Source organism: Melopsittacus undulatus, chromosome 2, assembly GCF_012275295.1.
Source record: "Melopsittacus undulatus isolate bMelUnd1 chromosome 2, bMelUnd1.mat.Z, whole genome shotgun sequence".
Lineage (NCBI taxonomy): Eukaryota > Metazoa > Chordata > Aves > Psittaciformes > Psittaculidae > Melopsittacus > Melopsittacus undulatus.
In genome coordinates, this window is record NC_047528.1 from 17,624,669 (window position 1) to 17,725,663 (window position 100,995).

Here is a 100,995-nt window from a genome sequence, read left to right on the forward strand (position 1 = left end):
GCATCACTTAGTTCAAATGAAATGTGGATGTTTTTTGAACATCAGAGCCAAATAGTTCCAAAATTTTAGGGAAAGTTTTTGGGCATCCATAGGCAGGGAAGTTCTGCTCCTGGAGAAAATGGGAAGTGGGTAATGCAGGACACAGGAAGCCCTGGCATCTGGTGAGGGCATCCAGGAACCATCAGTCTGGCCTGTAATTATCTTTTCATCAAAGGCCTGTCACAGTAGCTCTTAGCATCTTCCAGCATAACAATACCCCCACCACAGCTCTACCCATCCTGCTGCAGACAATGATTCACACTCCAGACAGAAAGAAAAGGTGTGGGAGGAACAGCAGCACACTCAGCCCTTGGCTTGGTGCAGAAAATGAGAGACTCTGGAAGTGGTGAAGACAAGGATACTTTCCTATCTTCCCAAAATGCCTGTGTGGAAAAAACGGAAGGAGCTGTGAGGAACCAATGAGGCACTTATCCAGTACTCTGGAGAGGAAAATACAAATGAAACCCAGATCCCCAGTATGGAGGTGAGGGTTTGGGACTAGGAAACTCCCAGAGTGGAAAATTTCCTGAGTGGAAAAGCAGCACCAGAGCACACAGGGAGGAATCTGCCATGTGTGTGCACTACCAACTGTCCCTGCCCTGTGCAGACACATACGCACACCAGTGCAAGGGCATTTGCAACCATTAGAGACCATGCAATAAGAGTGATGACACTTCACTAAACTATCTCATGTTGATTTCTGGGAGGGGGTGGTAGCCAGGTCTGCTGAGCCAAAGACAGCATAGTTCAGCTCTGCTCCATTCCCTATCCCACTTTGGGACTGACAGCAAACTACTTCACTGCTCCACGAGAGCTTCCCTGTCTGTAAGGAAAGAGGAGTAATACCCACATTTTAGAAAGACTAGGAAATGTCTAGATGAATAGCTCCTTCTGTGAGCTATCATTATTTTAAATTGATGCCTCAAAGCCCAGCATCATAATTTAGCATTAATTTAATAGAAAGCTGTGCTTATTTCTCTGATAATTTAATGCACCTCTTCAGAAGGCCTGATATTAAAGGCCTGTGTAGCTCTTCCCATCAGAAAATTTTACATATAAATATATTTAAGTATCTATAAAATTTACATTTTTCATTAGACTGATTATCAATTTAAGACTGTTGGTTGCTAAGAAATTCATATTGTCACCTCTACAATAAATCACATATATTTTGAAGTGAATTTACCAAGGAAAGGCTGTCTTTAATCAACTGTTAACCCGAATCCAGTTGTTTTCTGTTACCAACTGGGAGAGCAGGAGAAGAAATCTACAATTTCCTGTGAAATATTTGGTTTATGGAAAACCAGAAGTTTGGAAAGCAGAAGAAATGTTGTCTCATTTCACTGGTAATATAGAAATAAGTTATTATGTCAGTATAAAATAATACATGCTTTGTCTATTGAGTAACTCATACATAAAGCAAATCTGAGATTCTTTTAGATAAGATCCTGGAAGAAGAGACAAAAAATTACTCACGTGAGAGACCAAAATCTACTCAAACAAAACCAAAATAGCAGCAAACAAAACTTTCTTGAAAATGGGTACTTTCACTTAGTTACCTTCTTGCAATTAATGCCTGGTCACTAAACCTAAATGTCACATTTCCCAAAAGCAGTACTAGAAATGTACCCACTATACACCTCACCAGAGAAATCTGATAATCTCTCTAGTAGGGAGATAAAACAGATGCAGCAGCCACAGCAGGGGGTATTACACACAACTTACATTGTTGGGGTTAATTAGGAACCCGCATCCATTTGGTGGCAAACCAGACTGAGTCACAGGCATTTTAACACAGTTACTCCTAACCCTTCTCAGAGTAAAAAACAAGACCAGTTCAGAAAGCATCAAGGTGTCTTTATGTTAGAAAGTCATCAAAGTCCTTGTTGTCCTAAGAGTGAACAAGGTCAGCTGGAGAAAATAAATGTACAAAGAATTTCAACAGCAAGGGCTGTCAGTCCAGTATCCTTGGAAAATAAAATTACCTTACAAACATACAAATTGTTCTCTTCCAGCTAAAGGGTAGAATTGACTCAGAAGTGAGCCCTGCTAATAGGCTGCTTTATCAAAACTGATAAAAGGAAAACTATTATTCAGAAAAGGACAAGAAAGTGTCAGATTAGATATCATTTGAACACATTTCAGGTTCCCAACATGATGTGTGCTTTGGGCTAGCTGTGGGACTCAGAGGAAACCATTCCTCTTCTGAGATGTTGTTGGATCTGCCAGAGTCTGGAAATGTGAGGAAGTATAGTTGGAAGCTTATCAAAAAAATAGTAACTATGGTAATGAGCTTTGGATCAGATCTTTCAACAAGAGTTGGATTTTTCCCTGTAAGCCTGGTTATTATGACTGAATCAGCTCAAAAAGAGGGAAAATAAAAAAAGAAATAAAAGCAACAAATTCCAACTGGTTAAATTCTGAGAGAAGACTGGTCGCAGAACAGGATAAAGAAAAGGATGGCATAGAAACATGGGCACTGGCATGTGTTCAGAAGTACTGTTAATGTGTATTCAAAGACAACTGAAATAGTAGCACAGATGGGCAAAGAAGGACAACCATGAGTGAGAAGAAGACACAGTGCAGATGAAAAGAACTAGAAAGATTGTAGACTGACACCAGTAATGCACAAGGGAAAAAGGGCAAGGCAATATAAAACATGGAAATCAAGCTATAGGAAATTGAATCAGGTGCATTCCTATATTCTAGATAGACTGAACAAGTGAAAACAGGGATAGATGTCAGCTATAGGTAGAAGTGGTGATCTTTAAAATATATTTATTTATACCTCTGTTTTTAAAAAGTCTGCTTTTGCATGAGAGAGTATGGGACAAACGTGAAAGCAGTGATCAGAAATTAAGAAACAGATGTAAAACCATGCTGACAAAGCAACTGCATATGTGGAAGAGCTACTAAATGACAACATGCCAGAGAAGCACAGGACAAGTACCGCTTAATCTTGATATATGTGATGGCACACTGTAAGACTGCAACTACTCTCCAAAAACTACATAATAAGGGACCACCTCTTCAGAGCAGGGATTACATCTGTACAGGTAAGATGGACAGAGAAGCTGAACAGAGAAACACAGCTAGGCTGTGTGAATGTTCACAAGGAACACAAGGAATTCAGTGGCAAAGCCAGGACCAGAATCTTCATCTCCCGAATCATGATCAGCAACTAGATCATATTTTCAGTAAAAAAAAAAAAATTAAAAGGATGCAAAACATGAAGAGTCAGAGGGAATGTTAAATTTCTCAGTTCCAGGCTATTGCCTGGACACAGAGCTCATGGGTAGATCTGTAAAGCTTAGGTCTTGCCCTAGACAGTCTGCAGAAATTCAGATCCTTGCTGCTTATCCTTCTCTTTGACATGCAGTAGTTTTCCAGGGGTGCTGTAAGCCTATTGCAGCATTTCATTTTCCTAAGTAAACTGGCTTTTCATGGTGACTGTGCCAGTTGAGGTGGCCTTATGTTGGCATACCTGCCACATCTGCAAGATAGTGCTGGGAAGGTCTATAGCACCATAGGGTGAGGTGGCAGCCGTTGGCTCACAGCACCTCAGAGCCCAGCACAGCTGCAGCACTCTCGTGTGTGAGGTCTGCCCACAGAAGTGGAACATTCTCAGAGCTCCTGCAGAGCCCAGCACTCAGCCACCACACTTCTGGCTGCAAGAGAGGGCCTGAGAACTGAGCAGTTGCAGTGGTGCAGTTGTGAGGGGCAGGGCTCCAGGGGAAGCCTCCACTGTTTGGATTGCCTGCAGGAAGGAAGCGGGATAACATACAACTTGGCAAGGCATCTCAAAGCAGCATAAGAAGCTCCAGTCAACAAACCTCACATATTTTCTAGGGGGAGAGAGAAAGATACTGAGTAGAGAAAAAACTACAGTCACAGCTCTGTGTACTCTGGGACCAGAGATCATGTCATGCTTTGTGCTTGTTTACATGCCTTTATCAGCAAAGAAGGACACTAGGAAACTGAGAGAAGCTATTTACTATTGTCATGAGTGATTTGCACAAATGAAATTATTTAGCTTGAACCCTGTAGATCAGTTGATATAATCACAAGCAAGATGGAAGGATGAGGGTAACTATTGCCTGGCTTTTGCAACAGAAGCAGAAAATTGCCTGTTGCAACTTGTCCTCCATATCTGCCACATGTCCATTTTAAAGATTAAGTTCAAATCTGGTTCAGGATTACAGATCCTAAAAACGTGTTGGGGAAAATTCCCATTCTCCATTCCGCTGTGCCACTAGAGGGGAGGAGATAGAGAAAATCAGGAGTGAAGTTAAGCCAGGAAGAAGGAAGGGCTGGGGAAAAGGTGTTTTAAGATAGGGGTTATTTCTCACTATCCTACTCTGATTTAATTGGTGATAAATTAAACTAATTTTTCCAAATTGAGTCTGTTTTGCCTGTGATGGTAGCTGCTGAGTGATCTCCCCCTGTCCTTATCTCAACCTAAGAGCCTTTGGTTATATTTTCTCTCCCCTGTCCAGCTGAAGAGGGCAGTGAAAGTGCTCAACCAGGATCAACCCACCACAGTAAGGGACTGTGAAATATCCCCAATTATCCATAATGGTCTACTAGAGCATCATCACAGAACAAACTAACATGAATCCAGCATCCAAACTGGAAGACTTTCAGCTCTAAAAATGCTTCACCATCACATGTTCCTGTTGATGACTATCATTACCACTGCGTGTCTCCTGGTTTTCCACACAGTGTTTCAACCTACACCTATTTTGAACTTTCTTCCCACAACAGCCACTGCTTTTAGCTCACTTTGGGAATGCACACTTGCTTGTCTAAAAATTTCCACATCAGTCCTAAATATACTGTCAATTTTTAGCTATTTTCTTTCAGTCTCTGATGCATGTTACCTTTGTGTACTGTGGTACAGCTCATAAAATCTCAGCTCCATGATTAAAGAAAAAAGTCTCTGAATGTCAGGAGTAGCTTTTATTCATCACCAGCCACTAAAACTGCAGGTGGCATAGTATATGATTTGCAAATGATCAGAATACAGAATTTGGTTATACTGAGAATCACCATTCTGACTCTGTAACATAAATGAGTAAAGTCTTCTGTAAGTCTTGTAATGTGAAAAATACATGAATACTTATGATACTGTAAATCAAAGTGAATAGAGACACAGAAGTTGCAACAAGTTGTTTTAAAGCAGCATCTCATGAGAGCGTGCAGAACACCTCAATTAGCCATTGCTTTTCTATCACCATGACTACAAATCTTCTCTGTGTTCTGGCTACTTCTTGCTTCAGGTACTGTAATTTATTTACAGTTACTCTCCACACTCCTTTATACCCCCTTTAGCTTAACAAAATCAGTCTAATTGCTCTTCCATCTCTTCTCCACTTGTCACATAATTGCATATAATAACTCCAGATGCTCTAGTGCTCTGCACAACACCACCCCCTTGGTGTTGATTGTAGCAAGGGGGCAGACTGGGGCTATGTCATGGATTTCCATGCACAGCAGATTGGCTTAGCCATCCCTGCATGTATGACAACATGAGTGTGCAAATTTAGAGTTACTTTTTGAGAAGCCTTGTGCAGTGTTGTCAAGTGAAAGCAAAGACTGTGCTTGCGCAACAAGTGTTTTCTTGGCCACTTGAAACTTCAGTTATTGCTGTTCTTTTGTGTCCATTTGAAACATCAAGGTAGATCCTCATCTCAGCAAATGAGATGTGTGTGTGCACAGAGGGTGACACCAAATGTTGGTGCTGATGTAGCTGGAGTTGTTTACCTGGTGCCCCCAAAACATGGCACTGATGGTCATTCCACCCTCCTCCTCCTAATTGAAGCTTTTAGTTTCTGTCTCAGTATCTTCTTCTTGAAGTGGTCTTTGTTTTTCTATCACCATGGCTACAATTATTCTCTATGCTCTGGCCACTGCCTGCTTCAGCTACTACAGTTCACTGACAGCTGCTCTTTAGGCTCTTCTGCACTCCCTTTAGCCTGACCAAAGTGTTTTTAATCCACACTCTCCTCTGTCATGCTTGAGGGGACCATCTTGTTTCTTATTCTTGTCATGTTTCATTGCCTCCTCACTCTTCAGAGGTTTTATCTCCTTTTTCCCTGTTCCCTCTCCTGTTTCCTCGTGTTCCTCCCGATGCTCTTCTGCCACAATAGCTCTCATCTTTCCCAGCCTCTGTTCTACAGCCTGCCTTTATTTTGGTACCTGCATGAGTTGAAGTAATACCAGTTTTACAGGGAGGAGAATAGTGCACAGATTGCTTGATTCCTGAAGGTCATTTGTGAGGTCCATGGCAGACTGGGAAAGAAATTCCAATGTTTCCAGAGTTTTTGCAGTCATTCAGCCCAGAAGTCCTCTCTCCATATCTGTCCTTCAAACATCCTGGACCAGTGATCCTTGCTCTCTGCAGGATCCATTTTTTCCCTCAAGCCAATTGTCTCCTGTTTTTTCTTGACCATGTCTAACTCTGGATTCTTTGGGAATGAGACCAGTGGTTTTGTATTTGGAAAGCACCCAGTTCACCCGTTCACCTTTATAGAGCCATATAAATGTTTACTCCATTATAATTATAGCAGCCAGCGGCTTAGACTTGCTGTACTGTACTCGGGGAGGAAGCAAACAGATTTCTGTGCATCACACAGAAGAAAGTGACAGACTGTGTTTGCTCACTATTTAAAACTTCTCAGTGACTCCGGTTTGAGCAAGATAAAACTGCCTTGGATAGCCTAAATGTGGCTCAATTAAGCTTTCAGATAGGATCTCCTGCCAGAACTGAGACAATGCCCTGGTAACAGTGATGGACAAGGCAAAGTGCTGGCTGGGAAGCACAGTAACAGAAAGCATGGCCCTGCCTGTTACCTCACCTTCTGGAGCTTAAGGGATAAATATTCTCAGAAAACTCTTTGTGTGTGTGTCTTAAAGCATGAAAAGTCTCCATCATTTTTCTGGATTTTACTGTTGTAACAGGTCCAGAGGCCCTTGGCCTTTCTTCCACTAAACAAGTACAGCATTAGCTGGGGTAATGGTTGCTTCTCTCCTGAACCAGGAGAATTCCCACAGAGCCACAGGGTATTAATCCCACATAGCACCCAACTGAATCTTTAACTTTGTCTAGTCTTTCTTTCGTAATTGTGAAACTGGGTAAAATATGGATCAGCCTTGGTCCACATCATAGCATCATAGAATAGTTAGGGTTGGAAAGGACCTTAAGATCATCTAGTTCCAACCCTCCTGCCATGGGCAGGAACACCTCCCACTAAACCATGTCACCCAACACTCTGTCCAACCTGGCCTTGAACACGACCAGGGATGGAGCATTCACAACTTCCCTGGGAAACCCATTCAATGCCTCACCACCCTTACAGTAAAGAACTTCTTCCCTATATCCAATCTAAACTTCCCCTGTTCAAGTTTTAACCTGTTACCCCTTGCCTTATCACTACAGTCCCTAATGAATAGTCCCTCACCAGCATCCCTATAGCCTCTCTTCAGATACTGGAAGGCTTCTATGAAGTGTCCACACAGTGTTCTCTTCTCCGGGCTGAACAGCCCCAACTTTCTCAGCCTGTCTTCATACAGGAAGTGCTCCAGTCCCCTGATCATCCTTGTGGCCCTGGACTTGTTCCAACAGTTCCATATCCTTTTTATGTTGAGGACACCAGAACTGCACACAATACTCCAAGTGAGGTCTCACGAGAGCAGAGTAGAGGGGTACAATCACCTCCTTCAGCCTGCTGGTCACGTTCCTTTAGATGCAGCCCAGGATACGGTTGGCTCTCTGGGCTGCAAGTGCACATTGCTGGCTCATGTTCATTTTCTCACTGATAAACACCCCCAAGTCCTTCTCCACATCATCATGCCCAGCCCACCAGAACCAGAGTCACTGAGTGAATATCAAGGACATTCATTCATAGAATCATGGACTCATAGATTGATTGGGTTGCAAGGGACCATAAAGTCCGTCTAGTTCCGACCCTCCTGCCATGGGCAGGGACATCTTCCACTAGAGCGGGTTGCTCAAAGCCCTGTCCAACCTGGCCTTGAACATTTCCAGGGATGAGGCACCCACAGCTTCTCTGGGCAACTTGTTCCAGTGTCTCACCAGCCTCATAGTGAAGAAATTCTTCCTAATGTCAAATCTAAATCTACCCTCTTTCAGTTTAAAGCCATCCTCCCTTGCCCTGTCACTACATGCCCTTGTTAGAAGTCCCTCTCCAGATTTCTTGTAGGTTGCCTTTAGGTACTGGAAGCTGCTCTAATGTCTCCCCGGAGCCTTCTCTTCTCCAAGCTGAATAAGCCCAACTCTCTCAGCCTGTCTTCCCAGGAGAGGTGCTCCAGCCTTCTGATAATTTTTATAGCCCTTTTCTGGACTCACATGAGCAGGTCAACGTCCCTCTTGTGTTGGGGGCCCAAAGCTGGATGCTATACTACAGGTGCAAAAAAGAGTATTAAATAAATAAAATAATAATAGTAAATAATAATAATTTAATAAAAATAAAAACAGCAATCATAAATAATAATAAATTAAATAGTAAGTAAAAATAAAAGCATTTAATAATTTACCATGAAGGTTAAAAGTGCCAGAACATTCTGGTCTGGTGTTTATTTGAAGGTTGCCCAGAGAAGCTGTGGAGTCTCCATCTCTGGAAACCTGCAAAATCTGACTGGACGTGGTCCTGGGCAACCTGCTCTGGCTGCCCCTGCTCAAGCAGGGGTTTGCACCAGATCATCATGAGGTCCCTTCCAACCTCGGGTTGTCCGTGATTCTGTGAGCTGGGCCCTACCGGGTCTGTATCACCTGGTACAGACATATGCATCCATATGTTCCTCCTAGGCAGTAAAGAGAACTACTACATAGGATGCAAAGCCCTTTGTCTCAAATCAGAGCAGGGTGGGGGAGGAGAACCCCTATTCATCCTGTAATGAAAGTTCAGCTGGAGAATTGTTATTTTCCTAACCTTATTCTATTAATGTTTTTTATGACTAACACTTAGGAACCCAGAGTACAACAGGTTGAATTTATTCATAGTTGCAGCATTATGAAAGCACTTTCTGAGGCAGTTTCCTCTCACACTGCCACACCATTGAAGGCAGCACTGACTTTCGGGGACCACCCTCTTCAGGAATGGAGGGTTATTCAGCCTGCATCCTGTTTGAGAACCACACACCCCTCCTGAACCACCGGCTCACTGCTGGAGCCAGGGCCTGATCATTTGTTTCAGAATGTTCCCAATGTGGAGCTGTGCTCCTAAAGAGACCAGTTGTGAGAGTATGACCTGTTCTTCCTGGCATTGGGTCAGAACTGAGCTCCCTCTGGGTGTATGCAGATAAAGCAAGAGCAGTCCCACAAACCTGCAGGCAGAGGTGTCAGCAACTTGGCTGGCATTAGAAGGAAAACACATCCTTGGGGTATAGCTGTGCATATCATTCAATCTCATGAATACATGCAGGAAGCAGTGATCTGGCTCCTAATCCTTATTTAAGATAAACCCTTTTAAGTCCATGTATGCTTCAGGCAGGGCCAGCTTGGCATTTTTGCCAAGTTGGTGAAACATTTTGACAGCAACTGTTTTCCTTTTCCCCAAAACGACTGGCTCTTGTTCTGTTTAATCCTGAAAAAACCCCTTCCTCACATTTCAGTCTTGCTCTGCATTACTATGAGAGACCACCACAGCCATCACAATTTCTCTCATGCATGAATACACAAACTCATTGCACACATCTCCCTTTTCTCAGTGCTCTGCCCTGTCAGGTTGGGAGGAGTGTCCATCCTGTGTTAGTGCTGGTCCCAACAAGAGGTTGGATAAAGAGAGAGCAGGTTGCAGGGCAGAGAACAGACTGCATTTGCCATTCTTCATGCTGGAGAGTCAAACCAGTCCTTCCTTACAGGGAATCACAGGAATGTAAGGCTGGGAAGAACTAGTTTAGGCTGTCTCACTATTACATTCTTGTCTAGTCTTGAAAACCTTAGTGCAAAGATTCCATATATTTCCCCTTGGAAACTTGGTCCAATGTCTCGTGTCATGTTGGAGGCTCTGACCGGAGCCTACCCTGTGTCCAGATTTTCTAGATGTTTTCTTTTTCTGCCCAAAAAATGCCTGTACAGATTTTTGAGGATTGTCTGTACCAGAGCTTGATTAGGAAGGCTATAAATGTGGGGAACCTGGACATATCCCTATGACCTTTGCTGAGCTATTGTACAACCTGGGTGCAGGAAACCAGACAAAGCATTGATCTTACTCTATGGATGGTTTGTGGTTGCTTGGTGAATACAAAGTAAATTCAGAGTGTCCCAGAAGTGTGGGATTTGCTACTTACAAGGAACTTACTGCATGGACACTGCAGAGCATGGCAGAAGCAGGCAATAAGCTGAAACTATGATCCTGAAGACATGCAATAACAGTTGTGTGATGCCTGGGGTTTTAGACACTAACACTGCTGCAGCATCTTGGGTCCTGCTTTGAGTTGCACTAATACTTTGTGGCCTGGCCCAGCCCTCCTAGGCCTCTCCTTCTCATTCCTCCCTAGTTATTTTTATCCCCCCATATCAGGCTCACTAAATGAGCATATATTCTGGGGGACACCCTGGGCAGAAGCACAGAAGTGCTGGCTGCAGGGTGTGACACACTCACACTCATCTTAAGCACCCACCACACAAGTGTGGGGGGAAAACAAAATGTACCACATGAGATACAGAGAAGAAACTCATAATTGTGGGGCACAGTGCTTCCCCTGCTCCTCACAGTCAGGCTTTCCTACAGAAGCACAGCTGTTTTCATGACCACAGGGTGACACAGAACCTGGCCCAGGAGAAGGGGAATTCCACATTAAATAATGCTTCAGGTTTTGCTTGGGCTGTTTTTGCTTCAGCCATTTTTGCTTCAGCCAACAAGCAGTTGTGCTGGTCTTACTGAAGCTGCCATTTGCTTGTCTCTGAGCAGAAGTGAGCAGCAGTGCCAAAGGTGCCTTAGCCTGGTGCTGTGCTGAAGACCACAGCTGAGATGGCACAACAGCAGCAGTGACGCTTGTCCAGCTTTCATTTTTTCTCCCCATGCCATGCTCCCTTCTCTTTTTCTTCCTCTCCTCTGCTGCTTAAGTGTGTTGCACAGTGCCATGGGTGAACCAGCCCAGGGAACCAATCCAGCTGAAAAATAATCCATTCGAATAAAACCAAAAAGGATGATTTTCAGTCCATCCCCTCCTCAGCAGAGTCCACTGCACAGCTGGAGAGCAGCAACTGGGGTATGTCTTGGTTCACCCTGAGCTGCTGCCCCATGACCCTCAGCCTTTGTCACATGAAACCACAGCATGAACGTGGGCAGGGTCCTCATGCCTACGTTAACTGTATTCTCCTATTTTGTTTCTCAGCACTATCTTCCATTCTGAAGGGTTGGGTGGTAATTTTTCTTGAAAATTCACATTGTTTGGTTAGCAAATAAACTCATGTTTGACACAACATCTGCCATGGCTGCCAGATCAGCAGTGATGTCTTTCTTTCTTCTGGCTCTTTTCCTCCTTGGGTGTTTTTTTTTTCTTCCCTTACAGTACTCTTAATTTAGACTGGACCCTCCTGTAACAGCAAGTCCATGTCTTGCTTTGGGCAAAATAATTTGTACACTAGATTTACTGTCTTCCTGCTTCAATGTCCATCTTGTAATGCCTTCTGCATCCAAGTTTCTTTCTCTCTTTTTTCCTCTGTACTCTGAGCTTAGTGTTTTGAAGGAAGTTGATCAAACTGAGCATTCTTGTGAATTTGAGCTTGGTTGCCAGGAATGTAAGTGATTCATCTCCCTGTAAGGAAAAGTGCTGGCAATAACACATTCCCCATTCCCTCTTTTTTACATGCAAAATACTGTTACTGCTCAAAACAAGCAAATTGGTTTACTCTGAACAAAGTGTTAAGCTATTAACTGCACAACAACCAGAATTCTTAAAATATCTTTAAGCTCTATTCTTAGAAGGAGGAAATATTACCAGCAGAGGCCTTGAAAATGATGAGATGTAAATTACAAGCACTAGTACAGCACAATGAAATGTTACCTTGCCTCATATCCTTTGTATTGTTACCCTACCCTCAGCATGACCAAATTCCAGCAGTTTTTCCTTTGCACTTTGTGTCACAGATATTTTAAGAACCCTTCAGGGTAATGCAAAATAATTTCAGGGGAGAAACATGCTATTTACATGAATGAGGACAGCACAAGAGCTGAACCATCTATTCAGTGTGGGAAGTTTAACATCTCAGCCTGTCCTCTGTGGCAACGCTGTTGTGGCAGGACAGGAACATGCCTCAGTGTCACTTAGCAAACTCCCCGGGGACCTACCATGGCCATGATTCCTGCTCATGGACACCCAGCCTGCACCCTACTTTTCTCACCCCTTATCTGCTACAGCACTCCAGAGAGCCAAGGTTTTTGCATGTCTATGAAGCAGAGAGCCTGGCATTCTGCACACTCCTCCCCCAGAAGTCAGAGGGCTTGTTTATAAAGGTAGTTTGGGATTAAATATACATTGTTATGGCCAGGAAAGCAGGATTCATCTTTTCTGGAAGTCTCTTTTTTTAAGCAATGATATGAGTAAAAGACTGCATTGCTGTTTGTCATAGCTTTGCTTTGCTCCTGGCTGGACCAGGAGATAGTGTGCACAGAGTGCTATTTCGACATGTCAGCAGTGTCCCTGCAGCCTTGCTCATGCTCATTTTTCAAACCTATCAAGGAGTGGCTGCTTTCAGATACCTCTTACCATCTATATCTCTGCCAGCTAGTCTCTGACCAAGACACACATACCCTGATCCTGATGGCTGGGATCATGCGATTGCTGTCTCAGCAAGAAGCCAGGACTCATTCAAGAAGCCTGAAGAAATCATGAAATGTCCTTCAGTTCAGCTGTCAGCATCCAGTATGTACAGAGCTAAAGGTGCTGTACAATTCACACTCCAGAGAGCAGGAGAAGATAAACTTCAGAGCCTCCAGAAGCAGGTGCAGAGCCCATTCTTTGTGGTCTTTCACCACTGACACCACGAGAAATTACCAACTGAAGAAAACATGTTCAAAGGATGTGGGATAAAAAAGTGTTCATCCAAATCCAGGCATCACTGAGTGGAAATGGAGCAAGAACTTCTCCATGATAGAGCAAAAATGTTATTTGCCATCTAAACATAAAATAATGAAAAAAGCATAATCCCTTCATACACCAAAGCATTTGCATCCACTGGCCATAGTTCAAAGAAGAACCACAAGCTATGTTAATACAAATACACATTTGTATTAATTTAATTTTGCGGCCCAAGATGGATGAACACTCATGAATCATGGACTCATAGAATGGTTTGGGACAGAAGGGACCTTAAAGACCATCTAATTCCAAACCCCTGCCATGGTCAGGGACACCTTCCATTAGACCAGGTTGCTCAAAGCCCTGTCCAGCCTGGCCTTGAACACTGTCAGGGATGGGGTGCACAACTTCCCTGGGCAACCTGCTCCAGTGTCTCACATTCTGACTAGTCTCTATTGTTTCTAATCAGAAATCAATTAATAACTTGAAGGTGTAATTTCATCTTTGGTTTTGGCTAAAATCCTTTCTGAATCTCATTACACTACTGGTTGAAACATGTTTGAGCAGTAACTCCATATTGTTCTGGGTGAAGACCTAGGCCTAGAACATGTGATTGGCAGCCAGACTGCTGTACTTTAATGACACTTTAAGATCTAGCCCATACATTAAAATTTGTACATAAGAATTTGGCAGTAACAGTGTGCATTGTGTTCTTAGTATTCTCAAACCTTCATGCTTAGCTAATCATTTATCTCAAACAGGCAGGGAATCTACCTGCTCCTCTAGTAAGAGATTTTTTGCAATTCTTGTATTTGAGAGTTTCACCTCCTTTCATATAATGGTGTCTCTTTTCCTAGTAGCTGTTTCATTGAAAATTCTGAGATCTCCTTTTGTAAGGTAACATAAAATGATAATGTTTTAAAATTTATAAATATGAACACCTGCATAAATTGATGTATCAGCTGGTAGTTATTATGCCTTTGCATTCCTCAAGTCCAAATAAAACTGTAAAGCATATTTTATCTTGCTTCATATTGAACAAATCTATTCTGAGAGGTGCAGAAGAGCCATTTCTCCTGCTCTTCTATGCCCTGAAGTTTTACAGAAATTAATCTAGATTACTCTTAGCTTTGTAACAGGTAAAAAAATCATAAAGCTGACTGCAAAGTAGTGTCAGCCTAAGGTCTTTCTCCCCTTCCCCCCCCCCCCCCCAGTCCACTTCTTTTTAAATAGTTCCTTTCTTCCCTTCCTCTTTCTTCACTTGCAAGAATTTTCCCCCCAGCAATTCTGTGAGACACTTATTTATCTTCTGGAGTGCTACAATTTCTTACATCTCTAGTGAACATAAAGGGCACTGCTCACAGCAATCTAAAATGCAACAGTGTCATGCTGACACATAAAATGTCACCTTGCACAGCTTGTCATTTAAATGCACCGCGTTTTGGACAGATACCATCTTGTGGCTCCAGCTGAAGCATTGCATGAGGATGCCCTTTATCTCCACTCCCTCTGGCCCACTCTTGTGCCAGCATGGCTATGTGGGTGAGCCCCTCCTCACTCACTCCAGGCAAGAGCAACGAGGTTATTGTCAACAATCAACAATCTAAGCATGAAGTTATGTTTCGTTACAATAAGTCTGTGGAGAGCTCCTCATGACCAGCTCAGCGAAGAGAACTGATGGGGAAGGAACAGCAAGTGAAAACAGCCTGTCTGCAGCATACACATCTGCCTGTGCCCTCATAACTGCTCAGCTACAACCCCAGTGTGCCTCCATTACTCTGCAGCAAGAAGTTATGGGTTTGCTGCGAAATGTTCTTTAAATTTCCCCAGCACCTTTTGCCAGGTAGCTAATAACAAGAGTCATCAGCATATACAGAAGTTGTTCTTTCTTGGTCAAAGAAATAAGCGTGCACAAATTTTCTATCAGCTTTTCTGTCAAAGCTATTGTAACCTGGGGAGCTGAAGTGATTCTGCCTTACATTATGCTTACAGCACATTCTGGTTTACTGGCACTATTCCCACCACTATCATCAAGATTATGTCAGTGTTTCCACTAAGCACTGTGTCTCTGAGGAGCTTATGGGAACCAAGCTGTCAGAATTAATTCTGAACTCAAACTTCACATACTGTAATTCCCAATGATGTACACTTAATTTCTTTAAAAAACATGGAGTTAATTGATATTGCAATACATACACATTAGGATTCAGAAAAGAATTTGGATTTATACTGCACTATTCAAAATGTTACAGGTAATTTATAGCAGCCAGAATAGTTGGTCATACGTTGCCACTCAGAAAACAAACAAACCAACCCACCAAAGAACAAAAAAGTTATGGAATTGTGTTTTCTGACCTGCACCTTATGCTACAAAAGATATTTCAGTGACGTAGCTGAGCTGCCTCAGACTGCTGAAGCTTGGCTTTGTGCTTGACAAGGCTCACCACCTGGAACTACTTATTTTGGTGAAAAGTTTTACTCAGTTCTTTATGATGATGCTTCTGGAGGCAGGACATGTGGCTTACACAACATCAACCTTTGTTATGAAGGATATGCACTGCTCTCCTAAACCTTCTTTGGGGCTTTATGATCCCCAGAACAATGCCAAACAAAACATGCCTCTTACTGTGGCTAACCAGAGAGGATTTATTTATCAACAGCTCTGTTACCATTAAGAAATCAGTATGAAATGCCGCAGACATGAGGAGATTCTTTGTGTTAAGATCCATCACTCTGGGGCAGAAAACAGAGAAGGAAATATCTGCTCTGGGTGTGCAGACTGCATCTTTATCTATCCATTGTTTTCAATAGGAACTGCATATGCCACAGACTGGAAACTTTTAGAGGTGTATGGCAAGCTGCAGGGAAACATAGCCAGGGAGCTGCATATAAAGTACCTGCAGTTTGGTATACTCAGTCAGATCTCTTGGAATTTTTTACTTTAGGAGAAAGACCTTGAGTCTTACAATATCATTCTTCCATGGGAAGGGAAAAGAACTGATATTTGGGGGAAGATAGTGGAATAACCATCAACCTAATCTGTTAACACTTACTTATGGAAATGTTCCCACTAAAGCATGAGCAGGACTGTGTCTTTCCAACAGAGACACTCCTTTCACAGAGTTTTGTGTTGTGTTCAAGTATGGGATCACATTAATCCAGGAAGCAGCCTGGGAAGGTATTTGTCTGCACAGGAAACATGGAAGACAATACTAAGGACATCTCTGCCAGACAATGATGTTGCGAGGGGACATGCTGGCTTTGCCATGCAGGGTGTTTGGAGAACAGTGCTGTTGCCCTCAGGGACTGGAAGTCAGGCAGCCTCCCTGTTACCAGGGCACACCACTTACCTCAATGGGTGCCAGCAACACCTGCAACTGGGGAAAGCACCAGTGACAAAAGTAACCTTCATACTGGGTTTCCCACTGCTGCTTCCAGTAGTGAGCTGCCCCAGTGAAGGAAAACCAGAAACATAGCTACAAGGACACAAAGACAGGGGCCCATGCTGCTGACATAACTGCAGTGAAATCACAGGCTGACCAACTTCTGATATTGGTTGTCCTCTCTATAAAATACATCTCATACACAATTTTTAAGATTCCCACTTATTGCAATGATAACCCATTTATTCCTCCCCTACAACATCTCTGTACTGAGGTAATTTCATACAAACAGTAGGGGGGAAATCAAGAATCTATGGTAGAGTATTACCCAAGTTATAAAAGTAGTTTATTACTCTATTGTGTGTCTAAAATTTCTGGAATATTGTAGCAGATGTATTTTACAGAGAAATGACCACACGTTTTAATGAAATCCAGGTTCAGATTCTGGCAACATTTCTTCCTTAATTTTATCTTTTGTAACTGAGTCTACTACTCCACCAGGAGAAATCAATGGAATATTTAGTACATCTCACCATCACGCCTTCATGTGTATTTGCATAGAGAAGAAAATAACTCCACAAGACAGACCGGGACTTACTTTTCCTTTACTTGAAACCGAATTCTGTTGTCTGCTGACTATTACATGTTCCAGTTTGTTCTTGTTTCTTTCATGTGAAATTCAAGCAGTCGTTACAATTTCTGCTGGATCTCTCTTGTGTAACCCATACTCCCTTGTTGATTTAGATTGCAAGCAGTGCCACACTGGATTCCTCTCTCCAGCTGCCTCCTTACACTGCTTGGAGTCACATCCTGCATCCCTCACTGGTGCACACTACAAGGAACAGCACCCTAAGGAAAAAAAAAAAAGAGCCCAGTTCCTGTTCTGAGGCCTGTTGCAGAGTACAGGCACACTGCGGACATGATTCTGAATCCCTTGCACACCCAGCTGCATCAGGTACAATTCAGCTGACTAGTATTAGTTTGCCTATGCCAGCTATGGATAAATCACAGGTCTTTAAAAAGATTTTAGTTCAGTCAAATCTGTTTGCTTTCTGAGACCATTCTGACACAAAAGTAAGTATGTGGCTCCTGATGGTTTTCATACAAACCACTTTAGGTATTTAAAAGAAACAAAAAATAACAGACATCTGTGTGATTATGCTCATCTGCCTAATATATTACTCCTGGAAACATTTTTTTTCTGAAACTGAAAAAAAGCATCCTGAGGATGCTCTTTCAGGAAACACCTGATGTGGAATAGTTCCATCTCAATGCACAATTATAACACTTGGCAACATCACGAACATTTTTAAACAAGGTCATACACTGGCAAGTATGAGGCAGCCTGTTTACAAGGCACACCAGTGGCTCTGCCTTGCACACGCTGCCTCTGTCCCTGAAACATGCCCAATGCTTTGCAGACTGACTGCTGCTCCTGTCACATTATCAGTTAAATAACTTTGCAGTACTGTGTAACACTAAAACATATCCAACGTGTTTTTATTAACTTGTGGTCCTTCTGGTGACTTTAAGAGAAGAAAGAATAAAACATAGAAGCAACCTATACACAAGTGTACATTACCTCCAGGCATCTAAGTCTTGGTGCTCCTGAATTAGGGTGCTGCTGTGGGGTCCCCACATGCTCTACACATACAGCAACAGAGTGCTTCTGTACATCATAGATGAAGAGCCCTGCTAGTCTTTACCACACTGACTCATTTGACTACTGGTTCATGCAAGTTGAATAGGACCACAGAAGGCCAACAGTTACAATGCATTTTATGAGCCCAAATCATCTCAATTCAAAACAGGACAGTAAACAAGAACTTCAGCTTCGATGAAAACAGTGTGAGTTTCTGGCAGCACTAAAGGCCTCTTGAAATCCACAGTAACACTGGTGTGAAACACAGGAAATTAGAACACTGTCGTGAAATCTACTGCACAGAGCAACCAGAACATAAAACATATCTGTGATGTCACATGACGCAAAGTGTAGAAAATATCAGCAATTTTATTTGTAAAGAAAATACAACAGTGCTCTCCCACCACCAGTTAAAGCCAGTTTAGAGTAGAAGCTCCATCGAATTTGAGACTTTGCTTACTCAGCTGATTGTAAAGATATGTATGAAAGATGATTGTGCTATTGCCAACACTGGGTAGTTTAATCTTCCACAATCAAGACAAAGACCAAGTCCTCTATCAAACAAGCTTTAGGGGATACACACAGGAATGAAGAATTAAGGATCAATATACAGCCCTGGTTAGGAAGAACTCACAAATGCACCTGATAAGCCAGAAGCTTTATGGGCTGCGACTGCACACTGCTGGCTCATGTTAAGTTTCTTATTGACCAACATCCCCAAGTCCTTCTCCAAAGAGCTGCTCTGAATTTCTTCTCTGTCAGACCTGTAGCTGTGCCTTGGATTGTTCCGACCCAGGTGTAGGACCTTGCGCTTGTCTTAGTTAAACTTCATGAGGTTGGCATTGGCCACCTCCCAAATGTGTCAAGGTCCTTCTGGATGGTATCCCTTCCCTCCAGCTTATCAACCGAACCACACAACTTAGTGTCATTGGCAAACTTGCTGAGGGCTCACTTAATCCCACATTCCACGTTGCTGACAAAGATGTTGAACAGGATCACTCCCAAACAGTGATCCCTGAGGGACACCACTCATTACTGGTCTCCAATTGGACATTGAGCCATTGACCACAGTTCTTTGCATGTAGTCATCCAGCCAGTTTTTTATCCATTGAGTGGTCCATCCATCAAATTTATGTCTCTCCAGTTTAGAGACAAGGATGTCATGTGGGACAGTGCTGAATGCCATACACAAGTCCAGGCAGATGACGTTGACCAGGAGAACAAGGTGGTTGGTGACAGCCAGCATGGCTTCATTAAGGAGAAATCCTGCTTGACCAATTTGGTGGCCCCCTATGATGGGGCTACGGAACTGGTGGACAGGGGTGGAGCAGCTGACATCATCTACCCGGACTTGTGCAAAGCGTTCGACACTGTCCCACATGACATCCTTGTCTCTAAATTGGAGAGACATCAATTTGATAGCTGGACCACTGAGTGGATAAAGAACTGGCTGGCTGGCTGCATGCAAAGAGATGTAGTCAATGGCTCAATATCCGGCTGGAGACCAGTAACGAGTGGTGTCCCTCAGGGATCGGTGTTGGGACTGGTCTTGTTCAACATCTTTGTCAGTGACATGGACAGTGCGATTGAGTGCGCCCTCAGCAACTTTGCCAATGACACCAAGCTGTGTGGTTTGGCTGATACGCTGGAGGGAAGGAATGCCATCCAGAGGGACCCTGACATGCTTGTGAGGTGGGCTGATGCCAACCTCATGAAGTTTAACCATGCCAAGTGCAAGGTCCTACACCTGAGTCGGAGCAATCCCAGGCACAGCTACAGGTTGGGCAGAGAAGAGATTCAGAGCAGCCCTGAAGAGAAGGACTTGGGGGTGTTGGTTGATGAGAAAATGAACATGAACTGGCAGTGTGCACTTGCAGCCCAGAGAGCCAACCATATCCTGGGCTGCATCAAAAGAAGCGTGACCAGCAGGTCAAAGGAGGTGATCCTGCCCCTCTACTCTGCTCTTGTGATACCTCACTTGGAGTATTGTGTGCAGTTCTGGTGTCCTCAGCGTAAGAAGCACATGGAAGTGTTGGAACAAGTCCAGAGGAGGGCCATGATGATGATCAGGGAACTGGAGCACCTCCCATATGAAGACAGGCTGAGAAAGTTGGGGCTGTTCAGCCTGGAGAAGAGAAGGCTTGCGTGGACACCTCATAGAAGCCTTCCAGTATCTGAAGCAGGGGCTATAATGATGCTGGGGAAGGACTCTTCTTTAGGAACTGTAATGACAGGACAAGGGGTAATGGTTTCAAGCTTTAAGAGGGGAAGTTTAGATTGGATATAAGGAAAAAGTTCTTTACTGTAATGGTGGTGAGACACTGGAATGGGTTTCCCAGAGAAGCTGTGAACGCTCCATCCCTGGCGGCATTCAAGGCCAGGTTGGACAGAGTGTTGGGGGACATGGTTTAGTGTGAGGTGTCCCTGCCCATGGCAGGAGAGTTAGAACTAGATGATTTTAAGGTCTTTTCCAACCCTAACTATTCTATGATGCTATTACTTGAGCAGCATGGTCAGAGCATTTGCCAGTGAAGGCCAAGGCAAAGAAGTCATTCAGAACCTCAGCCTTCTCCAAATCCAGGTTAGCCAGTTCTCCCAATAGCTTTCAGAGAGGGCCCACATTATCCCTGGTCTGTCTTTTGCTAGTAACGTAACTATAGAAGCTCTTCCTGTTATCTTTCACATCCCTTGCCAGATTTAATTCTAAGTGGGCCTTAGCTTTCCTGACCTGATCCACGGTTTCCCAGACAATGTCCCTGTATTCTTCCCAGGCTGTCTGTCCTTGTTTCCACTTTTTATAAGCTTCTTTTTCCCTCTATGTTTTCTCAGTAGCTCCTTATCCATCCATCAAGGCTTCCTGGCATTCCTGCTACATTTCCTTCTAGTCAGGATGCAACCCTCCTGAGCCTGGAGCAGGTGATCCTTGAATATCAGCCAGCAGTCTTGGGCCCCCTGCCCTCTAGGGCTTTATCCCATGGAACCTTACTAAGCAGGTTCCTGAAGAGGCCAAAGTCTGCTCTCTTGAAGTCCAGGGCAGTGAGCTTACTGCATGTTCTTCTCACTGTCTTGAGGATTTCAAACATCTCATGACTGCTACAGCCAAGGCTGCCCTGGAGCATCACATTTCCAACCAGCCTTTCCCTGTTGGTGAGCATGAGGTCAAGCATGGCACCATTCCTTGTCAGCTCCCCTATTACTTGCAAGAGGAAGTTGTTTTTCACACAATCGAGGAATCTCCTGGATCTCCTTGTGCCAGGCCTACCATCCCTCCAACAAATCTCAGGATGGTTGAAGTCCCCCATGAGGACAAGGGCCTGCAAGCATAAGGGTGCTCCTGTCCATAGAGCACTTCATCCAGAGTCCTGATCGAGTGGCTTGTAACAGATCCCCACAGTAATATCCCCCATCACTGTTCTCCCTTTGACTCTGACCCACAAATTCTGTTGACTCATCACCTGTTCCCAGAGTTCCATGCTCTCCAGCCTATCACTGACACAAATAGCTACTCTCCCTTCCTGTCTGCCTGGCCTGTCTTTTCTAAAGAGCCTGTAACCTTTCATTCCAACACTCCAGTCACAGGAGCCATCCCACCATGTTTCTATGATACCTATTATATCCCCATAGGCTTGCACACATCTCTAATTCTTCTTGTTTATTCCCCATACTATGGGCATTTGTATAAAGGCATCTAAGCAGCACTCCAAATGAAGCTGACTCATTGGCTGGAGCAGATGAAAGAGCTCTGCATCACTCCAAGAATTTATTAGAGGTGCTGGCAACTGACTGGGAGTGTTGGGATGGATTGATGCCCCCTCCCCATAACACATCTGTTTTAAAGCTGCCTTGACCAGCCTGGCAAGCCTTCTACCAAAACAGCTCTTCTTGTCAGATCAGCTTCACCAGCCTCCAGTAAACCTGGCCTCTCAAATTCTGTCCCATGTTGTAAATAACCAAACCTGACTATGACACTATGGTTCTAATAATTTATTAACCTGCCAAATCCACCTGGTCTTTTCAAGGTCTTCCCCTTTGTCCTGGAGGATCAATTTTAAAACTATCTGAGCCCCAGAGCCCTTAAACACTTTTCCCAGGGCTCTGTAGTTCTCCTTAACAATTCCCAAGCTACTGCTATCTGTACCACTAGCACCCACATGGACCACAAAAAGCAGGTAACAGTGGGCCTTATTAGGCCAGACATCCTCTCAGCAACATTCCTGATCTGAGCCACTGATAGTCAAGTCCCTCAAGACTGGGTCAGGCTGACAGATGGGTGCCTCAGTGGCTTTCAAAGTAGAGCCACCTACTACTATGACCTGCTGCTTTTTCCTGGAGGCACCAGTAGTGATCCTCTTTACTGGTGCATCAGCAGGATGTTTATTCGGTGCAGCGTGCATCCTCGCTAGCCCCCTGCAGAACTCCGAAGCGGTTCTGAGTGGGGACATCAGATTTTGGAGGAAAACCCTTGCTTGTAATTATCCTCTTCCTCCTTTTTTTTTGCTGTGCTTTTGTAACTAGCTCCCAGCTTCCTGGGTTAATGTCCTCCTTTTCAGTACATGTTGTGGTGGCCACTTGTGGCCCCTGCACTGTTTGGGCCTGCAGGAAGCAGGCCCGCTTCCTCTCAGCTTCCTGTCAGCTTCCCTGACATCTTCCAGCCTACTGAGTCTCCGGCAGCTCAGCCCCAGCTGCAGGAGGGCCTCCACCAGGGAGCACCGAGTGCAGCCCTGCCCACTGTGCACCCTCCCCTCACCAGACCAGTGCAGGCACTCTCTGCACTCCGAGCTCTGCGCTGCCCCCTCCCCTCTCATCGGCTCTGTCTGGTGCCGACGCTGCCACCGCCGGGGCAGCCAGAGCAGAGCTCGCAGACCTGGCCCGGGTCGTGAGGCGAGCGCTCACCTCCCCGCTCGCGCTGCCGGCGCCAACTGCCCCGCTACGCCCTGCCCGTCGTGACACGCCCTGTTTGCCCGCCCTGTTCCCCACGATCCTGGTCCTTTGCGCTCCCTGGGGCGGATTTTTAACCCGTCAGGGCGGGGCCGTCCCTCCTGGCACAGCCCCCTGCGAGTCCCTGCTCGCCTCAGCGGAGCTGCCGGCCTCTGGGCAAGGCCTGGTGAGGGCTTGAGGCTCCCTCGGTGGCTCTCGGCGCTCTGAATTGAGGCTCCTGGACGCCGTGCTTCCCTCCGCTCCGGGGTTGAAGGCGTCCTGAGCTGTAAGGTGGAGACAGACTAGCAGAGCCGAACCCGTTCAGCGCTGACAGACGGCTCAGGGGATTCTGTCACAGTGTATCAACACGTGATGGGGGGGCGAGGGGGTGGGGAGAGGTGTCTAAAAGGAAGATTCTAACCACAATGGTGATCAGTGACAGAATCAGAGGCTGAAGGGGGCTTGGAACAACCTGGTGTAGTGGAAGGTGTCCCTGCCTGTCGCAGGGGGTTGGAACTGGTTGAGCTTTAAGGTCTCTTTCAACCCAAACCATTCAAAGTCTGTGATCCGGTGAATGGGCACATACTGAGGTATGAGAAATTTAAAATATAATCAAAACAAACAATTTTTTTCCCCTGTGGTGGTGCCTCAGCACTAGAGCAGGCGCTGCCTGGAGGTCTCAATCTTTGCACGTACTCACAACCCACCTAGACTTGCCCCTGAGCAACAGGCCCTTGCTGATCCTGCCATTAACAGGGGTTTGGCCTGGGCAGTTCTCTCCAGAGCTCCCTTTGCAATTCTGTGAGTCTCTGATATCTGGCTATTTTGCACCTGCAAACACATACATTTGTATATTGTTTTACAGAAAAAAATATTATTGAGAAATAAATTTACAGCATTTGAGGAAATAACAATGCAAGTGTAAATTCTATGAAAACAAATTAACAACTCTCCTCCCCCTTCTGCATGACAGACAACTCTCAACATTTAAAAGAAGTTGAAACACACATCCCCTTCCTACTTTTTTTTTACAACACAACTACAGACTTGGATTTAACCTAATACAAAATTCTATTATTGGGAAAACAAGACTGTAAGTGGAAAGTATATGAATTTGATCTTTCCTCAATGTAATATTAAAGGAAGATAAATTCTAAATATGATATACCCATTTCTAATTTATTTTATTCTATTGCTAGTTACAGTGGTTGATTGCATTTACCTACATTAGACATCTGTTTAATCTGCCTCCATACAGAAAGTGTTTTTTTTTTTTCCAAGAGGCGCCAATCAGTGGCTTAATAAATGCTTTTCTAAGTATTATAAAACACAGGCAATGATCCACGGTGTAACACTGATTAGAGCGAGGAGAGAAGGCTCAGGCAGTACATTCTCACCCCTGCCAACTGCAGATGGATAATGCAAACCCCGCTCAGATCAGCGACTCAATCCCAGGTGTTCACAGGCTTCAGCAGCAGCACACGAAACTGTGCCAGGCACCTGCTCCCCACTGCGCCGCGGCAGCTGCAGAGCCACCACTGGGTTCCCGAGCCCGCCTGGGGCAGTCCGTCCCACACAGCACGGGCAGATCCGCCGTCTCATAGGTTGTGCGATGCGCTGCCGGCTGTGGGGCCGAGCGCCAGGACCTTGAGAGCCACAAGGAACGCAAGGGACACTCCGGGAAGCTCCGAGCACCCTTTCCCTTAGGCTCCGGGCAAGCCCACACAGCTACAACACACAACGGTGGCTCAAGCCCACGACCACACCTCCTCTCCAGCCAACCCCTCCGAGCCCCGCCCGCAGCGGCCCTCTCTGTCTTCCCTCTCGCGAGAGCTGAGGCGCGTAGCGGGATATCCGGGATCTTTCAGTGGGTGCTTGAGCGGTAGAGCAAGATGGCGGTAGAGTCGCGCGTCACGCAGGAGGAGATCAAGAAGGAGCCGGAGAAGCCGATCGACCGGGAGAAGGTTCGGGTGACGGGTGCTGGGCGGCTTTGGGTGCGGGGCGGGGGTGGGAGAAGGGAAAGGTGAAGGTGAAGGTGTGGGTGTGCGTGTGCGGCGGCTGCGCTGTGAGGCCCCGTGCGGGGAGAGGGGTTTGGTGCTGGCGAGCCGCTGTTCACCCCCGTCTCGCCCCGCAGACGTGCCCGCTGCTCCTTCGCGTCTTTACCACCAACAACGGGCGGCACCACCGCATGGACGAGTTCTCCCGCGGCAACGTGCCCTCCAGCGAGCTCCAGATCTACACCTGGTGAGTGCACGGTGGGGCCTGGGCCCGGCATGGGAGGAGCGGAGCCCTGCTTGGGGGCACATTCCGGAGAGCTCCCAGGAGTGGGTCAGCACCTGGTCCAGCGCTCCGCTGCCGGGTGATATGGGCGTTGTTTGAAGCGGGAGCTGTAGCGGGGGCCGTTGTGCGAGGTGCTGGTTGCCCACACCGAAACTCGGTGTGGTAGGATTGCCGGTTATCGAGTCATGCATGTAACCAGAGGCTGATGCATGGCGTATCCTCTGTTATCACAACGAATCTGTTCAATACAGGAGTTCTCCTTTAGCTAATACTGAAATTTTATTGTAATAATTCTATTTTTCTTTCAGCAGAAGTAGCTGTCCCAGAATGCTTGGCCTGTTGTGTGAATGGTGTGTAGGTTTAAGGCAGAGCTTCTTGAGAGTGGAAGAGTGTTTCTTTTTGTGTGGTCAGATAGCAGTGCTTTAACTGCTACCTGCTATGAGAGCTGCTTTTTCTTATTTTCAGATTCAGTTTGGAGAGCTATTTTAGTCTGTGTTGCAAACACATAAGTTTTTGTTTGTAGTAATATAAAAAAAAAGCTTTTGAAAATGAATTATGCTACTTCCTCTTTCCCTTCATGCTGTGTGCTAAAGTTATAGCTGTATCTCTTATGGTTGAACAAATCCATTTTTGGGGCTGAGAGAGCATGCAGTTCTAGTTTCTTCATGGCATTTATGGACTCAGTTCAGGCTATTGATGGCATCTGAGCTGTTCACAGAAGTCAGAATGGGCATTGTCTGTCAACACACTGTTCCTTGGTCACTTGAAGCTTGGAGTCAATGTACAGTTTGTATAATAAGTTGCAATGATTGAGCCCTATTGTTCCTGGAAGTCTAGAAATGAGCTTCAGTCCTGCTCTGGTTGAAGGCTGGGGAAAGGAAGAGTGCTGCCGCTTGGAGCAGAAATGGAAATCTTGATGAAATGGAAAACTTTTTTACTTCTTTTCTTACATGCCCATTAATATTAAAGAAAATATTTTAACATAGATGTCAGTTTAAGTGAGGAAACTGTTGAACTCTTCATTGTATAAATGAATTAAAAAGGTTATAGGCTTTCACTGTTTGAATGGCAGCCCTTCTGAAAGACTTGGAAAAGCAGATGTTGAAATGTATATGGAGATTAAGAGATTTGTCTTGATCTTGTACTGAATTGGAAGCTAATGAGAAGCTACATTTGCAGTGGACTTTGTTTCCAGTGCCCAGTAAGTGGTGAATTCTCACAGGGATTATAATCAATATCTAGAGCAGCTTCTTGGTACTTGTTGGTTAGATCACGAATGTGCTGTGGAGCTGTGAAATCAACACCCCCCCCCCCCCCCCCGGCAGCCAGAATGTAAGATCTTGCTCACCTTTATGTACCAACAGAAAGTATGCAAAGGCAAGGAGATGTGTGGTTAAGTCATAGCCATATATTGATTCCATCCTGAATGGGTTTTGGGAAATTTTTTATTGCTCTTGCTTTTGAGAACATGAACGTCTTTGGCTTGTTTAATGTAGGATGGACGCAACCCTGAAAGAGCTGACCAGCTTAGTGAAAGAAGTGTACCCAGAAGCACGGAAGAAGGGCACTCACTTCAACTTTGCAATTGTTTTTACAGATCTCAAGAGGCCTGGGTATAGGTAAATGGCATTTTTTCTTGGGGTTAATAGGAGACTTCAGGCACCAGAGCAGTATATTGTTTTTCATTAACACAGATTTGAAAGTTCAGGGCCCATATATCAGATTTCTGAAGTTCTTGACAACAAACTGTGTGATGACTGCTGCTAACTCTGCGTTTTAATCGGTGAGCATTGTTGTTAATGTGCTCTCAAAGCAGTGTGTCCTTGAGGCTTTGTTCACTGTTGGCAACCACCAGAACACTGACCACCAGCTGGAGATAAAGCTGTTGCTGTTAATAGGAGACCTGGTGGCATCTGAGAATGCATTTCAGTTTCAGCAGTGATCTTGTTGCAGATACTGATCTTCCAAGATGGTATGAGCTAACCTTTGTCAGCTACCACTGGATATATCCTGTTCTGTAATCTGTGGGGTTCTCTCTAGTATTTAAGTTGGTAACAGTACAAGGTACCCTCGCCCCTCTGCTCCATCAAAAAGAGGGCTTGGTGTAGCTCTTCCTGATCATCTGGTACTGGAGAGAAAAGCCACAGCATCAAGTGTCACTAAGTACAGCACAGAGAATGGCTTGGGAAGGTGGTTGTGAGCTGATACAGTTCCTGCTCTGCATATCTGGAGAGATTTGCTTCTGCTCACTAACTTGCCTTTCCTCTCCTGCATGCAGGGTGAAGGAGATTGGCAGCACAATGTCGGGCAGGAAAGGCACAGATGATTCCATGACATTGCAGTCTCAGAAATTCCAGATAGGAGACTACCTGGATATAGCAATTACTCCTCCAAATCGTGCACCACCCCCATCAAGCCGCATGAGACCGTATTAAGCCACTGTTTCTCTGTATGGCCACATATTCTGTCTATTCCTACTTGCTGTTCTAAAGCAGGCTTTTTTTTTTTTCCTGTTGCTAAGCAAGAACACCTGAAGACAAAGCAAAGCATTAGAAATGAAAGTTAACTTTTAAACCTTAGCTTTTAGTTTGTTTAGAAGAAACACACTTCTCTTTAGCAGTGCCATCATCCTATCCCCAAGTGTTATAGTTTGAACATGAAGTTAGTGTGTCCTATGTTTCAAGATTTCCGTAAAATACAACCAGAAGGATTACAGGTGTTCTGTAGTTCTGTCTTGTTTGGAATAAAGATGGATGCTGTTGATCTTTTGATGGTGTGGTGGTGTTTGGTTTTGGTTTTGTTAAAGTGCAAATCAGCTTTTAAGCAGAAGTTGACAGGTGGGTAGAGCCTTTATCTGATAACTCCTGGGATCAAGGAATGGAGGGAGGTGGACTAATGGGGATTCTGTGTAGAATATTTTTTAAACTACTGCTAGCTGGAGTTTGGAGGATGAGCATTTGAGCAGTGTGGTTAAAGGCAGTGCTGCTCTCCTTGCTGATATAGGTATGTTGACAGAGGAAAGTCAGGGATTAGCTGTGTACAACTTCCTGTCCTGCAGGGGTTGCTCCAGCTTGTGCTGAGATGATAACAGTCCACAGATCAGGGGTGATCTGGGTGATACCAGTATATCCCAGGATGCTGAGGAGCTGGTGGCCTTAGCAGAGGAAGATGTGGTTCAGCACACTTGCTCATCAGCCTTACTTGAGTACTGGAGAACTAGTGGTACCTTTAGAACTGGAAAGTATAAAGGTGTCTTTGAAGGTCTTGTTTTTCTTAGAACAGTGATCTCCAAATACTGTCTTTTTTATAAAAGTCACATCCCTATTGGTATAAAATTTCTGAGTGTGCACCCCCAGACATCTATAAATTAATACTGTACTAATATGTACATTCAAAACTACACCAAAATAGGTGTAAAAAGAAGGGTGAAATACTGCTTTTGTGTACCGCTTTGTCTTGTCTTGTGCACCCAACTTGGAGACATCTGTCTCAGAGAATGGGAATAGCTGCAGAGGCCTGGGCAGAAGATATCTGGTGTTCTCAGGTTGAGGACTAAGGAGCAGACAACTATTTCTTATTGAAGACACCGTGGCAGGTACTCTGCCCAGAGGTGCTCTTGCCTGCAATTCAGATGAGCCATGAGGAGGTGAGGCAGGTCTGTGCTCTGGCAGTGCATGTGAGAGTCCTGACTTTGACCACCAGGTTCTTTGCCAAGCAAACCCTTAAGGTGCAGGCAGCTGCTTGCATATCTATCTCCTGGACTGTTGACTACAAGCAATATATTGTCAGCATACACCAATCAAGAAAACAACACCCAGTTTTGATGTCCAGAACTCTAGGTAAAGCAAGTACTGTAGTCTCTTCCCTTGGTTATCTTCTATGTATTTAATGAACATACAGGATTTTTAACCGTACACTGGCCAGTCTGAGCTGGGTACATCTTGCTGCTTAGCCCTCAATGAAGTGGCTTTTTACAAACACTTTAAGCTTGTATTGAGCACCAATTGCTCGATTTACTTCAACCACTGAGTGTAGGGACAAAGCCAAGGAGCTGTGAGATGTCAAGACTGTTCTGTGATAAAAGGTACTGATGAAGCTGGATGGTGTTGGGAGTGTTCAGCAGCTTCTGGAATCTCAGACTGGACAGAGAGGTGGCCAAGGTGTCTTGTCAATCGGGAATCTGGAATGCCTGGTGTCTTATTGAGGAGCAGGAGACAGAAGGGATAACCCATCTCCCAGTAAATCAGTGCAACATGGGAAGTAGCGCTGTGGCTTCACATAGTTCAGTGCTTGTCAGTTTCTGCTGCTGCAGGGGAGCATCTTGGAGAGGTGCAGGTGCCCCATGGTACACAGCAGGCTCCAGCTGTACCTGGGTTGTGAGCCCAGTTGACCAATGGCATCTGGCCAGTCCAGAGAGAGCCAGGCACTTGTTTTCTGCAAGTTCTGCCCCTGTGTGCTCAGGGAAAGGTGAGATCAGGAGTAGAAGCCATAGCTGCTCCTTAGAGCTTTCCTGTTCTTCACCTAAGGCCTTAGCAGAGCAGGCTGATTGAGGTAAGTGTTCCTGTTTGCTGAGGACAAGGCATCTGTGCAGAGTAGCCCGAGGGATTTTAGGTTCAGTTCTGCCCGGTTCACCATCTTCTGTCCACCTTCTCTGGCTTCTCAGTTAATGAGATTTCAGCCTTCATGAATGACCCTCATTTGCAGAATTGTCTGCATCTGAGACACTTTCTCCCAGGATGGAAGAGCTTAAAAAATGCTCCTGACCCTTTCTGAAAGAGAGCTGAAGAAAAGACAATATAAATGCAGCTTTATAAAGGACTGAGCAGCGGTGGAACTAGTCTAGTGTGGCCAGAGGTGGGATGGGTGGGATGTTTTGCCAGGGTTCAGGCAAGCACCTCTTGTGTGAGGGGGGACTGTCCACAACGCTGCTGTGAGGAGCCTGCATGTTGTATCAGCTCAGTGACTCCTCTGTCACCAGGAGCAGGTTTGGTCAAGCTTGGGCCTCCTGCCACCTGCTGCATCATGACAGTCGGCTTCTGGCACCTTACAGACCTGGGCAGACACAATGAAGACCACTGCTGTGTGGCTTGCTCACCACAGGGCATCCCAGGGCTGCAAAATGAGGTGAGCAACCAGCACGTGATTACAGAACTGCACAGCCAAAGGCAAGGAGGTACACAGGACTATGGGCATTTCCTCATTTTTTGGTCCTGCTTTTTGCTTTAATTAAGGATAATTCTCAAAAATAAATGTAGTCAATACATAAAGCAACAGCAGCAAGTAAGCCTGTGTCTATGACTCAGCTGCTCTGAGGGGTGGCTGGGCTTTATTTGCTGCTGGATTGGGAGACATGGCCCAGTGAAGGCTTGTTCCTGCTCCAACTGGGCATGTCTTTACACACTTTAGAGGAAAAGAGGAACAGCTCCTGGCTTTGTATTCAGTAGCCCACGAAGCAAAATCACCAGGAAATGAACATGCAGAACTGCTTTCAGTAGCAAATACTGGAGCCTGACTTCTTATGTTTGGAATTCATGCTATGGAACCTCAGCTGAGCTCTTCTGCAGCTGCTTTGGGATAAACATCTCTCAAGAGATTTGCCCTCAACCACATTTGTTAAATTTTCAATTTAATAAATTGAAAAAAGGTTATAAAAAATGCCATTTGTTTTTTTCCTTTTCTTTTTCTTCACATCAAGAACACCTCCTAACCATTACCTTGTTACACCTTACAGAAATATTGCTGCTGCTCTTAATTATTATCCAGGCTTTCATTTAACAGGGGGAGGGGGTGAAGATTCCCCTTTGACATGCTCAGGCCTTAAACAAAAGACTGTTTTCACAGTCCTTACAGGAGCAGAGCAGCCTTTCCAGTGGCAGCAGGACCCTTTATCAGTTCTTCTGCAGTGCTTTTCGGAAGGGCTGCCTGTGTCTCTGCTGAAGCAGCTGATAGCCAGCTTAATTCCCTCCCTAGTTCAGCACTGAGGACAACTGGCACATGGATGTTGCAACACAGGTCACTGACATCATACATCCTTGCACAGACACTGTGTTCACTGTCTGACTGGAGCAGTTGCAGAGGCTTAAATTTTGCTTTACAGCTCTGGTCAAAAGCAGAAATGGGCATGATGCAAGATGCAGCAGGAAAGCATTAGGTATTATCAGCAAGGTCTCATTCTTGCAGTGGAAAGTATGGAAAAATCAGAAGGTCTCTGGAACCCAGAGCAAACATGACAACAGCTATGTCCGTGGTCAGAGAACAGTGCTGTAAGTAATGCAACAGCTAAGATAGGACATGCTGAAACCAAAGCAATTACCTGCTGCTGCAGTCTCAGCCCTTGGGTCTAGACATTGCACATCAGCTGGGTTAAAAAAATAAAGAAAAAAAGGCAGCATCAGTTCCTCCAACACGACAGGAGCCTGAGGAATGTGGAAGTGCTCAGGGAGCAGCAGTGTCAGGAAACCACACCAAAGCAGCCCAACAGACAGGATACCATTCCCTGAGCAACTTAAACTGCCAGTGAGAGATGTCCTAGCTCCTGCTGTCCCCAAGCCTTTCCCTTCTCTTGCCTCAACACCTACCCCTGCCTTTGCAAGCAAGCAGTGATTTGGGTAAGTACAGAGTCCATGAACAATTTAACCATGGAAGCCAGCCATTAGTTCCTGGTGTCTGAGCAACAGGAATGGCTTCTCCTGCAGCCACAATTCTGTGATGAAACAGAGGGCAAGGCCCGGTAGCTGGGAAAGAGGAAAGGTGGGACTGTGCAGCAGGGCCTTAAACTGGTTCACAGCAATTGCATAAGCAAGCATTGGGCAGTGTAACCACAGAGCCTTAATTGCAGGGCTGTAAGCCAGGAATACATTGTGTCAAAGATTAGGAAAGCTTTTGAAAACCTTACTGCTGGCTATTCTGTAAACCGCCTTCACATGGTCTTTCCTCAGAAGTGCCTGGGTAGCACAGCCTCTCCTTCCATGGACTTACATGTGCACATTTAGGCTTTTTTAAAACTCTTCAACTTAAATTAGACAAATTCAAAGAAATTTGTGGACCTGGTCAGCTCCCTACCATGACGCCAGCTACTTTGCAGGTATTACTGTAAGGACAGCCCAGGAATCGTGTTTAAGTTGATAGATAACATAGCCAGCATTTACTGATATTTTCCTGGTAAGAAGTTGCATCCTGTGGACTAACCTAACACACATGTGATTTCATAGTGTGGCCACCAGCTGTTGTCATTACGCCTTATAAATGTCACAAACTCTTTTATTGTCCCATAGGAAAAAAAGGGACTTCCAAAATACAAGGCAGCTTCAACATCAGCTACAGCTGTTGATGGAACACATGCAACCACCATGAGTACTGGATCATCTGATTAATGACAACAGGGAGCAAAGCAAATATCACATCATACAGAAGATTTAAAGCATGCACTGAAATGGGTTGCCCAGGGGGATTGTGAATGCTCCATCCCTGGCAGTGTTCAAGGCCAGGTTGGACAGAGTCTTGGGTGACATGGTTTAGTGGGAGGTGTCCCTGCCCATGGCAGGGGGTTTAGTACTAAATGATCTTAAGATCCTTTCCAACCCTAACTATTCTATGATTCTACAAGCCTGGATTCCAGTTATTGTTCCAATGACTTATAAACACCTCAATAAATGCACAATGAGAGGCACTAAAAGTGATGGTTGTCATTTATCCACTCAACGACCAGCTGAGAAGTTTTATTTTACTGTGAAATCTTTATCTGTATTTAACATCAGGCAAAATATTTCCCACAGAAGAAAGCACTGACAACCTTAAGGGGCTTCTCTACAGAACAATTGAGATGCTCTTTTAACACCAAATGGGATTGTGGAGAGAAGCTTCTATTAGCTGACACAACTGCTATACTTTAAAAAGTGAAAAAAAAAATTAAATTAAGAACCAGAGCAAATGAAGGGAAACTAAAGGCTATGCATTTTTTGGTTGCTTCCCAAATGTCCCTAAACACTGAAGTGCAGTTTTGTGCTGGATTCAATCTTTCCTGACTGCAGGCTACTGCTAGATGATGTGATCTGTTTTCATCCTTCCCTTCTATCTGGCAGAAGCCAAGTCTGACACTACTGGTAGGGAGGACAAACTAGAAAAGAAAACAAAACTGTCCTTTCAACGGCTCAGCAAATGGAAGGAATCCATCACAAAACTGCACAAGCAACCTAGATTCTGTGCAAGAGAACTGGTGAAACAGTCTTGTGTGGAAGCATCCACCAGTTCAACTAAATTAAGCACAACACAAAACCATCCTCTGAGTCAATTTTGTCTGTTTTCAGGTGATGACTGCCCCTTACAGAACTACTGTGTTTGCTATTTATTTAGCTGGTTATCTAAACTGCACTTTCTGACAGGCCAGAGCTGTTATCAGACTCATCCTGCAAACCAATGTGCAACTTTAGAGCTCTTTTGCATTATTCCCACTTCGATGTGTTATATTAGTAAGCAGTGGGATAAGCCTTTCCTCAGCAGTAGTACAGGCTTAAGTGGAGTTTTATGCTTCTCCAGCCCTATAGCTACATCTTTAGTTGTTCCAGTATTTGAACTCATCTCACACAGCCACCTGTGGGAGAGAACTGATCTGAGTAAGGAAAATAAACAAACAAACAAAGACAAAGCAAAACACACAACTTCCCCTCCCCAGCTTAGTTTGAACACAGATCAGTTTCCAACACTGCTTAAGCTTTCAGTTCTGCCAACTTTTCCCTCCCCTATCCCCAGTACTCAACCTACTGGCTTAGGCCTTACTGAAATCTAAAAGATTTTCAAAGATAAAACAAGACAAACTAAAACTAGGTTTTGTTTTGCTACTCTGAGTATACTCACTTCGTATCTAATTCCAAAAACTCTCATGCCAGCATCATGTCATAATATCTTGAGTAAACCAGAAGATTAAGACTTCAATTGTCATCTTGAAGATAATTTGTATCTCAAAATATTAATTGTATAGGGATGTTCATGAAATAGCTATGAAATGTAGCAGAAAACATTGTGTAATAGGCAAGAAAAATTATGCCAGTGGCTAATGTGAGAACCCCAGCACTGCTGGATACAATTCCACAGCTCCCTAATGGGGAAAAGGAAAGTGAAGTTCAAAGCTGTTTAGGGAAAAGAAAAATATATTTAGAAGACCTTCTGGGAATTTCATTAGTTGAAGGTGGTGGGCGAAGGAAACACGGCAAGGTCCAGGACAGTAGTGCTGTTCATGTTCTGATTCATGCTAAATGGAGCTTTTCAGGGTATCTGGCTGGCTTCAGGACAAGAAAGCAGCAATGAAGTACTTAGAGGGAGAAGGCAGGCTCTGAAACCTTCCTCCTTAGTGCTGGTAAATCTGTCAGGCTGAAAGATTCTTGCTCAGTAGCAGAATGCTTTGTACTGTTTTCAGACCATGAAATTCCATGATTAGCATCCAGCCCATTCAGTGGTTTTAGTCTGTGAAGATGCTGGAAGCAGGTTTGGCCTTCCCTCACTTCAGAAGTTGGGTACAACAAGTAAGTGTTTTTATAGCAGCCATCAAATTTATTTAGTATTCAAAAATGTTGATCAAGCTCAAAGACTGACACATAATATAAATTTTAAAAACAGAAGTTAGCACAGAAAAATGACAGTATGCTCAGGCCAGACCTAGTAAAAAATCATCTTCTCCAGTTGATTTTATATAGCAGCAAAAGGCACCTTTATTTGCTAGATTTTAACCAGGATAACTCTAACCAACTGGGAAAATAGTTTTGGGCGTCTCTAGATATCTGCATATCCCTAGGACTTAAAAATGTGGAGCTGTATCCAGAAAGTTCAGAAAAGCATACTCTTCTCCCCATCTCTCTTATGTGTTGCATGCCTGCCATCATGCAAATGGCAGCATTTTAACCATCAACAGGAAGATTACATACAGCTGATAAGAGCAGTCCTGGAGTCACTCGGAGGAATAGCTGACACTGGAAACGGCAAATCAGCTCCACAGAAGGATACATACATGGGATTTCTTGTGGACAAAAGTAAAGATTTTTTTTCTACTAAAGATTCAAGTATTGACTACCAGATACCAGAAAAGTGCCAACCAGCTCTGAGAACTTAAACTTGGTCAGCTATTACAGGGACAGATGTAAGCAACACCAGCACTTACAGAATGCATATGGCAGCAGAAGATCACTTACATGCCTGCCAGCAAATAATTGCAGCAATTGAAGATATATGTAACCAGTACAAATTGTGCAAGACATTTTCAAATAATTCATATTTGAACAAGAGTCACCTTGATCAAATATGAAGTCACAACCTTTTTAGGGCTACAAAGGTTATACTGTCAAAAGGAAAACATGTGTAGCACCTAATACAATATCGATGTAAGAAAACTATATTAAGAAAGACATAGCAGCATAAGATAATGCCTGTCAAGTAACAGTAAGTGATGCAGGAATATGTCTTAGTATTGCAGAAGTGACTACTAGCAGGACTTAATTTTTCAATAAGAAAAGACCCATTTCTGTGGAAGATACCAAATACTGCTGAAGTACCACACGCTTCAGACTCGGCCCTGAAGATTTTACCGGAGCAACCAGAGATATCTGCTTTCTGAGACAATATACTGGACTTTCTGTTTACTGCAACCTGACTACACTTCTCTATACCCCACAGCAAACAAATATATACAACAAACATGAGAATGAGGTGAGAAGAACTGAAGCACTACCTCAAATGTGACCCTAGTCCTCCTTGGAACATATTGAAGTACATATATGTAAAAGCCCTCAATAAATTTTGCCAATAGTTTCAATAAAAAATGAAGCACAAGTTATTAGCTCAAAGAAGTGTATCCATACCATGCATAAATATTTTCTCTATTAAAAAAAGTTTTTCCTTTATATGGCTCTTTCCTCCCATCAGTATTTTCTTCTGCTTTTTGAGCTTGTTACAATCCTGTGATAAGATTCATCAATATGAAATAGTCTCTGCATGGTCTTCAGCTTGATTTCAGATGTTTGGCTTGAAAAGTCCAGGATATCCTCTGCAAATATATCCATAAAAGTTCATGAACTTCTGTCAATCATATTTTGAATTAGCCAAAGACAAACATTGAGAACTGTATTATCTTGATGAGGAAAAAAAAAGAAGGGTAAAGCTTTCATCTATTTGATTACTCAAATGGATTACAACTCCAAGCATATTAAGATACTTACTTTTATCTGTTTCATTGTGGGATGCGATTATTTGACACTATACATGTTCCCTGTAAACCTTACCTAAGTAATCTGTGCTGACCCCAAGTTTAACCAACAATCAACAAGTGTAATATACATTATATTAAATCACGAATAGCTACACTTGAGTTGTCACAAATACTCTATTCAAATCAACTGAGTTATTTAAAAAAGCTATTATTACATTGTTCAAATATTACTCATACTTATTGTAGACTAATTCATCTTGCATATTTTTTATAAGGTAGCTTTGTATTTCAAAGAACTTTGTCTTTGCCAAAATGACTGTGAAATTGGTCATGTCACTGTGATAAATACATAAATGTATTGGCTTTCGCAAATCATAGATGTGATTATGGGGATATAACTATACAAGTTTATAGTAACAAAACCAAAACTCAATAAAGACATAAGATGACCAAACCGAAGTCATATAGTAGAAGAATCTGTAAAGTTAAAAAGAAGAAAAGGGGGGGGGGGGGGCTTGCATGCTTGATAAAAGAAAAGCTAATGCCTATAAAATATAGAGTTAAAGTACTTTTTAGCTTAACTTAGGTTGTAGAAAGAGAACAATGTTTATGTTGTTAGCCTGTGGAATTTAGTGGCCCCACTAAATGTGAGTTAACTGTTTCACACTGGTCCTCTAAAATATCTTTGGTTTTAAAGAACAATGTTTGTGTTGTAAGTCTGTGGTGAGATAACAAGATTTAGTGACCCCACTAAACATGAATGAGTTATTTCACGCCATCCTTGTACTTATCAGTTAGTTTAGAGACAGAGCCTCCCAAACATCTGCTAGCTTAGGATACTCCTGTCCTGCTATAAATTTTGCAGGAAGGTCACACTGTTTCAAATCTTTGTTAGTTATTAGAATAATTACAGATATAGCTGGTTTTAGCGAGTTGTGTAATTACTGGGACATCCAACTGGGCCAAAGGTGAAAAGCATACTGCAAGGAAGACTGCTTACTTCATCTTGAAGACCCCTACTCACATGAGGAAGACTGCTTACTTCATCCTCAAGACCCCTGCCCACAATCATTAAAGAGCAGTGTGCAGACACCAAGAGGAGGAGACTTATGATAATAAATTACTGGACTTAATTATAATGTTCCCTGCCTATATGCAGGGATTACAAATATGTATGTGACTAATGGTATTGTAAAAGTATATAAACCTGTAACAAATACTGATCACTTGCGCCTCTGGCTACGGTCACGCTCCCAGCTCTGTTTGCTTTTGCTTTATTGACTTTGTCCATTAATAAAACCTTATCTTGTTTAGAGAAGGGGATTCGTATTTCACATCACTTATATAGTTTTCTCCTATTCCTCAGTTTTATTGCCTAAATTTTCTCAGAAGAAAGCATTCACTGGTGGTTTGATTGCCATGAAGCAAAATATGCCTAATGATGAAACAGTAAAACTCTACCTTCATTTTCTTTTTTTGAGATGGGAGGATTCAAACACAATCCATTATAGTATTTGTCAATTACAACATCTGTTCTTTACAAAAAGGCAGTCAGATACCAGGCAAAGAATTGTTATTTAGTCACATCAATAAGAGCTATTTTTGTAGCTGAAGAGCAAGCAGCTGTATGAATTTCTACATGCATTACAGCATCTTCATAGCTTCTCCAAACTAAATTATACATAATTTAATATACATATGCAAATGCATTAAATCTAATCATACCTTTTCTCTTTGTTGCAATAATCTGTGACATCATTTTGTAGCATTTCCTGTCTCTGTCTCCATTTCTTTGGTGTTAGAGTCTACTCTACCACTATACTTGCACAGGATCTACAGGAAACATTAAAATTGAATAAAAATAATTGTTTAATAACTCAAAACAGGATTACAATTTATGCATTTTCAATAAGTACCAGAGAACTTTCTTTTTGAAGAATATAATTTGATAAATTAAGTGCTTTAATTTTACTATTCTGGTACTAACGCTACTTAGGGAAAAAAAAAGGTACATCAGCTAACCTGTAGAACATCATCTGGTATCTTTGTTATTTCTGGAGGTGGAGGAGTATTGAGTAACTGGTCATAGTGTTTTATTTTGGGAGGAGAAGGGTCTCTGAAATGTTTAAGATACTCAGAGCTCTCAGCAAAAGAAATGTTGTCTTCTTTGTGTTGTTTATCTGTTGCATCATTCTTTGTCACTGACTCAGTCTTCCCCCCCTGCTTCACCTCCTACAAAAGAGATATTAAATGCCTTCAGTTAATTTAATAAGGTATAGTATTTATTAAGTGTTCTTACAAAGTTATCATTAGAAAGATCTACAATGATATAAGAAAAAGTAGTATTGGAAAGGAATCCTAACTGAAATTTGAAAAACTGTTTATGGTAAAGTGTCTGAAAACGTACAGAATTGCCATTTAAGAACTTAGCTTCCGCTTTTATCCATCTTGTTTCAAAATCTGGGCACTGTGGTGTTTCTGTATGACTGGGAAGAGGCTGTTCATTTGTCTCTGGTAACCTTGATAATACTGTACTGTTTGATCTGGAAGGGATTTTCACATCAGGAGTACAGAACACAGGCATCATAGGAGAAGGCATCCAGATAGCTGCTGAAATTAAGGGGAGGATAATAAAAATAACATATACACACACACATATAAATATTATCAGTTTCAGTGCCCCAGTTTAGTTCTCCAAGTCTGCTAGCTTATCATATATTTGCATGTTTTAAAACACCTGAATAATTTTAGTTAATTTTTAGTATGAGGAACCATCCAAGTTACAGAATTCCATAAAAGCTGAAAAATGTAAAAAGCAGTAGTAAATCTAGTGCCACTACAGCAGATAACTGAAAAATCTCAACCTAAATCACATTGCTTTAACTTCTAGTATACTCAATTATTCCTATGTTTGTCTCAAGTGTTCAAAGCCAGGCTGGACAGGCTTTGATTACAAAGATTTACACTTTCCCATAGAAGCCAACAACATCCCATTTTCTTGATTTTAGTGCTCATACTGGGCCTGAACTAACTATATTTAACAAAAAACAGTTTAAAAAGTCTACCATATGTTTACAATGCATTTGCACATGCATTATATAAAAAATGCATATGTGTATTTCACATTTTTTTAACTTACCTTTCTTAGGTGTCACTTTTGATTTTGACCCAGGAGTGACCATGATTTTTCTGGGTATCATGTCTCGTACAGTCAGTTCATGCTCATCTTTAACCAGCCTGTAAACCAAAACCCTTTATTAGCTCTCAAGTAATACAAAGAAATCACAGCTACAGAAATACTGCCAACCTGATCACTTTTCTAGTATGTTTATCATCCTGCAAAGTCAAAAATTTATTTCCTCAAGGAATACCTTTTCATAGATTTTTCATCTATGAGTCTACCAAACAATTTGTAGCATGCAAATGTTTAGTCCAGTCACACATTTCAAACTCAGTAGATTTCAATCCAAGGCAGTAAAACCACCCCAAAATGAAATAAAAAACCCCACAAGGTGTCCAGTGTGGAACTAATTTTCTTTGTCCCAGATGATCAGTTTTGTGTTAGGGGTACAGTATTTTATATTAAATTCTCTGTTGCCTACAGAAGCCCAAACAACATGAGGAAATCTTTTTGGCTCTTAACCTAGCCACATTAGTATGAACATTAGAAGACTTTAAACTCAATTTTAAGTTGGAATAAGTTTACTTACATTACTCACTAGCTGACTTCAGTGAAAAGCCATTTAACAGTAATTCCACAAAATTGGAAACTGAAATTTTTAAGGTTCTTTTTTCATAGTCAAGATATTCTAGTGGGAGAAGGCTGTAGGCAGTTAGAGACAACACCAGACAAAAAGTGGAAGCTTACCTAAACTCTACACAAAAATGTGTCTGTAAGAAAGTGATTTAATGTGTAAAAAGTTATTCTAACTACAAGAACTACGTTTAAAGCTCCTCTACAAAAAGCATAAGCTTAAAAAATGATAAAATATCCATTTGAGGCAGTATATTTTAGATTACCACATCTCAAATTTTGAGGGGAAAAAAGTAATAAGTTTTCAAGTCAGTATTGTGTTAGAAATATTCTGGGTACCTGAAATTGTACAAGTTTTAATTTTTACAGTGGAGAAAAACAAGTGTAACAGTAAATACTTTTGTTTGGGTACTTTGTTTTTCTTTTCTAACTACTTTGGGTTTCAGTTTTGTAGGGGGTGCATCGAGGTTTGTTTTTCTTCTAACCCACTTCAAAACCGAAAACCTGAGAAATGAAGTTGGAGGAGTTGACATCTTCTTAATTTTTTTTTTTTTACTGACTTTGAGGCAAATTTTTAAAAGTGGCTTTCACACATTGCACTGCTGCTGGACAGGTTTCAGCCAGGTACAACCCCTGCCTGCCACATCATGAGTTTTGTGTTTATATTTGCGGATTTAATATGCTAAGCTTTCTCACTAAGAGTAACAAGTTGTTGAATTGTTTCAACCTCTATCAAACAGCAACTTGACTCTAACAATGTTGCAAAAAAACCAAAACAAGCTAAAATACAGTTAAGCAACATTTTAACTCTACTGACTTTATGTTATGACCTCTCACATAATTCTGAATCAATCACAATCAGTGCATGTTCTGCTGTTTTGGTCTTAATGATAATGTGATGAAGAGCAATCAAGCTATAACTAATTCTCCAGAGAATTTGAATATTATGATTAGGAGCATGGAAGGCTGCTAGTGTGATTCTTTCTAAATTATATATAAATTCTCTGGTGGACTAATTGTTTCACTAGAAGCTACAGAAATAGAATCTACATTTGTGGCTGTATCCATTTATAAATTACAGCCATGATTAAGGCTGATGATCACATTGAAAGCAGTTCTCATTAAATGGGGAAAGTGGCATAAAAAAAAAAAATCACAAAAAGTTATTAAAAGAACTTCAACTGTGTGATAAGCTGGACCTATTTTTTAAATATTATTTGAGAATTAAATTATTGAAAATTATTATATTATTTTTAATTTATATAATTTAGGATTCAGTAACAGTTTTCCTGCTATTCCAATTCAAATGCTATAGAGCTTTATAGACATTATCGTATTTATACAGTTATTTAAAAGGAGAGACCCCCAAACTATTTTAAAAGAAAACTTCTTATCACTTTCTCCTTTTCCCCCAGTAATCTTAAATTAAAACCCAAACGAAATGAAAAACCCAATCAATCAACAAAAACCAAACAAAAAAAATCAAACAACCAAATCCCAAACCAATACAAAAACCCCAAACCGCCTGCCTGCCCCCCCCCTCCCCCCCCAATGTAACCACTGCAGTAAACTGGATATTTGGGGGATAAAGTCATGTAAGTTGGCAAACATCAGGGATTAAAAAGTTGGATTATTTCCACAACTTATTTTGAATATGGTTCTTACTGTTCAAAGAGTTCCTCTAGATACCAAGGATTTAGCTACAGAACAGCAAATTTTGTCAAAATACTCTCAGCTTTTCTAGTTGAACCTGTTGCCAGTACTAACTGTAAAAACATGATCTCACTACCTTTACAGAACCTCAGGAGTATAAAAAATTCCTTGGACTGCTCAGGTGTTCTACACCTCACTGCAGCAAATTCTTTTCTTAAACTTTAATTAGAGCAGTGAAAATCTGGAGATGTCTTTTCATGAGCAGACTGGAGCAAGGGAAATGTGGGACTTTACAATATAAGAGATAATGCATCCTTTCTACAATAAGGAATTTCATTCAATGCTTCACAGTTTTTTTTGGAGTCTAGACTCCTAAAGCTTTTTAAACCTTTAGATTGGCCATGTAATATCTACTGTAGACAAGACATCCTCAAATCCAAGGTTAAGGAATGCAAAGATCACAGATACACTGTGCATTTCCCTTTGTAAAGGGATTGTGTATGGAAGACTCTTATTGTGGAGCAGTCAAGGGAAGTGCTATATAGGAGATGGGTTTCATTGCAGCATTTGCTACTTCAAACATACTCAATAGACACAGTTGAATAAAGACACAGGACTAACCAACTGGTAGACATATCACCTGCTTGAAGACAAAGAGAAGGGCAATAGCAACAAGAAATTAATACAGCAAGGAGCTACAGAAAATTCAATAGAGAAGCAATATAAAATAAAGCAGTTTACTTACTTCTTGCTTGTCTGAGCAGTTTTATGCATAAGTGACATTGTATAATCTTCATTCATACACATGGTATGTTCATTAATGCCAAAATGTTCCAGTTTTGGTGTTATACATTCATAATCATCCATCCTCAGCTTACATTTTGGTGTTTTGGGCAAAGTACAGGGGGTAAGTGCTTTTAGTGGAGTCCTGTTGCTTAAATTTGCTTGATGTACATTTGTTGTGTGTTGTCCTTCCACTGCACTCCAAGGCCTGTAGAAACTGTACTGTGAAAGACCAAAATCAGAAAGCCGGGGGTTACGCAGCGGGTCTGCAGGTACCAGTGACTTCTCAGTACCAGCTGGCAGATCAGGTGCATCATCTGTTTTGTCTTCAGATTTTTTCTGGACAGATGCTGACAAACCTTCCTCCTCCTCTGCTTCTGCTATGGAAAAGTAATTAAAAAATTATAAGTATGTCAGAATTTTGTTATAATAATACATAAAATAAACTGGGACTCCCCTCCTTCCCCCAACCTCCCATATTAGTTTTTTTTATATTGGTTATTATAAAGAATAGATTCCTTCTTTCATTTTAAAGCAGTGAACCTGAACCTACAACAGATATCAAAAGCCCATATCAGGCTAAGCAATATTTATAATATAGGTCACACATTGACTTAATGTCACTCTATTAGTAAATATTATTTCTAGGAAAAATTAAATGGTAAGAATTTTACACAAGCATATTTTTAACAGAAATCCTCTTCCTGCATGGAGTAGGCAGCAAGTGAAAATCTTAAATATATTTATTTGCTTTTATTTCAGTGCAAGAGTGGAAATTAATAAATAATGTAGAACACAAATGACAATAACACAGTATGTCCAGAACTGAAAATGTTTTTAAAGAAAGAACAAAGGCTGCAACAGTACTAGAATGTTCATTGCTTCTGAAAAAATCAGAACTTTAAAAGAGTTATGAAGCAGAAGCTAAAAACCTCATGAAAGACAGTAGCTTTTTAGATAACAGAGTCCACTGCAGAAATAAGCAAAGTGTAATCTTTACATTTCTATAGCTCACAAATAATAAACTGAAACACATTTGTGAACTTCTGCATGATGCAGGAAGCAGGTGGGACAGAGGTATTATGTGTGTCAGTACTTTTATGTACTTTTTATGTGTGTCAGTACTATGTATTCAGATACACTTAGCTTAAAAATGCATCTTAAAAAGTAAATTAACTTATAGCTCTGTTTGGAGTCTTCTGTAAAGGCAGAGATAGGACAGGAAGGAAGGTGCTACAAAATCAGAGCATTCTGCTGTATCTTTACAGTTGAAGTTGCTTAACTTAGAGGTGAATATGGTCCACAACCACAATTTTGTTCTGTGTAATGACTGGCTAACACTTGGGGGAAGGTTAGTTAAGGTGTGGCTTCTATAAGATTGGTATCAAGGGCTGAATCAAAATGGGTACCAGCATGTAATCAGGACAGCTGTAGTGTTTTAAACTTGTCTGGCTTATCTGGATTGTTCACAGAGGTTCTGTGTACCTTCTGACAGGCTTAAGGATCTTCCTCCCCAAAACGATCAAGCTGCTACTGCTTGCCATGTGTCACCTGATCTTTCTTTTTACTTCTCTTGTTTCACTTGTGCTACAGAGCACATTATTTCAAGATTTTCCCAAATGGTGATATAGTTAATGGAATCATGACATATGAATTAGTTTAGATGCATCTACAACCGTTTCCCATGCATGAGAAGCTGAAGTAGCAGAATTCTCCAATTTATAAACACATTTACTAACATATTTTCTGAATATAACTACTATTGGAGGAAAAAAAAAACCCAACAAAACAACAAAACTCAATCAAACCACAAACACACTAGCTTAAAAGCATGCCAGGAGATCTAAATGTAAGTTTTTCTGTTTGGTTTATTCCACTTGCATTAATCACAACAGAATCTTTTATTCTCTGGATATTACTATATAGCAAATAGCATAGCTGCACTTAGATCTCTAATTAATAGAAATATGCACAGAGGTAAAGAGAAATATTTCATAAAATTACATTTGTCTTCACATACTGTATTGCCAAGATACGTTACCTGTAGAATCTTTGACATGTGTTTCATAGCCATTCTTCTGGAACAGCTTTCTTATTTCTTCAAGATCTGCCTCATTTCTTTTCACCAATATTTCACTTGCCTTCATAAACTTATTAATTGCTTGTTTTCTAGAGGAACTCTTATGAAGACTGGCATTAAAAGCTTCCTTTGGGGCCAAAGGGAAACATAAAATATTTTTATTTTATTTAGTTTTTCAAATAGCTGCATGGTAGGTGTCTACACATGTTTTAGGAATAAGTATTCAGCCTCAATTCAGATGAAGATAAGCAGCAAATTTAGGCTTTATATAGACCCCAAAATTAGGTCACAAAATATCAGGAATATATAGGGCATGAGTGTACAAAAACTTACGAAAGTTGAACTAAGATGTCAGTTCATAGTATGGTAACTACTTACTGGTAACATTTCAAATGAAAGTATATGCTTTTACTTCATAAAATTTGAGATAAAAGCAATTAATTTGGACTCTTATTTCCTCTGTACAAAGGATTAGTGCATAGCACTCAAGTTTATATCCTAGATTTCTTCTACACTTGCTCATTTCTATAGCCCATTTTTCCTACTTTTATTAAACAAATAAAGAACATTCTTCACAAGTTTAACTGAATGGCTAAAAGTACTGAAACTTCTATGAAGACTTTCTTTATTCTACGGGCTAGTCATTGAACACAAGCATACCTCTTCTGTAGTGAGCTGCTGCTCCTAAATCCTTCTCCCCTGTACACATGCCTTGGCAACCCATTATACCCTGTTATCTTTGTCTCCTGCTGATCCAAGTGACAACAGTGACTGCAAACTAATAAACATTGCTAAATCTACTTTAAGGCACCCACAGATTTTTGGGCACTAACCTGACAGCTACAGCCATTTTGAAAACTTAAAGGTAAATGTATAAAAATAAGGATCAGAACTGCTGACTGCAAACGTTTTAGATCAATAATCAAAACAGAACTGTAAGTTTACACAACGCCCCTCCCCAGGTTTTCAAGAAGGAAGTGGGTTAAGGTGTTACCTTCAGAGAACTCACTTCACAACGGAGATCACTGAAGACTTTCATTGGAGGTACATCTTCACATTCTTAGATATGCATGTTCACATAAAAGGGTTTGGAAAGGAAAAAGAAATATTAGAATTTTAGCATGCAAGTACGTCCTGCATCAGAATGTGATCCCCTATATTGGAGATGTTGAAGTTACATGTTGCAGTGAGACAAGATACCCATCAGCCCACCAGAGGTGGATCTCCACACGCCCAGAGAGGCACAAGGGCAGGGGGAACCCAAACCAAGAGTCCCCAAGGAATAATCCCACACACTCAGGGCGATCCCGGCAGAGCCATCACCCTAGCGACCGTGCGTGCCGCCCCGAACAGAAAGCGAGGCCTGCACTTACCCGTGTTCTCTCCACGTAGAGCCTGCTCCAACTGTTTCACATCCTTCTCGAGCCTGACGGCCACGGTACGCAGCTTATCGAAGAAGCTCCTCGACGAGTCCATCGTCTGCGGAGAAGGGGAGCGCTAAAGAGACAGTGCCACAGCCTCAAACCGCGAAAGCGACCGCGAGCGACTACCTAAAACCTGACAGTACAACAACTCTGCCAGAGACTAACGGTTACTGCCCGCCGCCAGGTTTAAACCGGGCGCGGTGCGCGTGCTCCATTGGCCTCGTCAGGCCCCGCCCACCATGAGAGAGAGTTCTCGTCAGATCAGCAGCGCGCAGTCGCCATTTTGCTTCCCGCCGTGGGGCTGGAGGTGTTCCCGGAGTGGGTGAGTGAGGGTAGAGGGGATGGGAGAGATCTATTAATCAGAGCACCATATTAGCCCCGGCCGCAGGGTGCTTTTTAGCTGGTTGGCTCCGGTCTCTCTCAGGCTGTCTGGCCCCGAACGGACGCTGCCCCGGTGGGGAGTGGGTAGGGGATCCTTAGCTGCAGAGCACCGTGCGCGCCGAGCTCCGCCTGCATCTGATGGGTGCCCAGCGGCCCGGGCGGGTCCCGGCGGGCAGCCATGCTGTGTCCTGTCGCGTTTCGGCCTGGATCCCTGAAGAGGCTGTAGCGGCCGCGGGCCTGAGGGTGAGCAGCCAGCGCTGCTGTGGGGACGGGACACTCTGCCCTGCGTTGCCGGGAGGATGAGGAGGGCCTGCGGCAGCAAAGTCACCGTAAAGTTCCGCAGCTCCCATGCTAAACCCGGGCAGAAGGCAGAACATAAGCGTGCGGTTGCATCATGGGAATGGGGTATGGCGGGCTGGCTGTTTCTGGCAGTAGTGCTGCTTTGTGCTGTGTTAAAGTGCTTGGCAAACTTACTAGTTGATGATGTTGTGTGATGAGGCACCCAGGAGTTAGGCATCGTTAGGACTAATAACCAGGTAAAAGTGTGCGTGTGTTGTGGTTTAAACCCAGGCTGTAAGTCAGCCACGCAGCCCTCTCGCTCACTCCCCCCCCCCCCCCCCCTTTCTTGCCCCTCCCTCCACCCTCACCCCCTTGCTCCTGGAGGGACGGGGAGGAGAATCAAAAGAATGTAACTCCCACGGGTTGAGATAAGAACAGCCCAGTAACTAAGGTATAACACAAAACACTACTGCTACCACCAATAATAATAATGATAAGGGAGCTAAGGGAAGAGAATACAATACCCCTTGTCAATACGCAGCCCGATGGAGCAGTAAACTAGCCCTTCCAGGTAACTCCCAGTTTACATCTTGGGCATGATATGCTATGGTATGGAATACCTCTTTGGCTAGTTTGGGTCAGGTGTCCTGTCTGCTTCCTCCTGGCTTCTCTTCCTCCCTGGCAGAGCATGAGACTCAGAAAGTCCTTGGTCAGACAAAACATTTGAGCAGTAATTAAAAACATTGGTGTTATCAGCACTGTTCCCAGGCTGAAAGTAAAAAACACAGCACTGTGCCAGCTACTAAGAAGGAGAAAAAATGACTGCTACTGCTGAACCCAGGACAGTATGTCAAATCTGAATGTGGCTTAGCCTTTCCTCTGTGTATTTGTGCTTTCTACATGCTAGCTGGTCCAATAGAGGCTGCTATTTTTCTTTACAAACCAGAGTTCCCATAGTTAAAATACAGGACTAGGTAACTGTTTACTAATAATTTTATGGAGGGAATGTAGCTCAAAACCAACACCTGAGGGAAGGCCAGATCTGGATTTAGAAGACAGACTTGGAAATGCTTCCTTTTTTGGCAGCAGAGCCAAGAAGAAAGAAGGAATGAAGTGAATCCTTTGTTTAATAGTATCTGGGACTGTGTTTTTCATAAATAATTTATAGAGGACAAGCTTTAATCTCTGTGATGTCAATGTAAGGATAACTGATTGAACTCTTTAGCTAAATAAAAGATTTCCGTTTCCCTTTTCTGGTCTTAAGTTTCCAATATGCATCTCCACCATTGTACTGCCTACATGGTTGTATCAGGTTCTGCACTTCACAATAGTCAGTTTAAAGGCAGTGGAGTGTGTGCAGGGTTTTAAATTTTTCTGGTTAAATTTTTAATTGTCCCTAAAGTAATGAGTATTTTACGGTTTTGTTTCTATTTTCAGGCATAATGTTTTTAACAACAGTCTTATTCCGAAAGAGAATTCCTGGAAAGCAATGGATTGGGAAGTACAGGCGACCAAGAGTGGTTACCCTTGCAATGAAGCAAGCAATGATCCGAAGGTTGGAAATTGAAGCAGAGAATGAATACTGGCTGAGCCGACCTTACCTGACGCGAGAACAGGAGTACAAACATAACACAGAAGAGAGACGTGCAAGATGGGAGGCTTTCAAAAGCCGGATGAGAGCCAAGTTGCCTGAGCACAGATATATCAGCGATGACTTAAACCACTTAAATGTGACGAGAAAGTGGACAACTTGAATAATACAGCGTATTTGTATTTGGCATGTATTACGTGCTACCGTGGCATCTGATGCTGTACCTATTATGGTAGTTTTGTAATTCAGTGTAATACAGGTGGATGGCAAATGAGCCTCTGCTGTGGTGTACAAAATCTCACATTAAAATGAGGCATGTGGAATAGTTTATGTTTTCTTATTGTCTCTTCAGAAAAGACAGCTGTTCCCATGGCACTCTGCCATCTGCCTGCCTTCTGTTCTTCAGGGGCTTTGCATAAACCAGCATGAGTTACCAGATGCAGTGGACTAGATTTATAGCTTCATTAATTTCCTTTTGAAGGCTTGGAGAATGTACCTGCCCTGTTGAAAGGGATTATCTGCTGGTACTGACCAGGTGGCTCTTACTGGTTGCTCCCCTTTCTCAAGGGGTACTTCTTTATACATCAATACATATCTGAGGCAACTGATGATAGTTACATAGTGCTGGCTTCATCAGGCATGCAAGGACCAAGATGAACTAGAATTACACAGAGGTGTATGAGGTTGGAACTTCTGGAATACTATAAAACATCTAGTTTTAATTTTTCTGGAAAGAACGGATGAATTTAAATGTCAGTGTCATTGTCATGTCAGTGTCAGCTTGGTTGTTAACTGCTCTCTTAAGAGATAATTTATGATCTAAAAGGAACATAGCTGATTCTTGTTTGAGTGGCAGTCTGATTTCTGAGTTATGTTTAGTGTCCTGAAGGACATAGAAAGCCACAAGCCAGAGGTTTCTTAGTTCCCCTCTCAAGACCAAGTGACTTGAAGGAGTCAGGCGTGCGTAATCTTAGGTTTGTTACAGCTGGAGCGTAAAAATCGGCATGGTTACAAAATGCTTCCCACCAGGCAGGTTTTTTCACTGATCCAACACACACGTGCTACAGCTAAGCCATTTTCAGATTCTCACATACTTTTATTAAGTTGATGTTGTATTCATTGGTGAATTCATGTGTCAGGTCCATTCATGTTTTATCACATTGGAAAAGAGGCTTAAAATTGTACAACTCTTTATTTCAACACAAACTATACTTCAGAGAAGTATGAACAGGTCTGAACACTGATGTACAAAATCCTGAATGCACTTTTAGTGGCTATAAATGGCTTAAGATGACATTTATGAGAGAGTATACATATGGGGAAATTGCACAATACAATTAAAAAATAAAGGAACTTCCAGGCAAAGCAGTGGGATTTTGTATTTAATTAATTTATAAAAGCCCCTTTTAAAAAGTTACTTCAAGTAATAAACTATAAATGGCAACATGTTTTCTCTGTGCATAGGACTAGTCCTATCCGTAACATATAAAAAAATAAAATGTGCTGTTATTACATAGATCTTTTACACTTCACCTCAGATTTCAATACAGCTCATGACAAGTTTAGGCAGCACAATTAGAAACAAGCACATGGAAGCAGAACAGTTGGGACATTGTGAGTAGTGCAGATGCTGAAGACCCTTGTTGGCAAATACAACCATTAACTGCAGAGAGAACCCAGTGACTTTTCACCTGTCCAGGTTAAAGAGGGGGCAGGTGTCACGGCAGGAATGCTGCCCCCTTCCATGGTAGTTTGGTAACTGAAAATTGATCAGAAAGGAACTGCTAAGCTTGCGAGTTAACAGCTAAGCAACAATGGAAGGGAATCTGAGTGTTGCTGTTAATGCTTTGGTGCCAACAAAGGTGATTCCAGCATTTCATTCTTCAACACATCTGCCTGACTGCTGAGCATATGCTCTCTGTTTCCTAGACAGGCTATGGGAAACACCCAAAGAAAACAATCCTGTAAACATTGTCAGACTTCACTACCTCATGGAAACAAGATTCAAGTAATTGTTGCAGAAAACAGCCAAGCACTGGTTTGAATCTGCGTTAAAAATAACGATAACTTGCAGCTTTGTTACATTTCATGAGTAATGGAATTAAGAAAAATGCATATAAAAAGCTGTCTATATATACAAAATAAATTGATAGAAATTACTGTACTAAGCATGTTCAGTGTTAAATCACTCCATATGCAGCTGCCCTCTTTGGTGCCATTTAGGGCTAAAAGAGCCTCATGATGGTGCACACCTAGCTATTTGGTAGGTACTGTGAAAAAGACTTTACTTGATCTGCACTAAGTGAAAGTAGCAGCTGCTCATACTGGAAATGCATACTTGAATCCCCCAGGTGTATACGGTTTCAGACAGTGGCCTCAGAGAACTTAATGAAGCTCAAAATTGTTTTTAATTTTGTTATTAAATATGGTCAGTTAGTGCTTCAGATCCAGGTGGGTCTGGTTAATCAGTGTCAGAATCTGTGACTTGCTAAATTTGCCACACACTAATGCTGCTGTAAATGCTGGTTTTTAACTCTTCTTGGGGCTCTGGTAAACTAGAAGTGGACCATACTTCAGATCAATCAAGAACTTCTTTGAGTGCATACTGAGTAGTATTGAACATAACCAAAACCTCCAAACATGGGAAGATTAGTTACAGTAACAGAAGAGCCACAAGAGATCAAATGAGGGGAGGCACAGTACCTGAAAAGTGTAGCCATTTAGCACCCTGGAGAATAGGGCTAGTTTCTAAGAACACTGTACCAAAATCAGTTTGGAACCTGCAAATTCCACATTCAAGAGACAGCTTTAACAAAGTTACTGTAATCTCTACTCAAATCACTAAAAATAGAAGATCCCAAACTCTCTAAAATAACCCTCTGAATATTTAAAGTGGAAAATTTTAATCAAAGGCTTGTGACGTATATCACCAGTGGGTGACACTGCAGGCTCGGGTGATGCTGCAGGAAGCCTGTTATGACAGAAAACAACACTTCTTTCTGCCCTGTCCCTGTCAAGTGCCTTTGGTAGAAGCAGCAATGGTGTGTGGTGTGCACTCTAAATAGATAATCCTAAGGAAAAAAAACAGTTTTAAGTATTTTCTATTAATGGATCTTCTGCCTCATCGTCACAGGTATAGGTTTATCATCACAACACATTTCAGAAACCCAGAGGACAATTCACACTGAAATCTTGCTCTGCCTCAAGCTTATTATTTTTTTTTTTTTTTTTACACTGGGAGCTCAGTAACATTCTGCGTGTAAGACTCGTGTATGTGGCTTTTTTCAAAAGAAAAAAGCAGTAAGAATTACTAAAGCATAGTTTCTAATTGCAGTCAATGTCAGCTATCCTGCAGTAATTACTATTTATGGCTTGCAATAGTAATTTGATGGATCTAAAAGCTTAAGGGCTGTTACTTTTAATGGCAATCTAGTTATGTTCAAGAATGCTGATACACAGTATGTTAAAGCAAAAACCAAGCATGTACAACATGACCCAGCACCCTGGACAGTTGGGTTTCTCAGGATCCATCTTCCTCCTGCTCTTCTTGCTGCGTTCACTGCAAGTTTTCAGTGGATGGGGCGAAGGGCCCATTTCCTGGAGTACCCCGACAGTCCCCCGCCACTGCTAGCAGCAGTACCAAAGTTTGCTTGAGCTCAACTGCCAAAGAGCTGCTTGCCGTCCCCAACTCGGTCAGCAGGTGGTGAGCAATTATATTGTGCAGCACTTGTGGTTCTTGGGCTTTATTCCTCTCTCCTTCCTTTTCATTACAATTATTATTATGCTTTATTTTAGCTATTAAATTGTTCTTAAACTGTTCTTAATCCAGGGGTTTTATCTTTTACTGATTCTCCCGATCCCACCAGGGACAAGGGAAGTAAACACATGGCTGTGTGGTACCCAGTTACTGTCTGGGGTTAAACACTGACAGTATGTATGTATTATCTCAGCTGTAACACACTAATGTAGTAAAGCCATATGATACCCTGGGTCCTCCATTAAACTTCCACCAGTGTTTGGCGCTGCAAATTTTGGTATTCAGAGCAAGCCACTTAAACATGCAGCCTTCTACCTCTATCGTCTCCTTCAAGAAATTTTGCTAGTTCATTATTGCTGCAAGTTTATGTTCAGATGAGCATTTCTCACTTGACACTTGAGAAGAAAAAGCCAAACCTTCCAGATTCATGTGTAGCAAATGTTTTTGTAAGTTTTAAAGGTAGCAAATGCAAAATTCCTTGTACAAAGTTTAAAGAAACAATCTGCAACTTTTATAAAACATGCAAGATTGGACCATTACTTCTATCTCATCAGTTCTCAAAGTGTTCTTGGTTCTAAAAGATTAATATCCAAGATAAATTTATTATTTCCAAAGAAAAAAACCCAACTTATTTTAATCCTAACAGTACTCGATACCTTATTACCCCCATCATAAACGTATTACTGGACTACTACCTTCAGTTTGTATCAAAAGGGTTCACATCTGTTTATTATCAGCATCAGCTGAATAGCAGAAAAGTTACACTCAGGGAAGTAGTACTTGGAATTTTACACCTGGAAAAAATGACACCACCACCCAAAGAGGAGATAGCAGTCTTCTATAGAGGAACAAGGGGAAAACCACCTATGTTGTTTGCTGTTGGTCTTGAGTTTAGGATGGACTTTATTCCACACACAGGAAACATTTTGCCTTTTGGGAACAGGTACATCACTGCATGAAGCACTCAATCTTTAGCAATTTCAGCATCACAAACTGGACTTGAAAGTGGCAGACTAAAGGATACAGGTTTTCAGTGTGTTAATACAGATGTATGAGCCAACACTAATTTTCTCATAAGTACTTGATGTTTGTTTAAATGGTACTTTAGAACCAATAAAAACTTGTGCCTTTATTAAAAAAGATAAAATAAATGCATAACACAGTATTTATAAACCATCAAGAGTCCCACAGAAAAAGCAGTACTCTTCCAGTTCCATTTTCTAGCAACACACAACTGCAATAAAGTTTTTCTCAGGGGTACTTTACCATTTTGTTACTGCCTTATACAGAATGCTGCAAACATTATCAGAAAATGTAAGAACTCTTAATTCCTTTTTGGACTGGCTTTTCTTTGTATGCTGATAGACAAGCATTGGAAAATAATCATGTTTTTTCAACAAAAAAACAAGTCTGCTTCTTTAAGCTCCATTCTTGATACGGTTAAATCAATCAAGTTAAAATGAGGAAAGGTGTCAAACCTATAGCAAGAAAGCAACACCCAAGTAGAAGGCTTTTACATTGCTGGCATTGCCTTGCTCCAAAGCATAGCGAGCAGAAGGAATCCTCAGTCCCGAAAGACTTGCAGAGCTATAATCATGGGGTAGACTGGTTAACAGAAGAGGGGAGAAGAAAGACTTCATCCAGTCCCTTCACCATCCTCTGGTGTTTGAACTACAAATCATCCCACTTCAGACTCACCGTCCATGCTCTACGTTGATTTTTTTCCCTTTCTTTTCCCTTTTTTTTTCAGTTTTTTTTTCTTTCTTTTTTTCTTGTTTTTGTTGTCCCCTGGATACCTGCTATGGACGTGACTTCTGCAGTGCCTAAGGTAAGAAGTTTACCCATGGGGGGGGTAGGAGTCTCTGCAATCAACCCCCACCACTGCAACGTAACAGAAATGCATAGTTCCCACTCTGGATCTTGTGCATCCAAGCAGTGCACTTCAGGATTTGGCCCTTTGGTAGCAGTATATAATTCAGTGTTGCATAAATGCACATTAAGAATCTTAAGGCATCTGTCTTAATTTCCCTGCTCTGCAATAGTGCTTACAAGAATCCATTGTACTGTGCAGAAACTTCAGTTTCTTGTCTCTTCCCAAAATGTTTGTGTTCCGTATTTTACTGATCAATTTCTTCCAAACAAAATTAAGTAATATTCAAGCACAAGATGCGTTGCAGAAACCTAGTGAAACAAAAAAGGTAATTAATTAAATTGTACCATTAGTTTTGAAAAACAGATCAGTGTGTTACAAAAATGCAGGTAAGTAACTTGATTTACAGGCTGCGCATGCAGGACAACAGTGAAGGCAATGTCAGCTTGAAATTGCTTTCTGGGACGTATGGATTTTTTTGCTTTGTTTTAGTCTTGTTTTAAACCACTTATATTTTAGAAGATTATCTGCACTGGGAACCTCAATCCATCACCACTGACCTGTGGCTGCAATCTCTTGGCTCTCTGATTGACAAGAATTGTTCATTCATTTTGAATCAAACTGACAGATACGGGGATATAAATGCTATTTGCCTCAGTGAGGCTAGGGGACTGGCCTTCCTTTGCCAATCACATTCTTTTTTCTAGAATAATCTGGGAATTTTATTCTTCAGCCATGACTCTGACTGCTTCTGCTGTGTGTTAAAAATTGAAAAATACAACTACTGTTCTGTTCTGCAGTATACAAAAGTGCATGGAACAGATGTTGGATCTCACTGCTATTGCACAGTTGATTACAATTGCAAGGGGACAGGAATTAATCATTTTGGCCTTCAGAAACTGTGACCAAATCCAACTGAATTCAAAACAGCTGGATCACTGTGCTACTGAGTTAATTGTTGTGTGAGATAATACCAAAATGCATTTGCTTTGGGTGAAATTATGCACATTTCTTTATACAACTTTTAAAACTATAGCATTTTGTGTGAGAGTGGAACAAAAAGTACTTAATCTTCCTTTATCAAACTTGGTCAGAGTTTAGGAAGAGAAGGAGGATAGGAAGGAAATTAATCCCAAACTATTGCCAGTTAATTGTCTAGCTTAAGCCAGTCACACTCCCTCTCTGTGTCAGTGGAAAGAAAGATTAAGACTTTCCTCTAATTCTCTCCCAAAGGCTGCTGGGGATGAGCAGCTCTCAGAAGATACCTATCCCTTTTTATGGAGAATATAAAGCCTTAGTAACCTGTTTAAGATCAGATCAATTTTTATATAGCTAGAGGCTGAATGGAGTCCCTTGCCTGGGACATGCATTTGCACATTTATATCGTGTTAAGAAAAGTTGTGAAGGGAAAACTCATCATTGGTGGGTTCTCACGGTTGAGTAGGTTTTTCAGAAGTACCACCCACTAATCTAATTTTGGCTTTGTATGAGTTTACACTGAGCAGGCAAGCGTCACACCATCCCCCACGAAGACCTTTTAGACAGATTTTTTTTCTTGAAAACAAACCAGAACTGTTCCCAAAACAGTGCTTCTAAGTCAGAGGGCTTATTAAAAAAAAAGTGTGATCATAAAATTACTGAGTTCACAATGATCAAATACTGTGTTTTCTGTCCAAAGACAACGACAGTTCTTTACAAGTTCTGTCTCTCATCTGGAAAGGAGGGAAGGCAGGGGTGTGTGTGAACCACTCAGCCCTCAGCATCGACAGTTGCTAGTTATCCAAGTAAGATGTTTCTCCTCCAGAAAGGAAAATTTAAAGGGAGCTTATAAGCTCACCACAGTATGAACTCAATATTTAGTCACTGGAAATACACCATGGAAGTTTTCATACATGCAGCAGCACTCAAATGCCAAGTGCCCACAGAACTCTTACATAAAAGATCACTGTCAATTCCAAGTATGACAAAGCAGTCCCTACGCAGACACGTATTTATTTACCTATTGACCCACCTACCCTGTGCACACACAGCTTTTTAAAAGTGTAAGAGCAGAGCATACCTACCGATACACGATTAAAACCAGACAGTTCAGGAGCTGTTCCTTTAGAACAGTGCTTCCCCAAGACACAGCTTCATCTTGAAATTGGCTATTTGTCAGATTAGATTCTTCTCCCTGGTCAGGTAACAAATCCAGCACTATCCACTTCAAACTAAATATGTATGACTCAGATGTATCCAGGCCATGTTTCCTGCACTACAGCATTACTCCCATTCTTGTCTTCTGAACAGCCATTCTGAGTTTTATTTAGACCTTCCTATTACTCATCCAACTCAGAGGACTCCTCTGCACTCAATGACTAGTAACTTTTGACTTCAAGACATCTATTTTAGTTTACTCATACACATACAGGAATGGCAAGCAATTATGTTGGTCTTACCTGTTTCTCACTGAGATGGTTGGTTAGTAATAAACTGAGATCAGCTTTCCAATGAAACTATAATATGCTTTTTTGCACCTAAAATGTGAGAGAATCTCAATTATGTGTTTCTGCAGATTTGCACAACAAATAGCAAAGACTTCAAACCAGAAAGCACATTTATCACGTTGTGCCTCTTTTAGAAAAGTATTTTCCTCCCCCTAATCCAACGGAAAAGATCCAGTATTAGAACACAAAGTGCAAAAGCAGGAATTACCTATCCATTACCTTAGTGTAATGACTCATTTTGGAGCAGACCATGGGACACAAGTTACCCTTAACTTCTAAACATGCTGATGTGATTCTACAGAACGTATTTTCTTCTACTTGATTTCAACCAATTCCTAGGAACTTTTAAGGCCTAAAAAAAATTGAAAGACCCACCACAAGCAAAACCATAGAATCATCAGAAGTGTTACAGCACAGGCTACCTGATTTAACATTTTCCTCTTCAGGGCCACTTTCCACCCACTGACTGTCACTGGTTAGCAATCGATTTTGTGATTCACTGAGTGGTCGAGTAGGAAAGGACTGATTTGGTCCAGAGCTGAGAAGTAAGCAAAGTCAACAGGAATTCTATAATGGCAGGAGCTGCTTATTTCAGACATTTCTAGTTATTCAGAGCAAGGCAAACAAAACCCTACACTGACAACTAAAAATGGTCCCCTGCTTCCAATCCTAATTCTCCTATACACTTGGTCTGGTCATCAGTCTAAACCCTTACCTGACACAGGCCACTCACAATTCTAATGAAGAAAACCACAGATTGATAGACAAGAAACGGCATGCGAACAACAATGCTACTGCCACACAGTTGAAAAGAAAACCTAACCAAGTACTATCTCAAAGAACAACCTAATGCCATTTTATCCTACCAGCAAATGCTAGTGCCTTATGCTGAATGTCTTCCTAATGCAAAAGGACACTGCTGTTTGCACAAAGGTCCTGCTCTTGTGTAAATTCCACAGGTTATGTTGCAATGGAAGCAAATTTTTCACAGTATTGCCTTTGAACCGTTTAATGCTTGATAAATCAGGTGACTGCTGCTCACAACATCAGCTACTAACTCACAAAACTTACACAGAAGGCTTCTAAAATGGCAAATGTAAACACCCCCAAGTAATGAGCTAAAAACCATCCAGTGTTAAAAGCCAGCAAATAGCCACAATGATCAACCCCGCTTGGAAATCATGTCTCAACATCCCTTGTTTAAGCATGCTAGGGGAGATGAAATACAAATACCACCTAGCCTCTCATTCAAAAAATATCTTTGGTATTTATTTTTTTTTCCCATGAATGATTTTTCAGCCTCCCCTAGGACTTTTCTGACTGTTGGTAAGAACCAGTAAGCTCTCTTACTTTCTGTATTACTGTTCCCTCTGTTACAGGTCAAAATCAAGAAAACACTTTCTGCATCAAGCAATACCACTTTTTAGTCTTGATCCAGTCTGTCCTTCTCTGAAGACTTACAAACTCACTCTGAAGATGACAAGGAGTATGAAACATTAAAAAATAAGTTTGAAACAAATTGTTCTCTAAGTATGGAGCAGTACAAAATCAGTATCTTAAATACTATAGTTACCTTTTGGCAGGTTCATTTTGGCTTGAGACAGCAAGTTGCTCTGGATCCATAATCACCAAACGAGTTGGAAAATTACACCCATCGCCCAAACTAAACCAGAAACAAAGATTCAAATTACTGTTTGTAGCTGACTTTAATGAAGTGAACAAGTACCCATGCAATAAGCAAATGCTACAGGCTTGAATCAATCACTTGAGTGCAGCACTGAACTCTGGACTTGAGCAAGGCAGTTCTAACCACTAAGCTGGATGATCAGTTAATTAAATCTTGGAGCTCAAACGATTCCCACTGTACCATGCAGTATGGACTGCCGAGCACAGCACTAGCCTACCTATCTCAAAAACACTGTTTCTGTAGACTGTAGTCCTTGTCTTCCCATAAACCACCATGCATATGTAGTCAGACTTACATAGTTGTGTAGTATTTACAACCCCAGATGCTGTAGCATAAATAATATTTTGGTGGCCGTGCTTTTCCCTCCGCCCATCATTCTGAGGTTAGCTAAGCCTTCTTTTAAAGCAAGTTTAATCAGGATAAACATGGTGGCAAACCTGCCTGATCCGTCTACAATATAGCTGAGTCAACTTAAGATCTTCTTATTACCTTTGCTGCTTGCAACCAGACCTCAGCTTCACAAACCTTTTAAACTGATATACAGTTCCCACAAGCAATGCTGAAACACTGCTCCTACTTAGTTCTGCTGACTTTCAAGAGTGGTAGGAGTGGGCAGCAGGTCAGCCTTGTTTCAAGTTTCTGAGGCTTGTCTGCAACTCCCTAACACCGGCTCAGCTGAAGTTTTAAACCAGTTTGACATCATTTTTTTCTTCCCTTTTTTTGCACTGCTGCTTATTTACGTGCACTTTTTCAGGCAGCTCTGATACTGAAACTGTCAGCTACAGCAAAAGGAAAGCTGTCAAATGTTCTTAGGGGTAAGAGAGGTGTTTTTAAACTGATATTGTTCCAGCTGAACAACATCAAGCAGTTAAAGTTGAAGCATTTGGATCTCTACTGAGTTGCTGATTTCTGCTCTACAATTAGACACTAATACTATAGCCAAAAGTTGTATAAATTTTGAAATACACTTCTCAAACCTTTCCAAATTTCTGTATCTAGGAGATCCGTGTCATTGAATGAAAACCCCACAAAATTTGCTCAGTTTACTCCTGCACATTTTCCCTACACCAATATTAACTGTGCAAGATTTACAAATTGGCATTTCAGCTGTCCCTTATTTTTTTAGGAGAAGGAGAAGCAAGGTGAAAGTCATGGAATCAATTAATTCCCAATTCATTCCCATTCAGACTGAATACCTGGTAAAGATAGGTATTAGCCAATACTTCTTTTCATCTCCGAAAACTTCCCTCAGATTTTTGCTGCATCCAAGAGAAAAGCCATTTTTATCAGGACCATTTCGAAATGTAGGTGCACGGAATGTTTCTGTAAAAGAAAAACATACAGTATCTCTAAAGTGATAAGGAGTCAGGGAAGATAAACAAACTCAAACTTTTCTGTTGTGAAAACAGTGTTGGGCAGGCTGAGACAATCTTGATGTTATATAATAAAGATATAATAAAGAAAGTAATCTGAAATTAACTGACCTATGGTTGATCTGTTTTTGCCAACTAGCCAGCAGTGGTAGCTGAAGAGTGACAGTATGCTGATGAAGAACATGGCTGCCACAAAGAAAAGGAAAAGGACGTGGAATTTTGCATGAGTATCTGGCAATTCATTCTGGGAAGAAAGAGAGAAAGAGATTAATACATTAACACTTCTTAGCAACTAATGCAGCATTGTCATTAAACGTTTTTCTGCCACATCCATTCTGGTATAGGTATTTCATCTCACTTTTCACAAAGTTAAGGCATAAGCCCAGCTTTCATTTCATGTCATGCTAGGCTGGTATACAACAGCCTTGAAAACTGATGGGTAGCCCTCAGCCTGAGTTTAGTAGCATGAGTGCCTATGTTCACGTCTTAGTTTTTAAATGCATAGTAAGAAGCAAGGGGAAAAAAAAAAAGATTCCTACACTAAAAAAAAGTTAACTGTCCACCCACAGCCAAAGAGACACAGAGAAAACATGTCCAAAATCACTTTATTTGAAGGGAAGAAAATACAACAAAAATGTCCAAACCCTTTCCCAGCAAAGGACCTGCTTCTGAACTGCTGCAAAGAACATAAAATGGGAAGGGCTGTCATACTGTCTTTCCAAGACTGAATAACTAGAGACAAGACATGGGACAGATCTTCAATTTTTTATGATCTCTGAGATTTCAGCAATAACCAGCATGTGCCTACCAAAACCAATCTGCCATGTCTGACTAGGCAGAAGTGAATCACCAGAAGATATATGTGAAAACAATTTCAGTACAACCACCAGATAAAAAAATAAAACCTCCCACCCATATCAGATAGTCAATTCCACCCCCTAGCCTAGATATTTTTAGGCTTGCACTTTCAAGAGGCCAGTGGGATTTGTAACAATACTATTCTGCTTCTATATCCTCAAAATCACAGAACTTTTAAGTAGCTGACCTTTAACAGCACTATGAAAGCCGAGGCTATTTTTATTCAGCTGTTTAGTTAGCATTATTGCCATTACTTTTTCCATTAGCTCATTCAGTATGCCCACTTATCTAAGGCTAATATTTTTCTTTCAGAGTAAAATACGTTTCAATTAAGATCAAGTGCACATGGGCATTATCTTTATCCCTGTACACTGCCTAAATTCACAGGAAACACATTACAAGTCTACTTCCTTCTGTGATGGTGTAAATAACTACCATGGATGACTGCATTAGAAAAATTACAGCAGGAAAGAACAGTATTTAAATAATTACAGCAATATTGAATTTTACCTTTGGACAATTCTCTGCAGCTTTCCTGTGGCAAAGCTTTGCGCAAACAAAGACAATAATTAAACACTAGTATTATGTTAAGACGAAGTGTTTGAAAACAGCACAGGCTTTGTTAAGAACAAAATGGTTGGTGCTCTCGGATGTGCCAATTTATAACACCCAACAGCAGTCTGAGCCCCTGTTCTCCTAGAGAATGGAGAAGAGAGTACATAAGAGCACACTACTAACTTCCAAAGCATAAAATCTGCTACTGAAATATAGAAGTACTGCTATTCTGGATCACTTCCAAGTGGTTCCTCATCTTGAACAGCCTGACTACACCAGGTGCACTCTGAATCACAAGTAATGCTTACGTGAATATTCTGTATGACAAAACCATTCAGAAAGGTCTGAAAAGCTTAGAATACTCCAGAGGTATAAAGAATTGTTTATAAATTACAAAATCTTTCTAACTTCAGAACACATCTATTACCATTAGATGTAGTTTCAGTCAAAGCCATAAAAAAAAAATTACATTCTTTGCACAAACAAAGAACCTATCAGTACATCAGTACAGTTTTTCTTCTTTCCAATATCCTTCAGTACTGAAACATGTTTGTGGGATGTATCTTCAGTGTAACATCTGAAATTGAACCAGTACGTAAGAAAATAAAGAAACAGGAAAGCTTAGTTTAAATTAGCTTTTAAATTCCAAGCTTTATAACTAAAGAGTGGTATTAGTCATCTTAGCTAAGATGCTAGAGCTTAATGACTCTGTTGTAGGCAAGATGTATGGCTTTTAAGTAACACTAATCTGTGCAGAAAGCCTAGGGAAGAGCCCAGGGATTTAAAGTGGAGTCAGGCAGATACACACAGCATTTATAAAATGCTGGCTACCATCAGATTATGCTACAGTAAGCAAATGATAACACAGTCCAGCTCTTTGAACTGTCGGCTAAATTCAGTTTCCTTATTTACTGCCTTTTTACTGATGCAGTTTTGCTTTGATAGTTTGTGCAACAGTCCCTCTTCCCCCTGCTGTAGGAATGTGTTGTGTTTTGTAATCCACTGAAATCAAAGCTATCAAAACACATACTCAAATTGCCACTTATCCCTAAGCTTCATGTTAAAGCTATGATAACTCCTCCTACCTCAGAGCACACTGCATTATTCCCCAGTTTCCTAATTCATGTTTGTAACTTCTATTTCTGTGACTCTTTTGGAATTGCATATTCAAACAAAATGGTTCTTGCTAAGGAATTCTCAGGCCAATTCTTAATTTTGACACTCTAGTATCAGTACCAGCTTACCCTTTGTGTTTTCTGTAGGCCAGAAAATACAAGTTTATTTCAGTTGCATCTTCCTAAAACAGTGGCTTTATAACCTGAGAGGGATTTTTTCGGATTACCCATTATTAATCTGCATGATCTCCAGGGAGCATTTACGTCTTCTGACTACCCAGTTTCAGCCACTGGTTGTAAATTCTTGAATGACAGCTGCAGAACTGAAGCATCTTTCAAAAAAGTCCATTTCCTTCCTGGAGAGAAGCATGCAGGCTTTGAGTGTATATAACAGGCTTATTCACAGTTGTGTTCTAGCAGCCACAGCATGTTAAAAGAGAGTGAAACTTCGAACATTTGTTACTTAAAAACATTATGCTCAGCAGTACAGAAGCAGAGTCTTGCAGGTGAGAGAGTTGTGGAGCTTAGAAAAGGACGCAATTTGCACAATAAAATATGGCTACTTAACACACATAATAAACTGAAGCCAGTCACTATTCTAAAGAGCCCCCTTACAAATGCCTTCAAAAGCATAGAGTCATTTGAGCATGTATCAGGTCACAAAAAAAACCTCAAATTCCACAACAACAACAACAACAACAAAAAAACAACGTGCTGTCAAAGCATGACTGACTGCTCATTTTTGAGTAGCTAGATCTAACTTGGATCTCAAAAAACATCAAAAGATCTGGTATTTGTCTTTATGGGTACATGCAAGAGGAATGAGTTCTAACTAAGGATATAGAATCTTTTTTTTTTCTTGGTTTTGTTAATACAACTGAAGTTTTGCAGAAGCATGCACCATCTACTCAGAACACATATTACATCCCTGAATTAGCTCTACTCAGGACTGCCAAAGTAATTTGGAGGACAATGAAAGACACTGAAAACAGCTGGAAAACATAGGAGTTTCAAGGGGGAGGAAGTGCAGCAAGAATGAGAGTAGACAGAAATACACACTAGGAAGTACCACCATACACTATGCAAACAAGGTATCAAGGACTCTGCATTCAGCCAGTGCTGGTGTTTGTTTCAAATACATTTGGTTGAACTGCAGTTTTACCTGTTCATCTTTAACAACTTCCTAGGTAGAAATAAAAACGGTATGTGTATAGGAAAAGTAGTTATCAGTGTGAAAAAAGGAGTAATTAATATTCCCTTAATCTATAAAACAGATTTTAACATCCACACCAGTGTATAAGCCTGTGGCAAACATTTACAGCCAGTGTGGCTGTTCTACCACTTTCTTCAGCACTTCTGTATAGAGCATGAATGTAGTTGTCTTGCGTGTGTAAGTGGGAAACAACAAGACTCTCTTCAACAGAAGAGTTAGGTAACTGTGCATATCTCACAAGGTTTGCAAGTATCTGCATATGTGCTGTGTCTCTATGCAAGTATTATCCATAGCGCAAAAGACTGGATTGCTAAAATTTGTGTTGTTAGCATGTACACCTTCACAACCTCACTATTACAAGGTCTGAAGTGCCCAAGGATACACTCCCCCAAAAAACCAGTTCATCTTCCATCCCAACACTGGATATATACAGTAGTATATATGATGATTTGAAAAACATAAGTGAGGAAGCAAAAAAAAAAGGAAGAAACACTGCCGTTTGAAGCCATACTGTAACATTTCTGTCAAGCTTTGAGGGGACAAAACTAACATCTAAGGAGCCTCAACAGGAAATGTCAAAACAGTAATCTGATGCTGTAGCAGACAAAGCTGAGCATGTGCAATATACTGAAGCAGTCTATAGACAGCACATGTCAGCAGTACTCCACTCCAATCTGGATACAGATGTAGAGAGAATCTTACAGAACTCTATTCTGCAGTCAAAAGAAATTGCCCAAAAGCTTACATACTAGAGACATAGTAAATTCTGCAAGCCTACACGATTATGGTGCTGCCACCTCTTTCTAGAAGTCTACTTCAATCAATCAGGCTGTTCTAAAAATCAGAGGAATATTAGATTTGTGGAATGAGTGATTTAATGAGTATAGTGATTCAGAGATCTACGCTAATGGTAAGACCATGGCATCACCAAGTTCTGTCTTGGAAATATCCAAAAGCAAATGCAACAAGTGCAAACACAGGACTACATTGTTTATGGTCACATTTCAGAAGCAGCCCATTCTCACAGGAATGCATTTTTAGCAACTAAATCATTACAAAAGAGTGAGAAAAAAAATCCCTCTTATGTTTACACCCTCTGCTGAAGGGTCTACTTCAGTATTCCATCTGATGGGCTTTGGAAGAGCCTTGCTACAAATGCTGGCATTAAACGTTCATTGTGGTTAGATGTCCTGCAGACTTCTGTTGCACTAATACTTATGAAGCGAGATGAACAAGTAAATTCCTTTTTTTTTTTTCCCACTTAAGCACTGACTGGTAAATACGTAAGAGCACATCTACAGATTCATCAGACATTGCACACCACGTGCTGGAAAGCAGCCAGGCAGATTTGGGAGTGGCACATTCACAAATTAAAAATCTATTTACAGTCATGTAAGGCTGAACAGCAGAATCAGACCATTTCATTTGCAATACCTGTCAAACCACAGCTAGGACTGATAAATACATTCATGGCTTTCATCTCACAAAATACTGACAGCTCAATTACCAAATAATTCCTTGCTCTCTAGTGACAGGCTGCTACACAGAACTGACAGACTAAAAGAAACATAGCACTTTGGCAGGTAAGACCCACAGGCTTAGATGAACATAAACAAACATACTTCTTGCACCATTTATCTTACCTGTCTAATGCAAACTGTCTCAAAATACAGCTATTCTGAGTACATGATCAGGCTTCTCTTACTCTGAACTTGGCAACATCTTTTTGCTCCAATATTCTTTCTACAGCTATGGATAATGACTCCTTTTCCCAGTTACTGACAGGAACAACATCTAAGTGCTGTTATTTACTTATAAAGATGTAATGAAGAGCCTTTCACTTACAATGATTTTTCCTATGCTAGCTAATGGAAATTGATTACAGGAATTCCAACATCTGATCTTCTGCCCAGAGACAAAAAGGCACATCACAAACTTTTGGAGATGAAAGAGACCACCATCAGAAGACACTGTTTAGCCTGGAATGGGACTGGAACAAAACTGATAGGGGGAATACAACACAAACATACAAGAATGGTTGCTCTTCACATGGATGTTATTAAATCTACTAAATGTGTGTATGGTATCAATCATTTGACAACTGAGTACAGTTGCAAGGGAGATGTATATCATTCACACTGTATATATATATTAGCATTCTACCCATATTAGATTGATAAAAACTACTAGTATGAAGTTCAGACATGACTATACAGGGACTCCAAAACAGAACTTCGTCAGCTTCCAAGAAATTAATCTGCCTTATCTGGTAGCAGATTATCCATACACAAGCCTAGGAAGATACAAAATTTTTATTTATATTTCACATTTCTCACTACTTTTTATATACACGTGTGTGTATACAGACACACACACATAATTCTATATATTGTATTTAATGTAGCCAGTTCTTTCTATTTGTATCTATATCCAATAGTCTCAAAAAAACCCAAGCTGTGCCACTCAGTTTTGATGGAGCAGAGAAACTGCACAGTGTCCTCATCAGAACTTCTTCCCCCTATTACTCATCCTGGGCAGTGTAATACATTTAATTCATTAATATTCAGAAGGTTCTCCTGCTTCAGTCACTTTGACTGATGCTGTTAATGGTAATGAACTATGGAACAGAGTAAATGGTGAATGACAACATGCTGACAGAGCCTCCAATAACACATGCAGAATTAAACAAATGAAGAACAAAAAAAAAGCCTTAGAACTTACTGTCCAAAACTTTATGAAGTACTGCAAGACTGTAGCAGCAACAAACAGACAGTACAGTAAGGAATACATTAAAAACAGGAGGAAGAATTTGTAGTTAGAAAATCCCACACAATTATTCACCCTAGAAGGAGGGGAAAGAGAAAGAGGTTACTATGATAGTAAAAAACAAAACAAAACAAAAAACCCCCAAAACCCTCAAACCCCAGTACATTCAGCTTTTGCAGAGCATAACATGTATGATGTTAGTGGTGTGTCCAAAACAGTCTGGCACTAGTGTTCCAGAAGCATTTTAAGCCACCATTTTGAAAGAAGTTTTTCTCAGGCCAAATGATGTGGGCCCTTCATATAAATTTTGTCCACCAAGAAGTTCTACAGGACAAGACATGAGCTGGCAAAGCATATGATACATACAGTCTGTATAGGAAGCATCTCACACACTATGAACTAACTATAGCCATCATGGAAGATGATATGAGCTTCTCCAATTTCAGTGGTTACAAAACCGCCTAGAAGTCAACTACTGATAGAGTATTCTTACAGTGACAGCAGATAATACTTTTACTGACTACCAATGAATACAAACTGCAGAAGAGTAACTGTCTGAGTGGGTCTTATGTATCATCCAGAATTGAGAACTTATTTTCACAGTGTAGTGGGTATCTCCTCTCTTGGTAACAATACCAAAGTAAACAAAAGGGAGAAATGCCATTTCTCTCAGGTCTCACTAACACCAAGGTTTCTCTATATGAAGAGAGATTGCATGGTTTGGGCTACTGGGCCTGCAACAATGTTTCAACACATCAAGAGCAAGATTTATTTTCACATATTAAAGCCTCACGAAGTTATGTGAAAAAATCAAGTTTTACTTCAAAGTTGCATTTTTGAAGCAGCATCTAATTCATGCAGGATCTATTTCATTATTATTACTGATTTTTATTTTTTTTTAACTTACCATGGACAGTGGTGGTCCATTTTTAGTACACATCTGAAAGAGAATTTCCAGCAAGTTAAAGCAAAATATACATTTTCTTTCTAAGGCACATACTTGTAGCTTCTGTAGGTTGGGGGTTGAGGGGAGTGGTGTTGGATTTTGTGTTTTCTTTTTCTTTTATTTGCTTGTTTGTTCTTTAAAGTATTCTGCCCCACTGTATCTTTTTCAAATCCTCAATCATGCCAATTCTCTGTACTACAGCTGCCATCCTTCCACACAAAAAGACCGAGTGAGATTCAGCGAGGTCATGAACAGAGTCTCTTAAATTAACAGTGGAAGCATTGCTGAGCAACACACCACATAATAATTTATTAAGCCACGCTAGTTTTATGTGTGCACTGAGACAAAACAAATCTGTAAGGACCCTCCAGCATCGTGTGGGTAAAGTATGTTAGCCTGTCATTCACTCCAGCTAAGTCTACCTTAGGGCTATTTTTGCTACCTTTTTTGTTTCCTCCTTGCTTATTTAAAGCTAATTGAGGAAAAAAGCAGCACAGTGGGTAATCTGAACAGTTACATACCATTTCCATCCAGTTCTATTGTAAGGACAGACACTAGGCATTTCAGACACACAGACACATTCACTGTATTTGCTAATAAATTAGATTTTAGCCAAAAGACATGTATTAGGTTCTTCGGTTAACTACATTTCCTCAAGCTCAACCTACTGAAGTCTCACTCATAGCTTCTGTCTTCAGTGCCCTCAGATTTGTCTGATGATTCAGAATCAAGCTAGGGAATAGCAGGGATGTCTTTGAAATGGTTAAGACATGCAGTTCCACTGTCAATCTCTAAGATTTTTAGCACTATTAATAGAACACATCTGTTTCAATGCTGAAAAAAATCAAGATATAATAGTTCTATAATAAGCATTTGCTGGTGCTGGTTATCTCAGACCTGCCTTTCCTTGTTTTCAATTGCTGTTTTAAAAATTATTTATTTATTAATACAAGCACTATTTCACAAAGCCTCAAGCAGGTTTCCTAGAAAGTTCTGCCACTTTGGACAATGGGGCAGCAATAAGAATATTAAACCAACAGGAGGAACCTTGCTCTTGCATGAAATCCAAGTACTGAGGGTCTGAAAGAGGAACAGTAGTAATAAAATCTGTTGTGCAGGGGCTAACACACCAAAGAAATGAACACACTGAAGTGATGATCACAGGAAAGAGAAAACCCCATCATTTCAGATACAGTAACTTACATGTCACATGCGGAACAGTGGTGGCAGCGGTCAGGTTTAATTAGCTGGCATCGATCACAGTATCTGATTGCTGCATTTAAATGGCAAGGGTCAAGTCATTAGAACTCATTTAATTTTACAAAGGTTTTCTCCCTTAATATGAACTGAATCTTAAAGAGCTTTCTGCCCTCCCCTACCGCACCTGTTCTCACAGGCCTTCATGTGCCTACTCTCATATATGTAACTCTTGATTTTTTTTTAAAGAAATGTAACATACGAAAGTATTTTAAACACTTCAATCTATTACTACTGTACTGAGTCCATTTCCATTTACTCTTTGGCTTCCCAGTTTCCCATCCTTCATCCTCTGGCACTGATCCCCCATGGCTTGCTTGCTTTCACCTCTGGACAGGTTACTCCAACACCCTACTGTGAAAACATGTTCTTTCAGCAAGCCAACTTTCTGCATTAGCTTTCTCTATCCTCTTCACCACAGAGTGATCTAGCAGACTGTTCAGTAAATCAGCTCTTCCTCATCTTTCCTGGATATTTTTAAATAAGCCTTCAGGCTCTTCTCAATGGAAACAAGACACCAGCACAGACAGTTTGAAAGCGGGAGGAAAGCCAACACCTACAACTAAGCAGAACTGCTAAGAGCTGGCAAGAGCTTCCCAGACCACTTGCGGAACTTAGATTGGGATTCCCTTAAAGGGAGGCTTAAATTCAAAAAAGCCAGGTGTCCTTAGACTTTGGACAGTCACAACTTCAGAACAGTTATTCTGAGGAGTTTATGTTTTTGGAAAACTATACAGGGTTCCTAGTTTCAAGAAAGTGAAACAGATTTATATACATATAAAAGATTTATGTTTTTTTTAAAGACTATACATATGCATAAGACAGAAATTTCACAGATCATTCATGTACAAGTTGGTATCAAAATGCCTATACATATTAAAAGCAAATACAGAAATAGCCCATAACTAGCTTTGTACTGAATTACAGATGGGAATGGAATAACATATATTCGTTCTTAAATTCTAGCCTTGAGTATGATGTTTCTCCTCTTGCTGAACTGATACCACCCATAAAAAGAAGTTCTAGAGGGAATTAATGACTATAAAATTGAGAGAAAAGTTTAATATTCTCTATTTCTAGCTGATTTAACTATATTTATTTGTGTTTATAGCTATAATTAGAGATAAATTTTACCATGTATCTGCTTGTTAGAAATGGATTGTTTTTTAACTTATAACTATTCTAAAGAGCAGCTCCATATTGAGATCCCCAGACAAAGGACTCCATTTTCTCTTGGGATAAAAAAAAACGAACAGTCCAAACAAATAACAAAACAAGGTCATGGCCTTTCAATATGTGTTTAATAGATTGCTCATTCAGTGACATCAAATGAATTTCACTGAATTAAACTAGCAGCTTCAGGAGCACAGAATTATCTCAATATCTCACCTTTCGATGCTGTTGTCGTATAGATAGGCAAATCTTTAGCAGCTCTTCTCAGAATCTCCTGCTGGTATTCTGGTCTCTCTTCTTTTTCATATTGTTCTTTATCAGCTTTTGACAAACAGAACTAGGACGGAGGGAGGGAGAAAATGGAACAATGGGAAAAAATGATTTGTTACTTTGTCTTCTAGTCAAGCTCCAAGAAAAAGACCCTGTGTATCTTATTCCTAGGTCTTTGGACAACCCTCACCCACAGACCAAAAAACCCAAATATAAAAAGAAGACTGCTACAGAAATTACAGGATATCCTTAAAACTCCACAATAGGCCTGGGCTTATTTTAGAGAAAATAATCTTTATTTCTGTTCCATTATCTACAGCATTTTCCCTTCAACACAAATGAAGGCAGAGACTCACGGTAAGTTTCAAGAAGGCACAACCTTTCTTTAATTCCTGATGAGCATAAATTAAGTGATCTGTGAACAAGAGAAAGATGCAATATTCCTTTGTTCCTACAGGGAACTAAAGTTCTCTTATCATTCTTTCTCTTAGAGATGGGTACAAGCCAAAGAGGGCAAGAACGTGGTGATGCAGAGGGCAGCTTCATGGCTTCAAGCACAGAAGCTGAAAGTGTTTAACTAGGATATCCACTTAGGTGTAGTCAGCATTACAACTTCTACTTTTGTAGTCAGCAAAATCCAGGATCTGTATTGAAAGCAACTTCTTCAAAGCCTGTAAAGTTTGAAAAAGTTCCAATTCTGAGTAAAGCATGAGAAGCATTCCTGTTGAAGCCTCACTGAAATGTAGAGCTTTACTGGAAGAAGCTGGAGAGCTTTTACTCACTTGTAAAACTCTTTGGTGTCACTGAAATTGTGAGCTTTACCATTAAGATCCACAAAACCCCATGTGCTGACAAGCCTCAGTGGAGTGGGGGCTGAACTCACTATTTCCTTTGTGTTTTTCTCTTCTTACGCACTTTTAAACTCTGAGCTTCCTGAATGGACTACAAGAGCTCTTTTTATGAACACACAGACAAAGTATTCATGGAAGTGAGTGGAAAATCCTGTGTGTGTAGCTGGAACAAAAATTGGCTTAGTGTGGTTTAACAGGACGGTATTTTCCTACCAAGAACATGTGTAAGATTAGTTCACATGGATTTTCCTCTCATCTTGTACTTTTTCCTCTTTTGAATTACAGTCAGTTGGCAAGCAACAGTGAAGACTCCACTTACAAAAAGGAAGAAGTAAGACATTGCTGAATTTCTCCATTATTTCATTACCCAGAATGCAAAGAAGTTGCCTTATATCTCACAGAATCTAGTTAAGCCACCTGTTCCATGCAGCAGCATCCCAGTTGTTGAGCCTACCCACCATTCAAAGGTGAAACATGAACCACAATCCCCTTATAAATAATCAGAAACTAGGACTGATCTATGTGAAAGGTGAAATTAAAGTTTAACCAAGAGTTTGACCTAATTTTTCAACTGTAATATTCAAGACAGATGTTTACTCAAATATGAAAACAGAAGATGCTTACATCAAAAGTTTAAGGCAGATATGAAGCATCATGCCAGCAAGCAGTGGTGCAATATTCCTTCCTCCCCACTGCCCTTGTGAGTTTGCTAGGTGACCCACTGCCTGTCTCCATGACCTGCACTCAAGCCCAGGCTGCATTAGAGATGAAATACTGCTTCTAAATGACATTTCTATGGCAAACCTTTAATGCACAGAAAAGGAACTAAATCACAACATTTACAACTTTTTAATTTCTTCAAGTAACATCTTAATAATAATATTACTCCAAAAATCCTGGATAGGATTTTGGTTTTCCAAAGAGCTATATTTCTGTTCTAATTTCAGAAATCCATAGGGCCATGAGACCACAGTCTCTTTGGACAATAGCAGGATATGTTCACAGACATCAAAAGTTGTCTGTTACCACATAGCTAACAGAATTTTCAATGAGGTTCCAGCAGTTCTTATTGAAAACAGAAAGAGTTCCTTTGTTTCCTTCCTCTTTCTACATCTTGTGTAATGTTGATTGTTCTTTACTATGACAAATGTACAGGGATTACACTAAAACAACAGCAGCTGCAGAATCTTTTTTTAGTTCAATAGTAAGATCACAGGATGCTATTTGTTTTGCAAGAATGGCTAATTTGAATGACTAAAAATATATAGATTTATGCTGTCATACAATAGGGTGATTCTGAAGTCAGGCTTTGTTTTTAAGTATAACCAGCATAAATTACTCACTGCTACAAGAACTTGCCTAGAAAAAGGGCTGGTAGTTTTTTTAGTTTAGTGGTTTTCTGTGCTTTGTTTTTAATGTGTGTTTTGTTGCTTGTTGTTGTTTGGTTCCTCCCTCCTCCTGATTTTTTAAGCTAACTGTAGAAAATTGCATTCAATCTGATTTATCTCCACACTTGCTATAGGAAACATTCATTACATGCCACATGCCCAAACCATCCCTTGCACTCACTGAATATGAAAAGTTTGCTACAACAATCATTGTAACTACAGAATAAGTACTATCAGAAGTTTTCTATTCTTGAAGAATCCAAGCAGACAGTAAAAGTTGCTAGGTATTAGCTTTATGATCAGTTCTAGTTCATATAGCTTTACAAAACTTAGAGTAACACAGTTCCAATCACATTTGGAACCCTCCCTGGTGTAATTTCAGAGCATTTTTTCTCATCCTATTGCTTGTCTCTTGGGAGAACAGACGAACACCCACCTCACTACAACTTCCTTTCCGGTACCTGTAGAGTTATAAGGTTTCCACTGAGCCTCCTTTTCTTTAAACAACCCCAGTTCCCTCAGCTGCTACTTATAGGACTTGTGCTCTAGACCCGTAAACAGCTTCATTCACTCTTTTTGCTTAGCTAAATAGCAGAATAGTCTTGAGCTCTTTTCACTTTGTATTCTGTAGCTTAAGATGCAGATCTCTAAGCCATAATTAAGCACTGTGGAGCAGTGTTTGCTTTTCCTTAGAAGCATGGTTTAAACTCTTTTCAAAAAAGTTTAAGGTTGGCATTAGAACTGAAAGTCAGCCTTGACAAAAATAGAATAAAAATTCAACCCCCATAGAGTAACCAAAGCCTCAAACACTTTAGCCAATTTAAAAGCTTTGTAAGACCAAGGAAGGGAAGGGAAACATTGTAAATTCAGGGTGTCAATATTTAATCCTTACATACACACACCTTAGAGAAAACAGAAAACAAGGTAACCCATCTCAGGCTTATTGCAATTAACACTGTGTTTTTTCAAACCAAAATTTCTTATGGTCATCGTGTATTCTTTTGCCATTATATAAAGCTCCTTTATGTATTCACTTCTCAATTGTCCTTAAACCTTAACCCTTGCCTTACTAAATTGTTCAGTCCTCCAAGTTATGAATATACACTACATAACTACTTTTTATAACCAAAACAAAGGTCAAAACGGGCTAAATGGGAAATATAAAAATGTTGTCACTGTATTTGGTTTTAAAAATTCCAAGTTTCAAGAAAACTACTTCACTGTACATGACTGTCAAACTCGTGATTAATTAAGTGCATGTTTTGCATGAGGAAATGTCATCACACAAAGTATACGGTATTTTAAGAGTCACTTGATCATTTTCATTCATGATACACTGTCATGCTGTTCTATTTCCGATAATAAGAAAGGAAAGGTGAATCATGCAGCACTGCAAGCAAGTTTATCACTGAAAAGAGTTCAGCTATTTATGGAAAAGGCACTGACATTTTTCTAATGTTATATTTACCTCTTTAGAGGGGGATGCAGGAGGTGTGAAAATTGTCTTCCAGTAAGACCATACAAACATGAAAAACGACAGATGAAAAATCACAAGGTAGACAGCTGCAATAAAATACAAATAAAGAGTTTGGTAAATATAGCTGAAAAGAACAAGAAATAAAATCGCTCATCTCTGATGAGGGCTAAACTATTACACTATGAATCACCTGATAAAATTATATTAAACCCTTTTCCCTGAGTAGACTTAGTGCTTTCGGAGTGCTCACTTAAAAAAGAAAATAAAAAAATCACCAAATGTGATGGCTGTTATTCCTCAAGGGAATATTATGCTTTTATGTATGATTCCAAAACAGACTTTGAAGGAAAAAAAACCCCAACCCACACCCAAAACCAAAAACTGAACACAGTTTCACTTGTGGCATGTGACTAACCTCTTTGGATAAAGAAGATGCTACAATTCTGTTCTAAAGTATTGTAAAGTATTTGATAACTGACCTACAGAATTCAATTTATTTTCTACTTCTAATAGAAACAGTGCAGCACTGTGCCATTTTAGAAGGCATTGGTCACCAATGACAATAAAACCCCCAAAGTATGGGTTTGGAGAGGACAGCACTCCAAAATGAGCTAGCTGCAAGTTAAAAACTGCCTGATTATCTTTCAAATAAGCATAGCAATATAAGCTAGAAGAGTCCTGCTGTTACAGTCATGTGGCAACAAAATGTAGGGAGCTCAATCAATTTATGAATTGGTCTGTGTGATATGGTTGCCTTAAAGACTAGAAACAGACCTTAAGACCCAGGAAGTTTCTTCCAATCTTCTTTCCTCTAACAGTTTATTTTACCACTTGTAAAGAGGAAACAGATCAGTTATGCCAGAACAGCAAGCCATACAAAAGAAGTTATAGTAAATATTTACATTATCTTCACTTATATTATCTTCAGTTGCAGGAAGAAGGAAACCTGACCTATTTTCCTGTGCACATAAAAACACTCCTTTAAGCTGCATGATGTACTTCATGGATGGTAAAACAGGCTAGAAACTTTGAGAACTTCCAACAGCTCAGGAAATGCTTGTGCAGCCACAGAAGACATGGTCTTAACTTATCTTTCAGGGTTTTCATTGCTTGTTGCAGTGAAAACAAACTTAATTTCAGTTTTCTTCAGAGAATTATGCTTTTTACCTTTGCCTCCAACTCCTCCAACCTTACAGCCAGATTTGGCAAATTTTCAGCTGTGGAGCTGATAAAAAAAGCAAGAAGCAAAGCCTTTTTCAAAGGCTATCCTAAAACTGTCATCCTGATGGGAAAGAACTTGTGTATCACTGCACTAGGCATCGCATAATTAGAAACTGTCTTTTATTAAAAACATACTGTACACATTCAAACATAATGCTGTTAAGCAATCAAAGAATGAGAGAATGGTTTGGAAAGAGGAGAAACAGACACAAAACTGGAGTGGCATCAGCTGCACAGATAGGAGCTTTGGGGGATAAGAGGGTGAGAGGAGTTGAATACAAGGAAAAAGGAAATGAGATGCAGGGCACAGCAAAACAAACTTACAGAGTAAGCAGCTCCATTCTGTCCACAAAAAACACCCCAGAATTCAGATTCTTTTGAAAGATTATTTTTAGAGCACACACAATACTTCAAACTTCTTGTTGTAGTCTTGTTGCAGGCTGTAAATGCCACAACAGAGTGAATAACAAGCACCAATGCTGGTTGCAGCAAGGGTACAGAGCTGTGCCAATTTTATCAGTATTTACTAGAAAGAAGCAGCTGTTACAGTGCTTTTGCACTCTTGCAATAACTGAGAACTTGCAATCTGTCACTGTCATTAAAAGCCATTAAAATGGCTTGTCCTCAGTAGCCAATATGGGGCAACTTACGGAAGAGTTAAGACTTTCATAGCTGTTCCAGTGATGGGCACCCCTCAATCTGGAGCAAAAGAGCCTGCAATTGGCAGTCCATACTGGCCCTGCACTGAATAAATTCTGGGTTTTCTTCCTCACTCCTGTACTGCCATTCCTACTGTGATTACAAATATCATGATTACAGTGCTCCCCAAGAAAAGAGAGGGAGGGAAGACACCATTTTTGAGAGATTTATTTTATTTTGGCAGTTCATCTACCCACCATTATAGGTAGCAGTATCTCCTCTGCAAACTACTCTCCAAAGCATCTTGGATCAATTTCCAGTACAAATATAAACCAGCCTCACTCCTATTCAGTTCATTTTCTTGTAAATACAAGCTACACAGAAAACACGTCAAAACCCTCAAACCCCAGTACGGGCCAGTTTAGCCAGACAGAGTTAAGAGGAAATCTTGGCAAAGCTAAAGGTATCCAGCATTCTTGGTACCATGCTGTGACCAAATGAAGTCACTTTTTTTAAAGGCACTGATGCATACCAGACCATAATTTATGGCCTCAAGAGGACAATGTCTTAAGACGTTCTCTTAGAATCCTCCTAAACTATACTAACACCTCCTAAGATATGCTATTAACACCCTTTTCTGAATCATTCTTAATACTACATCCAAGACAGTCAGATTGCAGAAAGATATGTAACAGAAGCATATTATATTGTTAAGCGAGACGCAGAGTTGAATTAATTCCTCTATCCTAATTAATATAAATCTAGACAAGAATATGAAATTGCAAAGAAGTAGCCTTAATGGTGTGAATAAATTGCCACTCATTTAATCAAAAGTTGTAATTAAGTACTGGAAATAAAAGAATTTGAACACAGTACACTGAAATATGAAGCAAAATATATTTGCTAAGATGCACATTATTGATTTACACAGCAATGTTACTGGTAGCTTGGCCTTCTGACCCTTCTTATGTTATTTCCCAGCTATTACAATTTAGCTTATAAGAACTTTCTAAAACTTACTACAGCTTTCATTTCAAATGAAAAAAAGACTTTACAGCTCATTTTAAGACCAACCTCAATCTTTCAATAAATTCATGCATACAGGATGCCTGTGACATGCTTTAGACTTGAAGGTGCAAGAAGCGTGCAGTTGACAGCTGTTAAAAGCCTCACAGTCAGGTTCCAGTGATCCTGTCAATCTCTTTAATTACTCAGGCATTTTTCTTCTCTGGTAGGTTTAAGAGCACCTGCTTCAGTCAGACTTGCACCACAGTGATATTGAAGCCAGGGATCTAACTATGCAACACCAAGATCACTGCTCTGTCATGTTTCCTTAACTGAGATATGGAACTTGTCTTTTTGACTGAATTTTTTAAGTAGGTGAAGCCCAGCTGTGTAATGGGATATAAAAATCCAGAGGAAGACACAGCTCCCATATTGAACAACCTGCAGTTTACTTTGGAGATTATTCCTCTCATCTTCTAATGAAAAAGTGAGAGGAAGAGGACAGATTCCCTCAAGGTTCCTTCCTTTCAGTGTTCTCCTGGATGTTTCCCATCAGAAGAACATTGCTAGACTAACATCAGATTCTCTGCTCTTCTGCTAAAACATGAGCCTCTTACAAGTCATCTCATACTCTGAAGACAGCCCTCTGCAGACAGTCAAAATGCAAATCTATGCCTAATTTACCACCCACGTACCTCCCCCCCCCATTAGCTGAAATGATCTCCCAAATAAACACCTCATCAATAACTTGTATTTCTACAGGAAAATGAAAGTAAGCTTTATACAAAACCAAACATATTTTGAACTTCTGGAATTGAACCACCCTTTATACTAATATTCAATTCACAATTAAAGAAGTGGCACAGAAAGAAGGCTGGAATCTTTCTGGTCGGTTTGTATCTCTAAGTACTACACACTGCGGCTTATACATGCCAAAGCCAATATGAAGACTTAAGTACAGTTTGTCAAAACAGGCCTTAACCATCAACAATTTAAAATTATAATGTGCAGCCACCTTTGAAATACTTGTGTTCTGCATAGTTCCAATCAGTCTTAAAGAATGGGGTTCTTAGGAATCTGGTAAGCTGTTCAGAAAACAGCAAACTGTAGAACAACAATTCTTCCTCTTTCGTAAGCATTTCAGGTCACAGGGTGTGTGCAGGAATAAACACAATATGGACTTGTGGATCTGTTGCAGTTCCTTCTCACTTATCCTTTTTCTGTTCTTAGAAGGTACCCATTTAAAAATATTTGCAAACCTAAATCATAGACTCACAGGGCTTGTCATCATCCCAAGCCTATGGTACTAGAAGCTAAACAGACTCAACCTCACAATATATACCTTGATTCTTAACACTAATCTACTTACTACAGAGCTTACATACAAAAGAGTATATTTAACATCTAGGTGTCTTAAGACTTGTGTGCAACAGAACTCTTCACATCTTTAAAAAAATAAATTAAAAATTTACCTTTTTCTGCAGTTGAAGAAATAGTAACTGGAAGAGAAAGAAAAAACATACATGGTGAATAAATGCATACTGAATCAAATGTTTGGCTAGAAGTGAGATACGAGACAGCTGTTTTGTTCCAAAGTGTACTTCAGGTGTTAGTAGAGCTTCCCTACCCCACACTGGGGTAAAACAGAAGTCGGGATTACTCTGGCCAGCCCTTGAGGCTTGATGAGTCAGTGAAAGAGCTGAGGCAATTCAGTTCCCTGCTTAACCAAGTGAGCACACTTCTTTTCACAGACATTGATTAAGTCTTAATTTATACATGTTCCCCTTCATATACACACCTAGCAAAGATTTCTGAGTCAACAACTAAGCCAACAGGGGTACCACTGGAAAGCAGAAAATGAAATAAAACAAGTTCCTACAGAAGTCCCTGTGGAATTGTGTTACATGTAACCTACTTCCCTCCCAGATTTTTGCCACCACGTCCCTCTTCTCGTCACATGCTATTTTTGACTTTTTCCCTTGACCTGAATTCTTCAAGTATAGTTAAAATCTCTCCACTTCCTTATTTCCTACACCCTTATCTCCTTGTAACCCAACAGCAAATTCTGTTGTTCAAATTTACCTTGTATACTGCCTGACTAGTAGTACATCCTCCTGCCCTCAGGCTTCTCCAGAGCCTTCACCCTTCATTCATCAGTTCAGGCAAGATGCTGAACAGAGATCTGCTTATTGGGTTACTTTGTTCTTCCTTAGACACTGAATTCCTGAAATTCAACATGGAAAGGATCTTTCATTGACTCTTCATCTTATACAGCAAATTCTGGTCACCAGCACAAGTTAAAGGTTAACAGGGCACATCTTGCCTACTGCAGTTCACGTCACTCTATACCTTCTCTCCTCTCTCACCTCTGACAATTCTACAGTCATTAGTCTGTGTGCCAGTTCAAGAGCTTTTTCCTGATGCACACAAGAGTCTTAAATCTGCAGGACTTCAGTGTGCATTGCAGACTTCCTTCTGAAGGGTTACTTTCGTCACAGAGGTGGCACGTGTCTCACCTAATTTCAGGTATCTATAGTAAAAGGGTCTGCAACTATGTCATGCAACTACGTCTCTCTTTCTAGTCAATAAGAGACATAATGAGAAGACATGCCAATGTACAGACAACCCCTTTTTCTTCAGATGTGTAGGCTTGGTGTTCTGTGTTGCCTCCCCTCTTATCCTTACCCTTTTGCCCCTTCCTTAAAACATCCACCCGTTCACTGAAGCCTCTGTGAAGTTAACGGAAAAGGTTCCAGTCCCTTCCACCCAAAGGAGGGAGAAATTACCACTTAGACGTGAACAAGGCTAGCTTCAAACTAAAGGAGGTCAATCCTAAAGAACATCTTAATTTCACATTAGGTATGCATACTTGCATACCCTCCTCCCCTGTCTCTGCAACCGGGACACTATCTACACAGGAAAACAGACCTGAAGCACACAGTCACCTACAAAGTATGCATGTAAATGTAAGACCAGGTCCTGTTGTGTCATGGTAGTCTCAGCACTACTCCACTGCATGCTACAGAAATCACATTATTTTTTAAAGCAAATCTCGTGTTTGCTTGAAATTTTACTAATGCATTATTTCTCCAGTTAACACATTTTCAGCTACACAAGGAGAAGATAAAATCATTTAAAAGGTGAAAATTAAAACAAGCTTGCCGAGGGGGGTTGTTTGCTTAGCTTCAAAAAAAGAAAAAAAATCCTAAAAGTACTTCAAATGAAGCTTACTCTTTAGCTCCTCTTATTTCTTAAGTAAACATCTTTGCACACAGCTGGACAAATACCTATATCCCTGGACAAGGAATATAAGAAAGTTCTTAATTATCCTCTAATGGGAGAACATCATTACCTGTAAAAGTACAGGAAATTTTGTATGTAATTCTGATTAAAGCACTCCATAATCTGTAGCCTTACTTCTGCTCTTCACACAAAACAAAATTGAGCCAAATTTCATGTCTGAAGACTCAAAATAATAAACAGCCTTTACACACATGGGAAATAAAAAAAGCTTAAGATGCTATCACCTGTGAGACTTCATCAAAAGGATCCCTAAATAAGCCTCATAAAAATTAATTAAAGATTCACAGCACCAGAAAGATAATTTTCTCTTTCCTACATTGGTCCCGTGGGTCAGAATGCAGTTATTAGACTGTGCAGAACAATTTTAGTTTGGCAAACTCCTGTATTTTGAGGTAAAAGCCAATACTGAAATGCTTGTGATTTTCATGCTGTCTTATAATCCTCAAATGAAATAAAATATGACCAGTTATACTGCCTCAGAAGTTCATGTGTTTCTCTTTCTATCCCTTTCACTGTTGTTATTCAAGTTGTCAGATAGATTAAATAAAGAGCAATCCTACTACTTGAGTCCAAATTCACTCAGCAAATGGCAAACCAACAGTTTTACAGGATCTTCACACTACCAGGCAAAGCCTTCCATTAAGTGAGTTAATATTTAACCTTTACATAAAACAGATCTTTATTTGCTAGGCTGGTAGTGTAACAAGCAGATTTACACCATCAGGAAATCGATTCTAGCTTTTGAACTCTAGTACAAGAAAAAAAAAGAGCCAAACGAAAACCAAGAAACCAACCAACAAATCACAGAGCGAGCACATTGTGGCCCATCATCCCTGGCTTGTAGTTTAAGTTACTAGCTTAGCTCTCTATTGCTTGCAACCACTTGCCATCAACAACTGGTTTCAAGGCATCAGCTTTCACTAAATTAGTACCACTTTCAGTTTAAACACTTCTAAAACACGGGGGGAGCGGGGGGGTGGGATGCATGGAAAAAGCACTGCCTATTGATTTTTCTTTTTTTAAACAAAATTAAGCACTGCACATGATTTATATGTTAACCTAAGGATGCTACAGCTATACACTAGATGCATCAGCACAAGTTAGTGTCTTCAGCACTGCAGTCAACACAAAACAGTATTTCAGAAACTTAAATATTGGTGGGTTTGTTTTTTTTTTTAGAATTTAAAAATATATTCCCATGTCAGTATATTGATCAACTTCAAAAGGAAATGTAAAAGCAAATATATTTTTAGGATTGGCTTTTTAATATTAAGTTTCTGGTTTCTTGAGAACTTACTATGAAGTTTGAGCAAGATATTGCTAGGGAAGGATAAAAATATGACTGAACAGTGAAAGCTGCAGTTCACTTCATTACAAAGAGCTCAGAAACAGGCACTTGTGCTCATGCACAGTGAATTTCCGCTAAGGCCTCATAATTCCAAAGGATTCAGCATCTCTGTGTTACACCACAAGCAAGTTGAACAAAGTAAAGGAATCCTGTCTGTCTGACTGTTGCACAGAGCTTACCTTGGCCACCTCAGGATTTGATTTGCCCTTTAGGGTCAAACCACACAAAACTAAGTACATAGTTTCACTTTCTACAGAATACTACCTCCAAAATACATGATACAAACTTTTATTAGGCTGGATTCAAATGTACCTTTTAACTTGGACTGCTCAGAAGACAAGGAGAAATTCCAGGTTTGACTTTGGAAGAGGAAAAAGTTATCTTAGTTTTGATTTAGACACCCAGCATCACCCCTGGCAAAGACAATTTTCCTTCATAACCCCAGTTGTTCATCACATCTTTTTCTAGATACTCTTCCTTACATTATTGTCTGTTATATTTCATCTCACCTATGTCACAAGAATGAGAGGCGGAAGCCTACAGATTATCACAGGAAACAATCCTGCAGCTATAGGGACATCATTAGTTGCATAACAAATAGGACTGGGGAGAAAACAGCATTTGTTGGAAGCATTCCTCTTGGAGTACAAACTGAGGGAGCTGCAGATTTCACAAAGGTTTGGAGAATTTTTTAAGCTGCTTCAGGAAAACCTGCAAGAACATCTTGGAAGAACAAGTATGTTTAGGGAGCTGGTTTGCCTTCAGTTTCAGGCTCATTTTCAGGATTGCTATGAAGTGTTCAAGCACCTTCCAAATCACTGCATAATAGGAACCCCCTAAATCTCTCTAATCTGGGGTAAAGAGGTGCAACAATCTGCCAGGACCTTGCAAGAGGCATGCTGAAAAATGACACATTCGCCTTCAGCCTTCAAAGGAAAGAAACCCACTGCTCTATAAAACCCACACATCTCCTTACTCCCCTAAAAGGCATATTCCAATTAAAGTCAGATCTGCTCCTTGCAGAGCAAGAAATTCAATGGCAATTAATGCAGAAGCATATGAAAGGGAAGAACTGATCTTGTTACTGATGTGCTATGTTTATTTCTGCTTGTGCCCTCCCACAATGGCTCCCAGCAGGAGTCATACTCTGCATATTACAGCCTTTCCATGAACCTCAAGGGTAACATTCACATTTTGGCTGACATTCATCTTGGGTGGGAAGAGTCATAAATGTGCAATTGCATCCCTTCACCAGATGTACAGCCTTAACTTTTCTTAGTTTTTAAGGAAAACGGTTAAAATACATTTATACATGCATACACATAAACACACTTCTAGAAGACTGGACAGAGCCTTGGGTGACATGGTTTAATGTGAGGTGTCCCTGCCCATAGCAGGGGGGTTGGAACTAGATGATGTTAAGGTCCTTTCCAACCCTAACTATTCTATGATTCTAAATTACCTGTACAGAAACTCCCCACAGGAGTTTCTGCAAAGCCAAGCACCACGGACATTATCCAAAGTATTTGATTTGTTCTGAGAATGGCATTTAGTTGAAAGTATAACAGATTTATGGTAACGTAATTCCCATTTGCAAATGCAGACCTTAATCACTCACAAGAATATGGTAGAAACATTACTTAGTGACAGAAGTGGGGCAGACAATGAGTGAATTTCCTTGAACAAATACTCATTTGGCTTCTGTTAGAGAGCAGTGCCAGAACATGAAGACCTTAGCACCTCTCCAATGTTCTCTAGCAGCTGTAATTCTGTCACCTTTCCACACTGAGCAATTTCTTATTTCCTGACTGGCAGGCACCCACTAGGTGCTTTCCTCCCTAAGCAGCAGGGAGTTGTTTTTAGACAAATGAGTCAAGATGACTGAGTTGACAGCATCACATAGCCAAAAGCCAACGCAAGAAGATGCTGCCAGATCCCTGCCGAAAGGCTATGGGGACTCAGGAATGGCACACATGACTTGCCACCAGCTGGAATCAATGGCCTCTGCAGAAATTCGAGCCATATGAACCTAGAATTGTTTTATCTTCATATGGTGCTAGACTGTTGCATTTTTTTTACTCCAGACCTCCAAGAATATGACACAGGCTTCCCCCAGTGCACTGCCAGGTAGTTCAGAAAGTAACGCTGTATAGAACAGTGAGGCAGGAGAGGTGGCTCCTTCATGCTGTATAGCATGAAGAAATTCCCATTGCCACAGTGTGCTCCAGTGGTAGCAGTGTCTGGGGCTGCTGTGCAGCATGTGTACACCACTGCCCAGGCCTGACACAGTGCTTGTCTCAAAGGCTGGTGGACAGCTCCTGCTGCAGTGGTGTATGAAGATCCCCCTCCAACTCATTTGCCCACTCCCCTATGGCAGACAAACATAGCAAATCAAGCACTTGGCTTCCCAGACACTTCAGGTCAGATTTCAGCTACCAATGAAGGCAACTTTATGTGACCACAGACATCAGGGAATTACAGTGATGGAAGGTCACTGTCCTGGGTTAGGGAAAAGAAACCCTGCCAGGGCCATGGATGGCTTAAAGAAGTGCAGCTGTTTGCACAAGCACACACATGCGGTGCACAGCAACATCACTGGAGTTAGCTACTCTGTGACTTCAAGGGATCACAAGATGATGCCTTCAAAGATGCTACAGGGAAGTGTGGTAGGGAGAAATCTGGGTTGGAGGAAAAAGGAGGAAGAACACGCAGCTAGGGAAAAGAGACCTTGCTGCACAGGGAATGCTCTATCATTTATGGCCATCAGATTTTCTGTGTTCATAATTGCCATGCCCATTGCTACAGGACCCAAAAAAGCATTAACACAGGGAAGGGCAAAATGAATTAATATTCCAAATCAGGCAGTTCAAGCTGCACCACATACCTGTTTTTGTTATCAGCCATCATTACTATTTATTGTATGGTTAAAACAATGTTAATGCAATTCTTTAACTAAAATTTAGAGCAATCAGATGCTTGCTGCCCAAAAAACATGCTCTTATCACAATAATAAAGAGGCTTTTCATTTAGCCAAGGTCTTTTCAACCTCAATGCAGACAGCATATGCATAAATACAAACAAGGCTACAGCAGAAATCAGCATAATCAATGCAAGATACTCCTTGGGTAGTGCATTACATTTAGCAATGAATTAAGCTATGACAACTGAAAAGATTTCTGCCACATATTCTGGGAACAGTAAATTCTTTGCTACCACTTCCACAGTTCAAAACTGCAGCTATGAAGGCAACTGACTTCTGGAGCCCATAAAACCCTACAGACGGCTCCTTGCCTCTGCACCTACAAAATACTCTTGAAGGTTATACCAATGGTCTCCTAATGGCCCTCTCACTGAGGGTGACTGCAAGCTTTAAATGATTTCAAACCTGACAGTTACACTTGGATAGCATGCAGAAGGAAGTGTTGCTAGATCTAAACTTCAGTCTCACACTTGTGTTTGCAGTAAGAACCCCAATGTTTTAAGAGATGGATCAGCTCAAACAACTAAAGGCTTTTTCTACATGTGATGTTAGTATTCTGCTGCAGCAGTGTACCAGGTTTGGCGCACCTGGAAAGCCTTATTCCCTGAGAAGCACTATTCACTTTCAATTTACCGTAATTGCTCAAAGAAACCTAATGTAACTTGATTTTCTTAAGCTACTTAATCACTGTTGCCACTGCTCATTCTCTATTTGCATTTTGATGGATTTTAAACCCTAGCACTACTTCTGCATGCTTTCCTTATCTGCTTGCTCAAATTATTGTACTTTCTTCATTCAGTTCTTTCTCCCCAAATTCTACTTTATCATAACAATAACAGCTTTATCACTCAGTGGTTTGGAAATGCCACATATAAATTGTTCCCAATATTGCCTTTGAGCTATGAGACACAGCCAAAAGAAAGCCTTGGTTTCTTCTTGAAAGACAAAGAGAGCTCTTACTTGCATGAGTCAGTGAGCTGTGCTCCTCTGGCACATCAAGGAATAGGAAAAACCAGAATGGGCAGAAAGGCATGGAAACTGAAGCATCTGAGTGGAGCTAGCTTATGTCCACATCAGTGATTAATTACATTTACATTTGAAGGAGTATTTATACTCAGGGCTGGAAAGATCAAGTTGAGAGTAACACTCTATTCAAGTAACTGCATATGTGAATGGATATGTGAAAGGTCTTTCTGTGTTAAGAGTAACTCCAGTGGTTTTGTAGTTGACACTGCTAGGACACTTGCAAGAGACAGGAGAGACAAACAGGATAATCAGCTGGTGTTGACAGTGCTAGTGTCGACACAGTGCTAAGCGTCATATGTTGTATCAGCTGTTTTCTACATCCTGCACAAGATTAGGTGCTCTGTAGGTAATACTAGAAATCATGAATATGTTAAAAATAAATGCAAAACAAACACCATCACCCCCCCCCCCAAACAAAACCAACATACAACTATTCTCCTAACAGATTTTTCCAGATAATTTAGGACTTAGTATTTCTTTCTGGAAAAAAAAAACAAACAAAAAAAAAGAAAATCAAACCCCTCAAAAAACCACTCTTCACTAACATGCAGTTGTGACTACCAGTCAATACCTGGCTTGAATATTAAGGTCACTTAAAGATGAGTGTCTTACGGCTCAGAATATTACCAGTAAATCCATTTACTTCTACTCCAGACAGATGAAACTAGAGCAACAGTCCTTATTTGGCTATTCTACACAGCTGTGAGGTGTGATGGCAGGAGAGCAGAGGTGTCAGTTCCTGAGGAACAGAAATTCCAGATAGCTGCTGTGACCTGCAGACATAAACCATCCACAGTGGTGAGAACCATCAGCACAGTCAGGATCCACAATGTTAACCAGACATCCTTCTTTGCATTTGGCTTCAGACTCTTCCAAAACCAGCTGTCTCCTTACTTACTTACTGGCTGTACTTGAAACAATTGTTTCCTCAAATATTAGGATAAAATCTCCTTGCAAAACTTTATGGATAGAAATTACCTTGTAAATCTCATTACAAAGTATTAGGCACTCTGTTTCCTCTGAGAAGGATTCTGCTGCTGCCAAGTTCATTGGGTAATGGAAGAAATCAAACTGCTCAGCAAGCTGACTGATGACCTAATGCCTGAGAGGAGGAGTCCTCAAAGGAAGTTTTAAGTTCAATTTTTTTGTATCCATTGGACAGGTTTGATTGGTATTTGCCACCTGAAATTAACTATAGAACTACTTATGAGAAGTGCGAATTTTCTGCCAGCAAGACATTAACAACATAGCAGCCAGTAATGAAATTTACATGAACTCCCATCAAAATACTAGTAAGCCAAGCTTTTGAATAGAGTCCTTTAAGAAAAATTTTTGTTTTGGAAAACATGCCATTTAAAAACATGGCTGTTAGTCATAGGAAAGATTCTGGGTGGGGAATGCATATCTTAGACATACTGGACTTGTAAATATTAAAAATTCAATACTTTATTGTTTTTAGTACTAAAATATTTATGGAATAAATAAAGCTTCAGAGACTTCTCATGCTTATTTAGAGCATCTGTCCATACATGGCTTATCAAGTTGGTTGATAATAAATGCTGTCATCTTTCGATGCTGGAGGCTTTGCTGCTGGCTCTTCTTGCAAAACAAAATGTCACTCATTAAACCTTACTTGGACTGAAACCTCTTGGAACAAACCTTGACTGTAGCTAAAGCTACTTCCTCTGTTTTTTTTGCTAAAAGGAAGAAATATCCAGTGACTCCTCGGGAACACAACAAAAGTGTGCTGCAGAGAGGAAAAGCCATCAGGGATAACAGGACAAAGTTTTGGCTAGAGGACAAGATCAAAAGGAGATGTTTTTGTTGCACCAGGTCTCATTTAACTACCAGACCACTTCAGAACATGAAAAAGTAACAGCACTAAAACTGCATGCACCACTGCAAAGGGATTTTTTGATACACCAGAAGATCCATACCAAAACTTACAAAGTACTTCAGAGTAATCAGAGAGACAAGCATACAAAAGAACACAGCCCATCATTCATATAGCTCTTTCAGTAAACATTGCTTTCAATAAATAAATAAAACCCTCAAAGCTCACCTGCCTACTGCCAGTTCACCGCATATTGTTGGAAAGCATTAACCCAGGACTCTGCAAAAAGGTCACCTGAAATACTATAAATCCTAATGTAACCTGTGCCAAGGGAAGAAACAGTGCTGCCTACTATGTCCCAGAGATACACTAGGGCTCCCATGGCAAAGCCCCAGATGTATGTAACACAGCAGGACTGACAAACTGCCCTGCAATAAATGAATGGAGTTTGATGCATGCATGACACCTACTAAAAGAAGAAACTCTTGCTGTCATCTTCATAGGATATCACATATCATAATACAGTTGCAAGAATATCTGCATTTGCAGGTGAAGTACTGGAGTGTGGTCAGTGTGAAATAAAGTTTGTGAAGAACAAGAAATTACTACCACTAGTTTAACATGCAAGTCAGGAGTCGCACTGAGTTATGGAAAGTTAGATCAGGCAAGTGATTACTTCTAAACATCTGTGATCATGTGCAAGGTGACCCAAACCCTTAAACCTGCTGCCTCACAAGAAGCTACACAGAAACATAAACTGGGATGGGAAAAGGAGCTACAATGACTTGCCTAAAGACTCCAGAAAAGGCTTGCAGCAAGAGGAGAGCACTGTCACACAGTAGGAAATGAGACTACCACAAAACTAGGCAGCTGAGGCACGGTAGCACCTGATGCCCTGTGTGTAACCAACAGCTTTCCTAGATCATCATTTCTGTTCATGAACAGATCCTTGTCTCCAGTACTGATGGCTCCTTGACAATAGTGTTTCCCAAGTGGCTCTGCAGCTGTCGGAAGAAGGGGAAATATAGGATATTTACAAGTTTGAGAATGTTACGCTGCACAAAATGGAAAATGACTGAATCTAGTGCTCAATGGCTTTTAAGCTTTCCTTTGTCTAAATTTGTAATTTGTTTAAATTACAAAAAGTTCAACCCTACCCTTTGCACTAGTTGCTGCTTTAGCTTTATCTCAGCAAGTATCTACCCTACAAGACAGCAAGTAATAACTCAGTATATAATTATTAGGCTGAACTTAAGCTTTTTAAAAAAACATAATTATTTTTTAAGATCAACAATATGAATCATAAGGAGCAGTAGATTAAAATGACAAAAATAAACACACACAAAACATCCCCACAAAAGTCCTATGCATAATTTGCATCCTTGTCCAGGTACTGTAAAAGAAGACCTGCATGTTATTGACACAGGATTTTTCAAAACACAACAGAAACCAATTTTTGCTCTGTTTTGAGCTCCTTTGCAATGTCACAAGCCCATAGACATGGAAACCTTCAGGTAGCATCAATCCCAGCATTGTGAAAATATACTTCACTTCACTGGGTTTTTTTTTAATCCAGACATCACAAACCTAAAAGCAATAACTACTTGTCAAGAAGAATAGCACAATAACAGGTTTTCTGCTTTCACACTATGACAAGGCAATAGCTGAGGCACTTAACGTAAGTTTTAAGTCAATCACAAACAACTGCAAACCAGCTTATAAAACCTGTCTCTTGAAACAAATGTCTGTTCCTCATTAGGCTACTTAGATTTACTCTAAGCTTTGTTTCATTCTCTCTGAAGACGCAGCTTTGCTTAATTCCAGATGAATTACGACTTTCATTTCTCTTTTTTGTCCCAGATAGGCTAAAAAACCCAACCCCCTACAAAACTAACTCCCCCCAACTCCATCCCCAAACACAGCTACCTCCCTGATCTCTTTGTAAATCATATGATTAAAATGGTTCTGTGCTTCACATTTAAGACAATGCTGCACCATATATAGCAGAAAGAGCATTGCAGAAACTGCCAAAGCAAAACATGCTGTTCTTATGATCCAGTTCTCTTTGACAATCTTGTAAGACAGTTTTAATAGTCGACAAGGAACATGAATAAAGAACTGATGAGGCATTTGGTCTTTCAAAAAAAAAAAAAGGAAAAGCAGAGGCTTGAAATGCTGCAGAGGAGGAACTTGATTTTTTTGCACGGATAAGAGTAGACAGTCAAAGGCTACGTAGGAGGCACTCCAGTGAGGATGGGGGTGAGGAGCAGGAGGGAAAGTCTGGCATTTTTCTCTTGACCCAGGACAAGAGGGGTTAAGCATATTCCACAGAAAACAATTTAGTGACAGCAGGAGAGAATATTGAGGAAGTGGCTAAAAGAACAAATGTGTCTGTTGCAGTTGAATTGTCCCTTTCATATCTGATTCACCTTGGTGGAGATTCAGCTCACACAGAAACGGTTACTTCACAAATACTTCTATTAAATTTCACCCATACTAATGACAGAAAAATGCATACTCCTGTCCTGTTACAGGAAGAACATGTACTGGGTGGGGAGGTGTTAACGACCAAGTTGAAAAATCCATAAAGGCTTTTTTTCAGGAAACTCGGGCACCTATGACTTGCAACACTGCTAAGTAAAATAAAGTACATGTTAAACCAGCATAAACTCTTACCAGTTGTAGGAAACTGTTGAACAAAAAGAGCAGGATAAAAACTGACAAATTTAATGGGTGAAAAATGAATGCCATGAACCCTCAGCATTTACAGGCACAATTTCAGACACACAACTAGGATTTTTTCTACTCCTGTTTTTCCATCACAGGCAATCTCACATTCCAGAAGTAAAAGCTTTTACAGTGCCATCCAAGGTGTTTCACAGGTGTATGAGAACTCAGCTCAGATACACATCTTTGTAACACTATGAATTTTTTGCTCATGGAAAGCATGTCTACATTAACTTATAGAAATATGAGCTGACAGACAACAAAGTTTAAATTTCAGTAGACAGCAGAACCTGAGGTTCATGGTATGCAAAGGGTCAAGGACCTCAAAGTAATGCCTACTGAAAATATGAACTTGAAATTCTAGTCTTCTTATCCGTAGTGTCTTGCAGGAAAACTGGGAGATTAGTAAATGGTGAAGTTAGCAAAATCCCCAACTAAAAAATGAAAGTAATTTTTTAGTTCTAACTCTAAAGGCATACAGAGAGCTCCTACTGTTGTTACCACAAAAAAAATTGAGATTAAGTTATTTTTCATAACCTTAAATACTCATACTATCCAAGCCCTTTCAAACCAGGAGCAAAAGCTTTACAAACCACATCTAAAAGGTGATCAGAAAGTGCTGCAGCAATATGTGACCACAGCTACAAAAAAGCTAAAAAAGTAACACCACAGGGAGAGCTTCTGCTTCAGCTCAGATACTTGCTTAGCTCTGGGCTTCCCCTGAGCCCCTTCCCCTGCCCCAAAGCCATCCCAGCCATGGACCAATTTCAGTCAAGTATTGAGGCTTGGTGTAGATAGATTTCACACTAAATACATATGAGCAAGTTTCACCAAAGCTGTTGGATGGGTAAAAGAGAAGCCCATACTCCCTGGTAGGAATGCTCTGAGCACTAATTTTCTGCCTGGCCCCTTGGCAAGCTGAGCAGCACCAGACTGGCCACACTCTACCACACTTCTTTTGACCAGATGGAGCTAGAGACTGAGGAAGAATACAACCACTGCAGAGCTGTCACAAATGGTTTAGCAAATACAGGGGAAAACTGATGATGGTAGGGGTGGGTAGGCACTGCATACAGAGGGCTGGGAAGGAGAAGAGGGATGGATTCCTTCCACTGGCAGCAGAGCAGGGAGAGCAGATAGAGAAACCAGGCTGACTAGTTCTGTGGCTCTTGGAACCATTCTTTCATTAGAGGGCTGCCAAGAGAGCAGATGTCATGCCATATAAGGGGCACATGCCCACCCATCCATATAAATCAAGATGACCAATACAGAGCAAAGCACCATGTAAGAACATAGATAATCTTTCTGCTCGAACTGAGCATCTGGTTTTCCAATACATTTGTATTCAGTCTGAGCACTTTAACAGGAATTCTACTTATAATAACAAAAAGGTTCTTATTTAAGATGAGCTGAGACACTGCAGCACAACTAAGCGCATCTGAAGCAGTTCCATTTCTTTATTTGGAAGTTCAGAAGAAGCATGTAGTTAACTGTTACTAATGATCTAACCTGTTTAATTTGCTCTTCCTTTTCTTGAAAGGTAACCTTTTCTTTTCCTACAGGAATGCTTTTAACATGCTTAACATGCAAATGTTGTACTTTAGTGCTGACACTTCAGCTTTTTCTGCAGTTTGAAATCAGAAGTTACTTGACACAGTGCTGTTAATATCACCTTGCCATTGCTTGATAGCTACTACATAAGCATTTCCAGTAGAGATTTCTTATGGAGCAAGCAGATGGAATTACCTTCTCTTTGTTTATGCAACACTCTTCAAACTGGAACATTACAACAGATCACCATGTGCATCTCATGTGGACTGTGCTTTGGGGAAATAACAGCTATTTCCCGACTGACAAGAGCTACTGCAGCCCCCTGGAACAGGAGTAACTCAATCTGTACCAGTTAACATGAAGTTACATATTCTAAATTACATACTGTATCGTTTGCCAGGATTTTAGACATGTTAGATATGATTAAAAAAAGCAAACCTTTCTGCAAATAGATGCTATGGAAAGAACACACAACTCGTTACTCCCTTAGCTTTCAAAATCATGTTTTTCCGTACTTCGTGGAGTTTGGGACATGAAAACATTCATACATTAACAAGACCAGCATATCCATAAACCAAGCCATTCTCCTTAGAACTCTCAGCCAGGAGAAGAGCCAGGATGGTGCTTTTCAGAACATACAGTTCCTCCTATAGAAGTAAAACCCTAACCTGAACATTTTTTAAATAAAACTAGCCAATAGATCCTAGCTACAATCTGCAGACAATTTAGCCAAAGTTAACTTCTCATTTTCTCAGTGCAGACTGCACTACCAGTGTTTTAGCAAAAGGGTTGCCTGAAGGAAACAGGCTGGCTTTACCAGCCAACTCCTATCCCTTGTGTCTAAATCTGATCAGCCTCTAGCCAGTCTGTATTACAGCCCATCACTACAAGAACGTTTGGGATAGGCAACAAGATACAAGTCAGCCATAAATGAAAACAAACCACGAGAAAAGAGTTCAGCTCTTTCTGGGCTTCTGAGGGATGTACTAAGACAACACAATCAGTCCAATTCACTAACAGCATAATATAGCCATTGTTTACAAAGGCAATGTTAAAAGCAAAACATGTTTTGATAACAAGAAAGAACACATGAAATTGACTTAAACTAATGAAAAGCTATTTTATAACATCCTTCACACATTTCTACGTGTGTTTTCTTGCAAACTGAGCTCTGGGCAAGTTATGTGTGAAAAGAACTAAAAATCTAGGAATAAGGTATTCACTCATGGTTTTCTACTTCAGAACATTTAAAATTAAATCTGAATGAGATGTTGCCTCCAGTCTTTTGCAGTTCCTTCAGTCAGACATGTTCAAAGATTTTTTCAGCTTTGACATCCACTCAACTTCGACACATTTGGTGAGAAATGTTTTTTTTCACCATTCCTATTAGCTTAATAGGCAATTTACCTGATAGATCACAACTAGACAGCAACAGTGGCCTAAATAAGCCAGTGTTCACCAGCATACAACAGCTGGTTGTTGTGCTTCAGAGAGCTATAACCAAGCTGGCAGTTTCCATCAGAGGGAAACAATAGACGAGCTTATGAATCGCCTTTCATCTTATCCACACCAGTCATCCTCCATGTTCACAGCCAGTATGTAGGTAATATAATTTAGGGTTATAGAAGTAGCATAATCAAGTAAATACATACTAGTAGTGAATTACAGAGTAAGACACCAAAAGCAAGACATTAAGCAACATGTAAGCACTCCAGCAGAGGAGGGTGGGGCAAGCAGCAAAGAAGCAAAACTGAAAGAAAAAGGGTGATGTGATTAAAGAATCAGCACAATTTTACCATCTTTTACTTTATTAGTAATATTTTATGATTACTACATTGACTTGTTACTTGATTTACTAACTGAACATATATGTTTAACTTGTAACATATGAGCAGGGACTACAAGGAGAAAAAAAACTCAGAAAAAATAGTTAGAAGAGCAGGCTTTTCTTTCTTCCTGTTTCCTTGTTAGCTTCACGCCTTAACAGTGAATAATCTTTCAAAAAAAAAACCTCACCACTGGTGTCTGGTCTGTGCAATTTCAATTTCTCTTTTACTCTCAGTATTTACTCAAAATCTTCTATTGTGCCTGCTCTTTTCTAAAGCTTCACTTCCTCTGTCTTTCCTTTACCCAGGCACACATCAGCTGCACACTGTGCCCTTTGCCAAAGCCACAGAAGCTCAACAAGCCATAAGACTTGCTTTTGCACCCACTGTATGTGAACTTCTGCAGAGACAAGTGTTGCTTCATTCATTAGCTGTGTGTTAAGGGCGCATCCTTGCTCTTTGTCATAGTACATAGTGCAGTAGTTCTCAAACAAAAATATAACATAAGCAGCACTGGGAGAAAGTAGATACACCTACCAAAAACCAGAAAAAGCTGCATTTTGGTATAAATCCTCTCCATACTGGTCTGAAGTCAACAGCAGTGTAACAGAAAAGCACATAAAGTAAAAACACAAAAAACCCCAACCACCACCAAACACACCCAACCACAAACCCATTTCCTCTCCCTTGATGTGATGAACTTTTATGAGGTGTAAACAAAATTCAACAGGTTAAAAAACAAACAAAAACCGTACCCTAAAATCTTCAACAGAAAAAAATTCGAAGAAAATCCTTGGTCACCAAGCAAGATTTAGACAGGTAATAACAGTAAAATTCACTGACAGCAATAAAAATCAGTAATTTTCTTATTGAACGACCACTTTTTTCCTTAATAGTCTGTATATGCAGACATTAATAAAGAAGCTGATTCACGAGCAGAAAACTCCAGATATCTAGAAACCTGATATATAGATGCGAAAGTTCTTGCATAAACAGGCGCCAACCTGTGCAATAATTTCAAACAAATGAAACCCTAATGAGCTCTGAAGGGCTCTTTGGAGCATCTCTATGCCTGGAAAGGAAAAATCATTCACCAGCACCCAGCCCTGATCCACTAGATGATCAAGAGACTCATCTGGAACTTGAGAGGGTGAGGTTCTGTTCGCAATTCAGCCAGTGACCACCTGTGAGACTCTGGATGAGTCTCTTAATCTACAAATTTTCATTCTTTCATTAAGAGAAGAAATGCATGGTCCTAATCTGCCTTTGTCATACCAGTTAGCTTGTAATGGGTCCAGAAAACCTTCACACCACACCTGTACAATGTGAGTCTATAGCTTCACACAGCCTGCCCCAGGACTACTCCCACCACCCATGCCACAGACCTATTAAACACTGGTATCAGTATTAAAATATTGTTTAAAACTTGCTTCCAAATGTTTATAGTTGCAAGCATGATTTTCCCAGAAAATTGGTATTATTTACATGCACAGCAACAAACCATAGTAATCTGGAAAGTTTTGGATACACTGACATATTTGCAACTCTCTCATTTCAACATTCTGCATATCTCAACAAGTGTTATTTTACAATTACATTTCTACTATTTTAAGTCCAAGTAACTGTCTGTAGTTTGAGTTCCAGTCCACATAAAGCTAACACAAAAGGCTGTGAAATATCATGAACATTCTGAAAAGTTACCTAAAACCCCAAGTCCTGCAGAAAAAAAAAGTAACTGATTATTTCTGATGGAAGAATATCTTTGCAAGGTTGGCCAGATAGAAAGCATATGCAAGCCTTTTACTTACAGCTAGGGCTATCAGAGCACATATTTTACGCTTATAGCAAGAAGTATGAGGGCCTACAGACACTACACAGACCTATATGTAGCTCAAAATAGTTCTTTATACTTTCGAGGGGTTTTGTTTGTTTCAGCTTCCTTACTTAAACATGCCAAACAGTAACGGGTTCCTTGTTAAAACGTGAAAACAGTGTAGGAAAACTAAGCCTGACAAATAATGCGCATCACTGTGCCACTCCGTTTACCCTGCCCAGAGAAAGCCAGCATCCTCCTGAAGACAGAAAAGGGCAAATATCCTGACTGACACCTCCTGCAAGACGGATTTACATAACGCTGAGCCCTCGTCCAGAAAGCCTTGACGCAGCCTCACAAAACCCCATAAGCCTTAAATCCTTTCTCCTGCCCGCTTAAGTGCGATGTTTTCAGCCTCATTAAGCTTCAGTGACACTGGGCTTCTTAATTAGTAAGGGGGGGAGGGGAATAAATACACTTATAAAGTCGTCAAAGAGTTATTTGATACAACAGGAATACGGACTAATAATAAAAAATAGAGAGGGGAAACTTCTCCCAGGGAGATATGAGGGGAAAGAGACCCCATAGGGCTGCGGAGAGAACTGCCGGACGCTGCTGCGGTCCCTGCCCCATACCACCTCCCTGAGCAGACTGTCCCCAAACTAAGCGACCAGGACTCCCCTCCTGAGCCTCCTCTTTCCCCGTCTCTCGCTTCTACACAGGCAACCCCGGGCCGGGACCCGCCCGAGGACGGGCTTCCAGGGTGCTCACCCGCGGCCCCGAGAAGGGCGCCTGAGGCGAGTGGACAACAGGTAAACCCATCCCCGAAGGAAGCGCCTAAGGCTGGTAAGGGGTGTCTTCTCTCGTCCGCCTGAGAGAAAGCCTGAAGCAGGCAAAGGGAAAAAAACCCCGCCGGGTCGCAGGGAAGGCGGCCCCGGCGCAGGCGGGTGGCGAGGTATCCTCCCCGCCCTCCTGGCAGCCCCCGGCGCCCACGACCCTTGCCGTCCACTCACACACACAGAGCTCAACCACGTAGGCGTAGTAGGACCAGGCCACGACCAGGGCGATGAAGGCCACGGGCACCCAGGCCAGCACCTTCTGGCAACACTTGAGGACGTGGGACGGCGCCATCTTCCCTCCCGGGCCACCGCAGGAGGCATCAGCGCCGGCGCTGAAACGGGCGGCGGCTGCAGCTACAGCCGCCGCTGCAGAACCGGCCCCGGGCGGGCGGGAGAGAAGGCCCTGGGCGGGCCGCAGTGGGCGGGAGAGGGGCGGCCCCGGCGTCCGCCACCGCCTCCTTACCGCGGACGCCGAAAGGCCTCAGCGTCCCGCTGCCGAGTGCCGTCCGCAGGGAGTGAGGAGAGCAGGTCCTGCTCTCGGAGAACGCGTCGGTTGTGGCGTTTGCACTGGCGGGGCGGTTTCTGGGTGGGATGCTCCTTGAGCCGTAAACCCTGAGCGTTGCCCGTCTGCGGTTCTGAGTGAGTCGGTGTCTGTCACAAGGTGTTTGGGCGGGTGCAGGCACCCATACCTAGGGCCCTGCCAGGCTGTTACTTCTCCCTGCTCACAGAGCCTGTGGACTTACAGAACTCAAACAGCTTGTTGGGTGGTGCAACGAGTATTTATTTATACCTAAATTGAGTGCTGTTTTCTGAACTTCAATTAACGGCAGACAGCTGCGGGTAGCACCAAGGACCATCCAGAAAGAACCGCCGTGGCTCTGCTTTGCGGGGCTGGTCCCCCTGAACGCGGACGTTCTTGAACGTTTTTAATGGTTGGAATTTTTAGCTTTAGTACAGCACTGCTGTTGGTAGGATCCCGGGGCTGGCACAGTCTGTGGCACGACAGAAAACCCGTTTCTCTCCAGAACTGGAGGGCTGTGTGCTGGGCGTTCTTGTCCCAGCCCTGGCTGGGCTTCAGTGGGGCTCCGGCGCCACCTGGTGGCAACGCGAGGGTCCGGCGGGGCCGCCCGAGGCTGACGCGGAGAGGTCTGCGGGGCCTGGAGCCCCTGGAAAGATAAACCCCGTAAGGCTTGAGCAGCGCTGGAGAGCGGTGCCCCTTAAGGAGCGGGCCTGGAGAAACCAGCAAAGGAGGTGGCTGGTGCGGGTGGGCAGAATTGAGTTTCGGGATCGCATATTTGAGTGTGAAGAGGAGAAGGGGGTGGTAGGGCCAGAGCAGTGCCTTTGCAGGAGGCAGGGGCAATTGTTATGGCCTTGCCTGCTGATGATAGATGATGGAAAAATACTGAGAGGAGAGATCAGGGATTGAGATGACCTTGAGCTTCTGACAGCTGATGGGAAAGGATGGCCCAGACAAATGCCCAGGGACCACACAGGGATCACTTTTGGATCAGCTCCAAGAGTGTGGGGATGCTAGAACGTGGGAGCAGGATCAGATTGGTAAGGAAGGGAGTTGCAAAATCATGTAGCAAGAGCTGCTAAAGAAAGGGATTACAGGAGAGGGAGAGAACTGGTGGAACAGCTTGGCCTGGCCATTCTTGACAGAGAGCTGGCAGATGTGGAGGAGCGACTGGTTACATAGACAGCATCTCGGTTATGAGGACCAGTCACTCCAGAGAAGTACTGACAAGCACAAAGCCTTTTGGATTTAACGTGAACTAGGAAAATCTTGGGCTCATGTGTTGGTCACCACGCCAGGAATATTGTTAAAGTATTTCAGCTCCTCTGATCTTCATTCTGTTTGTTAAAGGTGTAAAAACATGCAACAGCTCCTGGCATGTGCTTTCCCTCAAGATCTTGAGGGAGTTTTAACATTTATCTTCAAGACAATGGGAGCAGATTCAAATGCTCGGTGTCCAAGTAATGAGTATTTGTTAACAGTCCTTTTAAAAATAACTGATTTAAGGGTGTGGAATAAGCAAAAAATGAAACAAGTAAATTAGGGGTTTTGTATTTGAGCACAATATGGGGCAGGTTCAGAAGCCTCATGGATTCTGTGGGGTACCTTTGCAACCAGAGTAATTCTAGAGGGACACAATTACATCAGCATGCATGTGCTGCAGGTTAGTTTGGGCCATTGAACATATTGATCTGGTAATGTATGGAATGAAATAGGGAATGTCAAAAATAGAGAATGCCAGAAATTAATTATTCTGGAAGACATTTGGACCATGCTGCCTCTTCTATACTGCCTGCCTGGCATACTGGCTGCTTGGCAAATGTCATGGAACAGTATAGAATCTATGGGCACATTTGACATTTAACCATCCTAAATTATTTTGATATTGAAATGCTCTCAGCTAAACTCAGGAAGATGGGGATGGGGAATTGAATTTTGAAGCCTATAGAAAGTAAATCAGTAACAGGCCCGGGATGGTTATTTGATGCAGTGACAATGATAACCACCTGGGATAGCCAGATGTGACACATGCCAAAAGGGACTGCCAGACCAACAGAAAATACCTCTGAGGTGTTCAACTGAGCAGTATGCCTGGCTATTTATTGTACCAAGCACAACTGCTGGCAACAGTGAAACAGTGGTTAGATGCCTGTAAGGAGTTAATTTCTTTTGCATGAGCAGTACAGCAGAGTCCTGTGTCAGGAGGGCGATCTTGCTGGACTCCCCATCAAAACTACTCCCTGCCCAAACTACCTGATGTGGGAGCATGGAGTGAGGAGGGGTAGGCTTGCACCCTGATCCTGGGCAGTGGGGAGATGATGGGGTGTAAGACTGTAATGCAATGTCATTAGGTGTAATCTCCAAGTTTTAAGAATTATATTTAGTTTTGTAGTTATGTGTGTTGTTAGCAATTTAACTGCTGTGTTAGTTTCTTAGTATTCAGTGGATAGACATTATACTCTCAAGCCTGCAACCTAAAGGGATGGGAGCTAGACCTGGGAAGTAAAGCTAGTTTTTTACCAAGCTTGTGCTATGTGGGGCTGGCTGTTACTGTGCACTGCCATCCTCTTGTCTCTGCTCCCACCAGCCTTCCTAACAAGATCCCATGATCCTTCGCAATAAGCACAATTCCTAACATGGAGATTAAGCAGTGTAGCCACGAATAAAGATGGGTTTACCTAGCAAATGTTTTACTGTGCTAGGGAAAATTTGAGGTGATCCAACATTACCCTCCTTATCCCAGTCTTCCTTAGAATAGAATCATAGAATCAACTACGTTGAAAAAGACCTTTAAGATCATCAAGTCCAACCCCAGTACTGCCAAGACCACCACTAAACCATGTCACTAGGGGCCTCATTTACATGTTTTTTGAACACTTCCAGGGACGGTGATTCCACCACTTCCATGGGCAGCCTGTTCCAAGGCCTGAGCACCCTCTTGGTGAAGAAATTTTTCTTAATATCCAGTATAAACCTCCCCTGTCGCAGCTTGAGGCCATTACCTCTTGTCCTATCACTTGTTACCTGGGAGAAGAGACCAGCCACCTCTTCACTCCATCCTCCTTTCATGTATCTGTAAGGGTGTGGTAAGGTCCCCCCTGAGCCTTCTCTTCTTCAGACTAAACTCCCCTGGTTCCCTCAGCCACTCCTATTAATATGTGTGCTCCAGACCCTTCACCAGCTACAAACATTTGGAAAAGGTGTCTTAGAGCAAGACAACACAAACTCTCCAGATTTTCTGTACTATTTAGATCTCATAATGTACAATTTAATCTCCATTTTGTTTCTGTATTTTTCTCCTCTCAGAGTAGCTCATCGTCAATTCCAGGAACATGCAATCCCCAGGCAGAAGCATAGCATCATAGAATAGTTAGGGTTGGAAAGGACCTTAAGATCATCTAGTTCCAAACCTCCTGCCGTGGGCAGGGACACCTCCCACTAAACCATGTTGCCTAAGACTCTGTCCAGCCTGGCCTTGAACACCTCCAGGGATGGAGCATTCACAACTTAGCTGGGCAACCCATTCCAGTACCTCACCACCCTCACAGTAAAGAACTTCCTCCTTATATCCAATCTAAACCTCCCTTAAGTTTTAACCTGTTACCCCTTGTCCTATCACTACAGTCCCTAAGGAAGAGTCCCTCCCCAGAATCCTTATAGGCCCCCAACCCAACAACCTCTTAAATAGAAACTGATCCAAAATGATAATTTGTCTCATTAGGAATCTTATTAATATCAGACAGATCAGGTTTTTTGAGGTCTCATGTTTCTGATATACACATAAAACCAACTGCAATTGTGTTAAGTATTTGCTCTTCCTTACAGTACAGCTCATGTAATCTTGTACACACTGCCTGTGAGTGATCAGTTGCCCTTGTTTGTGTTAGGTCAAATTTCTAAATCATGAAGACGTGCTATTGCTCAAACAGCATCTTGAAAAATTTCATTTGGATTTATTCCCTGCTTTCCTAGTGTCCTTTTGTTCAGTCACATTCATGTCTCCTCAATTATCATTTCTTCTAACAGCATTTTAAAGAGCTTTGTTTCTCTTTAGAACCTAGCATTTAATTAGTCTTCTTTTCAAATCCCTTCTTTAGTGGCAAAGCATCTCATTTTGGTATCCTTCCTTTTCACCAGTGAATGTAATCCTCTGTCCTGTCACTCAGACACCATTGCTCTAGGATTTATCTTCTGTGCATTATTTAAGAGATGCACACAATGTTTTTAGTAATGTTGGTTCATTTTAATTATCAGTTTTAAAGTAAATTCAAAACAGTAAGCTGCCACATGATTACAAAAAGAAATCTCTATCCTGAAAAAAGGAAGAGATTCTTGTATCAGTTTATTGACAAGTCTTAAAACCAATTGATTTTCTTTGGGGGTGATTCAGAGCTACTAGTTTCTCTGTGGGACAATATTAAGACTGACATATTTCCCCTAGAGCAGTGGACCCTGAGGCATACACTGGTGCAGTGTAACAGCCCTGCAATACTTTTCTCCAGGAAATCGCTTGTTCAATGGTTCTCATTTCAGGACCTACTTCCTTTAAGTCAAAATTCATAAAGGTTTTTAAGAAGCTAATTGAGAGACTTAACAAAAAACGTCCAAATGCAAGTACCTGTACTCAGGGGCCATTAAAGACAATGAAGAAAGGTGGCATTCACAAAGTAGAAGTTTAGTCATCTTCCATGTGCTCTTTGTGGTTGATGGAAAAAGGCTAAGTTCTCCAAAGGATGTTTCAGAGCAGCTAGCTGTTGCACGAAACCCCATGAGAACCCCTCCCCTCCCACTTCTCTGCATTAGCTCAGAATACCCCTCCTCCCAGCTTTTCAAATCTGTGTCTGAGCAGGGGTCAACATAAACCTCAGGTTTTGCAA

General features: G+C 41.2%; 4 protein-coding genes across 11 annotated transcripts; 2 read left to right on the forward strand and 2 right to left on the reverse strand.

Annotated features, from left to right (window-relative positions):
* The first annotated feature begins 24,864 nt into the window (after window positions 1-24,864).
* SAP18 (Sin3A associated protein 18) lies at window positions 24,865-28,077 on the forward strand. Its single transcript, XM_005149756.3, has 4 exons — window positions 24,865-24,992; window positions 25,163-25,272; window positions 26,805-26,927; window positions 27,587-28,077. The coding sequence occupies exons 1-4, from the start codon at window positions 24,921-24,923 to the stop codon at window positions 27,741-27,743; spliced, it is 462 nt and encodes a 153-aa protein (XP_005149813.1). The 5' UTR covers window positions 24,865-24,920; the 3' UTR covers window positions 27,744-28,077.
* A 6,754-nt stretch (window positions 28,078-34,831) lies between these two features.
* SKA3 (spindle and kinetochore associated complex subunit 3) lies at window positions 34,832-46,333 on the reverse strand. Of its 4 annotated transcripts, none has more exons than XM_031049583.2 (9): window positions 46,146-46,333; window positions 45,782-45,831; window positions 44,734-44,899; window positions 42,655-43,072; window positions 39,642-39,739; window positions 38,910-39,112; window positions 38,525-38,734; window positions 38,228-38,335; window positions 34,832-36,340 (listed from the first exon to the last, which is right to left on the reverse strand). In XM_031049583.2, the coding sequence occupies exons 1-8, from the start codon at window positions 46,246-46,248 to the stop codon at window positions 38,258-38,260; spliced, it is 1,326 nt and encodes a 441-aa protein (XP_030905443.1). In that variant the 5' UTR covers window positions 46,249-46,333; the 3' UTR covers window positions 34,832-36,340; window positions 38,228-38,257. The 4 variants fall into 4 exon arrangements, with proteins under 4 accessions (XP_030905443.1, XP_012984656.2, XP_030905442.1 ...); XM_013129202.3 differs by having other exon boundaries at window positions 42,655-43,069; window positions 45,767-45,831; XM_031049582.2 differs by having other exon boundaries at window positions 38,910-39,109; window positions 45,767-45,831.
* A 102-nt stretch (window positions 46,334-46,435) lies between these two features.
* On the forward strand, window positions 46,436-48,773 carry MRPL57 (mitochondrial ribosomal protein L57). 2 transcript variants are annotated; one of them, XM_005149757.3, is made up of 2 exons: window positions 46,436-46,518; window positions 48,294-48,773. In XM_005149757.3, the coding sequence occupies exon 2, from the start codon at window positions 48,299-48,301 to the stop codon at window positions 48,608-48,610; it is 312 nt and encodes a 103-aa protein (XP_005149814.1). In that variant the 5' UTR covers window positions 46,436-46,518; window positions 48,294-48,298; the 3' UTR covers window positions 48,611-48,773. The 2 variants fall into 2 exon arrangements, with proteins under 2 accessions (XP_005149814.1, XP_030905422.1); XM_031049562.1 differs by lacking the exon at window positions 46,436-46,518 and adding an exon at window positions 46,557-46,820.
* Window positions 48,774-52,900: 4,127 nt separating this feature from the next.
* On the reverse strand, window positions 52,901-95,980 carry ZDHHC20 (zinc finger DHHC-type palmitoyltransferase 20). 4 transcript variants are annotated; one of them, XM_031049511.2, is made up of 13 exons: window positions 95,776-95,980; window positions 77,827-77,853; window positions 73,481-73,575; window positions 69,720-69,840; window positions 68,277-68,346; window positions 67,035-67,067; window positions 66,083-66,203; window positions 59,732-59,864; window positions 59,444-59,570; window positions 58,134-58,223; window positions 56,983-57,098; window positions 56,513-56,590; window positions 52,901-54,385 (listed from the first exon to the last, which is right to left on the reverse strand). In XM_031049511.2, the coding sequence occupies exons 1-12, from the start codon at window positions 95,891-95,893 to the stop codon at window positions 56,553-56,555; spliced, it is 1,089 nt and encodes a 362-aa protein (XP_030905371.2). In that variant the 5' UTR covers window positions 95,894-95,980; the 3' UTR covers window positions 52,901-54,385; window positions 56,513-56,552. The 4 variants fall into 4 exon arrangements, with proteins under 4 accessions (XP_030905371.2, XP_030905372.2, XP_012984667.2 ...); XM_031049512.2 differs by lacking the exon at window positions 56,983-57,098; XM_013129213.3 differs by lacking the exon at window positions 56,513-56,590.
* Window positions 95,981-100,995: the final 5,015 nt, after the last annotated feature.

Bases quoted from the DNA above. Each gene is read 5' to 3' on its own strand.
- MRPL57 (XM_005149757.3), top strand. From the start codon at position 48,299: ATGTTTTTAACAACAGTCTTATTCCGAAAGAGAATTCCTGGAAAGCAA.
- SKA3 (XM_031049581.2), bottom strand. From the start codon at position 46,248: ATGGACTCGTCGAGGAGCTTCTTCGATAAGCTGCGTACCGTGGCCGTC. The intron at 45,832-46,145 runs GTAAGTGCAGGC...TGCATATCTAAG, and splicing joins TCTACGTGGAGAGAACACGG to AATGTGAAGATGTACCTCCA. The intron at 38,336-38,524 runs GTTAGCTGATGT...TGTTTCCTGTAG, and splicing joins TACCAGATGATGTTCTACAG to ATCCTGTGCAAGTATAGTGG.
- SAP18 (XM_005149756.3), top strand. From the start codon at position 24,921: ATGGCGGTAGAGTCGCGCGTCACGCAGGAGGAGATCAAGAAGGAGCCG. The intron at 24,993-25,162 runs GTTCGGGTGACG...CTCGCCCCGCAG, and splicing joins AGCCGATCGACCGGGAGAAG to ACGTGCCCGCTGCTCCTTCG. The intron at 25,273-26,804 runs GTGAGTGCACGG...TGTTTAATGTAG, and splicing joins GAGCTCCAGATCTACACCTG to GATGGACGCAACCCTGAAAG.
- ZDHHC20 (XM_031049511.2), bottom strand. From the start codon at position 95,893: ATGGCGCCGTCCCACGTCCTCAAGTGTTGCCAGAAGGTGCTGGCCTGG. The intron at 77,854-95,775 runs GTGAGTGGACGG...TTTCTCTTCCAG, and splicing joins CGTGGTTGAGCTCTGTGTGT to TTACTATTTCTTCAACTGCA. The intron at 59,865-66,082 runs GTAAGTTCTAAG...CTTTCTTCCCAG, and splicing joins ACTTCATAAAGTTTTGGACA to AATGAATTGCCAGATACTCA.